The 121,896-nt window shown below is 36.9% G+C and overlaps 1 long non-coding RNA gene and 1 pseudogene across 1 annotated transcript; both read left to right on the top strand.

The window, feature by feature from the left end:
- The first annotated feature begins 5,373 nt into the window (after nt 1-5,373).
- Nucleotides 5,374-91,639, top strand: LOC110744141. Its single transcript, XR_002524346.2, has 6 exons — nt 5,374-5,696; nt 14,606-14,715; nt 21,211-21,276; nt 38,825-41,777; nt 46,259-46,393; nt 86,065-91,639. It is a non-coding gene; the product is annotated as an uncharacterized LOC110744141 (long non-coding RNA).
- Nucleotides 31,659-33,709, top strand: LOC101000649 (annotated as a pseudogene).
- Nucleotides 91,640-121,896: the final 30,257 nt, after the last annotated feature.

The raw sequence follows: 121,896 nt of genomic DNA, 5'->3' as shown, positions 1-121,896 counted from the left end.
GGATGTATATGTGTATGTATGTATGAAGTTGATGTACCTTATTGAGTAGCCATTAGATTTCTTGTTATGATACAAATGAGAAACACTGTCCTTGCCATCATCTTACTCTTCTCCAAATGACTGCTGTTTTCTTAGACTGCATGTAAATGGAGTTGTTTCTGGTTAACTATTCTTAGCAAGGCAGACAGCATCATAAACATTAGCTCACTAGCTATTCATGGGAGGGATTTCAACTAAAATGTAGCAATAGTGAGGGCCATGGAGACGGAAGACTACACTTGGCCCTCTGTAACTGTGTGTTCTACATTGGTGGATTCAAGCAACCATAGATGAAAAATATTTTTTAAGAATAGGTGATTTCACCTGTACTGAATATGTACAGACAGACTTTTTTCTATCATGGTAGGTATTATAAGTAATCTAGAGATGATTTAAAATACATGGGAGTCTGTGCAATAGGTTATACACAAGTACTACCCCATGTTATATCAGGGACTTGATCATTTGTGGATTTTGATATACTCAGGAGGTCCTGAAACCAATTTCCTATGGATACCAAGAGTCAATGGCATCACCTTCTGCTATTCTTAGTAAAGGTTCCCATTATTAGGACACACAAATGAGACTTTATGGTTCCAATCTGTGTTTAGAGTCACATATAATTTTCATAAAACTGTCAAGTGCTCTCAAGAGTGGAAGATTTCTTTTACCACTGCCATTCATATATAGGAAACTTCTTCACAATAACTAAGCCAAGTTGTATGTCAATATGTCTAGCAACTAGAAAAGTATTTCCTCTTGAGGTAGCCTGTTCTATCTACAGTGAACTCTAGTAGTTTCATTATATGGAACCAAAAACGTCTTCCCACTGTCAGTGTTTCCTTATCTCAAAAACACAGAGAACAGTTAATTCTTTGTCACATGACAACCATGTACATATATACAGTGAGAGATACTTATGTATGTGGTTCAGAACATATCTCTCTGATTCTTCTTTTCTCCAGATTAAATCTTTCTAAATACTGTAGCTCTGTCTCAAGGATATTGTGTCCTTGTTGTCTTCTGAATTTTCAGTAAAAATATGTATTTGCCTCTTAAAGTATAATGTCCAGAACTAAAAACATTATAACTGGGGTGGTCTGATCACAATAGAGCAGTTCTATAGTCACCTGAACTGTTCGATTGCAAATAAGTACTTATAAATTATCAGTTTATTCACATTCAAAAATGATCTTTGATTATATTTGAGTGTATGGCTATTCATATTCATAAATTTCCTCATAGTAACTTTTATTTATTATTCCTCACAACAGCCTTCTTGAAGTTTTGTACTTCTAAGCTGAAAAAAATGCCTACAGGTCTCATTTTTTACAGATCATGAATGATATTAAAGCTAATTATGCATAACACTACAAATGAAATAACTGCTGCATTGTAGTTACATTTTATATAGTCTCTTGGTTACTCTATGATTACTTAGACATTTAAATCAGGAATTGTCATAAAGCTTGATAATAAGATTTTCTTTTTATGATAAGTGTCATATATCCACATAGTATCTATGGATTCACACATTTTGTGAGACAGATCATGGGATAATCTTTCATGGTGTGGAAGATGTTGACAGTCCATGAAATGCAACAAATAAGCCTTATTTCAGATGTTCACAGAGCAAAACTGAGAACTTTGCATGGATTTAGTTGATGTTTCAGTAGTGATAAAGGAGGTTATTTCTTTGGTCCCACAGTTGATAGTTCTCTTATTACAGAACATTTCTATATTGCATTTAATTTTTCCTTCACAAAAATGTGCAGCTAAAAATAATGATTTGATTAATATATAAAACTGAGGAAAAAAGGGACCTTAATTATACATAGACAAAGAAACTAAGTCTACAGAGACACTACATGGACACTAAGCCTACAGAAAATGTCCTAATACTCCAAGGAACCAGACTGACTCAAATTAAATTCTAAGCCATTGCCTGGCAAAACTGAGCTTTAGAGATAGACCATGCACATTTAGTTCATTCTTGTTACATATTACATTCCATTGCCCTGGTTTTTGTTTCATATTATTTTACTGTCTTACATTCAAGGACAAATCACTCTAGTTCTTTTTCTTTTTTATTTCTTGTCCCATAATAGCCAAATTTCCTTGTGGGTGGATGGAGGCAGGAAAAGAGAACAAAACAAAATAAATATGATACTAAATAGAACCATTATAGACCCTCATTAGTCACCTTATATATTTCTGTCTCTTCAGGGTGTCTTTATATATAGAACCCCAAACATGTGTTTTATTATTATTATTATTATTATTATTATTATTATTATTATTATACTTTATGTTCTAGGGTACATGTGCACAATGTGCAGGTTTGTTACATATGTATACATGTGCCATGTTGGTGTGCTGCACCCATTAGCATTATTTTAGGTATATCTCCTAATGCTATCCCTCCCCCCTACCTCTACCCCAAAACAGGCCCCAGTGTGTGATGTTCCCCTTCCTGGGTCCAAGTGTTCTCATGGTTCAATTCCCACCTATGAGTGAGAACATGCGGTGTTTGGTTTTCTGTTCTTGTGATAGTTTGCTGAGAATGATGGTTTCCAGCTGCATCCATGTCCCTACAAAGGACATCAACTCATCCTTTCTTATGGCTGCATAATATTCCATGGTGTATATGTGCCACATTTTCTTAATCCAGTCTGTCATTGATGGACATTTTGGTTGGTTCCAAGTCTTTGCTATTGTGAATAGTGCTGTAATAAACATATGTGTGCATGTATCTTTATAGCAGCATGATTTATAATCCTTTGGGTATACATCCAGTAATGGGATGGCTGGGTCAAATGGTATTTCTAGTTCTAGATCCTTGAGGAATCACCACACTGTCTTCCACAATGGTTGAACTAGTTTACAGTCCCACCAACAGTGTAAAAGTCTTCCTATTTCTCCACATCCTCTCCAGCACCTGTTGTTTCCTGACTTTTTAATGATCGCCATTCTAACTGGTGTGAGATGGTATCTCATTGTGGTTTTGATTTGCATTTCTCTGATGGCTAGTGATGATGAGCATTTTTTAATGTGTTTATTGGTTGCATAAATGTCTTCTTTTGAGAATTGTCTGTTCATATCCTTTGCCCACTTTTGATGGGGCTGTTTGTTTTTTTTCTTGTAAATTTGTTTGAGTTTTTGGTAGCTTCTGGATATTAGCCCTTTGTCAGATGAGTAGATTGCAAAAATTTTCTCCCATTCTGTAGGTTGCCTGTTCACTCTGATGGTAGTTTCCTTGGCTGTGCAAAAGTTCTTTAGTTTAATTAGATCCCATTTGTCTATTTTGGCTTTTGTTGACATTGCTTTTGGTGTTTTAGACATGAAGTCCTTGCCCATGCCTATGTCCTGAATGGTATTGCCTAGGTTTTCTTCTAGGGTTTTTATGGTTTTAGGTCTAACATTTAAGTCTTTACTCCATCTTGAATTAATTTTTGTGTAAGGTGTAAGGAAGGGATCCAGTTTCAACTTTCTATTATGGTTAGCCAGTTTTCCCAGCACCATTTATTAAACAGGGAATCCTTTCCCCATTTCTTGTTTTTATCAGGTTTGTCAAAGATCAGATGGTTGTAGATGTGTGGTATTATTTCTGAGGGCTCTGTTCTGTTCCATTTATCTATATCTCTGTTTTGGTACAAGTACCATGCTGTTTTGGTTACTGTAGCCTTGTAGTATAGTTTGAAGTCAGGTAGCATGATGCCTCCAGCTCTGTTCTTTGCAATGTAGGCTGTTTTTAAGTAGTTTTTTCGAATTCTGTGAAGAAAGTCATTGGTAGCTTAATGGGAATGGCATTGAATCTGGAAATTACCTTGGGCAATATGGCCATTTTCATGATATTTATTCTTCCCATCCATGAGTAGCATGGAATGTTAAGCAGTGTGTAGAGGGAAATTTATAGCACTAAATGCCCACAAGAGAAAGCAGGAAAGATCTAAAATTGACACCCTAACATCACAATTAAAAGAACTAGAGAAGCAAGAGCAAACACATTCAAAAGCTAGCAGAAGGCAAGAAATAACTAAGATCAGAGCAGAACTGAAGGAGATAGAGACACAAAAAAATCCTTCAAAAAATCAATGAATCCAGGAGCTGATTTTTTGAAAAGATCAACAAAATTGACAGACCGCTAGCAAGACTAATAAAGAAGAAAAGAGAGAAGAATCAAATAGACGCAATAAAAAATGATAAAGGGGTATCACCACCGACCCCACAGAAATACAAACTACCATCAGAGAATACTATAAACACACCTCTACGCAAATAAACTAGAAAACCTAGAAGAAATGGATAAATTCCTGGACATATACACTCTCCCAAGACTAAACCAGGAAGAAGTTGAATCCCTGAATAGACCAATAACAGGATCTGAAATTGAGGCAATAATTAATAGCTTACCAACCAAAAAAAGTCCAGGACCAGATGGATTCACAGCCGAATTCTACCAGAGTTACAAGGAGGAGCTGGTACCATTCCTTCTAAAACTATTCCAATCAATAGAAAAAGAGGGAATCCTCCCTAACTCATTTTATAAAGCCAACATCATTCTGATACCAAAGCCTGGCAGAGACACAACAAAAAAAGAAAATTTTAGACCAATATCCCTGATGAACATCAATGCAAAAATCCTCAATAAAATACTGGCAAACTGAATCCAGCAGCATATCAAAAAGCTTATCCACCATGATCAAGTGGGCCTCATCCCTGGGATGCAAGGCTGGTTCAATATACACAAATCAATAAACGTAATGCAGCATATAAACAGAACCAAAGACCAAAACCACATGATTATCTCAATAGATGCAGAAAAGGCCTTTGACAAAATTCAACAGCCGTTCATGCTAAAAACTCAATAAACTAGGTATTGATGGAACGTATCTCAAAATAAGAGCTATTTATGACAAATCCACAGCCAATATCATACTGAATGGGCAAAGACTGGAAGCATTCCCCTTGAAAACTGGGATAAGACAGGGATGCCCTCTCTCACCACTCCTATTCAACATAGTGTTGGAAGTTCTGGCCAGGGCAATCAGGCAAGAGAAAGAAATAAAGGGTATTCAATTAGGAAAAGAGGATGTCTAATTGTCCCTGTTTGCAGATGATATGATTGTATATTTAGAAAACCCCATCATCTCGGCCCAAAATCTCCTTAAGATGATAAGCAACTTCAGCAAAGTCTCAGGATACAAAATCAATGTGCAAAAATCACTAGCATTCTTATACACCAATAACAAACAAACAGAGGGCCACATCATGAGTGAACTCCCATTCACAATTGTTTCAAAGAGAATAAAATACATAGGAATCCAACTTACAAGGGATGTGAAGGACCTCTTCAAGGAGAACTACAAACCACTGCTCAATGAAATAAAAGAGGACACAAACACATGTTTATTTTAGAAAATATATCAGTATGTATTCAGTCAAACCAGTTTGTCTGATGTAACATAAATCAAGCATTTAATTTGGTTTACATTTTTAAAGTATTTTTACATGTCTTGTTGAAGTCACACTAGTTTTCTAATATGCCACTCATTATGACTTTGTCCCATGTCATCATAAGAGGCTGTGAATCTACCACAGTAGATAGTATAACTGACACTGGACTTACCTTCTTATAGATGAGCAGCAAAATCCATGTAAGTCAAAATTTATCATTGATTGTTTTACTGTCACCTCACAGATAGACTTATATGATACATTTCTATTTCAAGGCTCTTTTCATTCTTACTCCTAAAGCCTAAGTGCCTTTGTCAAAATAATGGCTCCCACCACATACCTACAACAAATTGATCTTCAATAAAATTGACAAAAGTAAACAATGGAGAAAAGACACCATATTCCATTAATGGTTCTGGGAAAACTGGCTAGCCATAGGCAGAAAAATGAAACTGAACCCCTATCTTTTACCATATACAAAAATTAACTCAACTTGGAGTAAAGACCTGGAACTATAAAAATGCCAGAAGAAACTTGGGAAAACTCTTATGGACATCAGCCTAGGCAAAGTATTTATGACAAAGACCCCAAAAGCAAGTGCAGGAAAATTAAAAACAGACAAATAGTACTTAACTGAACTAAAAAATTTCTCCACAGTAAAAGAAATAATCAACAGAATAAAGAGACAACCTACAGGATGGGAGAAAATATTTACAAATTATGCCTCAACAAAATATTAATATCCAAAATCTACAAGGAATTCAAACAACTCAACGAGAGAAAAACAACTCCATTAAAAACTGGGCCAAGTGCATGAACAGACATTTCTCAAAAGAAGAAATACAAGCAGCCAACACATGAAAAAATGCTCAACATAGCTAATTATCAGAAAAATGCAAATTAAAACCACACTGAAATATCATCTCAAATTAGTCAAAATAGCATTTATTAAAAAGTAAAAAAAGACAACAGCAACAGATGTTGACATGGATAAAGAGGATGCTCATGTATTGTTTGTGGGAATTTAAATTAGTTCAACCTCTATGGAAAACAGTATGGAGATATCTCAAAGAACTAAAAAGAGAACCACCAATCAACCTAGCAATCCCACTACTAGGTAACCATGCAAAGGAAAAGAAATCATGTAAAAAGTACACCTGCATTCACATATTCATTGCAGCACTATTTACATTAGCAAAGTCATGGATCCAACCTAAATGTTAACGAATAGTTGTTTGGGTAAAGAAAATGTGGTATATATACATGATGGACTACTACACAGTCATAAAAAAGAATGAAATCATGTCCTCTGCAGCAACATGGATGGACTAACACAGAGGCAAAAAATAAAATATCACATGGTCTCACTTATAAGTGGGAGCTAAACAAATGGTACAAATGGGCAAAAAGATGGAGAAAATAGACTCTGGGGATTCCAAAGGGGGTGGAATGAGGGTTGAAAAATTACCTACTGAGTACAATGTCCAATATTTTGGTGATGGGTGCACTGGAAGCCCAACCCCCACTGTTATACATGTAATACCCATGTAACAAACAAGCACAAGTACCCCCAAATTTAAAATAAATTTTAAAAGATAATGGCTCCCAAATGATTTGAAAAGGTAAACTAGTAGAATTGTTTGTATGTCTGAATTATAAGGTAATTTAGAGCTTTCAGTTTCACCCTAGGCCTCTTGACCAAATATATCTGCCCTCCCTCAACTCCCCAGGCTACAAAGAAGACAGCTAAAGCTAAATCAACTGAAAAATTTTTCTTTACTTGGATAGTTGTGGCCCGTGGATAGTCTGCAGTTTGCTATGCAGCATTATTGACTTCAAGACTAGAATTAACAAATATAAACTCTGTTGGTTTGATTAATGCAATCTAACAAAGATTAATGCTTTTTATGTGTAAGGCATTAAGTACTAGGACACAGAAAAAATGTAAGACTTTCTTCTGCGAATGAATTTACCCATGGAAGGATAATAGTCTACTGCCATTGACGGGATATCAATCTCTGCTTTTTATGATGTGGTACACACTCCAAACCTTTTTTGGTCAGAAAGAAAGACGTTGACAGTTTTCTTGCCTACTAGTATCTAGACAAAAAATACATAAAATGTGACATTGTTCCTTTATTTATCCTTTATCCTAGTTGACTCTTCTATTTTCCATTTTGTTGGTTTGTTTTTTAATGGTACCGAATGAGCTAAACTTGGCATTCTGTGTAGTAAACATGTGCTTTACAGTATTGATTTAGAGGAGAAGAGTAAATGGGAAGGGGGGAAATAAATAGAAAAACATAAGCATTTTTATCAAGATATTCATAAATACTGATGTTTCACCTTTTTGCACAAAAAGCTTAGGATAAGGAAAATGTAACAAATGCTGTAGGAGAGGGAGAAAGCATGTGCTGTGCAAGCACTAAGAAAGGTGAAATTAATTTCAGCTAAAGGAAATTTATGTGAATAAAATACTTGATCTGAGCACTGCAAATCTAATAAACTAAAGTGCCATCAGGTTACCTTTCTAGGCTCTACACTGTACTGAACGTGCTGCCGAGTAAACCATTTTAATCTGTAGATGGAACCTCAACAGCATTCATCTTACCCCTAAAAATACTTTTTTTTTCCTTTTTATGTAGATATATCAAAGATTGGGTTCTTTCAATGGGCAAGGAGGATGAGTATTCTATATGCAGTGGCCATTTAGCGATAATGAATATGAGACCAGATAACTTTAATTTCATTTAATTTAGTGAAAGTACATATGTGTACAGTAAATACCTCCATAGTATTTTAAAGACTAAAATTCAGAGTGTTTCTTATTTTATATAAATATAAGAATCATTCAGGTTGGTCTAGCAGCATTGTTTGAAAATCTGGGCTTCTGAATGTTGATTCAGCTCTTTGGATTTTGAATGGTTATCTATCATACCATCAATTTCAATTTTTAACTAATTAAAATTAGTTATTTAATAAAACTTCCTTACAGTATATTCTGTGACTATTATATCAAAAGTGTATGAGACTTAGTTTCCTATAATTATAAGAATTATATTTCTAATAATTAAAACCAAGCAATGTCCATGGTATAACCTCAATAATTGCCTTCTCTGCCCATGTCTTCAAATAAAGCCTGGTGAAACAAACTGGACCTGTTTTATAGAAGCTGCCTAACATTGACACATCACAGGTCCCAGACAGATTTGCAAGTAGTATCATTAGTCCATACCTATTTTGCTCTATGTACAAGCACTGTATAACGAAACCACTTTATATAACTTTTCAATTGCTAGTTTTTACCTTAGAGGGTTTTCATTATTGAGCTATGCATATATTTGTATGTGCAGCTTGAATTTCCAATTGTTCAGTGTAATTAAACCCATGCTTACAAAATATAAAACAATCTTTGTATCTTGGTACACTATAAAATTGTAAAGTCTTCTTCCTTTTTTTTTTTTGGAGTGCAGTTTGCAGGCATGATCATAATGCACTACAACCTTGAACTCCTAGGCTCAAGTGATCCTTCTGCCTTAGCCTCCTGAGTAGCTGGGACTACAGGTGTGCTCTAGTATGCCCAGCTAAAATTGTAAAGTCATCTTTTATAGTAATTCATATATTATCAGAACCATTCACTCTTCTCTTTTCCCATTATGACTTCTGGACTTTTGCTAGACATTTAACATTGAGACATAATTCGTACTTTTTATTTGGTTTTAGTGTGAAGCTATAATTATTATAAGATAAAAATACTAATAAATATTTCTAATATTTCTAACACATTAATGACTTTTTCTGGTTAAAAAATACCTGAACAAAGGTAATTATTAAGTACACTTATGTCTATTCTATCATATGCGGATTATAACATAATATGACTTATAATCACTATATATATATTTTAATCATAAAATACATGTTGTGACAGATGTAGGTGACACAAGTATGTATTTTCCTTAGATCCTTTTAACCTGTGATTCCATACAGATTAAAATACATGGCTTTCAAAGTTGAATGAAATGACTTTTTTTTTACCTTGAGTCTGGACAGTGCTTGGAGGTAGGCCAAAATAGATATGGACTAATGATGCTACTTGCAAATCTGTTTGGAAAATCATGTGTTATGTCAATGTTAGTATCTATAAAACTGTTCCAGGCCCTCCTCAGACTTTGTCTACACACTCCTTAGCTGTACCAATAAGACATACAAATTGTTGAGAAAGTAGTATCTTAAAAAATGATGAATACTATGATTAAATTTTCTGAATTAACTGATTAATTTTTTAAAACTGACTTGAATGGAAATGGCTTTGGTGTCATGAAATGACAGACAACATTTCTTGAGAATGAACAGGTATTTGTTCTAGATACTTTACATGTGTTAACTCTCTTAACAATCCTATGAAGTAGACACTATTTTAATACACATTTTACAGACGAGGAAAATGAGCATACAGTTTCAATACGTGCTCAAAGTCACAAAGCTTGGATTTGAATGGAAACAATTTGACTTTGGAGATAGTCTTGACCTTTACATTTTAAAAAATAGCCCAAATATTTTATACATATGAGAAAGAGAAAGAATATATATGCATATGTTCAAATTCAGTGTCTTCATTTAATAAGAAAGAAATATAATTTCACAACTTACTACTGTAGTTAAACTTTTCACAAAAAAGAATCACTTTATACTTTCCTTACCCATTGAGGAAAGAAAAACACCAATACATAGTCATTTTCAACTCTTTCCAGTGCTACATAATTTCTAGAATCATGACCTATTGGTAATTTTTTTTTTATGGTGACAGTGATGTGAGACTAGAGACTTGGGGAATTGGCTCAAATGTTATAAAGAGTCACATTTTTTGCATCTCCAGCTTCATCAGACTCCGGGGTATGTGAAATACATTTACTTTGATTCGAAATATAATAAATTTATATTTTCCTTTTTACAAAGCAAAGATACACCTATGCTCAAATCTTTTGAATGACAGAAGGAATTCCCCATATGAGCTATAATTTTTTTTTTTTTTTTTTTTTTGAGACAGAGTCTCACTCTGTCACCTAGCCTGGAGTGCAGTGGTGCGATCTCGGCTCACTGCAAGCTCCACCTCCCAGGTTCACGACATTCTCCTGCCTCAGCCTCCCAAGTAGCTGGGACTACAGGCACCACCACCACATCCAGCTATTTTTTTTTTTTGTATGTTTAGTAGAGACGGGGTTTCACTGTGTTAGCCAGGATGGTCTCGGTCTCCTGACCTCGTGATCTGCCTGCCTCAGCCTCCCAAAGTGCTGGGATTACAGGCATGAGCCAGTAGATCAATCTAACTTACAGCTTCAACTGTCTACTGAAAAAAATTCATATACACTGTAACCTACTGCTACCCTTAGGATTACCTACAGCAGATTTATTAAAAACACAGAATGAATGAGAATTAAAATATCCTTAAAAGTAGCAAACTGGAATCTTTAGACTTATAAGTAATTTCCTTGATGATGTTTACTTAGCTACTGTTCTTACTGAACCTGCTCATGAAATGATCTATGTTTAGAACAATTAATTTTGGTTTATTTGAATATATAGAAGGTAACTAAGCAAAAGAAAGCAAAACAACAACCTGATCATTATGCCTATATTATTTTCTTTGATGAAAAGTGGAAATGTAACTTGATCACACAATCACTTGGAATTTTCTATACATAGGAGAAGCATTAGACTGAAAGTTTTGAAATGCATATGGTGTTGAACTGGTAAATTGACTCTAAAAAAGCACTGATTTGTAGTGTTTGCCAGTTTTTATTGTTTAAATATTCCCACAATGGGCTAATTTTAAGTTACCAATGGTTTAACAACTGGCTCAAAAAAATCTCTGAGAATTTAGTAACCAGCTCTCACATACTGCTGAATTTATAATTCTGTGACTTTGTTACTTTGTCCCAATGAGGATGGATGCAATACATTGATTGCATTAATGACTCCAATTCTTTACACTTCTTATATTCACATTCTGTGGTATTTAAGTTTGTAGTATACTCCCACTGATTTTTGGGACCTGGCTAAATGATTTGCTTTGACCAGTGGGATGTTAGCAGACATAACACAAGTGGAAGGTTGAAAGAGACCTTCCGTATTTTCACTCTTTCTTTTGACTTTTGCCATTACTATGAGAACACACCTGGGCAAGCAGAGCCAAGTTGCCCCTATCATTGCAACTAATACCAGGTTAAATCAGTTGACAGCAAACAAATTCTAAAACATGTGAGTGAGTACAGTCAGGATCAGTAGTTCTATTTATCTGACCTACTGCTGAGTGAAGATGCATGAACAAGCCCAGGGAAAGTCAGCCAAGCCCCGCCTATGTGGAGTGTGCCACACATGTGAGGTAAATGCATTTTAAAAATTATATTCTTTGAAGTTTTGTGGTTGCTTGTTATGTAATATTATTTTGTCAATAGATAACTGATACAATGATGGTATTATTTGGCAAGCTTTAATTAGGGTGAAGAGAATTTATACAATAGGCAATGTGGTTTGTGAAAAGTTAAGACAATTTAGAGTCAGTCAAGCCTGGGTTTGAATACAAGATCTACCACTTATGGGTGATGGCCTTGAGAAATTTATTTAACTTCTCTCTTCCTTTTGTAATTTTTAAGTTCTAGATAACTAGCTTGCAGAGTTATTGTACAAATTAAGTATGTATGTATATAAAATAAATATATACAAATTGGTATGTATGGGTATATATATAATTTGTACAATAAATATATACAAATTGTTATTTTGTATACATAATATATGTATATATTTAATACATATTTATATATAATCATATTATATATACACACACTATATATATATGTTATATATATATATATATATATAAAAAATCAGATGAAGAACACAAAAGATCTGGAATCAGGCTGCTTGGGGTTGATTCCCAGCTGTACCATTTTAATAGTTCAAAGAACTTAGAATTGTATGTTTTCTACTTATAGCATATATTTAAGAGCTATCTATACTAGAATTTGATAAATAAATTAAAGCTCCTAGCACAGAGTAAATATTCATTAAATAATAAGTATCATGTGATATAACTATTTGCTTACTTAGAAAAACTGAACTTGATATTCTGGTAAAATTAGCTAAACCATTTAATTTTTTTTTAATGCTAACAGAGATTATCTGGGAGGGAAGCATAGTGACCAGGCAATGTTTTGTAAGGAGTCTCTTAACCTCCAGAAAACAAGCCCATCAAATCTTTCCTCTAATAACTTCCAAGAAGAACCTGAATTTCAGCTTAAAACTCATAGGTGTAAATTTGAGGGATCTGTTTAAATTGTTAGCAGGGATATTATGTTTGTGCTTTCCTATTCAAAGTGTTTATGCAAGCTAGCTTTACTGCTAGAGGATAAACTGGAGGAATTGAGGAATGTCTGTCAACACTCTGGTTTATGTGTCAGGATAAAGGCTTCTTGGATAATATCCCCCAAATCAGGCACAAGTCATAAAAAAGGAGATAAAAGGCAATCAAAACCAGCACCAAGAGGTTAACATGAAGTAGGACCTGTCCTAGAGTAGAAAGGGGGGGGAAATTCCATATTAAATTGTGAATCTGTCCATTCTAAAGATGACTCAATATTTCTTCAGGGACTAAGACAAGGAGACGATGGTATTCTTGGTGTTTGCCATGAAGTTACCATTTCCTGTAGGAATAGAAAAATAGGGTAATATGTGACTCCTTAGTGAGAAGTGGAGTGTGGTCTCAGACATGTATAGCCTGAAATCAAATTGCCATTTGGAATGTGTGCTTGCTTCCTGGAGTGAGCACCTAAGATACATCAGCAAACTTACCAAGGTACATTAAAACTACCAACTCCTCCATGGAGACAGATTTACATAGGAGGAATGAGAGAACCAGAATAGACCTCAAACATAGTTTTAATGACTTGGAGTCTTGGGAGGGAAACTGAAAGACTAAGGGGGAACACAGATAGATTTAGATTTCAACTTGAAGGTTGGGACTTTGGCACAAAAAGCAGATACAAAAGTGAAAACTGCTTATGCAGGTAGTACTAGAAAACAGGTTTTTATTTCTTCATGGTGGTTTATTATATAGCATGACTGATTCTTGGTAAAGCATTAAATAGTAAGCAAAGAAAGAGCAAGAAGAATATGCATTTTTTAAAAAGATCTCGTTAAATTAGATCAAATTTAAGAATGAAATGAATGAGGAAAAAACTACAAACTCAGACACTTTAGAAGATATCAAGGCAAAACTATCATACTGCATCTCTAGTAATTCTTGAGAGAAAACAGCAGAGATATAAATCAAAACCGAAGCTAGGTTAGCATGCAACATGTTGTCTCACATAATAGGTAACTGTAGATTGGATAAACGTACACACAGGGGTAAAGAGAACCTTTAAAATACTGCTCTTTTGAAAAGCCTGTAAAAAGCTAAACAAAATATTAAACCAAAGAAGGAAAAAACAGTCTTATAAATACCAAGATTTGGAGAGTTGAGCTTTTGACTGAAAAATGGAAATTGTTGGGAGAGCAATCTGCTGTGGGTCATGAGGGTTCCTGCATTTTCTTGCTTGATAAGCCAAGAATGCAAGACTCTGACCTCATTTTGCCTAGGCCATATCTCAATATTGTGGTTGCAGTGAGTAACCCTGAAGGATGAAGTGATCTATTTTCCCAAAGAGCAGAAGATTTACTTCTCCCTACTATAAAAGTAGGAAATTGGCTGGGCACGGTGGCTCACACCTGTAATCCCAGCACTTTGGGCGACCGAGGTGGACAGACCATGAGGTCAGGAGTTCAAGACCAGCAGACCATGAGGTCAGGAGTTCAAGACCAGCCTGGCCAGCATGGTGAAACCCCGTCTTTACTAAAAATACAAAAATCAGCAGGGCACGGGGCACGCGCCTGTAATCCCAGCTACTTGGGAGTCTGAGGCAGAGGAATAGCTTGACCCCAGGAGACATCACTGCACTCCAGTCTGGGTGACGGAGCGAGACTCTGTCTTAAAAACAAAAAAACAAAACAAAACAAAACAAAAACGGGAAATTCCTCAAGCTCAGTGTTCCTCTTTTCAGTGCAGCCCACTGCTTAAAGGCATCCATTTAGGCCCATTTGCACTACCCCCGTGGGACTTAGAAGAGGATGGGGAACCAAAGCAAACCAACAGGAGGCTCTGGCTACAGCTTTGCCGTAAGTAGTAAAGTCCTTCATTTCTGATCCAGGAATCTTGAGCCTTCTGCCAGCATGCATGAAACAGTAACAGATTATTAGCTTGTAAGTAGGGTGATATCTCAGACCTTTTATACTTTTTTACAGTAATAGTGGGCAATATCTTGTTCATAAGAAACAGTTCTAATAGTAAAATGGAATAATGTAAGTGAAAAAGGAATCACTGAACATAATACCTGCGTAATTATGGTCAACGTAGTCCTGAAAGCTATTGACAAATTAAATAGAGTGAGAGCCTTTCAAATTTTATTAGTGACCTTTTGCTGTATGAGATTCTATTGAAACTCTGTCTTTGGTGATTTATATTTTTCAGTGCAGTCTTGCTAAATTATAACCAACTTTGTCTATTCTGTTTGGGTAAAAGTGAGTTTTAACATCGAGTTCCTGATTTTATAGTCTTCAATCAAACCTAAAAAAATATCACAATGCCCTTAACATTTGTAATAAAATTTAAATCACACAAATTAAATAAATTATGATATTAATAAACTGTGGAATGATGGGATAATGTTCACAATATAACAAATGAAAAAGGCAGCCTACAAAATTGTATGTAACATTAACTTCCAAATTTAAAAATATAAGTTTATCTATTGATACAGTTATAACATAGCCTATTGATACAGTTATGACATAGTTGATACATGCCATACTATTAATGCCTTCTTTGAATTTTTCAAATTTTTGCAATAAACATATGTCACTTTGATAATCATGAAAGTTCTTAAAACTAAACTATTAAATTATTATAATCCATATTTGCAACTCACCTGCAGTTACTATGCAGTATATTTGGCATTTTAATAAAAAGAAGCTTCTAGATTTATATTTATATACTTATTTTATTATCACATTTATTATTTTATATATCTTGTTTGTTCTTTGTGCTGTATGTTTTGTAAATAACTGCAAATTCCCTTTGGAAGAATTAGAATGTAAATAATAATTGAACGTTTTACTTTTTGAAAATCTATGGATTTTTACCATGAAAGCCCAGAAAAAAAAATACTGGTTGGAGGAAAGATAATATGACTCAGAAACTGTTCATTCTTCAAGTAGATTGAGAAATAAATATACTAGGTAGAACATAAAAAACAAAATAGAAATTTCTCATTATGAGAAAGTAAGTGTAGGAGTTAAGCACTGTTATGAGTTGAATTGTGTCTCCTACAAATTCACATGAAGTCCTAACCCCAAGTATCTTAAAAGGATGGCCTTATTTGGCAATAAGGTCTTTGCAGATACAGTCAAGTTAAGATGAGGTCATTAGAATGGGCCCTAATCCAATATGATTGGTATGTTTATAAAAAGGGAAAATTTGGACACAGATACAGACACTCACACAGAGACAATGCCATAAGAACATGGTTTATAATGTGTAGCTAGGACTCAATGAGATAGAGTTGATAGGGGAGGAATAAAATCAGAAGAAATTAAGTGTCACAGAAACTATAAAAAGAATATTTCAATAAATAGATTGTGGGGAAGATCATCAAATGATAGATGATTATGGAGAAGCAGTGTTAAATAGTAAAAAGGTACATTTAGGCTTTGGAGGCAGAGAGAGTTGGGTTTAAATGTTATCTCTCCTTACTAGCTGTGTCAGCTCTGAAATTCATGTTACCTTACTAAACCTTATTTTTCTCACCTGTAAAGAAGAGGCACGTTGCAACTAAGAGCAGCCACACACACACACACACACACACACACACACACACACACACACACATGCTTAGCAAAAAGGTGCTCGATAAATGGCCACTGTTGTTACTACTGTTATACAACAGACAAAGGTGTGGGACTAGACTACTAGTAAAAAAAAAAAAAGTAGAAAAAATACTAAAAGAATATATTTTCTATTCTTAACAGTAGGCAATTACTTAATGAGCACTTACTATGTGAAGGAACTATTCTCAGCACCTATATGTATTACCTTATTTCATCCTGACAATAATCCTTTAAGTAGATACTATTTTGATTCCCATTTTACCAATGAGAAAAAACGCATAAAGCTATTACTTGTTCAAGTCCACACAGATGATAAGGGCAAGAGCCAGTATTCAAAACCAGGTTGTCTAACTCTAATGGTGATGGTTTCCAGTACTGTGCTACATTTCTTCTCTTTTAGAATTAATGATGTGTTATCAGCTAGATATTTAGTCTGTGATAATGAATCTTTGGTTCTTTCTTTAGTGACTATAGAATTTCTTAATGCTGAGTTATTTCAGTTCAGGCAATTCTGGAAAATAGTTTTCTACCAAGCAGCCTCTTCTATGTTCTTAGTGACTTATTAGAATATAGAATTTACTTTTGGGATTCAGGGTAAGACATCTGGGAGATGTGTCCTATCTCTACAGTAATTAGCTACTTAATGTCAGGTCTGAGAAATTTTGTGGACTTTAATTTTTTTGACATTATGGTCTGCAAATTCATTTAAACATTTTTGGGTAGAAGTGAAATGTTCATATTCACTCATTTCAGCTTGCAAGACCCAATTGTTAAATTTTCAGGAATTTTGCAAACTGGTTACTAAACATAGCAATTATTAAAAATTAAATTATGTAAACACAGAGATAAATACTATATAAACAAAGGTTATAAATACTCAAAACACATTATTTTCTAATTATTTTTACTATGTTTTACTATTATCTATGCTTTTGAAGTTATTCATATTAATATTATCTGTATGGAGAAAGTACTGTATATTGTGTACTGTTACACATCTCTTCCAAACTCTTTGTTCAGCAACATCAAGTGGGTAGCTTGAAACTGGCCATAGTGGGAATATTTATTCCACAGAAATTGGTTAGGTAATGCTAAAATTAGGGATCCCCCAACCCCCGGCCAGTTGTTAAATCTTTATCAGCACACCACTGCAAAGCTGATAGACTGCGGTTGTACCCCACCGAAATCCTCTATCCTGGCACTATCATTTAAATTGCCATTTGTAGAATTTCAGAAATATATTTAAAGTATTATTTATCAGTACTTAGTATAATTAGAAATTCATATTGCTTACTGGGCCATCTCAGTGATCTCAAACAGATGATTAAATTGTCCGTTTTATTTTCTTTCAAATCCAGAGAGCTAGTGTTTCCCCTTTGGAGAAACTAATAATCAAACTTCTATTTTTGACTTCCCTACACTTTCACCATTTCAATTCTTTGAAATATCTCTTTTTATTAGTTTTTTAATTTATAAAAATCATCTTTGATCACTGAGTTCATTTCTTCTCAACTCAAATATTTTTTGGTCCATCCTCACTCTAACCTGTGTGCAAAAGGCCACTTTGAGAAAGGGATAGCAGTGGTTAAAAGGCTCTTTGGAAACCAGAGTGATGCTTAAATTTAGCAAGAGGGAGAGTATAAGCAGGAGGCAAAAGCAAAAAGAGGCAATACAGCCTAGGGGAATGAGGAGGGCATGGACTCTGAAGTCACTGTCTGGATCCAAATTTTAGCTCTGCCAATCACTGCTGTGTGACTTCAAGCAAGTTACTTAACCTCTCTGGGCCTTAGTTTTCATTTCTATAGTGTGGGGATAGTAATTGGATCCATTTCATATAGTTGTGCATATGGTCGGTATATTTGTAGTTATTTTCTCCATATGTCAAAAGATAGGGTTTTCTCCCCCAAAACAGAAAGTCGGGTTGGTTATTTGTTATACACTTTTAGTCAAGACTTTGTTTAGTTGAGGATATCTAAAGTAGCTCATATATTTATTCCATTGAAAAATGTAAACTTTTGGAAAAAGTGTTCCAAACTACTATTCCTCAATTTTTAATTATGTACACATTGTATGAGCTGTTGCAGTTGGAAAATGGACAAGCATAATGGGACTGGCAAATTGATTCAGTCTATTTAAATGTGCTGCATACAAATCAACTGTGCAGTGACCTACTTGGATTACTGAGAGTTAACTAAATGACATCCTGTGTGAGAAGGTAGCCATTTATGGCCATACGTAGATGAAGCCTTTCGGATGATCTACTTCGGATCAAAGTCAAAAGGGCACAGTTGACTTGTCCTAAAGTGTGTAGTACCATTATTCTGAAATATGATTAAAGAACTTTGAATCTTTACTTAATAGTTATTGCAGAATTAAACATATATAATCCCCATGGAGATGTCCCTATTTTTTAAAACAGTTCTCTATTATCTAGTGATTCAGAAGTAATTATGGGTGAGAATAATTTGATTTGAGGTTTTAGATGTAATCAAAGTTCAAAAACATGAAAAACTGTATAAAACAAAGTTTTAGACAATTATTCATAGAATTCAGTGGAGAAATAACAGTCTTCAACAAATAGAGCTGGAACAATTTAAAATTTATATGCAGAAAAAGGGGGAACTTTAATCCACATATCACATTATATACCAAAATTAAGTCAAAATGAATCATAAATTTAAATGTAAAATCTAAAACTATAAACCTTCTTGAAGGAAACATAGGAGACAATTTTTGTGATTCCAAGTTAGGCAAATATTTCTTCAAGATAACACCAAAAGCACAATTCATAAAAACTGAACTTCATCAAAATTAAAAACTTTTGCTCTTCAAAAGGCACTATTAGACAAATGAAAAGGAAAGCCACAGACTGGGGAAAAATATTCAAAATGCATATATCTGATAAAATACTTATATAGAGAGAATATATAAGTAACTTTCAAAATGTAATAGGAAGCAAACAATCCAATAAAGATATGCAGATAATAAGTGTGCACTTAAAAAGATGCTCAACATCATTGTTGTTAGGAAAATACCAACTCAAAGCACAATGAATTACCACTACACTTCTATTAGGATGATTAAACTAAAAAAGAATGATTATACCAAGTGTTGACAAGCATGTGGATGTAATGTAACTCTCATACACTGCTGATGAGATTGTAAAATGGTACAACCACTTTGAAAAACAGTTGGGCACTTTCTTGAACAATTCACCATCCATGAACCATATGATCCAGCCACTCTACTCCTCCTATTTACACAAGTGGAAAAAAAAAAAAAAACCACATGACCGTATTAAGACTTACAACAAATATTCACAGCATTTTTTAATAGCCCAAACTAAAAATGACCCAAATATTCATCAACAGGTAACTGGATAAACTGTGAAGTATCTGTAAAATGGGCTCAGCAATACAAGCAATGAACTATTGCTATACATAACAACATAGGTTAATCCCAAAATAATTATGCTGAGTGAAAGAAAACAGGCAAAAAGAGTACCTACTGATTTAGTTTATATAATACATTCAAATTACACTTTTATAGTGACAGAAAGCAAATAAGTGATTCTCTGGGGATGAGATAGCAGTGGGAAGGTGGGGAGAAGAGTAGGAGGGATGCATGACAAAGGAGCATGAGGGAACTACTGTGACTGATGGATATATTCACCATTTTGATTGTGTTGATGGTTTCATGGGATATATATGCATATGTCAAAGTGCATCAAATTGTATACCTAAAGTATGCACATTTATTGTATGTCAATTATACTTCAAAAAAGTTAAAATTTGTGCATTTTAGTCTTGCCACCAACTTTTTACAACAGATTTTATTTGTAGGTGATAAACATTGATTAGATAGTTCAATGGACCCCAGTTACAGAGCATTACAGATTTGTTTACATTTATAATTTTGATAAAATAGAGATAATAATGTGTCTGAAAAGTTTATTGCTATAGAATAATTTTTACTTCAGAAAAATTTATGTTATCTCCCATTAGCGAACAAAGAAATGTCAGCTAGAGAGCAATTTGGTAAAACACAATGATTTTGTTAGAATTATGAAAGAGATTTGGCTTATTGCCAGCTCTGCAGTGCACAATGTTAAATAGAATAAATGAAAATATAATCTAAAATGATGCTAAGCTTAAATTTGCATTCCAATTCTTAACAATTTTACAAGCATAATGTAGTCCTTTGGACACCTGGGAAGATTTATGAATAAACTTAACTTGGCAAACATAATTATAATTTGGAACAAATGGGGCTGGGTCGTGACCAACTGACTTATATTTAATGATTGAACACAGGGACCTATTATGATATTACTAGGAACTCAACCTAGACAAATTTATTTAATTTTATTACAAGAAGAGTTAAAATCCCAATGGAGAAAGTCGAATGGGCGTATTTACATTTAACTAATGAGGAAACTCTGGGCAGGGGCCAAGTTGCCTGAATCTTATTTGTAGCTAATTTTGAGGACACTTCCTTCTTATCTGTTCCCTTGAACAACCTCTGTTGGGTTGGCAATGATAAATTATATAGCCTGAAGAATGAAAATCCAATGGAGTTACTACACTCTTTTCAGTAAATCTTAATATCACTTACTCTTAAACTGAAATTATGCAATAAAAAATAATTATGACCAGCATTTGTCAGCTACATAGAACATGTGAGGCATCCTTATACATACTTTATGTCATTTAAATTTAATCTTCACAGGATCAATGAGGTCTGTATTGTCGATTTGACTTCACTTTATAGAAAAGGAACCTGGGCACAGAGAAGGTATGTAATTTGTTCTGGGACACAGAATCATAATTTGAACCTAGATCTCTGTCTTTCAATCACATGCTTTTTCCATTACATTATTCTCCATTTCCTGTATTTTAGTTACTGCCCTTTGATAGTTTGGGTCAATCAGGAAGAAATATACAAATAAATATCCATCAAAGGTATTTCTGAGCTGTGGGTAGAAAGCTAAAATCGTGTCCACAACTAGAGTTGAGACAGGTGTGAAACACCAGGAGGAAACTACAGGAGACATGGATGATATGGCTTAACTGTGGGTTTCCTTTCCTTTGTTCCTTTTTGGGACAATTCCTTTCATTTGCACATTGAGGACAATTTCCCTAAGATTTTTTTTCATAAGATGACATATATTAAGTCATTAGTACTAGATTGGTATATTATGTCATGGCGAAAAATAACATCACTACTCTTTTTATTGATAAGAAAGAAATGTACTTCAAAAAAGTGTACATATATTCCACTCCTAGGCATATATACAACAGAAATGAAAACATATGTCCACACAAACACTTGTATGTCAAAAAACTGAAACAACCAAAATGTCCATCAACTGACAAATGGATAAATAAAATGCACTACATCCATACAATGAAATAGTATTCAATAAAAAGGAATGAAGTAGTGATACACACTACAACATGAATAAAAGTTGAAAACATTATGGTAAGTGAAAGAAGCTAGTTACAAATGGCTACATATTGTATGACTTTCTTTATATGAAATGTCCAGAATGGCAAATCTAGAAAGATAGAAAGTAAATTGGTGATTGACTAGGGCTTGGGGGCAGGGTAGTGATGGGGAACGGGAGTGGACTGCTAATGAGTACAGACTTTCTTTTTGGAGGAAAAAAGTCATGTAAACTTAGATTGTAGTGATGATTGGACAATCATGTGAATGTACTAAAAATAATTTTACTGTACACTTTAAATATGTGAAATGTATGTTATGTGAATTATATCTCAATAAATATATTTTTAAAAGATAATCATGTAAATAAGGTATGTGTAATCAATTTAGGTAAAAATAATCTATAAAACAAAGAAATTCCTTTAAAATTAAAAAAGTGAAAAAAAGAAATTATATGTCAAGTTGGTGACTTAGTCACACAGAGAATAAATTTTTCAAGTAACTTGAAAGCTCAGTAATTTGAATGCATATTCCCAGAAGATATATCTTTAAGGCAAAAAAGCAAAAGTGAGAATGTAAAGAAAACTTAATAATCATATTGGACTGCCATTTTATAATTAATATGTATCTGTATTGGGTTTTCATGTGATTCATTAACTTAATTACTTATCTACTTTATTCATAAATAATTATGTTAATATCTTTAGGGATTCTTATTTCAGAGTAAGTGAAAAGAAATACAATTATTAATACCAAATGAGTTCAGGAAGAATCTTCTACTCTTAACTGAATTGTTAAGACCAGTATAAATTCATGGCGTATTTTTTATTTAAAAAAATAAATATTTGGGTCCTACTTCTATCTACTGAAAAATTCCTGGAAGCAATGTCCATACAGTAGCAATTATCACTAAGCCCAGACTAAGCTCTCTAAATCTCCTTTCTTACTAAAAGAAAATGAGGATCCTTGGAGAAATGGCTGATGCCACATCCTGGCAAGAAATATTCAAGATTAGCTTGTAACATCTTATCTGGATGGAAAGCAAATAAGTAATCAAAGACTACTGTGGTTGTGTCAAGACGATGCAGGAGACAATTTTGAAAGGACTCTTAATGGCCAAAGATGGCATGCTTGCATCAAAAGAATAATAACTTCAATGGCTTGAAGGAAGCTCATGAAAAATTCATGAGTTCAAAACAAAACAAAATTATTGGCCATGTTTAAAGATTGCTTGGGTACCAAATTATTATTCTGAAAACTGGAAAATAAAAGGAAAAAATCAAGTATTTCTTTTTCCCTTGCTCTACAAACTATATAATCAAATAGTTGAAAAAAGGTTTTTAGAAGAATTTTAGCTAATAAATGCAGAAGGACAGAATCAGGAAATACTCAGCTGGTAACACCTAATGAAATAATGCATTTTGACTGCTAAATTAATTAAGAGAAAGATTCATGGAAACTTTATACTGGGAAATTAGGCTGACAGTATCTGTACCCACTGATACATTTTCAAATCGCCAAAATAGAGACAACCACGCATTATGTGCCTCCTGTCACAATGTGATCAATAGTATAGGTACCACCTATGATGTATTCATGCCAAGAAAAATGAATTTCAGTTCAATTAGGCATCAATTATCATTCTACAGGAAATACAGAGGATACAGGAATATGCTAACCAACATCTCAAGGAGTCAACAAGCCAAGTCCAGACTGGGGGAAATTCTATGAGATAAACAGCAAATAAATGGCAAGTAATGGAGAGAGGCAAAAAACAACAACAACTTTTTGTTGTAGATTAAAAGATATCTGAGACACTTTTTGACCAAATGCAATTTGTAGATCTTGTTTGGATCTTGATTAAGAAAATTACAGAAAATCAGAGTGGCCCAAAAATGAATTGCTCCTTGAAGTGCTATGTGCCCTGTCACAGTAAGTTTTTGGGTATTGAGCAGTTATATGCCACGGATGTTACATATAAGATTATTAATTGGTTGAGTTGTTAGCTAGGCAGATTCTAAGATTCCTTCTTCCTAAGAAGATAATTCCAAATTCACTCAATGAAAACAACCCAATAGGAAATACACCCAAGTTTGGCAGATTTTGTTTCTAAAGATTAGCACAACTGTATCTTCCATTTCACATGCTCTTTTGGAAGGAGACCTTGACATCTACCCATCAAGAAGTGAAATCTTTCTCTGCTGCTTGAATCTGGGTTGTCTCTGTGACTGGCTTTGACAAGCAGAATGTGGCAAAAATGAGGCTGTGTGACTTGATGCTAGGCTTTAAGAGAATTTCTGCTTCCTCCTTCTTAGAGGCCTTGAACCATCATGTAAAGAGATCCAGCCACCTTACTGGAGAGACCATGCAAGAGAGAGTGAGATACCCATCCAGCTCCTAACTGTTCTAGTTATCCCAGCTGAGCCACCTTATATGTCAGTGAAGCCATCTTGAACTTTCAAGCTCCAGCTTTGTTAGTGCTACAATTGAGCTCAGGATCCAGTTGACCCATTAGCTAAATGCAACCATAGGAATGACTCCATGATGCCACATGGAGATGAAAAACCACTCAACTGAAACTTGCACAAATTTCTGAGCAAATGAAATGGTTGTTGCTTTAAGTCACTAACCTGGAGACAGTTTACTATGCACTAATAGTCAATATGGTGAACACAGGATAAAAAATCAGATGTTGTCTTGGCTTCTACAAGTCTTTATACTTAAACTTAATCTTTAAAAACCACAAAAATGATGATGAAAACAATGGACACAGTTTATGTGCTAGATCAATAATGGTTTCTTTCACCCTTCACTAGCTGCAGATATGTGAAAGAGCTATAATGCTGAACCCAAAGACATTATGCAAGGACTTACTGTTAGGGTTTCAATGGTAAAATGATTCCTAAGTGGATGAAACTCAAGTCTTACACAACAGCACATAGTTGAGTGGAAGAGAGAGATTATTATAAAATAAACTCTGTCTGACATGCAGAAATAGTGGGACAACAGTGTTTTTTTTTCTTTTATTCTTTTCAAAGATAGAAAGATGCAGGTATTAAATATGATAGAATGTAGAGAAACTGGTAAGGACAAAAAATGCAGTTCTACAGATTTTGGGAACCATGACTATGTGTACTTTCATTTCCAGTACATACACCTTTATTATCCTAATGAAATACCACACAATTCTGTATCCTCAGCTGTGATGGTGTTGTCATCACCATCATCATCATCACCATTTCAGGAAGGAGGATCAAGTGGGAGGTAATGAACAAAAAGGTAGCAGATAAAGATACGGAGAAAAGGACAGAGCAAAGGAAAAAAAGAGAAGAGGAAAGGAATGAAATGAGAACTCTTGGCAAAGATTGAGATACGTAATGGGGTTAGGGATTATGAAAATAATATGATAGCATACAATTTGCAAAGGAATTTGTTGTTTACAAAGAACTTTAGTGTATGTTATCTAATTTAAATTTTATGAAAGTTGTTTTATCCATCCATGATGGATGCATCATGGATGAGGAAATATGAATAGCGCTGGAAGAATACAAGTTGATCATTATTTTTCCTTTTAATATATTTAATGAATGGCTACTTTGTTGCTAGTCACTATGCTAAGTGCTGGAAATAGAAATGTTTGCAAAATGAGCATGATGTCTGTCCTTATAACTTACAGTCTAGTAGAGGAGAAAAGTGTATTCAAAATTATAGAAACAACTGTAAAGTTGCAACAATTTAAGGAATGAAAACATAGGATAAAAGGATTTGATATAGTCAGATCCTTTTTTTGACAAACACATTGCACAGTTACCTTGCATGAATCTGTTTTATGAATATGCTTCCCTCAAATATGATTCTACATTAAGGAATCAATAAACATTTTCAAGCCACTCTTGCATTTTTTAAATTAAATAAGTTTTCCAAGGTATAAATAAAAATGTTACTTATTTTTATACACAGAACTGCCTGCCTTTACAGTGCGACCATTTATTGGATCAGAATTCTATACTTTGTAGTCTTTAGTCAAGAAATGGCTAATAAGGTCACTTAAGGTGAGGAAAAGCCTATTCTAGACATATTTTAACTACCACTTACTTGCCCAGCTTTTAAAGTATCACTCAGAGCCTGGCAGCCAGATGATTAAAATCTGTGCCTCTAGTCCCTAGGGTTTTCCTTTTTTTTTTAAGACTTCTCAGAGTAAATGCTAGCTTTATGCAACACCAGATATGAGACTGATTAGACAAAATTTGTACTCATAAACTTCTGCTCTAGAAGAAAAGCACACAATATAACTACTGAACATCCAATAGTACTTTTACTCTAAGGGCTTAAAACTTAAGTGAACACCATCTTCTCAAATAACCCCTAATGGTTAATTCATTAATCCTTCTAAGAGCCCATGGCCAAGGTTGATAAGAATAAACAGGACACTAAAATACAAGGAGTTGCTGTATTCTGGGTTCCCCAAATTGAGTAAGACCTGCAATCATGAGGCTCCTTTTTCTCAATATAGATACTCTACAAGGACTTTTGTATGAAATGACCAGTATTTACCTTTCCTAGAAATGTGGATTTTACCTAAAGTGTTAATCTATTTGGTAGTTTCTTTCTCCACATTTCATATTTTACTTGAGAATCTTCAACACTAAGGTAAACTTTGTAAGCTCTGATTATTACCCAAAATTTGGAGTTTGAATATTTTATAACAATGCTTTTAAAAATATTATTTTGATAAATATTTTCCATGGAATAATATCTGGACTAAATTTCAACAGTACTATCTTTTCAGTCCACCTTACAGTAAGTTTATCTTTTCATATCCCTCTGATTTGCCTCCAGTAAATTATTAGATATCTTATCATTACTGATTTCTTATTTAATTCCACTGTGGTCAGAAAACATACTTTGTATGGTTTGTTTCCTTTTTTGGTGAACATAGCATGTACACTTGAAAAATCATGTGTATTCTATGGGTGTTGTGGGTATTATTTTGGTTCAGGTGGTTGATAGTGTTGTTCAGATCACTTATGTCTTTTCTGAATTTTGCCTAGCTCTTCTATCAAATGCTGAGGGAAGAGTGTCAGTATCTCCATAATAATGAAATCATCTATAGCTGCCTTTAGCTCTGTTCTTTTTTGCTTCATATATTTTGATGCTCTATTATTAAGTATACCTGTATTCATGATTTTTCTTTCTTTCCTATGGATGGAACTTTTATCATTATAAAGTGTTCCTTTTTGTATATGGTTTTATTTTGTTTCGAAGTCTTATTTGATATTGATATTGAGTCCCTTCTCATCACTTTCTTCTGCTGTTTGCATAATATATCTTTCCCATCCATTTACTTTTAATGTATTTGGTGTGTGTATGTTTAAAGTGCATTCTCATCGTTTATGAGTCTTTCTTGTTAATCCTTCATCATAATCCTAATTTTTGCGTGTTTAGCTCATTAACATTTATTGCAATTATTGATATGATTAGATTTAGATAGCATGTTTTATTATTTGAGTTTTGCTTGTACTATTCTTTTACCCTTTGCTCCTCCTTCTTTTGGATTATTTATATTTTTTTAGGATTCCATTTTGATATATCCATTGACTTTTTAGCTATATCTCTCAATATATACAATAAACTTTACAGTCTGCTGAGGGTTAATATTACTTAATATAAATTATAGAAACCTTGTATATGTATAGGGTCATTTACTGCAGCTCTCCATCCTTTATACTATAGTTGTCATATGAATTACATCTACATACTTAAATCCCACAGCACGATGGTATAATTTTAAAAATAGTTATATGTATTTTAATAAGTAAGAGGAGATAGTGTCTTTTATATTTACCAATATATTTGCCACTTCATATTCTATTTCTTCCTCAAGTTCTGAGCTTCCAGCTAATACTATTTCTCATCACCTTGAGAAATTCCTTGAACATTTCTTGTAGTGCAGGTCAGCTAATAATAAATTTTCATCACTTATTTGAAAATGTCTTTATTTTACCTTTACTTTTGACGGATATTTTTACTTGATGTAGAATTCTGGGTTGACAGATTTTTTTTCTTTCAGCACTTAAATGATTTTATTCCACTGTCTTCTGGCCTCCATTGTTTCCGAAGAGAATTGAGCAGTCATTTGAATTATTGTTTCCTTGTGTTAATGTGAGTTACAGCTCACATTAACAATGTTGAATTATTATTAACTATGGTTAGATTCCTTGAATCATGGCATTTAATCTCGTTGATTATCTCCAAAGAATGCTATTTCAAAATTTACTTAGATAACTTTATCATTTTCCTCTGGATGCCTTCAGTGTTTGCTTGATTTCTCTTTTGTTAAATAACGCCCCCTCCTTTCTCTCAAATACACACTTATATTTCAGTGGCTGTGGTTGTACTATACATTGACCTCTGTTTCTTCATGTGAGAGAGACTGTGGGTTTTCTATTGGAGTTTCAGTCACTCCATGCAGTGCCTATTGTGGCTCAACTTCAGTCTGAAAGCCTTTCTTCACCTCGTTAATTCTTATTCATCAATCAAGACTCAGTTTATTAATCTAAGTCTCTAGATTCAACTAGATATGTCCAAGCATTGGGAATGCATTTCATTGCATTTAACAGAAAATACTACAGTGATTTGAGCAAAACTGGGTTTGTTTTTCTCAGCTAATATAAAATTTAGGGGTAGACAATTCAAAACTGATGTAGCTGCTCAGACAGGTCATTAAGGACCCATTTTTTCTATCTGTTCTGCTATTTGAATGAAGCTTTTGTTTTTATAGTTTCAAGTTGAAATGTATATTCTTGGGCATTACATTCACTTCCCAGGTAGGCAGAATAGGCAAGGAAAATTAGTAGCATGATCAACTCATCCTAGTTTGCCTGAGACTTCTCCATTTTTAACCTTAAAATTCCAAGTTCCATTAGTTGAACTAAAAATAACATGGCCTGTCACCCATGATTTGTGTTTATCATGCCTAGAAAATATTCTGTATGATTGCAAAATAAAACTTCAAGTGTATTCATCCTTCTGAAGAGATGGGATATGACCAAGTTGCAATCACAGCTCACATTAACAATGTTGAATTATTATTAACTATGGCTAGATTCCTTGAATCATGGCTTTTAGTCTCATTGATTACCTCCAAAGAATGCTATTTCAAAATTTACTTAGATAACTTTATCTTAGGATCTTTCCAGACAAATAGCTTACTTAAATATTGATATCACTCTTGGTTATTTTATCTAGTTTTTAAAGTAATAGTTCAATATTTATGTTGTAAAACAAAATGCATATAATAAAAGGCAAAATCAAAATACATATTGCAGAAATGTTTTCAAATGTAAGTGCAAACAGTAAAATAAGGCCAAATAAGCTCAAAGAGATCGCAATGTTCTAATGAGAGATCTCAATTAATAAAGCAATAAGTTAAAACATGGATATACTGAAGTTAAAAGAGAATCATTTATATCTATGTTAAACACACTAGAATAAAATTTAAATATTGATGTTATAGAGAGTAAATAAATATCTTTTTGGTGGGTAGAGTTGCCTTAAACTATTTCTGTTGTCAAAGGAGTTTAGGACATGCAACAAATCATCAATATTAGTTACAAGTTCCAAGGAAATTAAAATTTATTTCTAGCCTGTCCATTAATTGCTTCCTTCAAGGCATAAAATAGCATTTCATAGCCTTAGGAGCAGAATATAGATATTTCCATGGTAAACATAAGACTGTATAATCTGACTAATAATTATGTAAGGTTTTTCTTATATAACCTGATATTATGTAAGCACTGCTAGGGATGTGTAGCATCTGTCTAGTGTTGTAAAAACAGAAAACAAACATAACAGCCACTAGCATTTTATTTTCCTTTGCTTCATTTTTCCCTTTTAATTTTTCCATAAACCAGTGACCTCAAAGAGTGAATACTAATAAAGGAACCCTTAACTTTTAATGAAAGCACTTTCATACATCTTCTCTTATACCTAAGAATTATTTGACAAAAATGCCTCTCAGCTGTGTTTCAGCAGTGTAAAATGTTTTTTTTTCCTACAAATGAAACTGAGCAATTCATTTTAATACAAAGGGTCCTGCGCACAAGAAATGAATTATATTTTTAGCAGTATTCCGTGCCCCAAGACTCCAAAGGAGCTACTCTTCTGACTTCAGTTGCCAAATTCACCTAAGTAGAAAGGTAATTGTCTTCCCTGAAGGGTTTGGAAATGAAACCTGCTAGAAAGCTTTGTTTATGTATATGGAGATACTTGAATAGAATGTGGTTCTCCTCAATGCATTTTAACAAATGATTAATAGAAGAGGAATGAGAGTTCTCAATTATATAGCCTCATTGGTGACCCATATATCAAGTCCAGGCCATCCCTTTATCTTAACCCTGTAGTCACAGCTTAGTCCAGGACATAGAGAACATTGTTTTTCTTTAGCTTGTTTATTTTGTTAGGAATTTAGTCCTTCATTGCTTAGCCCATTATTTTGAATATCATGTATCTCCCCAGTTTGTGCTCTTAAACACCAAGCTATACTCTTTACTCAAACTCCCAATATTTTCAATTGTCTATCAATAATAAAGATAAATATTGTTTAGGATGTGTTTTTCTAAACCTTTCTCAGCTCCCAGTGTTTCAAAGAGCAGAAACTCTGTGTAGCAATTATACTGGTACACTGCATGGTCAACTCTTAGTGGTCTAGCATGCAAAGATAAGGTGATCTTTCCATCACATGGAGACAGTATAATGTTATGAAATCTCCTTTAGTGAATTATTCTTATTTGTTCAATTGTTATGTTTCATCAGAAGTTCTATTATGTCCACTATCGTTATAACTTATTTGACTAGCTGCTCATGCAAGCAAGACTTTATGTTCCATCGTTTTATATATAAATTAAAAAATTATTCTTCAGCCAACCATATTATTCTATAATTAGCTTAGCAACACAAAGCAACCAGTTCTCATGTATCTGGATCAAGAAGCCACACACACAGAAGTAATCATATCATATACTATACCTTCCCCTTGCATGTTTACCTCTTGCCATGACTTCAAGTCAATGCACAATTGTAAGTAAACTCTAGGTAATATCAAAGAAGGCATCTTCTGTTTGGTAGTACACAAAAAGGGTAGAAATTAAGAGGAGTAGAAACGAGTAACGTGGGTGAGTGGAAAATACTGCAAAGTGCTGGAAACTTCAGTTTTACAAACATGTCTACAGATTCATATTTTTTTTCTAGAGAGGGATCCTGCAGGGACTTTGATTTAATTAATATAATGCCAAAGCTCAGCACAGGAGTATAAATATTCAATAAATTCTTAGGTAATACTATAATTGACTGAAGAATAATTTTTCATTTTCCATTAAAAAATGGTATTCGTTTGCACTGAAGAGTAGAATATACTATCAGACAAGTGAAGAAACAATACTGGATTTAGTTCAAACAGGGCATCAGAGTCTTATTCATTGGCTAGTGGTACAAGCTCAACTAAATCACTTCACCTGTCTTTTCTTCAGTTTTCTCATTTGCAAAGTGAAGACTGGAATCTTTCTCACAGGGTGTAGTGAGAAAAAATGTTTTAAAATGGGAGAAATTACAGAAGGTGGAAGCAATGGCGTCCGCAGCTGGGGACTGGCCTGCCAGCGGCCCTCGGAGGTGGCGATGGCACACTTTGACCCCAGAGTTTGAGGTCCAAGCAGCCTCCTCTCGGAGCGTAGTGTCTATGTCCATCCTCTATCAGCCCTTGGCTGATCAGAGTCGTGTGGCTGGCGGGGATCCCTGCCCGCCTGGTTCTGCCGCCCAGTGCACTTGAGCAAGCATGTGATAATCAAGTTACTATGAGTCTGCTAAACTGTGAAAACGGCTGTGGATCCAGCCAGTCTGAAAGTGACTACTGTGTGGCCATGGCCAGCTCCTGTAGCGCTGCAACAAAAGATGATAGTGTGGGTGGAACTGCCAGCACGGGGAACCTCTCCAGTTCCTTTATGGAGGAGATCCAGGGATATGATGTAGAGTTTGACCCACCCCTGGAAAGCAAGTATGAATGCCCCATCTGCTTGACGGCATTACGAGAAACAGTGCAAACGCCATGAGGCCATAGGTTCCGCAAAGCCTGTATCATAAAATCAATAAGGGATGCAGGTCACAAATGTCCAGTTGACAATGAAGTACTGCTGGAAAATAAACTATTTCCAGACAGTTTTGCAAAACGTGAGATTCTTTCTCCGATGGTGAAGTGTCCAAATGAAGGTTGTTTGCACAAGATGGAACTGAGGCATCTTGAGCATCATCAAGCACATTGTGAGTTTGCTCTTATGGATTGTCCCCAATGCCAGCGTCCCTTCCAAAAATTCCATATTAATATTCACATTCTGAAGGATTGTCCAAGGACACAGGTATCTTGTGACAACTGTGCTGCATCCATGGCATTTGAAGATAAAGAGATCCGTGGACCAGAACTGTCCTTTGGCAAATGTCATCTGTGAATACTGCAATACTATACTCATCAGAGAACAGATGCCTCATATTATGATGTAGACTGCCCTACAGCCCCAATTCCATGCACATTCCGTACTTTCGGTTGCCATGAAAACACCCTATCACACAAGAATGTTGACCCAGGCTGTTCATAGTTTGAGCCTTATACCCGACTCTGGGTATATCTCAGAGGCCCGGAATTTCCAGGAAACTAGTCACCAGTTAGAGGATCACCTTGTAAGACAAGATCATCAAATCCAGGAGCTGACTGATGAAATAGAAACTCAGAGTATATATGTAAGTGAGCTCAAATGAACCATTCGAACCCTTGAGGACAAAGTTGCTGACATTGAAGCACAGCAGTGCAATGGAATTTACATTTGGAAGATTGGGAATGCATTTGAAATGTCAAGAAGGGGAGAAACCTGTTGTGATTCATAGCCCTGGATTCTACACGGGCAAACCTGGGTACAAACTGTGCATGCGCTTGCACCTTCAGTTACCGACTGCTCAGCGCTGTGCAAACTATATATCCCTTTTTGTTCACACAATGCAAGGAGAGTATGACAGCCATCTCCCATGGCCCTTCCAGGTACAATATGTCTTACAATCCTTGATCAGTCTCAAGCACCTGTAAGGCAAAACCACGAAGAGATAATGGATGCCAAACCAGAGCTGCTTGCTTTCTAGCAACCCACATATCCCATGGAACCCAAAAGGTTTTGGCTATGTAACTTTTATACATCTGGAAGCACTAAGACAAAGAACTTTCATTAAGTATGACACATTATTAGTGCGCTGTGAGGTCTCCACCTGCTTTGACATGGGTAGCCTTCGGAGGGAGGGTTTTCAGCCACAAAGTACTGATGCAGGGGTATAGGTTGCCCTCACTTGTTCAAAAACAACTGCCTCTTCTCAATAACATGCAAACTTCTCAATAACATGCAAACAAACAAAAATGCCGTGGGAAAGATGTAGTATCTACTAGTAAGTGTTGTTAGAGAGGTCACTTACTATTTCCTCCTGTTACGAATGATCTGAGGCAGTTTTTTCCTGGGAATCCACGCGTTCCATGCTTTTTTCAGAAATGTTAGGCCTGAAGTGCCTGTGGCATGTTGCAGCAGCTATTTTGTCAGTTAGTATACCTCTTTGTTGTACTTTCTTGGGCTTTTGCTCTGGTATATTTTATTGTCAGAAAGCCCAGACTCAGAGTAGTAAACTTTTAATAATAATGGACTTTCCTTAAAACTTCAATTTATTTTTATAGTATTACATGTAATATATTAAACTTGAAAATCACAAAAAAATGGGAGAAATTATAACATGTAAATGGTACAAAAAATAAAATGGTATTTTTAAGTTAGAATATTTTTAAAAATGCTTAACGTTTTATCTAATCAAAGAGTCTCTGCAGTCTTTATACTTAGAAGTTCAATCATATAAAAAAGACATGTAGTCTCAAAATTCAAAGGAATCTTAAGAGATCATATTTTTAACGTCCTCATTTTACAATTGAGGAATTTGATTACTAGTGATGTTAAGTACATTGTCCAAATTTATGAGCTATATTTGTGTTTGTGCTAGAGTTCCTTTTCTCACATTAAAAAATCATTCTTTGTTAAAGTATTATATATTTTACTTCATTTCACTTTAATAAGTTATGGAAAAATATTTGTCAATACATTCTGTTACTTACACAATTGGCAGTGGTGGGGGGGTTGGTCACTTGGTGAGTATAAGCCTAATGACCCTGACCAAGGAGCATTTAGTAAGGAGATTTTATTACTTATAACAAGTAAGGAAAACATTGAGATAGTTCCCAAACCAGTATCTCCCTGAACTAGGGGCTGGGTCAAGTTGTATAAGCATAGGGTAATGAGATGTGATCTGATTGAATTTTGCAATGAGGTGATGCCAAGAAGCATGATCTGATTGGATCCTGCCATGGATTGATGACATGACTGTATCTGATTGGCCCCTGGATCCTGCCATATGGTGTCTGCTTCTTAATTCAGTCGTCACTCTTGTCAGAGCACTTAGGCTCCACCTGTGGTCGCACACTTGGTTCATCCGGACATGCTCAGGTTAGGTGACCTTCAACCTGGAGTCCATGGAAACCGGAAAAAAAAACCTCACAACTTTGTTACATAAAAGTTGAACCAGATTAGTTTGATGCAATTACAATACTGCATAATAAATACGGGTGCCTAGATTTGAGAGGTTAAAATGTGCCACCTTAAGGCACTCCAGACATTCAGGATAGAACTGGGGAAATACACACACACACACACACACACACACACATGTTCTCATAATATGCCTTTAAATATGCTTCCAAAGCTACCTTCAGAAAATCAATACATTATTTTAATTTGAATGTAAGTTTAGAAAGTTACTATTTCTCAGATTTTTAAATACTATTCGTCTACTAGAACTGTCTTTGCATCCACTGCCTTTTGCCTAGTCCTAATCCTACTACTACATTATTTCCTACCATGTGTGATAGGCCGGTTCCCTAGGATACCTTATTCGTTTTGATAATCAGGAAGGTATGCCTAAGGTACTGACATCTCTAGACATGCTGCAGTTAGTTAATTGCTTTTAGAAGATGTGTATCCAGAAACTACTTTTAACCTGTGATTTTATATTGTTTTCTACTCATTATTTGCATCAGAACTGTGGGAAATAAAAACTTCTGTTGTTTAAACTCCAAAGTCAATAGTATTTTGTTATGGCAATCCAAGCTGACTGATACATGAGTGGTTCTAGATATTAAAATATTTGCCTTGGTTGAATTAGTGGTAATGGTAAAACAAGTTACTGTGTATGGGCAGGAATTTGTACTGTGTGTATAATCTTATCACTGCTACTTTTTTTAGCCTCTTGATTGTGACTGTGTCCTATTGGATCACCTGAATACAGCTGAATAGTTTTGTTTTTTTTTTTTTAAATTAAAACTTGGCTGACTTTTTATTTTTTCTCAGTGCTTCCAACTAGTTGGCAGAGTTCATGCTGTTTACTTGTTGAGAAACACAGATGCCGTTTCCTGGTATTCAGAACCAACTGAGTCTCTGTGCTCTTTTTATTTGTTCCTTTCCTCCCCTGCTAAATCGATGATGCATGGTTGCCTTTTTATTGTTTTACTGAGGTTTATTTCCTTGCCTTGCACTTTTTGTTCATTAGACAAACATAGAGCAGTTGATAAATAGTCATTGGGAAAATAACATGTTAGACAAAAATGCAACAATGTGTTTCACAGAAAATGGCATGTCACAGATGCTTTGTGTCTAGAGTAGAACAATTTAAAGATCCTTTGTGTGTAGGGAAAAAGCATCTGTTAAAAAAGCCATGGGAAAGCACTATTTCAGTGTGTTTCATAAGTTTAAAACTTGGTAAAAGAATGATTGAATGTGCATTTGGCCATAGTCCCAGTGCCTTTCTTATACAATCCCATCAGACCCTATACTATACTTCTCTAATAGCAATTAACACACTGAAATTGCCTCTCTACTAGGCTGTGTTGTGTCTTCCCTAGGATGGACTCTCCTTGAAGTTAGGGATTTCATTTATCTTTGTTTTTCCATCATGTGGCTTGTAAAAGGCTTTCAATACATATTTGTTGTATTGGAGTATATAAAAATGTTCAATGAATCTGTTTTTATTAAGCCAGCCAATATCATTCCTTAAACATTGGAAAAGCAGCATTTTCTTCCCCTACTGCTCACACACCAAGACATTCATTTAATAGTCCACATTAGATATTTTTCCACCCAATGAAACCAAATGTGCATAGATAGGATCTTAGGAGGAACTGAAATTTTGAAACAAGCTTGAAAAGAACAGAAATGATTAATTGCTGGATTAATTTCATTGATGAGAAAGGTTAAAGAGGAATCTCTTTGCTTCAGGAAATAGAAATGCTAAATCGAGAATATGAAAGGCTAAGTAAGGCATGGTCACCCAGGCGTTTTTCTTTCCTTGTGGATGAAATGAAGCCTGGTAAAAAGAGTCAGATTAGATGTAAAGTGGGGCTATGACAACAGGAAGACAAAATGCCAGGGCAGGCTGAGGAACCAGGTGAAATCTTTCTTTCAAAGTGGGATGGATTAGCACTTAGTTTTCTGAAACCATGTTTGATTATTTAATAATGTATTCAAGATCTATTTCAATTTCTGTATTCAGAATTCCTTTTTAAAAATGTTAACCTTTTGCTTTAAAATTATTTTAATGTATAGAAATGTTACAAAGATAGTAGAGTTGCAGTAAACCTTTACCCAACTTCCCCTAATGTCAGCATCTTACATAATCATGATACATTTCCGAAAATTAAGAAACTAACACTGGGACAATACTATTCACTGGATTATAAACTTTATTCAGCTTTCCCCAGTGTTTGCGCTGATGAACTATTTCTATCCTAAGATTCAATCTAGGATCCTACATTGCATTTAGCAATTCATAATTCCTTAAATTTTGTTTTTGGGTCTTAAGATTTACTCTGTACAAAGTCCTTATATCAAATTGATTATGTGTTTTGGCTATTTCCTGATTTTAATTGTCTGTACTTCCTATGTTCACTATTTATTCACCACGTGCAGGAGGTTTCTAAATTTCTCTCTAATTCCTAGTCCCTCTCTGGCCCGATTTCTCTCCGCCTTGCCTCCTCCAGCTTATATCCTCTGTGCCCTGTTCTCCCTGAAGACACCTTGCCTCTGACTAGACAAGCAATCTACATAAAGTAGAACAGCTGAAATGCACAATTTTTATTTTCTCTTATGTAAGTCGGGCCCTTAGAGAAAACACATAGGCAGAGGTTGTCAAGTCAATCTGACAGCCCTGCTAATGTTATATTTAATTTGTATTATAACATAAACAGGGTGAAGGTTTTAATTTTTTTTAGAGTTTGAGATTAAGTAGAAATTTGCTGTTCTTCCCAAGGCTTACCATTTGAAGATGTCACTATTCTTTTCGGAAAATAGTGATGTCTTTCAGCAAAGCCATTAGTCAAATGAGAATAAGAGATTTTATTTCAGTCTCTATAACAGAGAATATTAGAATCCATGAATAGACGAGTGTGTCCATGTCCATAAACCACTAAAATTATCCATGTAATATTTTGTTTATAAGTGCATTTTTTTCTAGGGAGAAGGGTTTACAACTCCTCATTCGATTATTAAGAGTGTCTCACGATTCCAAAAAGCTGAAGAACTATTTCTCTGGGGCTGGAGGTATGGGGACTCTATATCATTAGGCAGGTTTAACATCCAAATTTTAGAAAGTAAATTTTTGAGCATTAAAATAGCTTCAAATGTCTTAAGTTTACAAATTAAATGTCCTTTTTTCTCCACGTAATAATTTAGGAACTGAAAACAAAATTCATTGCAACCTGTCTTTGTTTTAGTTACTATTTCTACCCCTACCACTATGTTCTTTTTTTTTTTTTTTTTGGTAAATGCTTTCTTTTCTCCCTTTATTCCAGAGTCTTTTCAACATGCTATTATTCCTCCTGCCTTTGCCCGTCTCTGTTTCACAAGTCATTCTTTCATCCATCATTCTGAACCCCATTACTTTTTCTGACAAGACTGCTTGCTGGCCATTTTTCTGCTGCCTCCTCCATTCTGTTTCCTATCCCTCTGCTTGCTTGAAGGAAGTGCTCTGGCTAACAGAATGTGTAACCATAGGGACTGACAGTGCCAATAGCATACCAAAAACACAGTCTGGAAAAACATTAGCCTGATCCTTTTGTGGTATCTTTTAAACAGAAACAGCCCATGTCCCTGGGTAGAGTTAGAAATTTATAGCGTGGGGCTAAATTTAAACGTAAAACACTCTCCCTTCTTATTTGAGAAGACATACTTTACTTAGTCATTGTAAGGGGACACATGGAAGTTTAGAAGAATGAAGAGTGGAATATTGCCTCTCACCCATTCAAATTCAGTCAAATGCTCCCATATTGGTTCCCATAGAGTGAGATAATTCCTCTACCCATTCCTACCCCTACTAAAAGTCACATGATATATAAACAGCTTTGTTCCATTGTCTATGATTTTTAGCAGCTATAATCATCCCAAATCTTGTTTTCAAATGTAAAATATAGACTGTGACTTAATAATGATGATATACTATGGTGATTATTATTATCATAGTTTTGTTTATTGAACTATATATACCTCTGTACCAGACAGTTATGTCATTATTTCTAAATCTCACAAGAGTACTATGAAGTAAATATTATTATTATTCTCATTTTCCTTATAAGGAAACTGAGGCTTAATTAATTGCCCTGGGTTACTCTGCTGGCAAGTGGTAGAATTGGCCTTGCACAAAGGCCTGCTTGTGGTTGAAGCTCGAGCTTGAAAACCCAAAACTATAGTGTACTTGACTGATCAAAATCACCTGCATTTGTCAGGAATTGGAGGCAACAATGAGGGTGGCAAGAGGCAGGAGAAGAGAAAGCAGAAATAGAAGGTATTGATAGAAGATTCTTGATAAAAATTGTATCAAGATGTCTGTGTTCAATTATATTTCCTTTTCCTTCAGGTCAGTAATTTCTCTTTAAATGTCTTATACATAATAGGTACTTTAAAAAACCTCTAAAAATGGGAAGGCAAAGGAGGAAGGAGAAAGGACAGATGGGCTTAATAGGAAAGGGGGAGAGAATGAGGGATAGCCATGAAGAATGAAGAAAGGAGATAGCAGTAAATAGTAAAGGGTAAATAAGAGAAAATAGAAGACACAGGCAAAAATTGAGGCAGAGGAAGATACAAAGAGAAAATCCCAGCTCATTCTCACTTTCTGGCCTTGAAAACTCATTGCCTTCTTAAACTCTGGACTTAAGGGATAATCATTATGGAACTTAGCCCTGTGAAATATTAACTAGCTGATTAACCTCTGAGCATAGCTTTTCAATGATTGTTTCCTCCTTCATGTCATTTATAATCAACAAATATCCTGAGGACCCTTATGACTGCCAAAGCATTGAAGGAGAAACAAAGATGACCAAAAGTTTAAAACATATACATGGGTAACAACACCCCCAAAGGGAAAGGTGTTGTAAGTGCTATAAGTGGATTGATTAGGGGAAATGACCTCTGGTTTGAATGGAGAAGAAAATGAAAAACTTGCTGAGTGAGGTGATTCATTACTTGCTAAATGGGTAAAATTATAAGGACAGATTGGGAGGAATGGAGTTGAGCAGAAGATACTTCATGAAGAGAGAACATAATTAACAATGGTACAAAGTTGGAAAATTTGGGAGAATCATTCATCTTGCTAGAATGTAGCACACCTGTCTTTCCACTTGCTATTCATTCCTCATTTCCAGTCACTCCCTTGCCTCCATCTTTCTAGCAGTTATTTCTTACCCATGTTTAGTCTCCTTTACCACTTCTCTTCCTCTGCGCATCCCGTAAGTATTAGTATTTGTCAGTACCAATACTAATACTATTACTAATACTAATACTATAGTATTAGACAGACATCTGACCTAGAGAATGCATTTATTTTTTATCGACCAACTTGGGCCTTCTTGGCTTTACCAGTCTCTGAAGTCCTTGCCTCCTTGTTTCACTCCTGCCACTACCATGGTGACCAGCTTTGGATGGGCTTTGCTAGTGACTGCCTGACTAAATTCACATGGGTCTGACCAGCAGTGCCTTCATGCCCACTGTGAGCTTCTTGCCTTCCGAACTTGTGGCTTTCCTGTGGCCAGTGATTCATAAGATGCTATAGATCCTAGCTGCCAACCACGCAAGGAGCAACTCAAAAGCAGAGATATGTGTATTGAAGGGTGGAAAAGGTGAAAAAGTTAATGTCACTAGGGCAAATATTTGACCAATGGAGGATTTGGGGGTGATGCAGGCTTCCTTTCTGACTCCTTCCCCACCCAGTTATGAGCTTGGGTCTCTTGAAGAATGGTCCCACTTAATATTAAGCAGCATTCAACTGGGTAAAACAAGCTTCTGTTAGTTTGTTTTTTCTTCCTTGTCTCATTCCCCCTTTTCATCCCTGCTTCCATGTGATTGCACTCTGTAAAAAAAAAAGAAAATGGTAGGAGAGCAGCTTCTACCCAAGGGTCTGCTTTCTAGAGAGCTAAGTCTGAGTCAGAAACACTGTTATTTTCTCACTTTGTTCCCTTAGCCATCTTATCCAATCCTCTTGTTTCAACTACCATCCATGTACGTATGTGTTCCCAATCTGTGTCTCTAACTCAAACCTTTCTTCTGTGTTCCAGATACAACTATTTAAATGTCTTATGGGTATTTCTATTTGGATTTCTGACAGCTGCCTCAAACTTCTCTAAAATTGAACTAAACGCTGTCTTCCATCATCCAGTTGCCTAAACCACTTATTGGTAATCATTTCTAGCAAGTCTCTCTCTCTCACCCTTTGATTCTATTTATCACCAATGCTGACCAATTATCTTTCCTGAAACTCTTTCCAGTTCATCCATTTCTCGTCATTCTTACTGCCACACTCAAGCTCAGGTCACCAATATGTCTTCATCAGATTCTTACAACATCTTCCTACAGGGCTCTTGGCCACATGCCTTATCTTATTCAAATCCCCACTCCATTCTAGAGGCAGATTATGTTTCCAAAAATCACAAATTTTATCTTCTTACAACCCTGCTGAAAGGCCTTCAATAGCTTTAAGATAAAGGCCAAACTTCTTAGTGTGACTTCCAAAACTCCTAATGCCCTCTACTGCCTATCTCCTGACTCTGAACTCTTGATTCTACTCTGTTACCGTTTACCTTGCCATGTTGAATGGCTTTTGCACTCTCTTTTACTCACTGTTGTTTGTTAAGACATACTTATTTCTCTCAATATTCAAAAGGATAATTTTTCCTTTTGAATTTTACTCCTCTCTAATTTTACTCATTATTTCCATCTCAACATGAATGACATTTACTTGTGAACTAGAGTTTGAGATTCAGGATACAATGCAATTTTGAATAGTCTCAATCTCTAAATTGGGGGATTACAATATAGATGGTTCAGGCTGCAGAGTTGGAAGAGTTATCAAAACTAATTATGAAGATGAAAGGGATGATGGATGGCAGAGGGGAAAACTGAGCTACTTGCTGAAGGCATTTAAGCACAGTCCTTGGGGGGATGAGTACACAACAAAGTGAGGATCCTGCTTTGATAAGGGATTGTCATTGCAGATTACCATGGAAAAGGTTACTGCCTGGGCTACCAAGTCAGTGACTACTATAGCAACAACATTTAAATAAGCCTGGCTGCGATCTTTGGTGTGGTCTACCTCCAACAGAGCTTCAGCTATGTCCAGAGGGAGCTCAACAGCTATAATTGGAATCCCAGGCAGTTCCAGTGGCACAAAACATCAGAATTATGAAGGTAGACCAAGACTACCGTTATTTCATACTCTAGAAAAAATAGATCCTTCCACATACAGGACTGATTAGAGGACCAATATTTAATAGAGATTACGTTGGTAGAAATGGGTCTATTTTATTGACTAGTAAACTCTGTGGATCTATCATAATTCAGACCTCTAATTTAATTTGCCTATGTAAATAGAGTCTTTTACATTTTTATACCTCAGGTCCAACATTTGTAGGCCAATTAATAAATTCTACTTAGAAGACTGAAACAACAAAGCAAAAAAAAAAAAAAAAAAGATCTTTCCAGTTTATTAAAAATAAGAAGAACCCATTGAAAGATCTCTATCTGCCTGCACACGCCAAATGGTAGTTTTCAGCTGTGCCAGCAACGCATGACAAGTGGAATTGATTGTTTGACTCCTAAGTACCTCAGAATACCTGGCACAACAAAGTCCTGACATTGGTTTCATATTTAAATTATATTTTGGCTGTTTAACTAAAAAGTCATTTATTTACTTATTTATTCATTAAACAAGTATATATTAAACACAAGGTACCATCTCTGCTCTGATGGAGCTTATACTCTATAAGCAATTGATGGTTATTAAACTATTGGTTAATTAATTACATTGTCACTTAGTGGTAAAATGAGAAATATCCATAAGTTCTTTTGACCTTGTGGGTTCAAGGCTAGAATAATTACAAAATGATACTAAACTGGGGTAAAGCTTTTTTTCCTTTAAGTTTTCATGTGTAAGTTCATTGCCCTAATAGACTTATCTGTGAGTTAGTTAAAAATATTTATCTAAGTTCCATGCGTGAGTTCTTTTGGACAGAAGAATTGACTCACCAATGAAGGATGTGTGACAATATCCAGAGAGCCATTTTCCTACCTCTTGGCTCAGGTAGCTGACAATGGATGAGCTACAAAGCACAATGTGTTAGGTAACTGATTTAGCAATTTCTTCCACATCTGAAACCTGAGAGGCAGTTTATCCTCACTTGACAGACAAGCACGGTTCTAAATGCCTTTTCTGACGTCCTATTATGAGTCAACAACAGAAAAAGGACTAGATGGGGTTGTTTGTTTTTTTCTTGTAAATTTGTTTGAGTTCTTTGTAGGTTCTGGGTATTAGCCCTTTGTCAGATGAGTAGATTGCAAAAATTTTCTCCCATTCTGTAGGTTGCCTGTTCACTCTGATGGTAGTTTCTTTTGCTGTGCAGAAGCTCTTTAGTTTAATGAGATCCCATTTGTCAATTTTGGCTTTTGCTGCTGTTGCTTTTGGTGTTTTAGACATGAAGTCTTTGCCCATGCCTATGTCCTGAATGGTACTACCTAGGTTTTCCTCTAGGATTTTTATGGTATTAGGTCTAACATTTAAGTCTCTAATCCATCTTGAATTAATTTTCGTATAAGGAGTAAGGAAAGGATCCAGTTTCAGCTTTCTACTTATGGCTAGCCAATTTTCCCAGCACCATTTATTAAATAGGGAATCCTTTCCCCATTTCTTGTTTCTCTCAGGTTTGTCAAAGATCAGATGGCTGTAGATGTGTGGTATTATTTCTGAGGACTCTGTTCTGTTCCATTGGTCTATATCTCTGTTTTGGTACCAGTACCATGCTGTTTTGGTTACTGTAGCCTTGTAGTATAGTTTGAAGTCAGGTAGCGTGATGTCTCCAGCTTTGTTCTTTTGACTTAGGATTGTCTTGGAGATGCGGGCTCTTTTTTGGTTCCATATGAACTTTAAAGCAGTTTTTTCCAATTCTGTGAAGAAACTCATTGGTAGCTTGATGGGGATGGCATTGAATCTATAAATTACCTTGGGCAGTATGGCCATTTTCACGATATTGATTCTTCCTATCCATGAGCATGGTATGTTCTTCCATTTGTTTGTGTCCTCTTTGATTTCACTGAGCAGTGGTTTGTAGTTCTCCTTGAAGAGGTCCTTTACATCCTTTGTAAGTTGGATTCCTAGGTATTCTATTCTCTTTGAAGCAATTGTGAATGGAAGTTCATTCCTGATTTGGCTCTCTGTTTGTCTGTTACTGGTGTATACGAATGCTTGTGATTTTTGCACATTAATTTTGTATCCTGAGACTTTGCTGAAGTTGCTTATCAGCTTAAGGAGATTTTGGGCTGAGACAATGGGATTTTCTAAATACACAATCATGTCATCTGCAAAGAGGAACAATTTGACTTCTTCTTCTAACTGAATACTCTTTGATTTCTTTCTCTCTTGGCCTGATTTCTCGCCTCCTAGCTAGAACTTCCCAGTCACTCTGCTGAACAGGAGCCAGGGTGAGGAGAGGTGCAATCCCTGTCCCAGCCAGCCTCTAAAGGGAATCTTTTCCAGTTCTTGCCTCCATCCAGCATGATAATAATGTGGGCTCATTTTCAAGGTAAATAGGCCCTTTTTACTTATTCTTATAGTACGCCCCATCAACACTCTCTCTAATTTATTGATAGTTTTGTTACTTAAGGGCCGTTGAATTCCTGCATGTTTCTGTATCTATTGAGATACTCATGGTTCTGGTCTTGTCTCCTATTTGTATATGTTGACTATGTTGATTTGCAAATGTTGAATCCAGCCTTTGCATCCCTAGAGATGTAGCTCTGATTTGATCATGGTGGTGGGTGGAGGAGCGATGTGCTGAACTGGCTTCCATGCATTTCCATTGAGGATTTTGCATCGATGTCTACTAGGGATATTGGTCTAAGAAAATTTCTTTTGCTGTGCCCCTGCCATACTTTGTATCAGATGATGTTGGCCCTATAAAATGAGTTAGGAGGATTCTCTATTCTATTGATTGAAATAGTTTCTGAAGGAAATGGTGCTCCAGCTCTCTCTTGTACTCCCAGAATTCCATGTGAATCTGTCTGTCCTGGACTTTTGGCTGGTAGGCTAATAATTGGCTGGCTCCCCAATTCTAGAGCTTGCCATGCTGGTCTATCTAGGGATTCAAATTTCCTTCCTAGTGTAGTCTCTAAGAGGTCCAGGAATATCCATTCTCTAGATTTCTAGTTTATTTCCATGAGAGGTGTTTATAGTATTCCTCTGATGGCAGCTTGTATTTCTGGGGCCGGTGGGTGATATCATCCTCATTTCATTTTATTGTACTCCATTTGATTCTGTCTTTTCTTCCTTACTAGTCTTGCTAGCGGTCTGCCAATTTTGTTGATCTTTTCAAAAACTAACTCTGGATCTATTGAGTTTGGAGTGGCTTTTGTACCCCTATCCTTCCAGTCCCCTGGCTCTGACTTAGCTATTTCCTTTTGGCCTTCCATAGCTTTCAATGCTTGCCTCTGTAGTCTCTTTTAATTGTGATGCTAGAGTGAGTTGACCTGGATCTCTTTCCTCCTGCTCTTGTGGGCATCAGCTGGGAGTAAATTCTCTGCTACACTGCTTTAAATGTGTCCTAGATTCTGGAAGTGTTACCCTTTGTTCTCATTGGTTCTAAAGAGAATACCCTTATTTCTGCCTCCATTCTCATATAGTACCCAGTAAGTGGGCAAGGATATGAACAGACATTTCTCTAAAAGAAGACATCTGCTACAAGCCACAGACACATGAAAAATGCCTACTATCACTACAATACTACTGAGGAAATGCAACTGAAAATCCATAATGATACCATCTCACCAGTTAGAATGTATTACTCATTAGTAAGCTAGGAAATAACAGGTGCTTTTGAGAGGATGGAGAAATAGGGAAATACACTTTACACTCAAGTTGGGGGACTGTAAACTAGTCCAACCATTATGGAAACAGTACATGACCTCAAGGATCTTAGGAATTAGGATGCACCTTACATGACTCCAGCCATCCTACTACTGGGTATATACCCAAAGGGATTATAAATCATGCTGCTATAAGGATATTTTCATTACACAATGTGATGTCGATTAAGTACTATTCACAATAGCAAAGACTCTGAATCAACCCAAATGTCCATCAAAGTGACAGACTGATTTCAAGAAATGTACATACACTATGAATACTGGTGCAGCCATAAAAAGGGATGGTTTGTGTCCCGAAAGGGATATTGATGCAGCAGAAACATCAATATTCCCAGCAAAATATCACAAGAACAGAAAACTAAAATAATCCCATGTTCCCTACCTATAGGTGGAAACCAACAATGAGATCACTTGGACCGGAAGGGGAACACTCACACACCAGGCCTATCATGGGAGGGGTAGGATTGTACTGGGAGCCAGTAAATTCTCATGAAATGACTTGTTGAGGGTGCTGGATTTGTTGATGGAAAGAAAGTACAGTACTTGATGGCATGTTAAGGACAACCTGCACGTTATGTACATGTACCCTAGAACTAAAAGTATAATAAAAAAAAAATGAAATATGAAAAAAAAAGAAAAAAACCCCCAAAAAACTCAATTTTGTTAGTAACTAAAAAAAAAAAAAAGAAAGAAAGAAAAAGGACTAGAATCTGTGTGTGACCAAAGTGCCATGCTTCTATCTTAACTTCTCTCAGGCCATCCTTCCTCTTGAAGAATATTATATATCCAGAAAGAAGAGATCAAAATAACTGATTCCAAAGTGCTGTTCTGATACTACATTCCCAAAACAGACCTACAATGAAGCAAATGGAAAATGTATTCTGATCATGGTAATTATTCATTGATCAATGGGGCCGTCAATTTAGAGTTGGACTTAAATGTCTTTAAATAAATAATTTACAATGTGTACTGGGACAAAGGTAGTCAAAGAAAACAGATGAAAACTCACTGGTATCTAGGGGAAAAGAAAGGTAACTCAAGGGAGACTTTGGTGTGAACTGGGGAGTTCAGTTAACAGTGATGCCAAAGCTCAAAGTAAAGAAACGTGCTGTCAAGGCTGACAAATGGAGAAAAGAATCCTTGGAGTAGGAAGGGATAATTAGAGAACCTCTGTGGGAGCCTTCAGAGGCCACAGAGAGAAAAATGGCCCCTTCAATCCTGAGAAGCCTGTCTGGCTGAAAGAAGGGGAAGTGCTCCTGGCTAGAAGCCTGAAGTTGAGATTAGGGGAGAGTCAGAGGGAGGAAGCGACACAAAGAGAAACCAGGGACTGGGAGGCCTGTGCTTGGGAGTCCTTCAAGGCTCACTAAGAAGTAAGTGGGAGGTAAAGGTTCACAGTTGCAAAGAGCTGAGGAAAAACTAGAGAAGGCCAAAGAAACAGAGGTTTTTGGAACTAGTAGGGGAGGATAACTTGTAGGAGACAAGTTCTTTCAGCAGGGTCTTAAGCCTATGGCTATAATTTCACCTCGAGTTTCTGGCACTTGCATAAACCACTGAAGTGTCTCAGCTTTATAGAAACATTCGGTTCGACTGATGCCCCATAATTCAGTTTCCCCTAATTTAGCTGTATGTTAAACATTGTTTCTTTGGTGAAGGGACTGTTGAATTTTCAGACACCACAGAAAAATAACACTTTTCACTACAAAAATAATACTTTTTAAACAGTTGTCAAAATCCATTATTGGAAAATCAATTCTAGACCTGATTTCCAACAACAGATTAGAGATACTCAGCAAGTGACTTTCAGAACACTGTGGAGTATGCTTTCTTATTTTTAGACCAGGCGTTCTTCCAAAATCTTTGTTGGAGCTCCTTTTTCCTTCTCCTATTCATAGGCAATATCTAGTTGAGAGTCTTCTAACATTACTGCACTCCCAGAAGGATATATTTCTTATGTCTTTAGTATAAAACCTAATACCCTTTTCTAAGAGTTTTAAGTGGTTGATTTGCATTTTCCAAATGATTAATGATGTTCAGCAAGTTTTTGTGTGCTTACTTGCCAGCCATACCACTACACAGTCATTACAGAATGCTAAGTTAAAAAAAAAAAATCCAAAACTGGCACTACCAATTTCTGGCAAGGATGGGGAATCCTGAGGGCTTTCAAATATTGCAGTGGGGAGGTATAATGGCAAAACTCTAGAAAATAGTTTGTCAGTTTCTTATGACATTAAACCTACATTTACTATATGACCCAGAAATCCCACTCCTAATTATTTACCCAGAAAAATGAACACTTACATTCACATAAAAACTCATGCAAAAACATTTAAGCAGCATTTATTCACAATTGCCCCAAACTGAAAACAACTGAAACTTTCTTCAACAGGTTAACGGCTAAACAAATTATAGCAAACTCAAATAATGGAATATTATTCAGCATTAAACAGAAACAAACTATTGATCCATATAAAAATATGGATTAATTCCAAATACAGTCTAGTAAATGAAATAAACCAGTCTTTAAAAAATTACATGCTACATCATTGATTTGCATGTCATCCTGGAAAAGGCAAAACTATAGTGACAGAAAACAGATCAGTGGTTGTGTGGATGGGGGGAGTGGGTCACAGATGAGGGAAGGATATAACTCTTAGAAGGTGCACAAAGGAATTTTGGGCATTATGGAACTGTCCTTTTCCTGACTGTGATATTAGTTACATGAATCTATGTGTGTGTTAAAACTCATAGAACTGTATATTCCTCAAAAATAGGTGAATTTTTATGGATGAAAATAATGTATATATTTAGATATGATATATAAATATAGATTATACATAAATATAGATTATATATATTTGTTGAAGGAGTTTGTCCTTGCCAAGTGAATAGAAGTGGCCTTCACTCAGATTAGCTTTTTAATTGTAGATAGTCACACTATATCTAGACTTTAACTTTCTGTCTTGTAATTCTGATTTAATGCCTTGGAAAGGTAGGACCCAGATTCAGGTCTTATGTAGTCATTTTACTTATCCTTTATGAACGGAGAACTGATGGGAAATCTCTTTGCTGCAGAGTAAACAACTCCATTTGAAACAAAAGTGCTAATTTATTCTTATTTTTTAAAAGTTCCTTCGCAGATTTTACTTGCTTTGTTTTCAGTATACAGAAAGGGGTCTTGATGGGCCAGGGCTGAAACTGCGTAAGTCCATAATGTACAGTGAGGTGACATTCCTCTCCACTCACCCCATCCCTGAACAAGTATCGATTTGCATCGACAGAGTCTTCTGGGGGTGGTAGATGTGGGGAGGCTCACTAGAGGGAAGGATGAGTGGCAGCAGAGGCCAGATAATAGAAAGTGATTGCAGGGCCACTGATATCCAGTGTGTCATTAGATACATAAAATCTGGTTTCATGAGGGGGAGATTCAGCAACAGGGCTTGAGAGTAGGAGGGAGGCAGTGGGTTGGAGTACAGAGCAATGCCTGAAAATCTATTCCAATGGAAAGTGCCATCTTTAGGCCCAAGTAATATGGCTTTTTCCTTCCTTTGGTACCTAAGTGTCACACAGAGGGAACCTTGTTCTTCTGCATTACAAATGGTTGCAAATCTGTGCATTATTAAGAAAAATTGAAGTGTTTGAGCCAGTTTAACACAATGACTAGAGGCAGAAGCCAGGGAAATGTTAAGAAGAGCTTAGAGGTGGAAGTTCCAGCAATACTGGAATGGAGATGACACTGAGGAACCCTCCCTTGCCTCCCACCTCCATGGCTCCAAACACATAGAAATCTTCAATAACAATATAGCAAAAAATTATAATGAAATGCAATCAAGAGAAACGTTAGCTGATAAAACAATAAAGATGAAACATGAAAACAGGATAGTAAGCATGTGAGCTATTGTCCTAATGACTGCCTAGTGGAAGTATTTTTTCCAGACCTAACTCCAATGTCCAGGAAGCTGGGTTTTAGTGCCCATGTAAGGGCTTGAATTATAGCTTGGCCTTTGCCAGAGGCTGAAAGATAGAACTGAGATTTTCGCACAGATCTCAAAGCTGGGATGATAAAAGGATTGCCTCTTTTGTAAAGTTGGGTCTGGAATTGGCAAGGTATCATTAGTCTGGGACTCTGGGCAAAAAGGAAATCTGGGAACAAAGTTAAACTAAGTTAAAAATTAAGTACTAGTAAATAATGTTGAGGAAGTTGGATGTGCTTGCTGGAGAGCTTGAGAGAAAGTATCTTAGTTCATATGTGCTCTGAAGACACCACCTATTGTCCAGATCCTAACTACAATTTACTAGCTGTGTGATCTTAGATAAGTTACTTCCTTTAATTTTCTTACCTGTAAAATGTAGATAATAATAGTGCTTACACTCAATATGTGTCGACTTCATCAGTAATAACTCATTAATATTTTATCTCTAATATGTTTAGAATATTAATTTAAAATATCCTTTTAGAAAAAAATAGAATTTGAAGGGAACTTTCTTAACCTGATTAAGATTATTTAGCATTCTCTTTTTTTTTTTTTTTTTTTGAGGCGGAGTCTCGCTCTGCCGCCCAGGCTGGAGTGCAGTGGCCGGATCTCAGCTCACTGCAAGCTCCGCCTCCCGGGTTCACGCCATTCTCCTGCCTCAGCCTCCCGAGCAGCTGGGACTACAGGCGCCCGCCACCTCGCCCGGCTAGTTTTCTGTCTTTTTTAGTAGAGACGGGGTTTCACCGTGTTAGCCAGGATGGTCTCGATCTCCTGACCTCGTGATCCGCCCGTCTCGGCCTCCCAAAGTGCTGGGATTACAGGCTTGAGCCACCGCGCCCGGCCTAGCATTCTCTTTAAAGTCTGGAACAGAATAATAATACCAACTATTACTGCATCTATTCAATGTTGCACTTTATTGTCCTATCTCACTAAGAAAAAGAAATAAATAGTATGGGCTATATTTTTCTCTATATGAAAATTCCAAGTGGATTTACAGACAAATTAAAATAATAAGAGTTCATCAAAGTTGCCATGTATGAGATCAAGAGAGAAGAATCAGTGAATTCCTATAAACAATTTGAAACAATTTTGAAAATTTAATAATAGTAAAAATTTTCACAATTGAAACAATGAGATAAACTCTCATATAACCAGGAATAAATTTAACAAACGATGTGCAAAAACATTATGGAAAATATAAAATATTATTGCAGGCCATAAAAAAGAATTAAATAAATAGAAAGACCATGGTCAGTGAATGGGTAACTCATTACTATAAATGTCATTTTTCTGCAAGTAAATTATGCATTTGAGTAAATTCCAATCATAATCCCAACAGGTGTTTTGTTTTGTAGAATTTTATAGGATAATTACAAAATTCATATGGACAATAAAGAGCCAAGAATGGTTGAGGTAATTTTAAATAAGGAAAACAAAAGAGGATGTGATGTGTCACACAGATCTCTTTTTAGATATGAAGAACTTATTGCCCCAAATGTTGATAGTGCTGCCAAGAGGCACTCCTTAGTTATCAGCTGCCTTAAGATATTGCCTTCAACAGTGGGTGTGACCTTGAACTAGATGGCTGTTTTCAACTTAAGATATGTAATATATTAAATGCAATTCAACTTAAGATATATGAAATATCTTAAGTTGAAAAGAGCCATCCAGTTCAAGGTCATGTTGGCTGTCCAGGGCAGTTTCCTAATCCATGCTTGGTACAACCCTGAAAAGCTGTCCCAGCTCCAGAGCTTCCTGTAAGGTTGGCTGAGGCCTTCACTGGGACTGCATCACACCTCAACTTCTCTGTCTTCCCAATTCATCTTGTTTTCTTTCCCTTCCACAGGTTTTATTTCAAAGAAGAATCCCTAATAAACATTCATGCTAAGTTCTATCTCAGGATTTTCCTCCCCCTGGAACCCAACCTATGATTGAAGACTTATTATACAGCTATAGTACTTAAAATAGTGTGATATTGATATCAGGATAAATGAATAGATACATGAAACAGAAAATAGAGTGCAGAAACAAAACTTGGTATGTGAGAGGCGATGTAGTATTAAGTTGGAAAATAATGGACTTTTTAGTTAACAGCTACCGGAACAAATTTCTATTCCTGTGGAAAAGAGTTAGGTCTATTGCCAAAAAATTTTCATGAGGAACAAATACCTAAATGTAAAAAAAAAAAGATAAAATTACTAATAAAATATAGAATAGTTTTTGTGATAAGGCAGGAAAAGTTTTCTTAAATAAAATGCAAAGGTTGAAACCATAGAGAAGAGATTGATAGATTTGATTACACTTTTTGGGTATTTTAACACACAAGGCTCAAACTTGGAGATATATAACCAAGAGAGGAATAGTATTCAGGAAATGTAAAAAACTTCCACCAATTAGTTAGAGAAAAACAAACAACAGATAAAAAACTGGAAAAAGGCATGAAGTGAAAATTTGCAGAGGAAGCTGGCCAAAAATCTTAAGAAAAAATAGTCAGACCTATATTAATTACCAATGAAACATTTAAGAGATAATATTTCTCATCCACGAGGAAAGCAAAAATTAAAAAGTATGAATATAACATATGTGAGGGAAATGTGACAAAAATAGCAGCCTCGTTGGAGAAGGATTTGGCAATGACTTACAAATTTAACTCCTCATAGATACCCTTGAGAAACATAAAAATGTATACATCGTAACATGCATAAGGATAATCAGTGCCACTTTGTAATAGCAAATATTTGGAAACAACCTACATGCCCATTAACAGGGGGATGGAAAAACAATTATGTATGTATAATGGACTAGTATACAGCAGTCAAAGTGAATTAAACACATTTACATATTTCAACAAAAACCTGAAACATAATGTGAAATAAAAATTTGTATACAGTAAGATACCTTTTTAAAAGTTAAACTCATAAAGTAATGTACACAATTTATGAAAAATATATGAGTGATAATTATTTTAAAATGTACTACAAAAAGGAAGCATAACAACTTTAGAAGAGTTGTGTCTTTGAGGAGAGAGGAGAATGAGATGGGAAAAGCCTTCAATTATATGTTCCATGTTTTTCCTATGATAATCATCTGAGGTGAAAATAATCTAAATATGGCAAAATGTTAATATTAGTTGATTCCAGGTGGTGGGTATAATTTTTAATGGTGGATATTCTGTGAACTTTTATGCATGTTTGAAATATTTTATTATATAGATTTTCAAATTAAAAAGCAATGACAGATAGTAGAAGCAAGAAATGCAGTACTCTAGAACAGATTTTGTCAGCATTTGCCCAGAACAGAGAAGTACAGACAAGTTCTCTACCTAAACCTTCTATGAATAATTTCTCTTGCCTTCCCAGACTGTGCTTAGTAGACTTAGGAAACCCTCTTCTGACCCTGGCATTGCAGTATGTATTTATTTCCATTACATCAGTTAGTCTTAATATTGTAATTATTTGTGGTCTATCACTTCAGAAAGCTCTGAACTTCTTGAATCCAGTGATCACATCTTTGTACCTCTGAATCTAGAAAACATAGCATAATTTCCAGAACCCAGTAGATGTTCAGAAAAATGTGTTTTGAATGAATAACTTAAATAAATGATATAATACATTTGCAACTTATTTCAGGTCTATTAAACTTCCTATAACAGATACTGGTCATATTTGCCATTTCCAATTAACTGTTGAAGATGGCACAATTGACTCAAGATTTAACATACCTCCAGTAAGCCAAGCCCAGGAGAACATCAGTGTCAAAATGCTCTACCGTGCCTACAATGGTCAGCTTAATTATTTCTATTTAATAGGTCTTTCCCTAATAGTCTGATATAATGGCAGATACTTTAGACCAGAGATTCAGGAGATTTGGACAGATCAGATTATAGGTGTCCTCTCAGATAAAATGATAAGATAGGTTCTTTGGCCCATTCTTCTCTCATCAGTCTCTGATTCTTCTTCAAAACTTGAGAAGCCATTATTAGTTGGCCCACATATTTGGCACCTTAATTATACCATCTTTTATTATTTTTATCCTTTATATTTGTGCTCAGTGTTTATACATATATAAATTTATAAATATACACATACATACAGACACAAACACACATATACATGTATGTTACTTTTTTTTTTTTTTTGAGATGGAGTTTTGTTCTGTCGCCCAGGCTAGAGTGCAGTGGTGTGATCTTGGCTCACTGCAACCTCTGCCTCCTGGGTTCAAGCAATTCTCCTGCCTCAGCCTCCTGAGTAGCTGGGATTACAGGCGCCTGCCACCATACCTAGCTAATTTTTCTATTTTTAGTAGAGACGGGATTGCACCATGTTGGCCAGGCTGGTCTTGAACTACTAACTTTGTGCTCCACCTGCCTCGGCCTCCCAAAGTGCTGGAATTACAGGTGTGGGCCACCGTGTCCAGCCTATGTTACATCTTTTAAGGGCAAGTATCTGGTCTGTTGTATGCGTACCTAGCAAGCAAAGGCTTTTTTAAATTTTTTTTTTTTTTTGGCTTTTATTGAGACTTCAGCAAGAAATTAAAACAAGTAGCTAAAACTTCACAATAATATGCAGGGATGTCATTGGGTCTCATGTTCTTTAAGATAAATGATTCCTCTAGTGTGAATTTACTAAGGATAATTTTAATCTTAGCAGTTTTTAAATTTTTTCCCAAAACAGAATGTTCTGGGTAAGGCCTGCACATGTTTATCGAAAGCTATCCTTTAGTGATACTTTCTCAGTTAGTAAATAATTGGCCATTGCTTCAGACAATACTTCTTGAGCAAAAAGAATAAAACTGGAAGGATAACACTACTTGACTTCAGAATATACTATACAGATATGTAATCAAAACAGTATGGCATATAAACAGACACATAGATCAATGGAACAGAATAGAGAACTCAGAAATTTACAGTCGATTGATTTTTTTTACAGATATGTAGTCAAAAGAGTATGGCATATAAACAGACACATAGATTAATGGAACAGAATAGAGAGCTAAGAAATTTACAGTCAATTGATTTTTGACAAAGGTGCCAAAAACACAATGGGGGAAAGGATAGCCTCTTGAGTAGATGGTGTGTGGGCAATTAGATATCCACATGCAGAAAAATGAAATGACACCTGTATCTTACACCATGTAAAAAATTAACTCAAAATGGATTAAAGATTCATGTAAAATCTGAAACTGTAAAACTACTAGAATAAAACATAGGAGAAACATTTCATGACATTGGTCTAGGCGATGATTCTTTGAATATGAACCCAAAGGCATAGGCAATAAAAGCAAAAACAGACAAATGGGATTACATCAAACTAAAAAGCTTCTGCACAGCCAAGAAAACAATCAACAGAGTAAAGAGATAATCTATGAAATGGGAGAAAATGTTTGCAAACCATACATCTGACAAGGGGTTAAAATCCAAAATATATAAGGACCATAAAAAACTCAATAGTAAGTAAACAAATAACCTAAATAATAAATGGACAAAGAATTTGAACAGATACTTTTTAAAAGAAGATATAGAAATGATTAACAGGTATGTCAAAAAATAATCAAAATCAGTAATCATCAGTGAAATCTAAACTAAAACCACAATGAGACATCATCTCACACCTGTTAAAATGGCTGCCATCAATTAGACAGAGATAAGGAGTGTTGGAGAGGATGTGGAGCAAAGGGAACCTTGTACACTACTGGTGGGAATGTAAATTAGTACAGTCAGTATGAAATACAGTATGAAGGTTCCTCAAAAATTAAAAATAGAGCAGCCATATGATCCAGCAATCCCACTACTGGGTATATAGCCAAAAGAAATGAAATGAGTATGTTGAAGAGATATCTGCACTCCCAGGTTTGTTGCAGCATTATTCACAATGGCCAAGATTTGGAATCAACCTATGTCCATCCACAAATGAATGGATTTAAAAACGTGGTATGTATACACAACAGAATACAATTCAGCCTTAAAAATGAAGGAAATTCTGCCCTTTCTGACAATGTGGATGAAAATTGAGGGTATTTTCATTCTGTGAAATAAGCCAGGCACAGAAAAACAAGTTCTGCATGATCTCACTTACATGTAGAATCTAACAAAGTTGAACTCACAGAAGCAGAGAGTAGAATGGTTGTTACCAGTGGCTGGGTGGGGTGGGAGTTGGGTAGTTGGGGAGATGTTGGTTAATACAAAATTTCAGTAAGGAGGAATAAGTTCAAGAGATCTATTGTATGACATGGTGACTATATTTAATAACAATGCATTCTTGAAAATTGCTAAGAGAGGTATTAAGTGTTCTCATCACACACGTAAAAATAAGTATGTAAGGTAATGCAAATATTAATTAGCTCAGGCCAGGCACAGTGGCTCATATTTGTAATTCCAGCACTTTGGGAAGCTGAGGCAGTTAGATCACTAAGGTCAGAAGTTCAAGACCAACCGGGCCAACATGGTGAAACCTCGTCTCTACTAAAAATACAAAAACTAGCTGGGCATGGTGGCAGGTGTCTGTAATCCCAGCTACTCGGGAAGCTGAGGCAGGAGAATCACTTGAATCTGGAAGGCAAAGGTTGCAGAGAGCCAAGATCATGCCACTGCACTCTAGCCTGGAAACAGAGTGAGAGACTCTATCTCAAAAAAAAAAAAAAAAAAAAATTAATTAGCTCAATTAGGCATTCCACAATGTATAAATATGTCAAAACAACATATTGTATATAATAAATACATGAAGTTTTTATCTGAAAATTTAAAAAATAAATAAAACATCAGGCCACATATTAAAAAAAAATACTAATTTTCCTAACAGTAGCTCCCCAGGTTCAAGCTCTTCCTTTCTACACTCTGATCTTCTTTGCATCTTCACTTCTCCCACTTCCTCTGACTTCTAACAACTGATGGATTCAGAGCTTCCTTTCAGAAAAAACTGCCACCATTACTCCATAGACTTTAGCCTTCAATGAAACAAATGTTTAGATGCATGTTGTCCTCAGCCTTTAAAAAGCTCCCAGACTTAACTCTGACTGTTCAACTAGCCAAAAAGAGGCTCACCTTCAATTCTGTGAGGATGCATTTGGGCTGTGAAGCTTTATTATATATTTTTGGAATTGTCCTTGTGTGTGTAAGTATGAGAATGAGGTTTGTGACAAATGATCATATTTAACATAAGAAATTTAAAAAATTTATATCCAACTATATCATTGAGCAGAGTTTTTTTTTTAAGCATAGAAGGTCATGATTTGGCCCTTGGTTTGGTGGTTTTTCATTACTTGTTCCCATAATCTTACATTTACATATCCTTTCACGTTTTTACTGATTTTTAGCAAAAGTAGAGAAAGTATAAATTGTTTATAATTCTTACATTATTTCATAATTGTATTATTAATACTTAGGGACATACAAAACAAGACTAAGTTTCTTTTACTTGATTCTGAAAACATTGTTAGTTATAGTGATTGAAAGTTTGTCTTAGAATTAGATGAATTATGATTCAAGTCTGCTCTGTCACTTTCTAGCCAGGAGTCCTTAGGCAAACTACTTCTCTTAGATTCATTTTATTATCTATAAAAGAATGAAGTTTATAAGTGTTCTATGCATACTAAGTGAGGTAGTGCATATGAAAAGCAGTAAGCATATATATCCTAGCACTCAGTAAAAGTGTTCACTTAATAGTGATTATTATTTTGAACTTCAGTCAGTAGTTTTTGGTAATGGAGAGGATCTCTGAGGAGTGGCCAGGGCTGGGTGTAAAGTGGTAGAATGTAACATGAACCAGGTCAAGGGATTTGGGGTTCAAAATTCAATTTCACCTGAAAAACCTTGGACAACTTGCTTAATCCTCCTTTATCTTCAATATTGCTTTTTAAAAAAGTACCCTGTGGTGCCCCAACCTTCATTTACAATCCTCTCCCTTGCTATGTACTTCTCTTTCGTTCCATTTGTCAAAAATTGCCCTAGAAAATAATCTTTTGAGAGTTGTGACACTGTACTCAATGGGTTCCTTCTCTCCACTGGAATTTAATTTTCAGAATTACCATTCAGTATGTACTGATAAGCTGTGTATCTACTAAAGAAACTACAGGTATCAAGAACTGGAACAAGGGAGTTTTGAAGTATCAGGGATTTCAATGTAATACTTTTTTATGGATATTCTTCCTCTCTGGTTCTGTGTAAAGTTGGATGGCAAAATACCAACAAACAAAAAGTGATGAAAAAAAATAGTAATAGTATCCTTTAACAACAGAATTTGTTTTCTAAATCAGTTAAAAATCTTTTTTCTTTTTTTTGGAAAAATTTTCCATTTCATACTTGAGTTCAGTCTGGCAATAAGCAGAACAGGATGAAAGACCCTTAATCTTCTTTCCATGCCAGTCCTGTCATCCTGTGTCACGCCAAAGTGGTTTGCTCCTCTAAGACTATGGCGACATTCTGGAATTACTGTGTTCAGAGTTAGGAACCTAGTAACAATTTTAGTGCTGCAGCTGATTGAAAGCCTCAGTTCTCATATTTATGAAATTAAGAGAATAGACGAGATTCTCAATGACTAATAGGATTTATTTTGCAGTCCTACTTTTAGTGATTAGTAGTGGTTGCCTGGGGTACTGACTGGAGACAGCTGAGATGAATCTCAATGCAGTAGGAAAGTGTTTTCTGATAAATTTGCCACAAACACAGGACAGAGGAATGAGGACCCACATGCCAAATGTGTGCCATCCCTTAACTAGGCAATTTCTAAGGTCTTTCTAGCTATAGCATTATATCAGGCTATAATTGGTTCTCTGCTTGTTGAAGATGTGAAGTGTCTGCCCTCCAAGCAGGTCAGCCATCTGCTATAACTGACTGGACTGTTATTTACATTTAGTGGATGTATTATTGCTCCTTCTTTTGCAAAAGAATTTGAGGCACTATAAATAATTTTTAAAAGAAATTGAAATATAGGAGAGAGAAAATTAAAAAGCCAACTATGAAATTCAAAGTTTTATTTTAATCTGTCTAATATTATTCTCTATTACTCAATATTCCATTTCCATTCAATGCACATAGACCATGGTAAATAAAAGAGGGGTTGTATTGACTTTGTAACACTATGTGAAACATTGGACATTTTTCAAATTTTTCATGAAAATGTCTGGTACAATCCTGAGATTTGTTGAGAATTCTGCATGATGGGAAAAATGCTTTTGCTGTCTTACTGAGTCAGACCTCAGCAGAGCAATCAAAATGATTGTTCTATTTAAAATTCATCAACAGTAATGATCATTTGCATCATCCACAAAAGATGTGACTTGGGTCTCATGGAAAGGCATTCAGTCTCATTGCCATCAGCAGTCGCCTTTGATGCAAGTAACCTGATGCATAGTAAGTGGATTAGCTCAGCCAAATTGGGGCAGGGGAAATAGTTATATGTTCTAAAACTACACAGAGTTGTATACCTAGAAGGGTATTTTCACTCTTATATTTTGCATTGAGAATATATAAAAGTAATGATACTGGGGAGAAAGTTACAAAGCATGCTTGTAAATGATGCATTTCTTGAAGCTACTCTTGAGTCTTTCTGAGAGAATGATTTTAAAAGCCTATAATAACTTCTTTCATTTATACATTCAAAAATTTGTTCATTCAGACTCATTAAGGTTATTCCTTTCCCAAAAATGCTGTAGAAGTTTTTCTTGGTTTTTTTTTTTTTTTCCTGATGATTTCTATTCTCTCACCCTCTCTTTTACTTAGTATTGTTATTTTTTTAAAAAAGTAGAAAAGAATTCTGGTTCTAAGAAGTAGTAACAGGAATTGAGTTTATCCTCTTGTCTGTAACAACTAAAAATCCGAACAAGTAAATGAAGGAATAATTTTCAAGATATTGCATATCAGGTAATGAATAACACTGATCAGTAAGAGATGGCAAACAAATGAGGGGAGCCCTGTGATTGCCAAAACTCATTGCCTCGAGTTTCCAGGCCCTGGTGCAATAAGGTAAAACACAGGTAGAACCATATAAACCCTTGAGCTGATGAGATGAAACTGAGAGGATGGAGAGACCACCAAGAGACTTAAATTTTACAGGCAGAGTACTGGAGAAGAGAGAGCTACAAAGAAGCAAAATCCTGACATCAGCAGAGGATCTTTCTTGAGTATTAAGCTGAATAATGATCAGGACATATGTGTGCAGAAACTATCCGAGACTTGGGAAAGAAATACTCAAAAGTATAGAAGCAACTGTGAAAGTTGATGATAGGAATTGGGTCATTTTTGTTAAACCAAACTAAACGGAGTCAAGAAGTCAAGGGGGAGAAGCACTTAGGTAACATAACATAGCTCCAAGAATGAAATTATCTGCTGAGACTGGCTACTGAAACTGCTTGCTGTAACCTGAACTAGTTTCATCTATTAATGCTGAGATAATTTGCTGCAACTCTAGGACTAATTTTGCCCACAGCCGTGGGCCACCAGTTGGAGCTTACCAGCTTCCCAGACTTTTACTCCTATAAGTGAACTTTGTCTCAAGACCACAGGTAATATCCCTCTTTTTTATAAAACTCCCAACCTTCCCTGTTTTTCAGACTATTGAAGACCACTTGGTCTGCATGTATGCCCTGAATTGCAATTCTTTCTTCAGAAATAAAATGTTAAATTTAGAGATTTGTCTCTAAGTTTTTATTTTGACTTTGACGCAACAGTAGTCAGATCCAACTCAGGGTCAGGAATAGTGCCCAATCCTTTACCAGAGAGGAAAACTTCATAATTCATGAGCCATTGGATAGAGTACTCAGAAGAGGCTTGCCTTAGTACTGGGGAATAATTAGAGTTAGAGAAAACACCACTCAGGTCTTGCCTAAAAAATCTTATGGCAGAAGAGATCAAACTATTTTCAAATTATTTAACTGTATCCCAAAGCAAAACTCAAGAATAATTATTAGAATACGAAAATGTATCAAACCCCAAAAGGCAAAACACACAATATCTTGTACTCGATCAAAAATTACCAGACAAGCAAAGAAGCAGAAAAATACTACCTGCAATGGAGAGAAAAGTCAATCAAAGAAAACTAATCCAGAACTGAAAGAGACATTAGAATTAGCTGACAAGGACATTAGAAAATTATTAAAAGTTTATTTCATGTGTTCAAAAAGCTGGAGGAAATATCGAGCATGCTAAATAGAAAGATGAAAAATATATTTTTTAAAAGACTCATTATCAACTTCTAGAGGCAAAAATCAGAAAATAAATCCTGGAGATAAAATCTAGATTAAAAAAACATTGATGGGATTAATGGCAGATTAACATTAAACATTAAACATTGCAGAACTTGAAGGTATAGTAATAGGTACTATCCAAAATGAAACACAAAGAGAAAACGAGTGAAAAACAAAAAAGAACAGAGAATCAGTAAACTGTGAAGCAACTTCAAACAACTTTATATATGTGTAATTGATATTCCCAAAGGAAGGTAGGAATTCAAAAAAGAAAATTAAAGAAATGATGATCCAAAAAAATCAAATTTAGGAAAATTATAAATCTTTAGGAAGTTCAAAACCCCCCAAGAACGAGAAGTGTGAAGGATACTACACCAAGGCACATCATAATCCAGTTGCTGAAAACCGATTATAATGAGAAAATTTTATAAGCAACCGGGGAAATATATTGCAAAATATACAGAGGAACAAAGATAAATGAGAGCAGACTTTTTTTTTGTCAAACACAATGCAAAGCAACATTTTTAAAGTATTGAAAGAAGAAGAAAGAAAAAACTCTAGAATTGTATACCCAATGAAAATACCTTACAAAAAAGTGTGACATAAAAGCTTTTTCCAACATCAAAAGATGGAAGGAATTTATCACCAGTAGTTCTGTACTACAAGAGATGTTGCAGCAGTCCTTCCCACAAAAGGAAATTGATACCATCTGGAAATTGGATCTACACAAAGTTAAAATGATTAGTTTGTTATTATTCAAATATTTAAAAAAAAGGATTCACTGTGTAATCAAACATAATAAAAGTGTAAGGTTTATAAGATATGTGGAAGTAAATGTATGATAGTAATAACGCAAAGCCCAAGAGGGGAGAAATAGAAATAAACTATCATAAGGTCCTTATACTACATGTGAAATGTATAATACCACTTGAAGGCAGATTGTAATAAGTTAAAAGTATATACTATAAACCCTAAGGTATTGTCTATGGAAACAAAACAGAGTTTCAGATAATGATCTTAACAAATCAGATAAAATGGAATCATAAAAAATACTCAGCTTATCCAAAAAGAAGGCAGACAAAGAGGAAAGGGGGAGCAAAGAACATACAGAACAATGAGAAAACAGATAGAAGGCTGAATTATACCTTGCCATATTAATAATTACATAATGTGTAAATGGTCTAAATACCCCAAATTAAAAGGCAAAGATAATAATTTTGAATGAAAAATTAAGATCCAAGTATGTGACACCTACAAAAGATGCACTTCAAATATAAAGACACAAATAAGTTAATAGTATGGAAAAAGATATTCCATGATAACACTAACAAAAGAAAGCTGCAATAGCTATATTAATATCAGACTAAGTAGATTTCAGAGCAAAGGATATTATCAGCAACAAGGAATTTATTGTATAATGATGAAAGGGCCACACATTCTTGGTGAAAATATAAAATGGAACAACCTCTTTGGAAGACAGTTTGGTACTTCTTAATAAAGTTAAACATATACCTGTTGTATGAACCAGCCATTCCACTCCCTGTTATCTATCCCAGAGAAATGCAAGGATATGTCCATACAAAGACTTATATACCAAGGTTCATAACAGCTGTATTTTTAGTAGCCCCGAAATGAAATCAACCCCAATGTCCATCAATAGGTAAATGAATAAACAAATTGTGTTATATTCATGGAATGAAATATTATTTAGCAGTGAAAGGAATTAACTCTTAATGCATGAAACAATATGGACAATCTCAAAATAATTGTGTGGTTTGAAACAACCAAGAAGAAAATCAAGAGTACATACTATATAATTTTAATTACATAAAATTCTATGAAATGTAAACTAATGTATAGCAACAGAAAGTAGATCAATGGTTGCCTGGAAACAACCAGGTAGGCAAGTGAGAAGAGTATTGTGGGCAGGAGAAGCAAAAAGGAAGGACAAGAAGGCATAAAGATTTTTTTTAGAGTGCTGTGTATGTTTATTATCTTTATTGTAGTGATGGACTCATAGATTACATTGGATGTGTGAACATACATCATATGTCGAGGCTTATAAGATTGTATACTGTAAATATGTACAGTTTGTTGTATGTCAATTAAAACTCAGTAAAGCTTAAAAACTAAGTGTAATACAATAGTATGCATAGAAGATATCACCTCAGGGTGATCAGGATGCAAATATTTTACCACTTTCTCCTCTCCACTTTGCAACTTCCGTATTAGCATTTTTTTAAATCAGGAGAACAACAAACTTTAATAATTGGTCTCAGAAATAGGCAGATGCCAAATAGGGACCTTGATTGGACTGATATTTACTGAAAATATTGTCCAAAAAATAATGACTATAATGTTGGCTTTAAGAATCTGTGCAATTGATCTTTCTGCAATTTAAACAAACTTATGATAACCTCCCTCAAAATCTCCTAAGCCACCAATGAAAACCTTTAGCCTTCCTTGTGGCAGAATTGTAAATGCAGACACAGACTCATTGGGCTTGAAAGGAAGGACCTAAAAAAATACCTGGCTTGATGCTTCCTTTTACAAAGAGATTGAACATCAGAAAAAATAAGTGCCCAGCTTGAAGTCACACAATTAAATGGAGCAAGAACTCATGCCTCCTCACTTCCCTGAGAGTTCAGTATTTCAAAATTAAAAGGCTTCAGTATAGAGGTCATTCAATAAATACTTGTTAAACTCAGAATAAATATCCTAGATTGAACTCCTAACCTTGGACTCTCTTATTTTAGGATGCACTCAGTTATTATCAAAGAAAAAGCAAACTGATGCAAAAATCCGTATCTCGTACCTCTCTACATTAACATGTTTCTGTTTTTGGTAAGGGACACTGTAGGAAGAGCATAAACTGACCTCCTCTCTTTTATCCTGTCATTTCTGCTCTATTATATTTAGGGCATGACTTCTTTATTTGGGTTTATGGAAAAAACGGACCATTACAAATTCTCCATTCTTATCTTCCCCTTTCTTGTGTTTTCTTAATGTTGTTTTGTACTTGATTTTTGTTTATCTCTATTTATCTTTTAATTAAATTTCTGGCAATAACCTTCCGAGGGATTCTGGGAACACTCATTCAGTTTTCTCAAAGCCATTCAAGGGATAAACTATGTCTAAGGGCTGCCAAAAAAGGGGCAGGGGTTGGGAGGATTAGAACACAACTATCAATCCCTCAGAAAGGGTGGGAGGAAAAATCTACAAGCTTCAGTTAAACTAGTATCAACCATTAAGAAACCACAGTAACCAGATGCAGAACAGTTGTGGTTTTGCCATAAATGCACACACATAGAACATTTCTTAGCTTTTGTTTTTCATATTCTGCCACTGTTTTGTATCACGACCCCATAAACTTAGTCTAAAGAAAAAATGCTAGTTTTTTGTGGCCCAACTTAAGTATAAAATTTAATCATCTGATACATTCTTTATACAGAGTTTTCAGAAATCGTGACCAAATCCCTAGGGATTCAGAAGTAGTAGGTGATAAAATAAGGCTGAGCTTCAAGGTGGTTTAATCGCAGGATAACGTAATGCATTCTGCAAAATAATTAGAGCATAATTTGCAATTATACTGTGGCCATGGCTCTCAAACTTTGGGGTACATAAGAAACACAGGGTATTCCCTGGCACTTCTTCCAGAAATTCTGATTAAGTATATCTGGGTGGAGCCCCACAATTTCCACTTTTTAATGGGTTTCACAAATGATTTTGCTGTTGGTGGATTTTTGTTAATAAAAATTGCTGAAATTCTCTCCAATTTTGTTGCAGCACAACCCTAAAATTTAAATTTCACTACTTACTAGCTAAAAGTCCGTAGAAAAGTCAAATGACTTCTCTATATCTCATCTTTAAAATAAGGAAAATAATGTAGGGTTTTGTGGGAATTAATAGAATAATGTATGTAAAGTGCCTGGTACAGAATAGGCACTTAAGTAATCTTAGTTTCTTTTCCCAAACATATATCATGTTCTTTCTTAATCTGACCCTGAACTGGAATGTGTTTCTCCCTTAATTATTAACCTGAGTATAAACAATTCCGCATATTTCATACTGTAAAAAGTTACAACTTCAACTCAAATGACCAATTGTGTTAGTTACCAGTCCCAGAAATATTTTTGCTTTTTGAATGACTGAGGCATGACAGAACATGGATGTCTGACATAATTAGCCACGATAGAAGAGCTAGCAAATGAAGATTTTGAAACTGATTTGAGGAAACACACACACACACACAGACATATACACACAAGAAATTCCTAACCCATGCTTACCATCCTGCTTTGGGCTCTATTGTGCAAACTGAGAGAAAAAATTGCCATAAGAATAAATTAAAAAGCACAGAGCATTTCTGCTCATAGACAAGGGTTCAGGGTAAATACTAGTTCATTCTTTGGATAAGTGTTCTGATTTCTCAGCCTCTTGTTTTACTATTCATTCAAAGGTTTTAGATCCAGCAAGATGCTCTGACACATGTAGGATTTAAACACAAGCCCAATGCATACCCAGGCAGCTCAGAGGAACAGTTTTCAAAATGAGAATTATGTTTGGGCCAATAGCCAACAATGGTAAGGAGAAGCTCAGCATCCCAAACAAGCACGCAGAATTCAACTCTCTGAGGTTCATGAAAGTCTCTTTCCTTATTTATCAGGGCAGGATGAAAGTTAAAAGAGGTTGTAAACAAACTTTGACCAGGGCCTGTCCAGACAGAACCCACCAAAGCCTTTCTAATTCATATATGCCTAAAAAGCCATTCCCCACTTCAGCACTGCTCGACAAAACACTGGGGAAAGCATGCCAAGCTTTTACTTACACTAAGAAGGTTAAAAATATAAACATTTTTAAAATGGCTAATTTTTATTTTTATCAAAACCGTACAGGTACAGTATTTTAAAAGTACTAAGTAGCTTACACTGAAAAAGAACAGTTGCCCCCATATCCCCAGCAACATTAAATCTACCCTTTCAAGCAACTACATTCAAACATCTGCTTCTTCTAGTATCTATCTCCATGTTTCTATGTAACTTTATATTTAATGTTATTTAACTATGTCAATATGATTCACTGCTGGGCTAAGTCATGGTCTATAATTTAACTTTCTTTCTTGACTGTGTAGTTTTTTTTTTGTTTTTCCTAAAGTTATTACATCTTTTTAAAGAATTGGTTTTCTCTGTATTTACACCTAAGTCTTTCCACATTCTCTAGCTGCCAGGATTTCAATATAATATATATATTTCAATATAATATATAATATATACACAAATATAATCTGTCAGATAATTTCTCGTTTCCATTCTTTTTTCTTGAGACTTTCCTCCTAGAGTCAATTTACACCTCCTATTTTAAAATTTAAATGGATTCCTAGAAGTCACATAGATCCACTAACTGGGACCCATGGTTTTTTCTTTTTTTAATGGCCTGATTTTAAGATCAATTCCAAAGGATCTCTGAAGAAAACAATTATTCCATTTATGTTTTAGAGGTATCCTAAAATAGAATATAGAACCAATTTACATATTACTCTTAATGGTGGCAACTGATATGTTCTCACAAATGGCAAAATCAAAACAACCTGATAGAGCAACCTAAAAACGGTGACGAGCTCTCCTAATAAGAAAGCCAAAGGCTGAGATGTGAAAATGGAGAAGGCTTAAAAATTTGTGTTTTGCCCTCACGTTCCATAGAGTTCTCTAACAATTGATTGTCATCTGCTTTTGGCAATTCACTATCATTGAACAACATGTACAAGCAACAAGGAAAAATCAATTCGGTGACCATGAAAAAAAGAGAAATGAGTTGTGGACTCACTGGGAAAGTTTATAAAGCCTTCTCTGTAGGGTTTAGTTATTGCTTTTTGTTCTGAAACAGCAGCACTGAAGCACAAAAATGCAAGTAATTGGGGTCAATGTTCAGTCAGATCCCTCAAAAAAGGATCTCAAGCCAACCAGCATATGGTATCCAGTGTCCTCTGTTAGAATAAAATTTTGACTTCAAATAAGCATGTGATGCCTCAAACTTTTCCACTGGGGAAAGTTAATGAGTTTCTTTTGACAAGTGTAACAAAGGTGTGATTTTCAGAAGTGAAAGTCTAAATACCTAAAACTCCTTGGGTAAAAAAAAAAAATTATACTCTTGAAAGGAGACAAAATGCACATTAATTCAGATGCCTTTGTGTGTGTGTGTGTAACTCTTAGTGCCAATAGGGAAGAAACTGTGTCAAAATGTCCAGAGATGAGATCCCAGTATCTCACCAAGAGGAACACATAAATATTCAAGAATTCATTTCAATGTTTTGTGCAAAGGAGGTTGTAGGCTGCTGGACTGGGGATTAGGCTATTAGAACTTTGTCCAGATACTTATGGAGAAGTTCATCCTTTCTCCATGATCTAGGAAGAGAAAAAAATGGCAAAAGGGAGCACTGACTTTTCTGAGAAATGTTGACTACTAGCCTGAATGTCTGTTCCTCAGAGGTTGCCTGCTTGTTTTCTCAAGTCCAGTGTGCACTTGCAGACACAACATGTTTAAAGGTGTCACTTAACTTTCTAAGTGTCAGCTTCTTAAGTGGCAAATAATAGCAGTACCTGTAAGAGCTGTTTTGAGAATTGAAACTTTACATAAACAATAAATTGCATTCAGAAAGCTTTTGTAAAGTCTTGAAAATTCAGGTCACAAGCACATGAATGTCTCAAGCAGCCCCCTATACTCCTGAAAACATGTCCCCAAGTTGATGTGAAAAAGTAAAAATAGCCTTTATTGACTTCTGATCCTTCTAAATCTTCAGTTACCTCCCTCTTCTGCCATGGAACCCTTGGGCATTCCAGCCTCCATTGACTTCTCACCTTTAAATTTCTGCAGCTTTTAGTTTTACTCACTCAGGTACCCACATGTTGCAGACTTTTGGCTATTTATCTTTTTCTGGGCGGAGGTCTCTCCAATACGAAGTTGAAAACTCCTTAAGAACAAAGACGAGTTGTGGTTGTTTTTGTATCCTCTATGGTTCTTAGCTAAATGTCCTGCTCAGGATATTTGTTCGCCACCTGTTGATTCTTGTTCAGTGAAGCCTCCCCTTCTACGTTGGTGTTTGTCAAACCTTGCTGCACATTACATTCACCTGAGGTTATTTTGTAAGATACTGATGTCCAACCTCATCTCTCAAGATTCTAATTTAGTTGAACATGGATAAAAACTGGGCTATTGTTTGGATGCTCAAAATGTGCCTTGGGTGATTTTAATCGACCACTGCCCCATGCCCTCTTTTAGGACAAGTTCTTCCGTAAAGCTGGGCAGAGAAATAAACATAGTGGGCGGTGAGAGGAAAGTTGAATGGGCTTCTCTTACGTGCTAATTATTTGGGAATCTTAAAAGTTCCCTAATACCTCATCGACTTCTCTAGGCACTGGGATGTCTCAGGTAGTGCAGACCTTTGGTGATACCTATTTTGTATACCTGAAACAGAAGTCTTAGTTAGAAGTACTCTTTAGTGGGCCAACAGTCCTCTTGGTATAGGGATTTAAAGGCCAGCGTGAGCCTCTGTCTTGAGTCCATGATGGTTGTAAAGCCTAAATAACTCTTTTTCACGTACTAGAAGTTCTATCGATTTAGGGGTGTGAGAGTTAGAAGAGAAGTCTAATCCAAATATGTTCCCTGCCAAAGAGTCATCTTTAATAGCCAAGTTATGTTTCAAAAACTAATTATGCCAACATAATATTAAGATTCTGCTTTCAGTGAGCTTATAATCCATGAAGAAACATTAAGATATGAACCTATGAAACCTAGCAAACAGGATTAAAAAAAATCACAAGTATCAAAAGAGAAAAATAATAATGGCTACTAATAATTGGATATTTACTGTGTACCAAGCATGGTGCCAAATGCTTTACATACCTTATTCTATTTAAACCTTGCAATTCTATAAGGAAGAAATGTTTTATATTATCCTAATTTTGCAGATGAAGGAACCAACGTTTGAAAAGGTTGAGTGACTTGCATAGGGTTAGACAGCTAGAAATGATACAGAGAGGATTTAAAACCAGACAGTCTCACTCCAGAGTCTATACCATGGGTATTCAGAACCACTGCTTTGTTTTGAGGAGCATGTAAGAGCAGTGGTTGTTCAGAGGAGCTAGAGAGTACTGTATTGTGAGATGCAATGAACAAAGAAAAGCATTTACAGTGGTGGTATGATTTCAGCTGGCCCTGAAAAGAAGTTTGAATGCAGACAGAGGACAAACTTGGGGAGCTCATCATGTGAATCTCAGTGCTTCAGAAGCCCTTAAAAACAACTAGATCAACTGTGGCTCCAGAAAATATGCAAGGTCAGCTGTGATAACAGTCATTGGCCCCAGAGTACCACCAGGATCATGCTTTGTCCCAGACTCTGAGCTAACATCTGATTAGTTTAGTCTAAAACTAATGCAGCAGGAAGAAGTCCAGAAAGGTTAAGCTCTTCATGAAAAGCTAACTTTGGACCATCTCTCTTCACCTACTATCTATCTATCTATCTATCTATCTATCTATCTATCTATCTATATCTATATCTGAAGCCATATGGTTCCTTGGCAAATGTTGCCCTAAAGCAGTGTTTCCCAAGGAATGCTGTTTGATACTTATTTATTCATTCTTTCTTTTATTTGATGAATGTTTTTTATTGAGTACTTACTATATGAATAGTAATGGTGAGCAAAACCAAACCCTGCCTTCACCAAGTCTAGAGCCCAGGACAGTGTTCTTAACAATGACTGAACATGAGTCACCTGGGGTGCTTCAACAAAATCCCATTCACAATAGAATGGGATTCTATTGTGCAGCATAGCTAGGATCCACCATGAATCTAAGTGGGAACAGCATTTACGTGGGCCCTGTGGTATCACACACAAGGGAATGAAAAAGAAGGCAAACGTGGCTGGACAAAGATGGCAAAGAGGAGCACCTTGTGAAATGAGGCCTGGGATTTGGTGTACACTGGATTAAATAAAGTTAAACAGGCTTAAAAAAAATTATAAGTCTTCTCAGAATCATCCGTAATAGAATATGTTATTAATTCTCAAGAAGGATATTATACACATATCCTCAAGTTATTTTTACACAGGGCATACAGAGACTTCATGTTTCCCTTTTAGGAAATATTACTTGCCTGTAAATGTAGATTGCACTAGATGAGTCGGGTGTTTGAAGTGGGGCTAGCGTAATAATTTTGTTCCAGAAGTTAAGAAGATTGGTATTAAATCTCCTAAAATTCAGAGCTTCCTAATCTCTGAAGGATTTTGAAGGGGACTTCAAATTGGAATGAATGGCTGTTTACATAAATAACATGTAATACCACACAGAAATATGGTCAGTTTTGTCAGTTGATTCTTCATCACTTAAAAAAAGTATTTAATGATTTATTCCAGTTTCCATAAAAGGGGGCTTGTTTCAATATATCTAAATATAAAAGGAAAAGTATAAATGCAGGAGGAATTAATTATATTAATGATTTGAGCTAGAATTAAGGCTAAGAATTTCTAATCTTTGGGGGACAGCCTGGGTTCTTAATCTACTAGAAAAAAACATAGTTAATATGCACTAGATGAGAATTACATTTTAGAGGAAGAAGTTCAGGAAAACTTACTTCGAGAGGAAATGCATAAAATTGACTATTATGGGTGTCTTCCTGTATAAATATGATTGCAAAGATTACTCATTGATTAACTTTTGCATATTAAATATGCCTAACTAGAATTTGAAAGTCATAAGCCTATTTCATTTATATGGCTTTGGGAAACATTTTGACCTATTTAGGTAGTTGAGTTAAAGCCTTAAGGCAGCAATTCTAGAGGTATTTAAAAAGAAGTCACATGCTGATTGAATGGATTCACTTTATTGCTGTGACACATTAACTGCTCCATACATTAACTCTGATGATTCTTTAAAAAAATAAAAAAGAAACAAAAAATAACACCTTAATATTTATTGAGTGCTTCTGTATTTCAGGATAAAAGTAAAGTGCAACATAATTCCCACAGCAATCCAATGAGGCAGGTATTATTAATAGAGAATTTAAGTATTTTGCTTATTGTCACACAGCTGGTACATAGCCAAATTAGGACTCGGATCCATGCCTGGTTGACTATAGAGTCTAAGTTCATGTTAAAGGATCATTTTTTTAAAAAATGTAAAATAATGACTTACATGTAAATATAAAATAAACATGTCAAATATTTAATTTAACTCATTAAATAAATGAGGGAACCAGTAAGATGTCACAACCAGTTCAAAAGAGAATCCAAAGAAAAGACATGATCTAAATTAGAAATTGAATTTGCAAATTGACACAAAAGTGGCTGCTAATGTTTAGGTTTGAGGAAGAATGAAAGGGCATCTTTGAACTTCTACTGGACAGAATACTTACACATCTATAGGCAAGAATGCTTTTGTTATCAGTTCTTATGCTATCAGTTATGTATAATTAACACAGTTGTAAAATAGACACAGAGTCACCAGAGAATGGGGTAACTTGGAAGGGTGTTCTTTAAACAATGCATATACGCTGACCAGTAACCTTGTGCATGAAGAAAATAAATGAACTTTATTATAGAAAGGTTCTATGTTCTTCAAAAATAGAGACTTTATCTTCCTAACATCTGTTTTGTAGCACTCAAAGAAGGCCTTAACATATACCTGTTGATGTTATCTTCATTAATTGCTGGCCTTTAGGGTTTTGCTTTTGTTTTTCAAGGATAACTGGTATCAAGATTTCAAAAATTTGTTTATGTCACACAGTTTTTAAATTCCAAACCAGGATCTCAAACTTAGTAGTAGTATTTCTAGAGTTCCACTTAGCATTAAGGCATGAGTCAGTGTTTTAATTAAGTCTTCAGCTACATCAATAATGCAGTGATGGGGTGCAGGAAGCGCTCCCCCAAAATATGGTACCTTGGCATACTGAGTATTTTAAGCTAAAGGAAAGTGAGAAAACTGTAGAAAGTCTCTGACCTTCTCCTACTTCCTCTTTTTTGAAGACCCTCATGTGGCAGGTGTCCTGTCCTATGTCCAGAAAGAAGGAAGACTACATAGAGAGGCCAAGAAGAATCTGAATAAACAGGCCTTGATGTGTATTCCCAGCTGGCTATCAATAGGTCATGGCCCGTTTTTGTCCAATTGTACTTCATGACTGTTCATCCTTCATCAAACCTAATTATAAAAATACAATTTTCCCTCTATTTTTGGATCTTATTTCCTAAGGCTTCTATGTCACAAAACTTTTTTTTTTTTTTTTTTTTTGAGACGGGGTCTCGCTCTGTGGCCCAGGCTGGAGTGCAGTGGCGCGATCTCGGCTCACTGCAAGCTCCGCCTCCCGGGTTCCTGCCATTCTCCTGCCTCAGCCTCCCGAGTAGCTGGGACTACAGGCGCCCGCCACCTCGCCCGGCTAGTTTTTTGTATTTTTTAGTACAGACGGGGTTTCACCGTGCTAGCCAGGATGGTCTCAATCTCCTGACTTCGTGTTCCGCCCGTCTCAACCTCCCAAAGTGAAAACTTTTAAAAATAAGTTTATTATGCTTTTCTCTTACTAATCTGCCTTTTGTTATAAGGGTGTCAGCTATGAACCTTGTGATGAGTGAGGAAAAGATTATTTTTTCTCCTTTGCAACAGCTAGCTGTGCTAACCAAAGGCAGAGTTATAAAAATCTCTCTGAGGGTTAAGTCCTTCCTAGTTGATGCAAAACGTTTAATGAACTCATGTTCTGTTGTCCTTGAGGTAACATACAACACATTTTTCTTACAAATCCTTTGAGTGGTAGTTGTCTAGAATATTAAGGAAGTTTAAAAATGCTTTATTCTTAGATATTATCTTCTCTTTCCTTTCTTAAAAAAATCAGAAAGAATTAGAAGACCATGGATATACCTACATATAATCACTAAGTTTTGTCCCCGAGTTTTAAGTTTATAATTGATGTGTGTGTTTCTTAATAAAATTTTATTTGCAAAAAGTAGATGGTAGGACCTGATTTGGCAAATTAGCTATAATTTGCTGACTCCTGGTTTAGGATACAGGTTCTGGAGTTGGACTACTGGGCTTGAATCCAGGCTCTACCCCTTACTGTGAGACCCTATGTGAGTTACTAAACATCTCTGTGCCTTACATTTGTTACCTCTGTAATACGGATGAGAGAACCTACTAAGGATTGTTGGGAATAAACCTATACAGTGATCAGAACATTGTCTGGCATACAGTAAGATCTTACTTGGGATTAGCCTTTACTAGTCAGTTTTCAATAAGAACCTTTTGAAGGATTGTCACATCATTTATCTGATTTCTTTCTTTCTTTCTTTCTTTCTTTCTTTCTTTCTTTCTTTCTTTCCTTCCTTCCTTCCTTCCTTCCTTCCTTCCTTCCTTCCTTCCTTCCTTCCTTCCTTCCTTTGTCTCTCTTTCTCTCTTTCTTTCTTTCTTTCCTTCCTTCCTTCCTTCCTTCCTTCCTGCTTGCTTGACAGAGTCTAACTCCGTCACCCAGGCTAGAGTGCATTGGCACAATCTTGGCTCACTGCAACCTCTGCTTCCTGGGTTCAAGCTATTCTCCTGTCTCAGCCACCCAAGTAGCTGGGATTATAGGCTCATGCCACTGCACCCGGCTTATTTTTATAGCTTTAGTAAAGACAGAGTTTGCCATGTTGGCCAGGCTGGTCTCGAACTCCTGACCTCAGGTGATCCACCCACCTCAGCCTCCCAAAATGCAGGCGTGAGGCACCATGCCTGGTCTGATTACTTCTTCACTGAGCTAATGAAGTAAGTTCAGCAAAGATGATGATTAACCTCAGGTGTTGTTCACGTTGTTTTCATTTTATTTCATTTTTGTTTGTTAATAGGTATACAATTTTTCTACAGAGAGATCACATTATCTGTATAATGACGTTTTAAAATATCTTGCAAAGAAATTTAAAAACTATAAAAACAAAGTTTGATGCTAGGGAAGAAAATGAATGAAAATCTGTTTTCCAGATCCTCAATCAGACTAAGACTCCTGGAGCAGTGAGTTTGGCAAAATGACTAAAAAGAAACCTAAAATAAAATAAAATAAAATATAATAAAATTCTTGATGGTTCTAGGTTTTCAGTGCCCATGTGCTTGGTTTTTCTATTGTTGTCTTTTGTTTGTTTTTGTTTCTTGTCTAGCTTTCTGACTTTCCAAAGGAACAAAACTGGTTCTGAGAGTCTGATATAAGTGAATATATAGCATAGTTTTGCTCTTCTGACTATGAGCTGCCTAATAAACAGCTGATATTTTTCTCAGGCACATGCTTCATGTCCCTAATTTCCAAATATTTGGCCGTAAAATGAGGATGGCCACAAATATCTTTCAATGAGTAAACTCTGTGCAGAGTCACTATACTTACAAGCTGGGGCCAGCATGGGAATTGCACACAGCTATTGTTTAATCCAGCTGATGTTTCCTCTAATAGAATCTGGTTCCCCTCAGCCACAGCTGGCTAATTACAAGCTCTATAAATTATTTTTCTCTCATTTGAATGGTTTTGCAATCCACAGCCCAATGTGGAATCAATAATACTTCTTTAACTTCCTGCAAAGCCTGAAGAATCATGCCTGAATATTTCAACTTTTGAAACCTGAGGGAAGTAAGAGGAGAGGAGGTTTGAAAATAAAAGCAAACCTTAATTGCATGACAGAGAGCTCATGGCTGAGCAAAGAGATACAGAGACTGGACCTCAAAATTAGAGCTCCAAAATGCCATGCTCCTCATCTTTGGTTCAATCAGTTGTCACAAATGAGAAAGAGGGTTAATTATCATATAATTGTAAAAGTGGTTAAAAACAAACAAAGCATGGTTTAAATTCTGCAGTACTGTAGTAATAGTAAATGAATCTTTTGCATTCTGCAGTGGTGTGTGCTTTTTGAATCATTTCCAAATGATTCATTATCTGATCTCCAAAGTAAACCCAGTGAGGGAGCAGAGAAGACATTCTTTTGATAAAATAAAAACATTAAGTGAGAGGTTAGTTAGTGACAGAGGCCAGCGAGAAACCAGAATTACTGACTCCAAATCTAAGATTCTCTCCATTAAAACTAATTCCCCACAGCAATGCTGCCACCAGCATATTCACATAGTATACTGCCTAATTAAATCCAGATGGCTCGTGAATCTCTTCTGGCTCCATCTGGGTTAATGTAGAAAATGAAAGAGAAGCAGTTCCTCTGCTTGTGTATTTTAAAGGGAAGTGGTAAGTTTTGATTATCAAAGGGAATCAGAATCATCTCTTTCTTTATCATAACATGTCAGTCTCCTCACATAAGTACATTAGTGCTCCTAGCACATTAATAGCACACCACAGCTGCCCACATCAAATCATTAAAAAGAAATGGAAGCACAAAACTCCAGAGTACAAATAAACCTATTAAACAACCATTGAGAGCTAATTTCCTTATGGACCTTCATGACCAAAAATGAGGTTTCCTCACTTATGTTTATGTAATAGTCATTCCGAGAAACTTAATCAGCTGGAGGGCAAATTGTAGAACTTAGGAGTCAAATATATCCAAGATGCTTCCAGGATTCTCTGAGTTTAGACATGGGTGTGTAGGGTTCCAGCTCAGAGCCAATCTGGCTGAGTTCAAACCTCAACTCTGCTGCTTAGTAGCTGGGTGATGTTAGACAAGTTGCTTACCCTCTCCAAACCTCAGTGCTTTCATGCTTTTCTAAGCATTAAAAGTGAGGTTAACAACAAAACCTTCTGCATGGACTGTGGTAGGATCAAATTAGATAAAATTCATATTCTCATGCTGTATATAAAACCATTTAATGCATAGCATTCAGGTAATAATTTGAACATCTATTTTTGATTATACAGCATATATAAAATGTCCCCATTTTTACAATCAAAAGACGAATCTTGAAGCTTAATATTTTATGTAGGTCAAAGGCATTCTATCGACTGAAGAAGAGTTTGGGCATCGTTTGATCCATAAGTGTATTAGTCCATTTTCACGCTGCTGATAAAGACCATACCTGAGACTGGGCAATTTACAAAAGAAGTCCAGCCATGTGGACTTATAGTTCCATATGGCTGGGGAGGCCTCACAATCATGGCGGAAGGCAAGGAGGAGCAAGGCACATCTTATGTGAATGACAGCAGGCAAAAAGAGCTTGTGCAGAGAAACTCTTGCTTTTAAAACCATCAGATCTTGTGTGACCAATTCACTATCATGGGAACAGCATGGGAAAGACCTGCTTCCATGATTCAGTTATCTCCCACTGGGTCCCTCCCACAACACCTGGGAATTATGGGAACTACAAGATGAGATTTGGATGGGGATACAGAGCCAAGACCATATCACTAAGTATTGGATAAGTGCCTACTATCCGTCAGGAAATAAAAAACAAACTCTCACTAACCATAAAAGAGTTTCTAATGCTAATGAATAGAACACAAAACAAGAAATATTATCAGATCATATAGGTTTATTTTCAAATTAGTGGTATTTACTAGTGTTTCTCAAAACTGGAATCTATGTGCTCCTGTCCACAGATATATTTTTATGCAGAGTCTCTCTGTGAACTTTTTACATTTTTCTGAAAATCTTTCAAAATGAATTAATATAAACATATTATTGATTATTTTGGTGGTAAAGTACATCTGAGTACCACCACAAGATTTCAGTGCCAAAGTTTACATATTTGTACTTGTGATTATGATTGTGTGAAGTCCAAGTTATGTCACTTTTATTTGTGCTTACTAATTAAGATTAAAAATAAGTGAAGCATTGAAGCCAACTAAATGCAAATTGATGTCAGAAGGCTGTATGAATAGTTGAAATAAAAAACAGTGGAAGAAGAATTTGAATTATCACATGGAACAAGGTAATAATAGGCATGCTTATTTCAAACAACGTAGGATGTTATGGGGGTCTCATATTCATGTTAAAGCAAAGGAAAAAGAAATGCACCAAAGTGATGCTGTTTATTTGTCAATTTTATTATTTTTTCTACTTAATTTGTAAATGTATTTTGTTCCCATTGTTATATAAACGACATAAGGTAAAAGTTTATATTACAATTCTATGGCCTTTCTAAAGTCACTTATTGGTTCTGACAGGTTTTTGTAGATTCTTTTGAACCTTCTGCATAAACATTTCATCTGCACATAGTTTATTTCTTCCATTCCAATCCAAATGGCTTTCTTCTTTCTTTCTTTTTTTGACATATTGCACTGGCTAGTACAATGTTGAATGAAAATGATGACTTCATATTGATGAGAATCAACTTTTATTCTTGGTACAAGTCTGTCTTTCTTTGCCTATAGGCTCTCATCCAGCATCACTCTCTGCAGGCTTACAGAATGTTTGATCCACTGATCACATAACACTGCACAGACTAAAGGGCCCATTTTAAAGCAAAGGAGGTACAGCAAGGGGCATATGACAATGAGATGTACTGGTCATGTCTCATACTATACCATGCAGGAGCTGCAGAACTGAAAGAGTGGTGGAACTGTTTGTTAAAATGCCAGCTTATAAACGGTACCCAGTGAAGATGAGAAGCTGTCCCTGAGAATCCAGTATACACTCTAAATCAAAGACAATTATACAGTGCTGTGTCCACAATTGGTAAAATCCATGGGCCAAGGAACCAAGGAACGAGAAAGGAATAACCCTGCTTCCCATCACTCCTAGTGATCTACTCAGGGGAATTTTACTTACCATTCCCACAACTCGGAGTACTGCAGACAAGTAGGCAAGAGGGACAGGCAAGAGTCCCATTGACCTCCTTCTTCCGAGGCTCCTTCTATTGAGGGACCAGTTGGCAAGAAAAGAAGTTAATTAACCCTAATTATTAGATGATAGGGTTGTTGTTACTCTTGGAGGAAACACTATGAATAAAACAAAAAGACTGGTAGTCTAGAGTACAAGCTCTCAATGTGAGCTCAAATGCTTTTTTAAAAAAATCATTGTTTCCAACAGGGGCAGAGGATCACTCTGTATATATCCAGACCTGTTGAGAGAACACAGCTGTAATACATCAAACATTTGTCTGCACATTTAAGGGCATAGAGGAGAGAGGAAAAGCAGCAGAAAGGTTACCAGAGCAGGGTATATTCGTCTGTTCTCAAGCTGCTCTAAAGACTGGGTAATTTACAAAGGAAAGAGCTTTTAATTGACTCACAGTTCCGTATGGCTGGAGAGGCCTCAGGAAACTTAACGATCATGGCGGAAGGCACCTCTTCACAGGACGGCAGGAGAGGGAATGAGTGCAAGCAGGAAAAAAGCCAGACACTTATAAAACCATCAGATCTCATGAGATTCATTCATTATCATGAGAAGAGCATGGGAGAAACTGCCCCCAGGATTCAATTACCTCTACCTGGTCCTGCCCTTGACATGTGGGGATTATAGAGACTACAATTCAAGGTGAGAATTGCGTGGGGACACAGAGCGGAAACTTTATCACAGGGTAAGAATGACTGGGATATTCAAGTTCGTATAAAAATTTTAATTATTCTGTCACTTATTAAGCAGCACAGTGATAAGTGCATAGAGGGAAACACGGATCCATAGGACAACGGCTTGTCTTCAGCACTGGTTACTTCACTAAAATGAAGACTTTTGTGCTCTCATCTGTCTTGATTCACCTCTCCTGGTCGTGAAGACCTGTCTTCCTAGAGGGTGTTAGGCTATTTCCTCTCTCTCTTACATTGTTTATGTGCGTTGTTAGTCTCTCCACCTTCATGAGGATAGTTTCTTGCCCCTCTGTCTTCTTTACCATTTTATACATAGCACCTAGCCCATGGCTTAACACATAGAGTTTAATTATATTAAATTAATGAGTGACTTACCAATGGTAAAGCCATAGAATGGAATGTCATTCTATTTAAAATCATTCTATAAGTGGATAATTACTAGTCATATATTATTAATTTATAAATAACCAGGTTACTGATTAATACATACAATATAATCTCATTTTTAAGAATATGATAAAAATACATAAATAATCATGCCAGTTATCTGTGGAACATGGCAATAGGGGTGATTATATATTCTTTTCTGATAGTTTTAACTCTATTTTATATTTTTCTCTGCAATTGATATATATTGCTATTTTTAAAAAGGATAAATGTATTTCTAATAATAAAATGCTAAACCACTCTATTGATACTTATTCTTATTGCCTATGTGGAAAAACAAAATCATTTGATCTATGACTGAAAGTGGAGTAACTAATATTTACCTCCGGGACTATAGTTCTCAGTTGGAGACAATTTTGCCTCCTCAGCAAGCATTTGGCAATGTCTGGAGATCGTTTTGATTGCCATAATTTGGGATGCGACAGTTGTCAATTTAAGAGTATAGTAGGTAAAGGCCAAAGATGATGCTTAACATCTACTTTGCACAGGACAGCCTCCCACAACGAAGAATTATCTGGTCCAAATAGTGCTGAGGTTCAGAAACCCTGTGGTAATATAGTTAGTATTTTTATTCTGAAGGACTTTCAGATAATATAATTCAGGTTTTCAGCTTCAGCTTCTTTAGAGGAAGAAATGTTTTTAATCACCAAACATGTAACTGCTCACTCTGGCTAAAGATTATTCTTGCATTTATTCAAAATGGAGTTCATAAAAATATATTTTAAAGATTTTCCTTTATATTGCAGCTATATGTAGGTACAATTCATTGAGAAAGGAAAGGCGTTATAAAAAACAGCTATTAATGGATAAAGCAAAATTATATTGACATTTTCGTTTGGTAGCTTCTTAATAAGAGTGAATTATTGAGCTAATAGTGAACCATTCAAGGCTGACTTAATGTTTAATAAGAAACAACTTCGTTTATTGTCAGTTATCCAAAGGAGGTTCTGGCGGCCAGGATTGCTGAACATTTCACAAGGAAAATTTCTCAATATCCCTTTGTAAATATCTTTAAAAATAGAGACTAGATGAGAATTTGGGCATCATCTCTGAACTCAAGTGCACTTAATTTATTTATAAATCACTTTTATTAAAGACAAATTATATGATATAGAAGAGTCATAGAAACATGTTTGTACATATAGTTGCTGTTTAACTTAATTAATTGATTTCCGTAATGTGCCATTTTGGGCAAAAGCAATAACATTGTAGAATCTTTCCAAGAGATTCACTTTCTATTGCCACAGACCGACAATTTCTCTCAAGTGGATGACTGCAAAGCATCCTAACTAGTCTTCCCACCTCTAGTTTATAATGCAGACATTGCTCATAAATCCAAGTAAATATCTCTGAGTGTTAGTTTCCTCAACTGCACAATGAGGATATTATCTGCTTCACAGAGTGATGCCAAGGGTTAAATAAAATGGCACGTATAAAGCACCTAAAGTAGTGATGAACACATAGTAGGTGCTCAATAATGAGAACCTAAAACAAAATAAAAGTGCCCATGCTGATGGAGTGATGCATTTCACCCCCCACTCAGACATTTATGTTTTCATAATGCTATATTTGTATAAGCCTGTATCTGAAATCCTGGGAATTTGCCAGACTGCAAGCACAATAAGGCTCCAGCTCATGGGAGCATGAAAATTATTTGCTACAACCTCTTTCCTATCTGTTCCATTTTTCTGAGCAGTAAGACACCTTGGACTAGTGTAAACTACCATCTTAGGTAGAGATACCTTTTTTTATAAGTTGTTTGATTTCTGTGCAGTAAAATAACTAAATGAATCAAAAAATAGCTTCCTTTCATTCACTTCCAGAGAAAATGGAAATATACTAACAGTATTGAGACTTATGCAATAATGTGTTCATCAGAAATTAAGAACTACTATTTGTTGAGGTTTATCTCTTTTCCTTTACCCCTCACACCAACGCTAAAAATTGCCATTATTTACCCTGTTTTACAGATGAGAAACTTGGGTTCTAGACAGATTGTGATTTACTCAGTGTCACATGGCTATAAGCTACATGGTTTAGATTTAATTTCTGGTTTCTCTGACTTGTATGCAGACTGTCTCTCAGCAGAAACGTATTAGGAGGAAACTAGATAAGTTAAAATGTCTTTAGTCTTCCCAGGAATAATTAAAGGTTGAGAAGAAGTTAAAGTTTTCGTCTGGACCAAAGAAAGTTATTTTCTTTTTTTAAGAGCTCAAAATAGTTGACTGACTCATGAGCTCTCCCAAGTCATGCTAAATTTTCAGGGTGTTGTTTTTGCCTAAATTTTCTCTCCTCAAAGCTAATGATTTCCTCCTCAGTACTGATGTAGTTTTGTGCTAACCCAAAGGAAAGAAAGAATTACCCAAAGAGATATGAACTATAGCTTAAATCTAGACTCTATGTATGTTTGTCTGAATTCACATTCCCTGGCCCAGTCATAAGTCTTCTCTTTCCTTTTTCTCAGTGGTAGACCATATTCCTTGAAGTCAGTTACAATAAAATCACATTTCATTGCTGGAATAAACTACATGCAACTAAGGAACAATAAAAATCATAGCTACCCCAAAACCCTTAAAATACCTAATAAATGGTATGTGAACATTTTGAAAAGAAATTACTGTTTCCTTAATTTCCCCTCCAATCATGAGAGTCATTTCCCCCATCTTTGCTTATCCTGGCAGCTATTCAAGACCAGCTTTCATTGCTATTCACTCTCTTTATTATATCTGCAACATGTTTGAATAGTCATAGTTCTGTGCTCAGCTTTGTAATTAGATGGAGTGATGAAAATAACTTTTACTTGAGTCCAATTTTCTCTGTATAAAAATAACTCTTTGAATCTTCTGATGTAATAAATTATAGAAAACTTTAGGTAGGATTGGTTCTAAAATTGGAGTCTGATTAGGGCCAGATGCCTCAAAACGGTATCAGAACCATCTTTCACATTGTATTCTTTCATTGTAGACTCAGATGCTATGCCATAATTAACCTCATTGGTTCTGCAAATTTGAAGATTTATGGTGGATGACCAGTAGGACATAGCTATCATCTTACACAGCAATTTATGTCCAATAATTACTCTGCCTACCAAATAGCTAATTTATAAAATTGAGGATTGGGGGATGAAATTCTCAAGCTTCTTTCAGGTCTGCTGTTTATTTACCTCAGTTTCCATACGCAGATATATAACATAATATATTAAAATGAAATTTTGAATTTGGGTCTCTGGCTTTTAAAAATATCACATTTTCTAAAATTGTGTCAGGAGAGAAGATTCTTATCTCCTCACTCAGCTTACTAAAGGCATTACATGGCATTAGAGTTAATAACTTGATCCAACAATAACAACACTAGTAAATAATTTACATCTTCATAGCACCATAAATTACAAACTAAATTTGGGATAGCAAACTGAAATCACTACAAGGCTAGTCAGGTGACCTAAATGGGTGAAGCTGGGTGAGGATGTGGAAAATGAGACAAAGTAAGCATCAGAGTTTATACACTGGAATATCTGAGGCAATTCAGCAATATACTAGATAGCTTTTTAAAAAAATTCTCATCCAAATCCAAAGCTATGAGATCTGAATGAGTACCAAACCTCTCAATGACTGGAAGATTATCCATAAAAGTCCCTGGGAAGAGAGAAATGACCCCAAAGAGTCAAGTTGCCTTTATTCCCTACAACTCCCTCTGTGTTCCAGGGACGCCAGGGCTCCTGGGCCAGCCTTTATTAGGAAAGTGCAAAAGAACTGAAACATTTCCTTGCTGAAGCACAAAGGCCCTTTGCCTCTTTTGTTGGCTCAGAAGCTTCAATCAGTTTCAGAGTTTCAAAGGTTCAAACAGTGGAGTTCCAACTGGGCTAGGATTGAGTGGTATCCAGGGTACTGAGTAGGAAAGTGAATGTCTCTGCCCACTCAGTAACCCCAAGTTGGTGAAATCTTCCTATGAAGGTCAAAACATGATGTTTTATGATTTGAGCCATCACAAGAGCAGCAGAGAACAGAGTGGTGAAATACCAATTTACCCTTCACTTTCAAACAACTATTTATTACTTGGCAACCTTTGAAATAACATAAACAACCATTCTTAAAGACTTACCAAAACCCATTCTTTAGCATCATACATTCAGAGCAGGCAGCTTCCTTTGAAAGTTATAAAAGAGTCAGGCTAGCCTAGCTGATAGTTAGAGAGCCAGTGATGGACAGACATATAAAAGCCAAGTTAAGTGAAAGGGAAAGAGAAATGAACCATTAGAAAGGGACATGGCAACTCGAAGAAAAGTCATAGAGGAAGAACTGGGGAAAGCAAGCTCCATTGTTTGTTACCCTCAGCTTTTAGCCAAGTCAGGGGGAAGATGGAAGATGATCAGCATACAGAAAACCCACTTATTGTCAGCTTTTGTTACACTCCATTATGGTTAAGAGACCAGATAAACTTTTATTCTCTCTTTAATATGAAGAGAAGGGCAATTATTTATAAAGGACAGATACAAAGAGGTGCTTTAGTGCCAGATATAATCCATTAACATCCCCTGGCAGACTCCAATTACCCAGTCCCCACTTATATAAATTAAAATACTGAATCCTTCAGTTATTTTTGTTAATCAATTCCACAGATATCTATCATCTACTCTATCTACTATGGGCTAGCCACTGCACAAGGCACGAGTGATATAAAGATAAATGAAATGTTAACCTTGTACTCAAGTAGACTATAGACTAGGGGATGAGGAAAAACACCACACCAGTAATGGCAGTATGGAAAGTGGCAAGAGCTCAGCCTTCAGACCCAGATAGAAATGGATTTGAATCTGTACTATGCCACCTCTTAGGTAGCCTCGCTAGCCAAACCTCAGTTTCCTCACTTGTAAAATGGACACAACTTTATATATAATATAGGGCACTTCTATGAACCAGGAATACCATTTGTTAAATAAAATAGGTATTCAATAAATGGACATCAGTTTGTGCTGGTTACCTTGTGTTTGTCTTTCTAGATTCACACTCTACTTTTCTCAATCCTATTCTATGATGTAGGAGCTAGGAGACTGACCTTTACAGATTACATATATTATGAATTACATCAGTCTCCATTTACCCTTTGGCTTCTGGTTGGATTCAGTTCATTGAAGTCATTGGCAGTAGACTGGAGGACATGAGGAATGTGAGGCTGAGTATGTATTTCCCAGGTTCCCTCATTGCGGAGTTGCTGTGGATCTTTCTACAAAGGGCCACAGCCTTCATAAGGCTCAGGCATTCTCTTTGGCTTGTATTAGCTACTTCTCTTTTCTTCATCAAGCTTAGGGTGGAAATACTTTCTGATGCTACTAGTACGAGGGTGGTACTGAACTATCTATTGTTGGTTCCCCTAAATCCCGACAATTCCTTTGTTTTATTAAACTCTCCTCAAATTGTCCATTTGGAGTATGCTGTCTGTTTCCTGCTGAGACCCTGATAGATACAAGTGTCTTTATTAGTATAGATAGCAATGTACTATGAGAATAGAGGATAAACAAACAAAACCATCCTGGAGGATATTGGGAACAGTTCTAGGGGGAGGTAGTATCTAAACGACCTTCTGACGATGAATAGGAATAAGCAATGTGAAAAAAAAAAAGCAGGAAGAGAACATTCTGGGCAGAGGAATACCATATGCAAAGATTCAGAGGCAAAAACAAAAAACAAAAACCCTACTACATTGTGGGGGAATTTCAAGCTTAGCTAGAGCATAGAATAAGAGATAAAAGGCTGAGAGATGAAGCTGAAGAAGTAAATTGAACCAAGGTCACAAAAGACCATGCGTGACTTTTTCCTCCAGGTAGTGAGATATTATTAAAGAATTTTAACCTAGGTTATAACATGATGACATCGCATTTTAGAAAGTGATACAGAGACAAGATTAGAAAGGGGAAAGACTGGAGACAGAAATATCAATAAGCAATTTTGATGAAAAAAATAAGGTAGCCAAATGGGGCTTTTTCTTCCCCTTTCCCCTAAACAACTAGTTGTTAAACATTGATTAGGACCTCATTAAAACAGGAAGAGTCCCTTCCCTCAGCTGCTGCCAAGGTACTCGGTCCTTCTGAAAAAGCTAAGGCCACATTGAAGTGAGGCACTCCAACCGCAATGTGGTGAATGTGAGTCTTGAGCTGCCCGCTACCGTGCTACTTCATCTCGCAAGTAGTACTGTGGGCAGGCGGCTCCTGACACACTTTCACCCAAGATTGTCTGCATTTACTGGGTCCTCATTCTGTAAGACAATGAGGTGACCATCACGGAGGATAAATTCAATACCCTCATTAAAGTAGCTGCTGGAACTGTTGAGTCCTTTTGGCCTGGCTTCTTTGCAAAAGCCCTGGCCAGTATGGACAGCCTCCTTTGCAATGGAGGGGCTGCTAGATTGCTCCAGCAGCCCGCACCGCACAGGAAGGAGGTCTTGCCCCTTCCACCACTGCTGTCTCAGCTGAGGAGAGGGAAGTGGAAGCAAAGAAAGAAGAATCTGAGGAGTCTGATGAGGACATGGGTTTTGGTCTTTTTGGCTAAACTTGTTTTATAACATGTTCAATAAATAGCTGAACTCTTAATAAACAAAAATATATAAATACATAAAAAAAGAATACCTCTGATAATGATGGCAAAATTTGCAGTCTGACTTGTGTAAACGACAACACCACCACCACCATGAAGAACCTAGCCAAGAACTAACAGGCAAATTAGAACTGCAAGGCAAATTCCAGGACCTGACTGGAAAGCAAGTTAGAAGGATCAGTGGGATGTCCATGAGGAGCCATGTACAGATGGACAAGCACAATGGCACTGAGAGGAGAATCTAAAACATCTGGAGTTGCAGGCAATCGAGGTTGCAAATCAGCAAAGAAAAATTCGGATAGTCTCTAGACCAGGAATCTGAAACCAGGAACATCACAACAACAGAAGATGATTCAAGCATTAAGATGAGGGTGGGGGATGTTGTATCAAAGCAAAGCCAGAGCCAGAAAGCTCTCAAAATGGTTGCGTGGCTTCTTGCTAGTTTTTATAAAAGAAGGCTTCTATTTCCTTGCTGGGGAATTACACTGGAATATGTTGCCATCCTCACCATCAAGGTATCTTCCAAAGAGTAAGGAAGATCAGAGTTTAGGAAAACATCCATGTGAGATGTGAGATGAAGTTGTGGCATGGGCAACTACTGATCAGGTGTAGTCTTTGAGCTCATACTCCCATAGTTCAAAAAGTCTTGCAGCCTGTTGCCCAGGGGGTAGAAGACAAAGGCAAGCCAATGGGCAACTCTTTGATTCCTTTAATTGTGGTGGGCAGGACTGGCTGCATTGTTTGTGGAGCCCAGTGCAAAATGAAGTGGTAAGAAAGTATTAAGTATTTCAAGATGGCAACAGCAGAACCATAAACTAAGCATATGGCCTGTGAAGTTGGCCCTCATGATTGGGTCACTTTGGTAATGATGAAAATTGGCTGAACATATTACCTTCTTCTCTTTGGTATAGATCCTTTCTTGTATTATTCACCACTTTGGAAGACACAGAGATATTGACTCTTTGGCTGGTGACCATAGATCTGGTAAGTGCAGACTCTCTGGAACCAGGAAAATTAAGACTGAGAGAAACATGATTTCAATGACATCTGGCTAATGCAACATCATAGCAAATGGCAAAAACTGTGAGAACATGACTCTTTCCAAGGATAACTAGTTGAATAGGCTAGATGATGTAACAAACAATGCAAAATTGTCATGAATGCAGAACATAGAAGCTTCTTTCTTGCCCACATATAATCCAGTGAAGGCCAGGGGGCTTTAGTTCCACATAGTCAGAGACTGAAGGCTCTATAGTCTTGTCAATCCACTTTCCTCTAGGGCCTTAGTCAACTCCATTTAGTTGGCGGATGGGGAAATAGAACAAGCATCCAGTTTAGGAGGTCTTCATGGCCCAAGACATGAAGTGGTACCTTTCAATTCTACTCACTTTTCTTTGGTTCGAACTCAGTAGTGTGACCAACCACATCTACCACAAAGGAGACTGGAAAGTGTGGTTTGGTGCCCACAAGAAAATTAATGCAGTTTATTGATGGCGCCAGTTACTGATGAACACCAACAGTCTCGCCTGCATAAAGGCTATTAGTGGTAGCTCAGGTCCACATGAATTCTGTTTAAGAAAATTATTTCCTTCCTTCTTTCCTATATTAAACAGATTTTTGTCATAAGCTTGCAATGTGCAGGCATGTGCTAAATGCATGGGATTATAATGATGATAATACACAGAACCTATTCTCATAGAGAACTAGTCACAAACAGAAAAATAGCAAAAAGAGGGCAATATACCTGGTGCTTGCTTTAGATGGTGTGGCCTCTGGACTGATATGGCTCTGGCTCCACAGATTGGAGCTCCTTAAAATAATGCTAGATTCTCAGTATCTATTTGTTGGGAGAGTTGATCCCTTCGAGCTCTGGCATTTTAAGAGTTTTATGTTCCTGAAACTAAGAGGAGACAGGAAACCAGGTAATAAGGCTATGCAGGCATCAGGAATAATGTGAATGAGAGTTAGCAACTGGAATTTGGGGTAAAATGTGGTACATTAGAGAGCCCACTGGGATAGTAACTTGGGGGGTATTTTATGACTTAAATAAACATGACTTTATTATGGTTAAGCAGTTAAGTGGATCTTCACGGTAGCTGGAGCACAGTGCCTATACTCTCAAATATGCAGAAGTCCTCAAACTTTGGAGTACTTAAGAATCATATCAGGAACTTTAAAAAAATTCATATTTCCTGGCCCCAAATTCCATATACGAAGGGCAGGAATCTAGAATATGTTTTTTTAGCAAGCACTTCTAGATGATTCTGTTTCAGAAACCTTGAGATTGAGATTACATGTCCCAAATAGCTGCTGACTGTGGTAAAGCTCAGTGGAGTCAGGCTTCCCTGTTTTTTTTCACTCCTGTAAGGTGTCATGTGGTAGATCAGAGGTGATCAGCATCCTTCTGTCTCAGTTTTTAAGTGTCTTAGTGCTGTGACTTGCTACTCCTACTCCCATTCCTGTCACCTTTTGAGTGCTGCCAGCATTTACAGAGAAGTTTTGAGAAGAAGGGAGATTGCAATAAAACTTTCTGCTGGATCCTGGTGTTGGCACACATTTGGACAAAAATTAAAGGAGACAAATGAGTCTATGAGACAGCTGGTTCTCAACATCTGGCTAACACTGTGGGCAACACATCTGGATTCAAGGCTCCTTATTCCCCTGTCTGAGTTGGAAAGTTTAGGGTCGGAGAAGCTGTTTTTCTCCCTTTAGATGGATTACCAAAGTATTCTCCTGATTGGGTTGAGTCAGAGCCACCCCAGGGGGTGGAAAATTAGGTCCATTCACACAGACACACAGACCACAGACTCAGGCCACCCAGAACTTCAGAAGCTGCAGAGAAGACCCTGCCCATCACCACCAAAACATATGGTATGGGACTGTCCTTCCTCCTTCTACACTTCTCAAACTACATTTAAAAATTTTTAAAAAATATTTTGCCTTACAGGGACTGCCCTAGACACTTACTCTAACCCAATTTAATCTGGAAACAGATGCTAAACGTGGGAGCCAGGATGTTCCTATAAAATCGTGAGATCCACAATATAGTCAAGAACAACATTTAGGACCTGAGACCCCACCCGGTAGTCCTATCACACCACATCTGCTTGTTTTAGAAATTCCTTTTGCTTCCATTTCAAAATGTGAAGCAGCTGCTATGGTAGAACCCTAAGTGAATGAGTCTCTATACACAAGGAAATGATACTTTATAAGCAGTGGATTCTGAAACTATAACTGGAATACCCTTTCTTGTTACACCTGTATCTCTGCAAGAGAAAATGTTTAAGTGAAGTTTTGGCTTTAATTAAAGACTGCCAACTTTCCTTTTGATTGTGGCAGAATCTACAGTTAATTGAGGCCTCTGATGACTAACAAGGAAGACCATCCTGTCAAGTCGTGATGTCTCTGGGTTTTGAAAAATAAAAGCGGATCTGGCTGTGATCCAATTGCAAGAAAGAGAAAATTAGCCAGAAAGAGTATCTCAAATGAGGGACAAACCATGGCATGTTATTTTATTCCTTTACTGAGAAATTCATTGTACCCCACTCACAACTCACATTAATCCATATGGAATTTCTGCCAAGTAGGATGGGTGCTCAACTACCTAAGGACCACTCCAGAGGCAAGGCAAGTTGAATCTTCAAGTTCTCATATTGTCCTGTTTACAGGGCACATGGAGAGAGACAGTCTGGACTTTGTGGGAGGCTTCTATTTGTTAGCCTTTTCTGACTTCTATACACAGCTCAGGAAATAATACTACGTAGATTCTAGTAATTCACAAAGCAGCAAAGCCAGGAGCAGCTCCATGTGTTGTAACTACAATGGTATTCAGAGAACAGTCCTGGTTGAAGGAATATCCTTGCAAGTCCTTTGGCTTTCTTAATGAGAGATAGGGTCCTACCTGCTACTGAAGCTTGACAAGGGTTCAGATACTAAGCATCTAGTTACTGAGTGCATACCCAGTATATATATAATTATATATATATAGTTATAGATATAATAACTGAGTATGAGTATGCGTTCAGTAACTAGAAATTATAAAGCAAAGGGAGGATGGACAAAATTGAGGAATGGGATACACTGATGTTTAGTAGACTAAATCACAATCTTGTGAAAGGAGAGTTCTGAGTCTATTAGTTCATTCATTCAATCATTGTTTATTTAGTGTGTACTATGTACTAAATACTGTGCCAGTAATTAAGAATATAAGAGTAAGCAAGACTTCTTTGTGGGGCATCGTGGATATCATAATGTAGTGTTAATTGCGATTATTGGTGCCATAGGAGCCCATAGCATGGGAAGCTACTGGAGATTTCAGAGATCAGGAAGGTCTTTCAGGAGGAAATGACTTTGAGCAGGCACTTTTTCAGGGTTCTGTTCCTTAATGTTTAAAATGAAAACAATAAAACAACCTCATAAGTCTGGGATAAAAATTTAAATGAGATGATGTATGAAAAGTTATTACCCTAGCTGCTGGACACAGTAAGCTCTGCAAAGATATAGTCAATACTATTATTTTTGTCTTAATATTACTCAAACTATCATTACTAGTATACTGTAACTAGTATTATTATTGCTTTTATAATTATTTGGGACTTGAAGGGCTGGTAGATAAAAGCCAGGGGAAGGATAGAGACCCTGACAGAGTAACAACATGTTTGAGGGGCTACAGGCAAGAGACATAATCGCCTGGGGTGACGGGACATTTGGTATGTGTAGAATATAAAACAAGAGACCGGTTGGAGACATAGACCAGATTGTAATCATGAAGAATTTTATAAGGCAAGTCTAAAGAGTTGAGATTCTACCCCAAAAGCCACAAAAGGATATTACATGCAGTAACATGATTACACACAAACATATCCCACACACAGACTTACACACTCACACCACACTTATATCTATAATTTTCAAATGATCATGTCATAATACAGCTAGGTTTTGTAGAAGAGATAATTCATGCTTTTTAATTTTAATATTGAAAGAACTGAGTCTAAAGGGAGTAACAGGACATAAGCAGGATAGCAGAAGTAATTACTTCATATCTTTTGAATGCAAATACCTTGCTTTTTCCCACCACACCACACTGCTCTCCTTATCACCCTTTCCATTATTAATACCCTGCTGTTGGCCAAACTGGAAAACTTAGTTTCCCAACTAAACTCTTTACCCTTGAAAGTATGTGGGAATCTGTAGAAAATTCTGACACTGTTGAATTGTCTCTAAAAACCAGACTCAAACTTCACACACTATATTACAGTGGGTTCTTGGGAATCCAGTGGTTTTAGCTTTTAAGCACTGTAGAATTCTCCACAAGTAGATTTTACTGCAAACTGCCCTCCAACCCCCACCATGATTCTTCTATAGATAAAATTCAGTACCAAATTAACACAAAGATGACAGAGAAAATGGCCCCAGGGGAGCACCCTACAGATTTCAGGAGAAAAATCATGTTGGAGAATGGATTTGTCTTGATGTTGATTCTAGGTGGTTTTGGGGTTTGAATGTTTATAATTTTTGCTAGGCCACAGAGACAAATTCCTTGCAGCTCTCAGATGCCTTCCTCAGTCACTGACTGTAAATTTGATGTAAATCACCAGACTGTAAATTTGATGCATTCTGCACCCAACAACCTACTGTTCCCTCACAAACTGTTTCAAGGGTTACAATCCTGATTTTCCATATGTTAACAACTTTGAACATACCACAAAAATGCATCTGTGTTAGATATCTCTCTGTAGAAATGCCTCTATTGAACTACCATTTAATATTATATATTTTTAAATTGTGTGTTCATAAGATGTCTAACCTGGAATTCCCCAAAAAGCCGGACACATGGACTTGCCTGCCCATTAATAGTTTATTTTGGGAGTTGGCCCTAATGACTAGTAATGGGGGACTGAGAAGAGTGAAAGAGGGAAGCAGGGAAAGCCAGTCCAATGTGTGTAACTGACATGGTCACTGAGTGGGCAAAGAGCCTCAAAACTCCTGAGACGTTCTGAGGGGCTGAGGAGAACAAGCCACAAAATTGTCCTCAAGAAACAGAAGAGACTAATTAATAACTGACTCCCATCTCCATTGGTTAAAGGTTTGTCCCACAAGTAGTTAATTTCCCTGCATTTTCAGGCTTGTGCATGAATCAGAGTGTTGAACAGGTTTCTACAGGTGTACCATGTGGTGATGACAAAGCACAAAGCAAGAGACAACAGTGCAGCTGAGGCAAAGTATGATTGGGATAGGTATCCCAGCTATGGCAGGAGAAAAATGCAGACCAAGAGGATGTGAGATGGAGCACCAGAGGTGTCAGGAAACACACAAGGTGCAGAGGAAGAACTAGGATTTCAATCCAAGTAGTCTGTTTTAGAAGCCCAAGCTCTTACGGCAGTGGTTCTCAAACTTCAGTGTGCTTCACACTCAGCTGGAGGGCTTGTGGAAACACAGCTTATGGAACTCCACTTCTAGAGTTTCTGATTCTGTGTGCCAGAGGTAGGGGGCAGATATTTTGTACTTTTTATTTTATTTTATTTTATTTATTTTTTAATTATTTTTTATTATACTTTAAGTTCTAGGGTACATGTACATAATGTGCAGGTTTGTTACATATGTATACTTGTGCCATGTTGCTGTGCTGCACCCATCAACTCGTCAGCACCCATCAACTCGTCATTTACATCAAGTATAACTGCCAATGCAATCCCTCCCCCCTCCCCCCTCCCCATGATAGACCCCGGTGTGTGATGTTCCCCTTCCCGAGTCCAAGTGATCTCATTGTTCAGTTCCCACCTATGAGTGAGAACATGTGGTGTTTGGTTTTCTGTTCTTGTGATAGTTTGCTAAGAATGATGGCTTCCAGCTGCATCCATGTCCCTACAAAGGACACAAACTCATCCTTTTTTATGGCTGCATAGTATTCCATGGTGTATATGTGCCACATTTTCTTAATCCAGTCTGTCACTGATGGACATTTGGGTTGATTCCAAGTCTTTGCTATTGTGAATAGTGCCACAATAAACATACGTGTGCATGTGTCTTTATAGCAGCAGAAGGCTTTTGACAAAATTTAACAGCCCTTCATGCTAAAAACGCTCAATAAATTCGGTATTGATGGAACGTACCTCAAAATAATAAGAGCTATTTATGACAAACCCACAGCCAATATCATACTGAATGGGCAAAAACTGGAAAAATTCCCTTTGAAAACTGGCACAAGGCAGGGATGACCTCTCTCACCACTCCTATTCAACAGAGTGTTGGAAGTTCTGGCTAGGGCAATCAGGCAAGAGAAAGAAATCAAGAGTATTCAGTTAGGAAAAGAAGAAGTCAAATTGTCCCTCTTTGCAGATGACATGATTGTATATTTAGAAAATCCCATTGTCTCAGCCCAAAATCTCCTTAAGCTGATAAGCAACTTCAGCAAAGTCTCAGGATACAAAATTAATGTGCAAAAATCACAAGCATTCGTATACACCAGTAACAGACAAACAGAGAGCCAAATCAGGAATGAACTTCCATTCACAATTGCTTCAAAGAGAATAGAATACCTAGGAATCCAACTTACAAGGGATGTAAAGGACCTCTTCAAGGAGAACTACAAACCACTGCTCAGTGAAATCAAAGAGGACACAAACAAATGGAAGAACATACCATGCTCATGCATAGGAAGAATCAATATCGTGAAAATGGCCATACTGCCCAAGGTTATTTATAGATTCAATGCCATCCCCATCAAGCTACCAATGAGTTTCTTCACAGAATTGGAAAAAACTGCTTTAAAGTTCATATGGAACCAAAAAAGAGCCCGCATCTCCAAGGCAATCCTAAGTCAAAAGAACAAAGCTGGAGGCATCACGCTACCTGACTTCAAACTATACTACAAGGCTACAGTAACCAAAACAGCATGGTACTGGTACCAAAACAGAGATATAGACCAATGGAACAGAACAGAGTCCTCAGAAATAATACCACACATCTACAGCCATCTGATCTTTGACAAACCTGAGAGAAACAAGAAATGGGGAAAGGATTCCCTATTTAATAAATGGTGCTGGGAAAATTGGCTAGCCATAAGTAGAAAGCTGAAACTGGATCCTTTCCTTACTCCTTATACGAAAATTAATTCAAGATGGATTAGAGACTTAAATGTTAGACCTAATACCATAAAAACCCTAGAAGAAAACCTAGGTAGTACCATTCAGGACATAGGCATGGGCAAAGACTTCATGTCTAAAACACCAAAAGCAACAGCAGCAAAAGCCAAAATTGACAAATGGGATCTCATTAAACTAAAGAGCTTCTGCACTGCAAAAGAAACTACCATCAGAGTGAACAGGCAACCTACAGAATGGGAGAAAATTTTTGCAATCTACTCATCTGACAAAGGGCTAATACCCAGAACCTACAAAGAACTCAGACAAATTTACAAGAAAAAAACAAACAACTCCATCAAAAAGTGGGCAAAGGATATGAACAGACATTTCTCAAAAGAAGACATTCATACAGCCAACAGACACATGAAAAGATGCTCATCATCACTGGCCATCAGAGAAATGCAAATCAAAACCACAATGAGATACCATCTCACACCAGTTAGAATGGCGATCATTAAAAAGTCAGGAAACAACAGGTGCTGGAGAGGATGTGGAGAAATAGGAACACTTTTACACTGTTGGTGGGATTGTAAACTAGTTCAACCATTATGGAAAACAGTATGGCGATTCCTCAAGGATCTAGAACTAGATGTACCATATGACCCAGCCATCCCATTACTGGGTATATACCCAAAGGATTATAAATCATGCTGCTATAAAAATATTTTGTACTTTTCTCATTTCCAAAGTGGTGCTGCTGATGCTGGTCCAGGAACCACATTTTGAGAACTGCTGCATCACACATGAACACTGCTATCTTGCTAAGGGTCGCTGAGAACAGCAAAGGAAACATCCAGCGCTATGGGGGACAGTTGTGCCCAATTTACTAACTTTTAAGTTTTTAAGAAACTGCTTAGATGCCTCTCAAAAGGAAAATCTTCTCCTCCACAGCCAGTGCATGAGTGCATGGTCTAGATCATAAATATTTGTGTCAGAAATGATACGCTTGGTTCATGAGGCATTAGATAATCAAAGAAATGGTATTGTGGTCAACTGCCACACTTCAGGCAGGAATCCTAAAGAAGTCACCGTGAAACTTAGAAAGTCATGAAAATCCAAGAGGCTTGGAGTATGATGAAGCTGAACTTCAAAATGAGAGTGTGAAAGTGAAAATGGAGCAGCTGTCTTAACTGAATATTTATATCTGGGGTGCTCTGTAATGAGCTTTCAATTTTTGCTACATTTAATGAATAGCGATTACATACAAAACTGAAAAAATACATAAGACATAGTTTCTATTTTTAAACGTTTACAGTTGAGTAAAAATGAAAAACAAGAAAGCAATTAAAATAAAAAGATATTGGGTAAACTTTTGGAGAAAGAAACAGAACTCTGTGAGAACATAAGAAAGTCGCAAAATTTTGTCTCACAAAACGTAAAAACATTTTAATAAGGCGGTGATAATTAACTGGGTGGAAAGGAGGAAAAGGGCTTGCCATGCAAAGAAGGAAGGAAAGATCGTTCTGGGCAGAGGGAACACCACACAAGGAATCATGAAAGGCCCAGAATGTGATGAAAACGATGTTGTGATCAGCTTGATTAAAGAGTATCAAGGTATATACTGGAACCAGACTGTGAAGTTTTCATGTGCCAGCTAAAAGGCTTGAACTTCTTCTAATAAGCAGCAGAGAGATAGCAGAGGTGTTAAAACAAAATTTGGCACAAGCAGATGTATTTTTTAACATTCAATTTTTTAGAAAGATTTCTCGATGAAGTGTGGAAGATGAAATTGATTGGAGAAATGAGGTGTGGAAGATTAAATGTGGAACTGAAGATTCTGAAAACAGGCACTGGCAGCAGGGATATTCTATCTGTGCTGAAGAGGGCAGGTTTGAAAGATAAAGAAAGATCAAAATTAAGAATCTAAATGGATGCAGGATATGGGAGAGAGGGAGGCAGAAGGAATTTCAGGAGTTAGTTATCAGTTTGGAGTTAGTTCTTCACAAATACGTGAGCTCTTTATCTGGCTCTGTGGGTTTTCCCATAATGCTTAAGGGTTTTTGTTTGGTTTGTCTTGCTATTAAATACCTAGGCATAGGTATCAAAAAGAGACTAAAGCTTCCCATGTTGTTTTCAAAAATACTAAATATAGGCAAAACAAATGTGTCAAGGTCAAGTAAATTCTCAAGGCTGTCTTAAATGTGCATTGAGATCCTCTGAGTATTCTCTATTCCCTAATTTACCCAGTTCTTAAAATTCTTTTTATTACAGAAGATCTCTTAGGACCTGTGTTCCGTTGAGCACATTCTGGAAAATGCTGTCTTAGGAGGCCCAGGAGCTCATCTCTTTGACAGTGGGTAACTCCTAACAAATAGAAAAATGGAAGAAGATCCCTCCAAAGAGGACTTGTGGTGGAGTGGATAGGTACTGACTTCAGAGGCAGTCAAACCTGGGACAATACCCAGATTCTACCTTTAATATGTCTGTGATTTGGGGCAAGTTAGGTAAACTCTGGATCTCAGTGTACTTGTCTGCAAAGAGCAAATAAGGATACCTACCTTGCAGAGTTGTTGGGGAATTAGGAAATATATATATAAAGTGTCTGGTACGTAAGCAACAAATTATAGCTGCTAATTTTACATTGGATAGGCTTAGAATTTTAGCTCTGCTAAAATTATTTTATTATGACTTCTCCTGTTCTAGCTTTTGACTGCATTCTGAATGTCCTTATCCTCCTGTGTCTCCCGGTGCTTTAAATCTTCACCTTTTGTTTTATATTGTTCACCAGTGCTATTGGTGCCTGTAACCTTCTATTGGTGTGTGTTCTTGCGTGATTTGGCTTTTGTTTTCTGAACCGGGTGATCAGTTCATTGGAAGAAGGTCAACGTATCTGTGGTGTGGAACTACACTTGATGATTTCTAGGGTCAGAAATCACACAGTTAGGAGAGTCCTTTTCAAAAAGAAAAAAAAATGGCAAAAGCAGAGTGAGAAATCTGGGAAGCTGAAACATGAGCTATTTCTGTACAATTCCATGGCTCCAGATCCAATTTCTGTTTTGCTAAGAAGGATGACTCATAAGGCTAAATCACAAGCATATCAGAAAAAATAACTATTATAACCTCTTCAGGTTGTGGTTGAAAATGATTAAATGCTATCGCAAGGATACTTCCTCTGGCTGGAGGGTAAATGTTGGCTTAACTGGAACACAAAACTTGACGTATTCTGTTCTTAATTATAAGATTCTAAGCCAGTGAATTTTTTTTAAAATAGTGCATCACATTTGCTCTAATATCAATATCTAATATCAGCTTCTACTCAACCTCTCTCACAAGCCAAAGTAATTTAGAAACCTTACTGCAATAAGGTTATCATTGGTCATCAAGATTAACAAATTTTAGGCATATGTTTTTTCATTTTTCTGCTCAAAATTTTCCTTGGATCCCCATTGTTTACTGAATTAACCACAAACTGCTTCAGGTGCAATTTAAGGTTCTCCACAGAAATCATGAAGCAAAAGGGGAACTAAATTATACATCTTAGGCCATGCTTCTCTAACTTCATTATACATACAGATGACTTGGAAATCTTGATAAAATGTGCTTCTGATTCAGTAGGCCTGGTGTGGTGTAGCTCAGAGGAAGGCTATGGCAAGATCTTAGCTGATGAGGGATTAAGGAAGCAAGAAAGGACCTTAAGCACTAAATCACATGCATGACAGGAAACAAGACAGTGAAGGGCTTCAATGGAAAATAGGAGTAAGAGATGAAGAATCCTGGAAAAACTCCCAAGAGGATTTTTCTCCAAATGCTACACTCTTTGAGACAAATGCAGGGTGTTCAGGCATTTGCCTTTCTTTCTAAGGTTTTTATTTTTCTCTATCCAGGTACTTCATACCAAGTTTCCAAGAGGCTTGGAAGTAATAATGTAAAACCACTTGAATTTTTTAAAATCTATACTATACTAGAGCTGTGTTCTAAGTTGGAGAATATGTTCCTTGACTGTTCCATACTTTAGAAAATATATCCATCTTTTTAGGGTAGATTAGGGCAGCCTTCACTTCTCTTTGATTCGAGAACTTTAATCATGATATGTAGGGGCCAGACCATCAGTCACAAAGCCCATTCCAAAATCACATGGACGGTTTCATGCACATCAGACTTGCCAGAAAATTCCAGATTTTTAAGGTGTTAGGATGTCAACTTACTAAACACTTACTATATAATGGGTACCATTATAAAGACTCTATATACATTATTTCACTTGAATCATAATACATCAGCTCTGAATGACTGTCATTTCAATGGAATTGAATGTTTCATAAAATATTCTAAAACCTTTTTTGCGGTTTGGTTTAAGTTGGTCCTTTGTATGATTGGTACATAGTGGTTTGTGTTTTTGTTATTCGATACTGAGTATTTAGCTTCTCTTCATAATTTTGAGGTTATTAGACTCAAAGGTAATTACTGAAAATTCATTATCTATAACTGGAGGTGATTTTGAGCATTAATAATGCATTTGAAGTGTTCTTATTTGGTGTTTGAAAAACATACTGCTCTAAAAATTTCGAGTTCTTGGCACCATTGTTCCTTCTGGGATTTTGCTCAGCTCCTTAACTGAGTCATTTTCATTAATCAAACTGTTGCTTGGAGTTATGATAATACCATAGGAGGTTCTTGTATGAATCTCACTTTGGCCTTTACTTGGTTAATATTCCATTTTGAAATTCAGTTCATGGGTTATGTTTCCCTTCACTGACTTCTGTGAAAGTAAAACATTAATGTGTTAAATTGTTACCTGCTTACTTGCTTTTTAAAGAGAAGTCCAAAGGTTAACAAAATAGAAATATTTTTTCAGCAAAGCTCGGTTGTAATATTAAACTTCTAGTTTGTTTCTGGAACCAGATCCACAGGAAAGCTTTCTATAGTACGTGGAATTGTTTAAACACAGATGCTTTTGGCCTTGGTCTCTACTGTAGTGGTTCTGATCATGGCTATGTCTAGAATAACCTTGGGAGATGTTTGAAAGTATAGATCTTTAGATCCCTATCACAGCTCTAGTGAATTAGAGTCTCTCAGGTATGGCCTGGAACATCTGTGTTTTATTTTATTTTATTTTATTTTATTTTATTTTATTTTATAGATGGAGTCTCGCTCTGTCGCTCAGGCTGGAGTGCAGTAGTGCGATCTCAACTCACTGCAACATTTGCCTCCCAGGTTCAAGCGATTCTTGTGCCTCAGCCTCCTGAGTAGCTGGAACTACAGATGCATGCCACCATGCCTGGCTAATTTTTGTACTTTTAGTAGAGACGGGGTTTCGCCATATTGGCCAGGCTGATCTTGAACTCCTAACCTCGTGATCCGCCCACCTCGGTCTCCCAAAGTGCTGGTATTACAGGCGTGAGCCATTGCACTCAGCCAGAACATCTGTATTTTAAAACCACTACCATCAGCACCACTGACCACCAGCTCACTGCATGATTCTTGTGCCCAGCCAGGTTCAGACCCACTGCCCTGAAGGGGCAAACAGCTTACTTGGCCAAACAGCTTAGAAAATCAGAAGTGTGCTCTGGTGAATACATCAGAATCTCCTGTGAAGTCTATTTAAAAGACCAGTTCCAGGACCTTAACCTGGACTCTCTAAATCACAATTTCAGGGTCTCAGAAATCTCTGCTTCTGTCAGGATCCCCAAGGGATTTCCATGCGCACTGAAGTTTTAGAATTCCTTTCTATATGAGTGAGCAATCAACCACCTAGGGATACTGTATTGAGTTCTCTGCTGTTATTTTATTTTACCTCTTATTTGTGGGCACAATCAGAATCATTCAAGGAATTGTTCTCAAAATTTTTTTAAAAAATTAGTGCCCTTAGTGAAATCTATGAATCTTCTCCCTAAAAAATTTCACACAGGCACATGCACATATTTCACACTTTTCATTTCAGAAGGTTCACAGACTTGAGACCAATTTATATATTCCAGATTAAGAACTGGTGTCCTGAAGAACTGAGTTGATTGACTTCAGGAAACATTTTGTCTTGATGAGTCCACTGCAGGACACAACAGGTCTGCAGAAATAGAGATGTCTGGCTCAGAGAGGTAGAGTGGGAGCGAGAACAGGGAGGAGGACACCCAGTTAAGGCCCTGGTCAATATGAAGTCCAGGCTGAATGGAGGCCTTCCTTTATAAGATCCCTAGACCCAAGGATGTGCGCAAAGACTCTCTTTTTCCCTCTGACCCAAGAGCACTGTGATAGGTAATAGCTGTTTCTTAATAAATAAGCATTTTTAAAATACCACAAGCTGGAGGTACAAAGATGAATCAGACACACGTGCTGGCTTCAAACGGCTCACAGATAGTGGCATATTCCATATTGCTGGCTCTCTCACAAACCTCACTATCATGGTCATGAAATATCCAGCCAAAGACATTAAGCCAAAGACATTAACCGCAGTTTCAGAGATTTGCCTGACTGCTTCCTATTTGACCTTTCAGCCCACTGCTCAGTGCATTCCTCTACGGGCTCTGCTCCTGGGCTCCATCCCTAGCCCTCCAGATTTGCTTCTCTTCCTTTGGGTTTGGTGACCCATTTGGACTTCCTTCTCTGGCATATGAACCTCATCTTTCCCAGACATTTGGCTCTACATGCTTTAATGGCTTTGGTGCCCCTGGAGCTCTGGCCTCCAACATCAACATTCCTGGCCCTCAAAATCCTCATTAGCACTGCAGTTCCCAACCTGGAGAGAAAGAAACTTTCATTCATTTATTCAACAACATTGAGTGTGCCAGATACTATTCTAGGCACTGGGAGCACATCAGTGAGATAAACAGACAGAAATCCCCAGGCTCATAAAGTTTACATTTTAGCTGGAATAAACCCACAATAAATACAAAATAGTTGCATATATAAGCACATAAATAATATATATAATAAACACAGTCAATTTTTATTACTCATGGACTCCATATTTGTGAATTCATCTATGTGTTAAAATTTGTTTGTAACCCCAGAATTAAAATACAGCATTTTTGTTGTCATTTTAAAACGTGCCAGAGCAGTGAAAAATTTGAGTTGCCTGACACACATATCGCTTGCTGGTGTCAAACAAGGCAAAGTTCCGCCTTCCTGTTTACATCCTCATACAATAAGTATCATATAAGGTTATGGGTTTCTCTCATTTTATGTGTTAATGATTTTTCTGTTTAAAATGCTGCCAGCCAAGCATCATGCTAAAGTGCTGTTTAGTGTTCCTTAGTACAGGAAGGCAGTAATGTCACTTATGGAGAAAATACATGTGTTAGATAAGCTTCCTTCAGGCATGAGTGTTAGTGCTATTGGCCGTGAGTTCAATGTTTATGAATCAACAATATATATTAAATAAGGTTCTTTTAAATAGAAACATACATAAAACAAGGTTATGTATTGTTTGGGTGACAAAAGCATTGTGACCCCAGACCCGTAGAAAGTGTAATGGTTCAGTATTCACTGATTCATTGTTTGCAGTGACATAACTACAGTGAATAGTGAGAACTGACTGTATATATTAATAGTAGATTGGATTTTAGTAAATGTTATGGATGAAAAATAGGTTCTAAGGTATATAGGGAATGTCCACGGTGGGGGTGAACCTCCACTTTACAATTTGATGTTCAAGTGACATGTGAACAAAGATATAAAAAAGATGAGGGAAGAATCCGTGAATCTATCTAGGGGGAAAAGTATAGTAGACAGAGAAAAGAGCAAGTACAAAGGCTGTAAGGCAGGAACATGTTTGGGGATGAGAACAGAAGGAGATTAGAGGAGTTGGCATGGGGCAAGCAAAGGGGAAAGTAGTAAAAGCTGATATCAAAGCCTTAATGAGGAGCAAAAGATTCTGTAAAGACTGTGACTTTTTCTTTGAATGTAGTGGAAAGCTATTGGAGAGTTTCAAGTGGGGAAAGTGACACAAACTACTTAATGTTTTAACAGTATTTTCTGCATTGAGCATAGACTAAAAGGGAACCAGAGTGTTAGAAGGTAACCCATTTAGGAGACTTAACAAAAATCCAAGGGAGAGATGATAGTGGCTTAGTCCTGGGTGGTAGCAGTGGTGGTGGTGAGGAATGACTAAATTCAGGATATAATTTGAAGGTAGAGCCAACAGGATTTGCCGCTGAGGAAATGTGAAATATAAAAGATATAGAAGAAGCAAAAATGATGCCAAGGGTTTTGGCCTACGCAACTGAAAAAATGGAATTGTTATTTGATAAGTCAGGCAAGCTTGAAAGGTACAGGTTTATGGGTGGTATAATCAGGAGTTCTGTATCGCACATTTGAGATATCCAAGAGATGCTCAAGAAGAGACATATGCTAGACAAATTCAGTATTAATTCAAATTTCAGAGGACAGGACTGGACTAAAGCATCATCATTCCATTGATGGCTTTATAGCCATAATCCTGGATATCCAAGGATATAATATATTCAGGATATAATCCTGAGTATATATCCTGGAGATAGATATCCACGTATCGATATAGTAGATGGAAGAAAGAAGAGGCTCTAGTTCTGACCTTGGAAGTGCTACAACATGATGGAAGATGAAGAAAAAAACAGCTAAGAAAACTGAGAAGGAGCAGTAGACGAAGTAGAAGACAAAAACAGGAAAGTAAAGTTGCCCTAGAAACTCAAGGAAGAAAGTGTTTCAAGGAGGAGGAAGTGATCAACTGTATCAAATTCTGCAGTGGAGTCAAGAAATATGAAAAAAAGAACTGAGCTTTGGATTTAGCAACACAAAAATTATTGGTGATCTTGACAAAGCAGCCTAAGGATGAAAACTTAATGGTGGTGTATTCAAGGGAGAACAAGAGGAGATAAATTTGAGTCAGCAACTATAAACAAGTCTTTCAAAGATTATAGCCATAAAGAGGAGTAGAGAAATGGCAGGAGGAGGTGGGCAACAGTACACAGAGAGGACATGGGGGTCAGGAAAGAGGTTTTCATTAATGGTGGGAAAAATTACAGCATACTTGTTACAAGGCAATTTTCCATGAGTCTCTTGCATTTTTGCATGTCTTGTGATAAAAGACACTAATTTTGCTTTGGCTCTAGAATTTCTTTTCAAGGATATTTGTATAGTGAACAACTTTTGAAGACAGAGAGGGCGTCTCTCTCCAGATCAAAAGGCTGTCATGTTTGCTGACCAGGTTAATAAATAATTCGAGTTCCCCAAGTTCAGTGTTCCTCTCTTACAATGCAGCTCATTATGTGTGTAAGTACCACCTGGCCCTTTTTGCATCACTCTGTGGGAACTGGGGCTCATGTAACCAGCACAATAAAATGCTGATCCTCTGGCTACTCCCGTTGCTGTCAGCAATTAAGTCCTTTGTCAATGACCCAAGAAGCTTATGGCTTTTCCCAGCAACTATGAAACTGTGGCAGGCTAACTTGTGGTCTGTAAGTAGGGTGAAACCTCAGACCCTTCGCAGTTCTTGACACTTGTGCATTAATAAGAACAATCTGGTAGAGAAGAAACAAACTATTGATGCAGGAGAGAGGGGGAGGGATTCCTGGGGCAACTCCTTGAGTGGTAAGAGGGGTTGGAATCTATTGCTCGGGTATAGGATCTCAGACATTTCTTCGATAATAATAGAAAAGAAGGCATAGTAAATAGGAACAGATGCTGGCAGGTGGATAAGTATGGTCATGGGAGTGTGAGGACGTTCTTCTGCCATTGCCTTTGTTTCTTCAGTGAAATAAGAAACATTGTTATTAGCTGAGCAAGAGGTTGGGAAGGAAGTGTTGGAGGTTAGGGAGAGAGGAAAAGGTACAGAACTGTCATCTATGCATGTGGGAGAGAATGAACTAGACAGAAGCAGCTGGACTGAGGAGCATTATTACTGTCTTAATTCTCACTAAGAGTGAGAAATCTTAGCAGTATGTACTCACACTTGCCCATTATGACAATCATCATAAACAGATGTTGGTGACTTTTTCCCTCTTGGCATTAATAAACCACTGTGATCAACAAGTCTGTATTATCACAGGTACATGGGATGCACAGTCAAGTCAGGTGGATCCAATTCACCAATTACACACTGGCACATTTGCCCAGAAGTTCAGGGGGTTTATGTCTCTGTGCAAATAAAGCTTTAGATTCACATTTTTGTAACAAGTGGCTATTCTGTTTGCATTGTGAAATTTTAGTTGCATTACTAGAGAATGGCTGTTCAATTTGTGTATTTTATTGGTGATGCTCTGTTTTCCAGCTTACTAGACATTTACTTTACTTCCAGCTAATTACTGTAGCTTAGATTTTAATGTCCTAATTAACTATCCTGATTAACTTTATGGCAAGAGCTGCAGCATAATAATCAATTTGTACAAAAACATGCTTGATAATATAAATAGTATACCTCTTTCACCTGCAGAGAGACGAGGAAGGCAAAGCCGGTGGCATTCATTAAGGCGTGGTCCCACTAAATAAATTTCTTTTAAAGCCCAGGCACGTGGACCAGTCCTCAGTGTCTTGGTGAGACAACCTCACCAAGGCAGCTGTGTTGGCTGGGCAACTTCTTCTCAATTAAAACATTCAAGCCCCAGACACTTTTTGAAAACTAGTAAAGCATGCCAAGAGGAAACATAGTGATGCCTGTATTTCTCAAATAGTCTTTATTCAGTCAGAACTCTCTGATATCCTATTTGTTATGATGATTTAACTAGTCAACCAACAAGCACTTCTCTGAACCTCCCATGTGTCCACATTGTTTTGTGTATTAGTCAAGATAGGCTAGGCTCTGCCATGGTCATAAGTAACTCCCTAAAGCACAGTTGCTAACACAGTAAAGGTTTACTTTTCAGTCATGTGAGTCCTATGCAGGTCAGGACACTGTCTCTCATCTTGTGCTACTCAGTCGGGGATATGGGGACCCCAAGGTTACCATGGCATGGGGAAAAAACCCAGAGCGTTAAATAGGATGGATTTGGCTAATATCACTTTTATCCATAGCATACTGAGTGGATTCCAGTACATGACCCTAACCCTAAGTGCCAGGAAAGCTGAAGAATGTGAAGGAGCATATGCATGGTTGGGGAGCCCCTACGGTTTCTATTACATTGCGCCAGGCACTGAGAATGGACACAACGGAGAAGAAGGCTGAGTCCTTGCCCCTGAGAAGATTTTAACCTATTAGGGTGCAGAAGGGAAAGCAATTGATATTCACCAAGTACTTCTCCTTGTCAGGTGCCTTACTAGAGATAATATAATATTTTTGTTCATTTTATAACACTGCATTCATCATTCATCCACTAGTTATTGAACAACTACTATTTCCTAGGGACTGAGAAGTGTACTAGATTTCAAAGTTGTCTGAGACTCAATACCACCTTTCAAGAGAAAAAAAAGAAGATAAGCAAAACTGTCAAGCCAATACAATACAGTGTGGTAAGTACCACAGTAGGAGTATATGGGTTTCCTAGAGCTGCTCTAAAAAAGTATGACAAATGAGGTGATTTAAAACAACAGAGATATTTATTATCTCACAGTTTTGAAAGTTAGCAGTCAGAAATCAAGGTGTTGGCAGGACCATGTTCCCTCTGAGACTCTGGGTGGAATCTTTCTGTGCCTCTTCCTAGCTTCTAGTAGTGGCTGTCAATCCTTGAGATTCCTGGTCTTGAGCTACATCACTCCAATATCTACCTCTGTCATCACATAGAATTCACCCTGTGTATCTTAACCTTCACATGGCATCTTTCTCTTATAAGAACACCAGTCTTATTGGATTAGGGCCCACCCTAATGACTGCATCTTAACTTACTATATCTGCAAATACCTATTTCCAAATAAGGTCATATTCATAGGTATTAGGAGTTAGAACTTCAACATATCATTTAGGGGGCATAATTTAATGCATAAAAAGAGATAAGCTCAGGATACTATGAAAACACACAGTAGTAATATTTGGGTCAAATAAATTTCCTAGAGAAGATAGTGTCTAAGCTAAGTCCTCAAAAACTAGAAGTGAACAGTCACTGAAAGAAAGGCACTTCAGGCAGAGGAACCAGCATGTGCAAAGCTCTAACAGCAATAGGAAGTCTGGTGCACTGTGCAAGCAGTTCAATCTGGCTGGAGATGAAGTTCAAGTTAGGGATAATGGGGAATTTTATGTGTCAACTTGTCTGGGCTAAGGGATGCCCAGATAGCTAGGTAAAAACAAAACACACACACACACACAAACACGCACACATGCACACACACACACACACTCTACTTCTGGGTGTGTCTGTGAGGGTATTTCTAGAAAAGATTAGCATTTGAATCTGAGTAAAGACGATCTACCCTCATCAATGCCAGTGAGCATCATTCAATCCATTGAAGGCCCAAAGAGAACAAAAAGTTGGAGGAAGCATGAATTCTCTCTCTGTCTTCTTTATCTAAGACAGCCATCTGCTCCCATTCTCAGACATCAGAGCTCCTGGTTCTTGAGCCTTCAGACTCTGGGTCTTGCAACAGCATCAACATTCCCCCAATCAGTTCTCAGAAATTTTGCCCTAGTTCTCAAGCCTTCAACCTCAAACTAGAAGTTAGACCATCAGCTCCTCTGGTGCTCAGGTGTTGGAACTTGGACTGAAAGACATCACTGATTTTCCTGGCTCTCCAGTTTGCAAAGGGTAGACTGTGGAACTTCTTGGACTTCATAATTGCATGAACTAATTTCCATAACGCCTCCTTAAATCTCTCTCTCTACATATATCATATTGGTTCTGCTTCTCTGGAAAACCCTGACTAATACAGTGAGAAAGTAGGAAGAGATGGGACTAGAGGGCTGGAGAAAGACTTGATTATGAAAGGGATTTGAATGAGCTGAAACTATCCTAACAGCCAAAAGGTTTAAGCAGGGAAGTGAGAGTATCAAGGGAAGTGACAGTATGAGAATTTTAAAAATATTATTCTGGTAGCAGAATGGGGCAAGGATTGAAGAGGGCAAGGTTGGAGTTTGGAAATTATTATAATAATCTAGGGAAGAAGGAGTGACAGCCCTGAGAATGGTAGTAAGAGTAGTGGTAAACAGAAATGGGAAGATGCTGGGGATATTTAGAAGGGAAAATTATACTTTATGATTATTAAGATGTAAGGGAGAAATAATGGTAAGAGATGACCCCCAGTTTCTGGCTAGATGGCGTCACATAATTTAGTGAGATAAGGAACAATGAAAGAGGAGTAGCTTTGACAGGGGGTGGGGAGTTGGGGTTGGGTGGATTGAGGATGGGAAAGTTGCTGATGGTGAGAAAGTTGCTGAGCTAGAAATACCTGTAAGACATGTCATGGGGAACTCAGGCAGTTTGATAGCCATGCAGGCTAAAATCCCCATGCTCTTTAAACCACATCTTATTGTCCACCAAACCTGCACTAGCAAAATTCTAATGGAAAACAAAAATATGCTTACACTATTCAGTACTGAGTATAACTGGAATTCATCAAAGGGAAAGTCCTTGTGACCCAAGAGGAGAGATAAGTCTTGAAGAACAAGGCAAAGACTCTTCAACTAGGTGTTTGAATGACAGAATTTGGAGAGCCAAAGAGAAGTGGGAAGGCATACCAGATGGGAGCACAGCAGGAGGAACGGTGAAAAGGGAGACTGAGCCTGGCCTCCTGGGGTGAACAGTTCAATTTGAGAAAGTGAAAGAGAGTAGATGGGGCAGCTGAAGACAAGTGAGGGAGGTCCTGGCAGCCAAACAGCAAGCTCTTTTCAGTGTCATCTCACTAAAATGGCACTGCCTATCTCCCAAGAACATCTCATGCTCTCTCTGGGTATGAGGAGAAAGCTCATTCCACAGTGCTTTCAGAATGAATGAACGTGTGAATGAATGTTTACTGGGATCACCAAATTATTAAGGTTTCTTTTCGATCCATGAGTCAGCATCTTTGTTTACACATTTTATTTTAGTGACTTTTTCTTGTCCTTCAATGAGAAGATGAGGACATTTTTTTAAGAGAAAAGAAAAGAACAAGATGATTTTGCTTTTTTAGTAGTGGGGATTTATTTTAGTCTCAGGGGAGGCATCATAGAAAAAAACCCTCAGCCAGAAGTTAGGACATTGTAGTTCTCAGCCACTAATGAGCTGTATGACCTTGGTCACTAGGCCTCTGCAGGCTCTGGTTGCTTCATTTGTAAAATAAAACCCAGACTGGGTCATCTTTTGGGTCCCTTCCAGCTCTATTATTTTAGGATTTGCTCTTAGTCTTTATGAGCCATGTATGATTTATCAGTCTTCCTGATGCACTCAACTCCTGATGCAAAAGCATTGTAAAGAGCTGAATTTTGACTATGTTTTCACAATCTCAGAATAACTCAGTGATTGTTTTAATTCAATTAACCAAATATTCAGATACTTTCATGCTGGCCTGCATGCAACTATACCTGGTTATGTGCCAATTCTGTTTGCTGTCCATACCACTTCCTACCCAATCTGATTGGTACCAACAAGGGAGCCTAGTTCAGTTATCTTACTTTGACAGTACCTGAAGATGATTGTTTAACCAGGGACTTTACCATAGAGGTTCTTTGATTTTAATGTGGGAGAGTGGGGGTTGGGTGGATTGAGGATGGGAAGGTTGATGAGAGTGGGAAAGTTGCTGAGCTAGAGATACCTAAGAGACATGTCACAGGGAACCCAGGTAGTTAGCTAACAATGCAGGCTAAAATCCCTATGTTATTCCAGCCACATCCTATTGCCAATCAAAGCCCCACTAGCAAAATTCTAATAGAAAACAAAAATACACATACACTATTCAGTACTGAGTGTAACAGTAGTTCCCTTAAGGGAAAGTCCTTGTGAGAGAGAATGTTCTGAGGGAGTGTGTGAAAACGCAGATTCCTGGGCCTTAACCTCAGAGAGTTGTGGGTGGTACCCAAGTCTCTTCATTTTAACAATCTCAAGGGAGGGGTCCATAATATGAGAAATGTTACCTTAGATGGGGAAAAAAACTTTGCTGAAAAACATTAAGTCAACGCTCTAGATAAATTGTGGTTGATGGTTTATAAACCAGTAACTTAATTGTGGATGTTGGTACGTGAAATTATTGAGATGATTGGTACTAGGACTACTACATGGCTCTGACATTAGCAACAATTCACTCTAAGAACAGGTTGGGAAAGTGCATAGCTCTGAGTGGCTACCAATAGTTTGCCTCCTTCTGGCTTTATGTGCTGCTCTGACTAGTGTTGCCTGTTTCTTAACTGGAATCATCAATTTGTACTGATGTTGATATTCCCATTGAGGAGAGGTCCATCTCTCTCGAGAACATCCAGTTCTTCTGGTTCAGGCTTCGTGTTTCAGACAAGGAGCTCATCAAATTCCAAGCTCATCAACTTCCCAGCTTGCTCTCTGCCCTTTCTTGTTTGCAGTGTCTCTGCTTTCATGTAGGTCTGTATAGAGATACAACCAAGCTTGAGGATGGAAAGACTGCTGTGAGATACTCTGAGATGACTCTCTTTGGAGACTCCTTGAGACAGTTTTATGCTGCTGAACAGTGGGAGATTTTAATCATGACACTCAGCATTACAAAGAGGATTCTCCTTGTAGCTGGAGTCTGGAAAACATTTCACCATTTTTAAACAGGCTCAGTTGCATCTTGCCTTTTGGCTCTTTCAATGTATGAGAAGTAGGCTTCCGTTTACAGAAGATTTACAATGTGTAATTACAGTTTACAACACTGGGTTCTGTTTAACACTGAACATATTTGGAACAGAATTGACCTGTCTGTCTGATAGTGTATAGGCACATAACCACAGCACAACTTGGAGTAATAGCCTTACGGTTTGTCCTTCCCTACATCTCCACCCCACCTAGAACAGCCTAAACCAGATGGTCCTCAACCTTTATTCATCACACTCACTCTATGAAGAATTTGGAGGGGAAAGGGTTGCTTCTAAAATACAGATTCCTCTTGCCACCTTCAGATATTCTGATTCAGTGGGCTTGTGCTAGGGTTTAGGAAGCTAAAAAATTAAGCAAACACCCCAAATGATGGTGATTTTGATCACCACAGTTGGTGAAATATTATCTAGCTCTCAAAGCCTTCAGGTTTACATGTTTTTTGGGCATGACATGCACTTCCAGGTCTCAAGGCCTTTATTCAGTTTGCCTATGCTGAAATGCCCTTCCCAGCTTTGTCTAAGGATGGGAATTGAAATGTCAACTCATCCTTTGCAGCCCAGCATAAGTGTCTTTTCTCTTGCACCTTTCTCATAAACTCTCTCTTCTTTACCACTGTACTTTGTTCTTCATCTGTGCTCTTACTGCATTTTCTAAATAACACAAATGTTATATATAAGTAGTTATTAATACGCTTGCGTTTCTAAAGTGTGAGCTTCTGGAAAGCAGGGGCTGTGCCACCCTTGTTTCTTCAGTGCCCATCATTGTATCTCACATGCTGTATTAATCTGTTTTCATGCGGCTGATGAAGACATACCTGAGACCGGACAATTTACAAAAGAAAGAGATTTATTGGATTTACAGTTCCACATGACTGGGAAGGCCTCACAATCATGGTGGAAGGCAAAGAAGAGCGAGTCACATCTTACGTGGATGGCAAAGGCAACAAAAGGGAGCTTGTGCAGGGAAACTCCCATTTTTAAAACCATCAGATCTTGTGAGACTCATGACTATCACAAGAACAGCATAGGAAAGACCTGTCCCCATAATTCAATTCAAGATGAGATTTGGGTGGGGACAAGGCTAAATTGTATAACAAGTTTGAGGTACCTATTTTTTTTTTTTTTTTTTTTTGAGACAGGGTCTCACTTTGTCATCCAGGCTGGAGTGCAGTGGTGCCATCTCCACTCACTGCAACCTCTCCTCCTGGGTTCAAACAATTATCATACCTCAGCCTCTTGAGTCACTGGGATTACAGGCATGTGCCACCATGCCTGGCTAATTTTTGTGTTTTTAGTAGAGATGGGGTTTCACCATATTGGCCAGGCTGGTCTTAGATTCCTGATCTCAAGTGATCCACTTGCCTAAGCCTCCTAAAGTGCTGGGATTACAGGTGTGAGCCACTGTGCCCAGCCTTAGGTACTTTAAAAATACTTTGATTCTAATAAACAGGTACAGACACAGCTAAGCTGTGTAATACATCTGCACAAACTGATACACAGGTAGCAGTTGTTTTCTTCAAAATGTTTTAAAGTAGCACTTTGATCTTTAGTGTCCTCTTTAGTATCTCAACAGTATAAAGGCACAACGTGAGATGAAATCTTAGTGTTTTAATCAGGAGGCCCTATACTTCTATGGATCACTCTTACCACTGTGGTCGCCTTTACCAGAATCAGGTTGTAGAATCACTGTTCACTCTATTGCGTGTGTTGCTTTGTGAGAGAGAGATTGCTTCTAGGGATTAACAATGAGGACAACCAGAGGCAGAAGAGAAGAATCTTAGTGACAGAAGCTGGGATCCGATTTCCTCACCAGGGCAGCTTCTTTTCATCTCTAGTGAGGAGGCCATTTCTGCCTTGTTCTTTGTCTGTTTCAAGCTTTCTCAGAAGCAGCGGCTCCATGGGAACAGGCATTGCTGTCACACATCAGGCATTTAGGCGTCTATTAATGAAAGATGAAAAGAATATTAGATGTGGCAGAGAAGCGGAGAGGCAGTGGAGAAGCGTGCAGAGGACAGGATTTGGATTGTGGATGGTTATCTTGCTAGTGGGAGTAATGTGTGGCTGGAGGGGGATGTAATGGCATCTATTGTCAGTTCCCTTAAGATTCAATTACCGAAGGACCTACAGCTGTCCTTCCTGTACTCCAATCAGCTTCAAAGAATCCAGAGGGAGGAGCACCAAGCAGAGAGCTTCAAGAGCCTGAAAGTAATGCAGCTTTGAAAATTTTCAGTTAAGTCTAGTCTGCTTCCCTCCAGTATCTCCCAAAGAGTCTGAACTCAGCTTGATTTCAGCCCAGAATCAAAATGTCCCAGAACCTCTCCTCCAGGAAATATTTTAAAAAGATGTTTGCATCTATTACATTTTCTCTTCATGACCATGCTGTGAGGGAGACAGGCACGATAAGAAGTCTCAGTTTTAAAGATGAAAAACCTACGGTCCAGTAATTTCCTCAGTTACTTCAATTAATGATGACAGAGCTATGGCTGAGTGAGGAGTAATCGCTCCTTTTCCAGCCATGCTGAGGTATAGGTTTGGGTGTAGGGAGGTGAAGGACTATTATTTCCCTCCCAGACAGAAAGCATGAAAGAATAATAAAACTAAGAAACAAAATATCCAGCTCAGTCATTTCTAAGAGCAGGGTCCAATACTCAATGGACTGTTGATGGCAGATGTGTGAACACTAAAATCAGAAAAGGGGACTTTAATCTGGAGGTAATGACAAATTCAGTGTGGGAAGAATCAATAGATTATTATGTGAGTCACTGAGCATTGTTATGAGCAGCAGCCTTTCACAGCAAGCACCTTATTGCCATCACACAGCAAGACAAAGAGGGCTTCTTTTTCTTCAGATCATGGGAATTAAAGCTATTACAATTTGGATAGAAATTACTTTTAAAAGCATTTGTTTATCACCTATCTCCCAGCTACTGGGTGCTGAAAACAGAGGCAAGCACCGTCTTCCAAGTCTCTGAGTGCAGGCTATTCAGCACCAGCTATTATTTCTTCAAACCTCTGGTGTGAATCACTACTAGACCACCAGTTTCTGGATGATTTGGAGGTTGGAGGATTTAAAGTCCTAACCTCCAAACAAATTGATCATTTTCTATTTTTAATCAGTATATATGTCTGAGAGCCTGAACTACATTAGATCATATTGTCTCTTTTGATGAAACAGAATGGGTGTGTTGGGGCTAATGGGCAAGTTTTTCTTCCCCTTCTGAAGGTTCACTGAAAAATCATCTCATACAAGGTAGATTAATTAGAGTAAAGGCATACAACTTTGTCTAATGTGCACATAGTAGACTTCCGAATAAACACCCAAATATACAAGGGAAATTGTCCATTTTTATGCTTAAGGTTCACCAAAGTAAGTACGGCCATGTAGAAATATGGTGGACCTAAAAGGGTATGACCTAATGCTAATAGACTGAGTGGGGAGATGCAGCAAGTCCTGTCTGTCTAGATTCTTCTCGTTCTCTCTGAGCGGCATTCCTTCCTTCTGGGTGTATGGCAAATCTTTGTCTGGAATAGGGGTCATATGACCTGCAGTCATAGAAGTTAGGTCAGATAATTTGTTTATGGCCAGTTTTCACACAGAAAGGTGGAACAAAAGTTAGAGTGATGTGTTTAGGTTTTATGGCTGGCTTTGGGAAAAAGGGGTTGTGATTTCCATAACCTACCCTGTGGAAGAGGGATTCTAGTTTCTATATCTAGCCTTATGGAAGAATGAGAATGAGAGGCTGGAGGACAGGAGAAGTTTGGAGAGAAATTTAGACTGCTTCTGAGGCCTTTTTTTGGGTATTGTTTTCTGAATTCCAATAGGAGCATAGGAGTACCAGAGTGATGATATTCTGTTTAGACTTCTGAAACACTCTTCGACATTATTTTGTGATGAAAGTCCATGAAAATGACATATATATGTGAATAATGTAGCTGTAAGTGACATAATAACTAATTGATTGGCATCTAAAAAGGCCCAGATTAATAACAGTGCTATTGCCTATTATCTTTCTCCTTTTAAAAGATGACTTCATTGAGGTATATTTTACTTATCATATAATTCACTCACATCAAGTGTACAATTCAATGATTTCTTAGTGCATTTTCCTAGTGGGGGCAACCATCACAATACATTAGTTTTAGAACATTTCCATCACCCCAGTAGGATGCCTCATGCCCATTTTATGGGTTAATTCCCACCCCTACTCCATGCCAGGCAATAACTAATCTACTTTCTGTCTCTATAGATTTGCCTTTTTTGGACATTTTATATAAATTGAATCAAACAACAAGAGGTCTCTTGTGTCTAGCATCTTTTACCTAACGTGTTTTTGAATTTTATCAGTGTTGTAGGATACGTCAGTAGTTTGTGCCTTTTTGTTGTTAAATAGCATTCTGCTGTATAGATATACACATTTTGTCCATCTGTTTACCAGCTGATGGTTCTTTAGGTTGTTTCCAAGTTTTGACTGTTATGAATAATGCTGCTAAAAACAGTGATGTGCAAGTCTCCATGGATATGCTTCCATTCCACTTGGGTATATACTAGGAGTGGATTTTTTTTTCTTAGGTTACCCTCACTTCCCTTACCATGGAATTTCTTTAACATGATGACCCAGGTCAATCTATGTATCATCTGACTTTTCCATTGGAAAGTCAAAGTGAAAAGAGATGATAAATCAGGTAGTCAAGGGATATTTGGAGGCAGAAATCTCCCAAGTTGGTAGAAAACAATTTTCCCTGAGAAAAATCATAGCAGGAAATGGATAAAAGCACATGACATCAACCAACGCAGCGAAAGAGAAGTTGAAATGCTCTAGTTTACATTTTCTCCTGTCCTTCAATCTCCTGCCACTGTATACTTTTGGCCAAATATGGCTGGAAGCCGGTTGGCAAAGGCATCCGGAAAACAGAGCAGGGCAGAAGAAGGGCAGAGAGAAAGATAACAGAGCAAACAGGTAAAGGGTCAGTTTTGCTTGCTTACTCACCTAATTCACAGTCGTCAGAGTGTTTGTGTGTGTGTGTGTGTGTGTGTGTGTGTGTACACCATGGATCTTCTGGCCTCCCAAATGGAGCCAATACAAATTCGTGTAAGTTTTCCGTGCCTTGAATAAGATTCTAGTGCCAGAGGGGATGTTATCGACCGTCCAGTCCTATGGTTTTTGAAGTCCCATAGGGAAACTGCTGAGCAGAAATCAAAACAATGCTGCTTTCTTCTGTTTTACATGTTAAAGCTTCCAAGTAAAATTCACATTGAGTAAAGTCTATGGATTTCAAAAGGTAGAAGTTCACTGGTTAGTCCAGCTCTGCCTTTGACAAGTGGAGAAAATGAAGAATGAAGAACTTAGTGACATTTTCGACATCCTGCTGAGCTTCCTCCCACAGCTGAAAAATATTTGCTGAGGGCAGAGCCAGGACTCAGGTTGCCAGGGCTCTGTGTACTCACCACCAACCTCTACACAAAAACTCTCAATCTCTAGTGTTATCATATGTATTTAAAATTATCAGAAGAATTTTAAATACATATGTAGGTGCCTTCCCTCCCCACATCAGAATATCCAGGGTCAGGGCCCAGATATACATTATGTTTTTTAAAGTTACACAGGCTTTTAGATACAACCCCGGGAACAACTGCTCTAGGGAATCACCAAGACTCTTCCATCAAGAGTAAATTCAATTACAATCATTCCAACTTACGTTTGTATAGTACTCTCCCATTTATTATTTAACTTAAGCATTGCAGAACCCTAGGAAGTAGATGGCAAAGAGAACTAAAGCTTACTCAAAGTCAAACAGCAGGAAATGAGCCCCAGCCTTCTGACATACATACATAGTCTTGTGCTCATTCTTATCACTGCATATTAACTTTCTCTACTCTGGTTATTATGATAGGAACATGGCATTTTAGAACACTTTTCAATAAGGGAACCATATACAATCCCTGTTTCTGTAAGCTTTATGAATATCATGAAAACAGTAGGAAAGAAGTGTTTCTTCAGTTGCATGCACATCTGTAATTAACAAGAAAACCACCCACTCCAAAAATCAAGTGATTTCAGGAAGTCCACAGCATTTGCCTCTCATGTACTAGGAAAAAAGTATCTTTTCAGCGTCACACAGAGCTCACTATGTTCTTCCCCTCATGCTCTAGCCACAGTGGACTTTCTTCTGACCTTCTCAGTGTGCATATATGTGATTCCCCTCCCACTTCATCTCAGTGAAGTATGTGGGTAGAAGCCACCATTCTCTTTGTGTTATAGTGTGCACTTAACCAGCCACTTCAACATTGGAAATTATCCGTCTCCCCCTTCATGTTCGGTCTGTGATATAAAGCAGGAGCCTGGGTATTCTGAAAATGTTACTGATTTCATTTCTGGTGTGTAAACTTCTTATTTTTCCTACCTCCGTCTCCTTGGCTGGCCTCCTTCCTGGCATCAGCCCATTACCTTTGGGCCAAATGGGGATGCTTCATATTCTCTTCTTTGAGGGTAGTACTTCCCTGGAGGCTTGTGGGTCCTGTGCATAAATGGAACCATGGTGAGTTTATAACATTAGCTTCCTAGAAATGTCAGAATTTATTATTAGTTTCCAAAAGATGACAGCTCTCCTAGCTCAGTTCAGAATGAATTTGACACAAAATTAAACGAACTAGAATTCCTAATTATCTGAGCATCCTAATCAAGATATTATTATAAATATTATAAGGTAGATGCTTACAGTCATCAATATTTATTTATTTTAAATCAGAAACCAATTACTTATGGATCTCAAATACTGATGTGCATAAGAATCATCTGGGGAGCATATGTAAAGTACAGATTCTTGACTTTTCCATCTAGAGGTTCTAATTCAATAGGCCCTCGCCACAGCCTGAGAATTAGCTTTTTCTTAAGCACCCAGGTGACTGATTGGGTTAGAACAAGACCAAATCCTGAGAAGCACTAGTTTACAAGCTCAGCCCTCTAAATGTTAACTTTTTTTCTTCTTTAAAACCTTTCAAATAAGTTCCACTTCAGAGCTATTTAGAACCAGAATCTAGCAAGAGAATAGGAGGTAGGAGGATAGTAGATTATATCTGCAGTAGATTCAGTAGATCATCTAGAATTGGGAAGCAGTCTTAAGTTTTATTTTGCCCTAAAATTAAAAATCATTATCAACACGTGAGAATTATTTGATTTGAGAACCATGCTTCTCATAAGTCTGACAAAATGACTGAAAGGAAAACTGTAGGCTTTTCCTTGTGTAAATGAACATTTTAAAAAGATATCAGGTACCCAAATACAATGTGATACTTGAACATTTTATCCTCAAGTGATAACATTGTATGTTTAATTTAAATTTTCACATATTGGCTTCTCTCTGACTTGTATTGTCAGACTATTTTACTAGGTTGAAAGTTCCAATTAGGATAAATTCTTATCATTCTATTCAGTCTCTTTGTACCTTCATTTTCCTGCCTCTCTTTTCTATTAGCAAATCGACAGATTAATTTTACCTAATGTTACCATATTCCTCTTGCCAAGATATCAGAACAACAATCTAACAGAAGCTTAAGTATGCTTAAGAAGACAATGAGACCAAATGTTTAAAATTAGAGCTGCCCTGGAAGATGCAAAACACACCTTTTCCTCTGTTTGAAATGCTGCGATTTTCTTATCCTCACATATATCTCTTAGCTGTTCTAAGCACCTCCCCCTACCCTCCCACAGCATATCAGCTGCTAGGTGTAGCTTAACTAATTTAAATACCATGTTGAGGCTTGCTGTGCACCAACTACTCTCTGATTCACAAACATGGTTCCAATACAGACTGTTTTGAAGATGTAGGCTTTGGAATTATAGAATCCTCTATAAACTCTTCTAAAGTACATGTAAACCTGGTCAGATTTAAATGCTTTTCCTCTCTCTCTCATTAATTTATTCATCTCACTCTACAAACATCTATGGGGTGCCAGGGGCTATGATGGGCCCTGAGTACAAAGATGAAGAGAGCCCAATATACCCAACAGTCCGGAGGAGGAGAGACAGTAAAACACATTAAACAAACGATTATGGTCATGTTAATTATAACTCAGTGATAAGAAGTACAGTAATAGTTTAGTAACAACTAAATACTAATTACTATTGGTAATAGTAATAACTGAACAAGAAGTTATGGCAAGGCACAAGAGGGAGAAATTGCCTGGAGAAGGATGGTGTTGCGAGAACATCTCTCCAAGGAGTTACCATTGGAATGGAATCTTGAAAGTTAGGCAGTTTGCTAAGTGCATGAGACAGGAGACTGCAGAAGGAAACAAACGGCTTAACTGAGGAACTGAAATGCATTCAGAACTGCAGAGTGAGGTGTGAAATTATAAAGATAGATCCAGATCATAAACGTGCTTGTGAGGAACATCCCACAAAGCAGTCTCCTGAAGGACAGGTGCAAAGGACTTTTGGAGTAGGCCCTGGGTAGACTATGAGAGAGAGGGAGAGAGAGAACTGTGGCAGCTTTCAACGCCTTCCTTCTAGACTCAAGTCTCCAAAGCTGCCCTGCTTTCCCCTTCCTAAAACTGATCCTTCAGTGATTTCTTTTATCATGTGCCCCCCTCCTCTCCATTAGCCTTCTAATAGCTTGAGCTACTTTGAATCAGATTTTTGTCACTGACTCTCTGGTGCACTGACTAATGATGAGGTCTCCATTGACCCCTCTTCTTCCAGAAATACCCACAGTCCCCCACCCTGTATGGAAAGAGAGGCTCTTCCCAAAGTTCCCATTTGTCATAGTAAACCCCTGTCCAAAAATTCCATGCCTAAACAAACATAAAACATAAACACATACACACACACACAAAGCAAACACCTTTTACTTAAGAAAAAGCAGCAGCTGTTCTTAGAAGTAGACCACTAACAACAAAAAGTAACAGCTGTGGCATGGATAACCCTGATTATTTGCTTAAACTACTATGCCAGTTGCACAATAGAGCAAACAGAACTACAATCATCAAGCAGACAGGATATAGAGTCACTGCTGTTTGTGAGTCTTTTTCATTTTGTCCACCTGTTTGACAGGCAGAGACTCAACTTAGAAGGTTAAATTTGTGGTCTTTATTTCCACCACACTAGTAGCATGATCAGATGTGCATTTAAGTCAGATTTTTCTGGTTTGCTGCTTGGGAAATCCCTGCACTATAATTCTTCAAAGTGAGTGTAAAGTGAGTTTATCCAATGTGTGGTTAGAAGAATTAGAAACCATGCTGATTTCCTAAAAAACACAAACACACACACACACACACACACACACACAAATATATATAAAAACATCAAATTAAGGGCAAGTGCATCAGTTCTCTAGGGCCAAGACCAACTGCTTTAAAAAGTGCCCCAGAAAAGAATTCAGTTTCTATTCACTTAGAAGGAAATAGGTTGTCTCTGTCAATATGAGGGGCCAAATTGGAAAGACTTTGGCAAGCCAAGTGCTGAGTTGCTGGACTGAACTGACTGGAGCCTGGCTGTCTCCAGCCCTGGGCAGATAACACTGGCTTCAGGTTCTAGAGGCATTTCGAGGGCAAACCCCAAAGAGGCTGCATTCCTGTAATCTGGCCTGAGTGTTCTCACAGCACAGAGGGAGACTATCTCTGACTTGCCAATCTCCATCTGAAAAAGCAAACCCCGTTGGCAGCAGCCTCTGCTCCCAAGGATTCTGGGAGAAGATCCAGACAGAAGCACTTTATGTGGGGCAAAGGAGGTACCACTTCAGCATCCTATTTCCTCTCCTGGCAGACAGACATTTCTCTAATTGTCTGTTGCAGAAACTAGAACTGGATCATGTGCCTAGGACATCTAAAAGATGGAAATCAGTGACTGAGGGAAAAACTGCAAAGTTTTTGAGGGGGCCAGGAAGAGAGGAGGGAGAGCAGAGAAAACTCTAATTCAGGTACCAGTGCAAATCCCATGGGTCTGGCTAATACTGACAAGGAGCCTCTAGTGGGAGGCTGAGATGGGGCCAGCTTGCACAGGGGACTTCCGTTAGCAGAGGAAAGCTTCTGGTTCTGGAATTGTTGGCATCATCTGCCATATTTGGGGTGAAAATCTTCTATTTTTACCTAAGGATGAAATGGTTACCTTTTGGATGGCAAGAGAACACTAAAACTGCGATTGCAACAAAAACCCATTCTTGCTGGTTGGCCATATGAAAGCTCTTTCTCCTCAGTCTCAGACTACTCTTGGATCTCTCACATATTCCTAAACCTGGCCAATGTATACCAGCTACAAAGCTTTTATTTGTTAAAAATGACATTGTTACTATTTTCTAACTGTATATGCTCCTTGGAGAGAAAAAAAATCAAAGAAATATAGAAAAGTACAATATTAAAAGTGAAAACAATCCAAAAGTTCATCAACTGCTATAAACATTTTTGCAAATCATCTTTCCATTCGCCTTTCTTTCCTTTACTGAATCCTTTCTGCTCCCAAACATTTATTGAACCTTTACTTGTTCAGCATTCCCCAACCTTTTTGCACCAGGTACTGGTTTCATGAAGATAATTTTTCCATGGATGGGGGGTGGGGTTGGGAGTTGGGGGATGGTTATCAGGATGATTCAAGCATTTATTGTGCACTTTATTTCTATTATTATTACATTATAATATATAATGACATAATAATACAACTCACCATAATGTAGACTCAGTGGCACCCGTGAGCTTGTTTTCCTGCAACCAGATGGTCCCATCTGAGAGTGATGGGAAACAGTGACAGATCATCAGGTATTAGATTCTCATAAGGAGTGCACAACCTAGATCCCTTGCATGTGCGGTTCACAATCGGTTCCAATGATGATCTAATATCATGGCTGATCTGACAGGAAGTGGAGCTCAGGAGGTAATGTGAGTGATGGGGAATAGCTGTAAATATGGATGAAGCTTTGCTCACTTGCCTGTCACTCCACTCACCTCCTCCTGTGGGATCTGGTTCCTAATGGGCCATGCACCAGTATTGGTCCATTGCCCTGGAGTTGGGGACTCCTGTAGTAGTTGACAGGCACTGCAGATTCAAATGTGTGTGCAAGAGAGAAAAGTGTCTGTCCTCATACCTTAGAACCTATGTCCTCCACCTCTCTGTGCATAAACACTCACATGCATTATATGCATATATATATATGCATATAATTCTTAAAAATGTGTTGGATCAACATATAATTTTACATAAAATTGCTTTAAAATCAGCATGCAACCTATTTATTTCTCCTTTCAAGAATAGATAATGACCATATTGAAAATATATATCACCATGTTAATGGCTCCAAAATGAAATCATTCATTGAATGAACATTTTATTCATTCATTTGGCACAAGCACTACACTTTTGTCCAAAAAGGCCATGCCACTTCAAGCAAGCAATAATGACATATAGAAAATCTTGTGCACCACATCGAGTTTACTATTGTCTTTCAACCAAATTTATACTGATTTTGTTTCACATTCATGTTTTGTGTTTTTCCTTATGGAATCAAATTTATCCATCTTTTCTTTCATAGTTTCTTTTTTATGATGTTTGGAAAGGCTTTTCCTGTCATAAAATTATTTTAAATGATACTTTCTTCTAACACTTTTAAGTTATTTATATGTATATTCAAACCTTTGATCCATCTGGAATTTAATTTAGTGTAAGGATTTACATAAGGATACAGATTTATTCTTTTCTAAATATACTCAAAAATTATTATTTCAAAGGACTGTTTTTATGCGTAGGCTGCATGCTTCATGGTGTAATTTTGTATTTCTTCCACATGCACACTGATGCTAGAAATTCCACTGCTAGAGACTGGTTTTTCATCCTTCGTTAAAATATAAACATCCTATGGAGAGGAAATACCTCAAGGTTTGGCAGTCCTTCCTTTCACTCAGTGTAAACTGAGACTTTTCAAGAGCAGTGCAGGACATATGGAATGGCTTTGGAGTAAGGACATGGAAGGTACAGTATTTCCGGGGGAAAAAAAAACTCTAAAAAGAGAATTTGGCATAGCTAGAATATGGAACCAGTGACAGAAAATGATGGGTGATGGGGTCAAATGAGAAGGCAAAAGCCAGACTCTTGGTAGGTCTTATATCTATTTTAAGAGGACTAGACTTTCTGTGATCTGGGTGGGGGTAAGGAGCCACAGAAATGCTTAAACACAACAAAAACATGGCAGATTTAGGTTAAGGGTAGATAATTCTGATGGCTTTGTAGTTCATCTATTTGGAAGCAAAAAGAAGAAAGCACTTAGGAGGCTGTGGAAGTTGACAAATTAAGAAATAACAGAGGCAATGGATAAAGGTTTTGGCAATAATCGATGGCAGTGAGCCAAGAGATTTGAGAAATATTTATGTGGAAAAATTAGTATGTGAGTGTAAAGAAAGAGGAGGGACAAGGATGATGCCCAGATTTCTAATTTGTGACCAGGTGGACAGTGGCACCAACTTAATGAAACAGAGCATGCAAAAATGATTAACAAGTAGTTCCCAAGCAAACGCAAATTAAATTTGCACACACACCTGAATGGCTAAAATGCAAAAAGACTTCCTTTAGCAATACCAAGTGTTAGTAAGGACGGAGAAATGGGAACTCACGTATGCTATTGATAGTGTTGATAGTGTGTAAGTTGGTATACACTTTAGAAAAGCATTTGGAAATATCTATTAAGGTCAACTTATGTGTAACCTTGAGCCAGCAATTCCGTTTTGGCCATATAGCTAGCAGAAATCTGTACACATATTTGCTAAAAACATGTATAATAAATGTATAGCTTCATTATGCTTAATAGCCTCATACTTAACCAAAAACCCTATCAGTAGTTGACTAAAAATAAATAAATTGTGGTTTGTTAATACAGTAGAATATCATATATTTATGAGATGAACATGCTACAGCTATATACAACAACATGGATGAATCTCATAATATTGTGCTGAAGAAGCCAGACACAGGGAACATACTATATGATTCCATTTATAGAACATTCAAAATCAAGCAAAACTAATCTATGTTATTAGAAATCAA

The sequence above is a fragment of the Papio anubis genome, chromosome 11 (genome assembly GCF_008728515.1).
Source record: "Papio anubis isolate 15944 chromosome 11, Panubis1.0, whole genome shotgun sequence".
NCBI lineage: Eukaryota > Metazoa > Chordata > Mammalia > Primates > Cercopithecidae > Papio > Papio anubis.
This window is presented reverse-complemented; position numbering and strand designations above follow the sequence as displayed.